The sequence below is a fragment of the Anopheles coustani genome, chromosome X (genome assembly GCF_943734705.1).
Source record: "Anopheles coustani chromosome X, idAnoCousDA_361_x.2, whole genome shotgun sequence".
Lineage (NCBI taxonomy): Eukaryota > Metazoa > Arthropoda > Insecta > Diptera > Culicidae > Anopheles > Anopheles coustani.
Genome location: NC_071290.1, coordinates 3,332,804 through 3,472,552, shown reverse-complemented (window position 1 = coordinate 3,472,552; position 139,749 = coordinate 3,332,804). Strand labels below are relative to the sequence as shown.

The following is a 139,749-nucleotide window of genomic DNA, read 5'->3' as shown; positions in this document are numbered from 1 at the left end:
TGCAATAGCTGAAATACCGAAAGCACGAATCATTCTACTTATACTATTTCGGTCCATTCTAATAAAAAACCATTTTGTATCAACAAACATTGAACGATATATATCGAAGTTCAAAATGCTACGCCTTCTGACAACGAGGAACAGAATCTGACAGAGGTTCAAAAGACGTGGCACGAAACATCTCAAAAGATATGCAAAATTGTCCGACATTCTGTATCGATTCCGATCTCAAGTGAACCTACGATAGCTGCGTGCTCTGCTTTGAGGCGCCCTATCCACCTCCAAGGATCAACAAAAAAAAACACACACATATCAAACACACTCCCACACACACACCACATCCTCGGACGGATTAATCATGACATAGGGCGCAAAAATTTAATGCGGGCGGAAGTTGCCGACATGCCTGCTCCAATTATCCGGCACAACCAGACGGAACAAGGCCGTGCGCTGCAGGTGTGGGGCCTGGTTCTGGAAGAAAAAAGGAAAAAAACGAACGTCGGTGCCCGAAACGGGTATGATCCGAGAAAAAGGGTCATCATGTGTTGTTGCGCTTGTTGTTTTCTTGTTGTTGGTCCACTTTCTTACTCCTTTTTGCGGGAAGCTACATTTGCGAGTTTCGCGACCGCTTAATCGGTTCTTCGGCAACCTTACTCTCCCTCCCCCCCCCCCCCCCCCCCCTCTTCTCTTCCTGCCACGCTCGTACGCGGGAAGATGCACTGGCAGTGACCACCCCCTATGCCGCTGTATTTATTATTAGGAAGCTTCCTCCGCCTCTCTCGTCGTGGAAGGAGCGTCGTCACGGGAAAGGGGGACAGGGCGGCCGTCAACAAGGTATAATATTAATCCGTATCATCCGTCCGGGCGGGCTTATAAGCAGTCAGACACCGCCACCACGGCTTCCCTGCCCCTCTCCTCCACCAACTCCTTTCGCCGAAGATGATGGCCCGTCCGGTGAAAATTTACGGCCGCCCACACCGCACGAGTGGTGGAGGTAATGGGAAGGCGGGGGGGGAGGGGGGGGGGGACCCACATCCATTCGCATCGGCAGCAGATGAGCGCGCGGTAGTCGAACCGCAAAACCAATTTTCTTTTATTGCCATCGCAATTCATCATTTATTTTAATGAATGAGGGAGAGATACGAGACGGGAAGTAAAGTAAGGAAGAACACGAAATAGGAAAAATGGCCTCCTCCTCCACGGCAAGGAGGGGGAAAAGTCCGAGGCTGGGGAAAGTTTGATTGTTTCAAATCTCCCACTATTCACCCCTTCCTCCAGAAGGAATGGACCGATCGAAACAAACGTACGTCAAGTGGTGCTTACGGCACGGAAAACTCTCTCCACCCCCTGGTGAGGGGGTGAGTGCGGGTGGCCATGACAAAGGGACGGAGGGAAAACTGTACATTGACAGCACAGTGGTAGGTTTGCTCAGTAATTATATCAAAATACCTATGATAGTAAAGATACTACAACACCACAATAAAACAAACTAACGAAAGAAGTTTCTAGCGTTCATTTTACAACGCTCTATTACTTTTTAACCATTACATTAAAGTATTAGGACTGCATTGAGCAAACAATTAAACTAATACCGAAGTAACGACGGCTTTTTCGACGCCTACTGTCAAAATCCGCAACGCAAACTCCGTGCAAATGTCAAAATTGTTTACGTTTTTTGTACGACATCCACAAACGAGACGCGAGCTCGGAAGCTTTCGTTATCTCGGAATAACCGCACTGCTATGTACCTGAAGCCTTGTTGACGTCCCATAGGAATTTGGTTTCCCAAAATGTGTCCACTTTTCTGTCACCGTTCAGTTAGCGAACGAAAGTGAAATACCGACATTCACTCCGAATAATGAACCCCATTCTAAGTGAAACCAAACAAAAATGGCACGCATACCAAATGTCAAGTCACTGGAGCAAATATGAAAACATTTAACGCCACGAAAAGTAGAACCAGCTTAGAAATACGGAAGATATGTTAGGGGTGACGTAAGCAAAATCTGCATGAGTGAGAACTTTATTCCCCTGTTTTTGGAGATGTTGAGACAAGCACCCTTTCGCTTCAGTAGGATGTGTATTTACACTTCATGGAATACAAAATGTCACAGAATGTAGAATAGAGCGGGTACTACCTGGAAAACAAACAATTTGAAGTCCAATACTAAGTAGTATTGAGCTTTCTTTGTCGAAAACTGGAGCTACATCGATAACCGAACCTATGAAGCAATGCATACCCACAGACACCCACAAAACACACCCAACAAAAAAACACATCCAAAATGCGAGACAGCTCAATATCCTTTCCTGCCCGAGGCTTCCACCTTGCACACCTTCACACCGGCCGTAAGGAGCGGCGCACCAGGCGGCGGTTACGGTTGTTAGAGAGAGGTTTTTAATTCGGCTTTCAATCGCTCTGGTCCGATGGAAAGATAAGTCCCGGCCTCGGTTCCCTGACCCGGCGCTTTGTATGTAAATGGCCGGCGAGCGATTGTGCTGCCCGTGTGTTCCCGTGTGTCTGGCAGCCGGAGCTCAGAAAAGAACGAAAAACAACACACAACAGGGAATCGTCGGAACCCATCCTTACCCACGGTCCAGTAGAGTAGCCTCAAAATACATTGGATGTGGAGTGAACCTTCTCCAAAGAACTAAGGCGTTCATTCATTTGACATCAACTAAAACTAAAATCTAGGGACAACAAATGTAAAATTTAACTTTTCAAGCTCAACAAACGTGTAGTGGTATCGTAAAACAAGTCACAAGTTTAGATTCACCCTTAAGCAGCACTTTTCTTTACATACTTACTTACTTAAAATAGAAATACTACCTCAACAGTAGACTACAAATAATAAAATAGAACCGAAAACTAACGAGGAAATGTGAGATCCAGTTTTTAAAAACAGTCCTGTCGTATCAAGAAGTCATGAAGGTAGCTTAAAATAATATCAACACCTACTGTTCAATGTGATAATGGCAAGTACGTTTGATTCTTCATGCACGTTAAGTATCATAACCCAAAAGCTTGTAGGTTTCGTTGTTAGTTTGAGATTTGCTTAAGTTCTACATATAGTAAATAAATTTACTCGCGAATTTTAGTCCTAATCAAACGGATTTCCTATATTCCATAACACATCTCCGGTGTACGGAAGATCCGCTTCGTTAATTCTTAATGTGTGCCACCTACGCACACAATGTACCTAAGGTCGGAACGTACGGTGAACTAACGAAAGCCGCTGGCGTTCACGGCTTATAATCGTTACGGTCGCAAGGGTCCAATTTTTTATTCAACGTTTCGCCTCCGAAGCGCCATCCATTCTGACGGGGCTTCAAATGTCACCGACAGAATGGTGCTGTCCGTCCGCATCCGACAGGCGGGTCTCCGGCGGTGGCCGGATAAATCCACCCGAAAAGCTGTTTCGCGTCCCAGCCAGACGTTTCCCATCAGCGACGAAGCGGTCGCAAAATGGTTGGCGTTGCGAGGGAAGGGGTAAAAAATACGCAAACAGGAGCGGAGACGCTTCGCTCGGGAGCTGGTGGAGAGCGCCGAATTTTCAATGCTCGTAAATCATTGCTGTGTTTTTCGGCAAAGCTTTGCCACCACCACCAGCCCGAAAACCGAAGAGCTGACGTGATGGTTCGGGTGACGACTCTGACACAAAGACGCAGGGCAACGGGAGGCGAGACCGGAGGAACGGGAACTCAACTGGATGACCGCCTCGAACGGCTTCTCCCGCTGGTGTTGGATACAGCAGTAGACAAAAGGGAAGTACTACATATGGTCGCAAGGAGACGCACGGCGTACCTCGCCATAGACGGTCGCGCAGATAGGGTTGGGGCAACGTAAATACCTTCAGCAGCTATTCTGCACTTACCTCTTACCGGCGGACAGTTCCATTACCACCAACAAATTATTCATTTCTCTCTCATTGACGTATTGAAATCTAGCAAAAGCTAGAGTTTACCTACGCTCTCCGATGAAGCATTGCAAATTTAAGGTTTTCCGATTTTAAGACGGCAACCCACTGCTGGATAAATCTGGAATGATCTCCGGGGCGTGGAGACAAAGGTAACGCCAGCGAAAACAAACAGGGGGTTTGAAGGAGGAGTACATGAGAGTGCATCCCACATGGGCCAGACTTGGAAATGGCTAAAATTACGACGCCGATTGCTGGTTTACGGCTCGAGTCAACGAACCTCTAAATTCTAATTGATTCCGCCGGAAATCGCCTCTCCTACCGAAGGGTTCTGACCAGATAAGACACTACGCTGTGTGGGACTATGTTTCTGTGACGGCTTTATGTAAATGCTGCATTGTCCACCACGTCCCGGCGCTATGTGGCGGGCCCGAAAATTCGCTCGACTGTTGGAAGTTGGATCATCTTCCTCACCGTCACCATCACACGCACACACACACGCACACACATCCTATGGACGGACATAATGTGGCCCGACAGATCGAATATATGACCGATGGTGTTCCAGATGTACATGGGACCTCTTACCGGCCAGCCGGGACAAATTGTGAAGGCTTAGAGGAAGCGAGCGGGTTTGAGAGTAGGGAGGAGGGTAGGACGAAGTAACGCAGGCGCATTTCTTGCTCGCCACGGCGACCGACGGCCGGCTATCGATGAAACCGTTGTGGCCCATCGGGATCTGATTCGATTCGACCGAACCGCCCGAACACACCAATAAACTGTCTCTGTGCCGGTCGCGCTGAGGAGGACTGATAAGGCGGCTCGCCTCAGAAGGACGAGGGCGAGGCAGCGAGGAGTGTGGGGAGATGTCCACACACACGCGCGTATACCTCAACCTCATCTCAACGCCGAATCCCTCTTCAGCCTGTCTGAAGTCTGAAGATGCGTCAAGCACCAACCGCGCGATTCCTAACCTACGCCTCCGAAGCTCCGACAGACCAAGCCAGACGTGTTCACTGCCGAACCGACTGCTTCCAGACGGGATGCGAAAAGCTTCAGCCCCGGGGACTACCGGGGCGTAAAAGTTCAACAATCAAAGCCTACCAAAGCCACCGTACGTGTGTGTGTGTGTGCCTAAAGCGCGTACTCCTACCACCTTAGTCCTTTGCCATTTCCTCGGAATTTCCTCCACCGAGCGCCCGAACCTTTCTTCGGTACTTCATTACCAAACCTCTTCGCTGGCGGAAGGCCCACCAACCAGCACCTGCACATGGCACATCGTCACCAGTCCAGAAGTTTCGGTCTAGAGGTCGTAGACCGGCTGGAGACTTCGCTCGCTCGTTCCATTTGCGTCGATTCTTTCTGAGGTTATGTTGTGCTTGCCGGCTTCTCCAAAGTTCCAGACCAAAGCTATCGGGACTATGCCGTGGGAGGTACCGGAAAGGGGTGAGGTACGGGAAAGAACCATTTCGACAGGCTTTCCCCAGACGGTTGGTTTCTAAAGCTGTCCCGCCGCTTGGTTGACGCACAAGTTCTTAGGAAAGTTTAGATTTGTGGATTCCGCAAACTTGTTTCTTTTGGAATCAGCTGAGACATTTCGCGGGCTGAGGGTGATGAGTGTCGTTTTCGACGCCATTAACGAGATACTTTCAATATGCCAGCATATATCATCAACTCCTGTGCTGCCGACCAAAACTCTGTGTCGATTCGAAACGTCAAAACAGGATAAGCACACAGGGCGGGAAGCAAACACGAAGCAAAATGTTAAACAAAACAGGATCGTCGACAAAATTTATCGATCGCCGCCCTGTCGTCGGATGTACAAAAAGGGAAAAAAAAGGAAAACCCGCGTCTCATTACCGTCTGCCTAGCTGGCCTTCTCTTTCTAGCAAGCCGACTCACTTTCTCAACAACCCACGGACTGGAGCCCGCAAAGGATGCTATTATAGACGCGTAGACATCTGCCGACGCACACCCACGTATACACACACACACACCCGAAAAGTTGGAATGCTTGGTCAAACAAAACAACAACAAAAAAATGGCGCTTACTTCGCGAGGGAGTGAGGGGGGCTGAGGATGCGACTGGCTGAAATCGAAATCGCTTCAGACGTAGCGCGGCGATGGCTAGCATTACATAGGATAAAGGACGGTTGGAGACGACTCAACGAGGACAAGAAGGGAAAACAAAGGGAAAAACAAAGCGTTAGGTTTCGGTTCAGCGTATTTTCGGGTGGTAAGAACCAAAAAACCCCCAAAACCGGGCTCGAGCGAGCGAGATGAGGGGAAAACCCCCGCCGTAAGGATAATGGAGAGAATGTAAAAGATTGAGAAATAAGCAATAAGAGAGGGAGAGTGAGAGAAAAAGGACGTACGAGAAAGAAAAGAGTGGAGAAATAAGTCTGGTCTGGTCTGGCGGAGAGGGAGGGGTGAAGAAAAAGGAAATCTCGCCTGGCGTAAGGGATGAGGGTTAGAGAGACAGACGTAAACATTATGTAGAAGCGTTCAAATACCTCCTTGACCTACCGCAACCGAAAATGATGATGATAATAATGTGCTCCGTGCTCTTCAGGGCTTCCTCCATCCTCCCCGGTCGTCAGAGGCGAACACAACTCTCGGGGTTTTCGCATGCCGTTGCGTACGTGCTTAACCATCCTTACGACTTCATTGTGTTTAAGTGTGTGTGTGCTTTATACGCGTGCTGGTTTTTGCTAATTTGGCGAATTGCTGTTGGGTTCAGAAATACAAGCGGCGTTCCCCAAAGGTCAAAGAATTGTTCCAACACGTCAATCGAATTCAATCGCGGTACATAACTTCCTACGCATGAGGTTCTCCGCCATTTTTGTTTTTCGAACATCCTGAAAGTGACTTATTTGAACTCTGCCAGAGTTCGCCCGACGGTGGTGATGAGCCAGAAGAAGCGGGCTTAACTTTTCACAACACTCGGCTATAATTCGGCAGAGGTAGGGGAAAGTGGGGCCCTTATGGGCACTCCCATAAGCAAACAACATTGATCGATCTCCGATCTTCCGAATACCGAAAATGACATTTGAAAATTCGAACAGTTTTTAAAACCTCTAGTTATTGTCAAAATTGTGGGGCAAACTGGGGCAAAACGCATCACGACAGTGTTTGCGCTAGTAAGAGCTTTTTATGCCAATTTTAAAGTTTTTAAAAGAAATTTTTAATTCCAACACAAGGTTTCCAACACAGGCTTTTTCGAAATCGTGTTGATGGAATTATTACACAATTCATTGGATCATTCCAATTTTTGTCATATTTACTTAATGAACCTCTTGACAGCAGTGTATGATTTCATCACTTATAGATTGAACAGAGCTTTGATAATCTTACATGATTCCATACTTACATACTGCTTAGTATTGTCAACTCATTTTACTACAAATAAATTTTTATGTCAAGTTTTCGTTTCACAGTTATAATAACTGCGTATACTGTGCGAAAGATTATATTTCCGACACACTTCGATTTGGAAAATGATGTTCATTATCCTCATCGTTGCTTGTCATTTAGCCTCGTGACACTACTTTACTTTACTTTACTTTAAAGCTGAATTGGATTGTTTTGTATCATTATTATTTTCGTCTAGTAATTTGTTATTTATTATTTATTATTTATTTAAGGATAGCTTCAACATCAGAAACTAACGGAGGGTCACTCCTTAATTTCAATGCATTAATGGTGGATGAAAACGAGGTATTTTAAACGACTAAACTGTTATCTGCCATACCCTTTTTTCTCTGTAAAATGTTCATATAGAGCCGTGATGTGTTCAATAGGATGTGTTAGAGACACTTTCGTGTATTTTCAAGACTGTATAATACAGCTTGCATCATGCCGGTGCGTCTGCCCCCACACTCTCCTACATCGAACCGAGAGTCTTCAGCAATCGCTCTTACTGAGAGCAGACATAGTAGTGCTCTGTGTATTGCTGCTGTTGGTTCCGAGACAACCCCTATTTACGCGTCGCTATTTTTGGCCCGCATGGACACTCTACGCAAGGTGCCCTCCGGACGCGGCGCCCTCTGGCGGTGACGCGCCGAACCTACCGCCGATCCGATCCGGCTCCAAAAAGGACGAATCACCCAAAAACCGACCAAATCGCCGTCTGGGCCGCTGCGGCCATTGAACCGGGGTGTGGGTTTTCCGCCCCCGGGGGAGGACTACCCCCCACCGCGCGTATCACTCGAGCATCATCGAGTTGGTGTTTTTTTTTTTTTTTTAGGCGGGAGCCGACGACCCAGACGACGACCTTTTTGCCAAAACACGCTACAAATAGACGGAAAAAAAGGAAATAGGAAAATAAATTAATAAAACCGAACCAACAGACGACGACGACGGCGCTCCAACCACCCTACCCACACACCCCCCCTCTACTCTGCGGGAGAAGGCTTTCGGCAAAAACGTAGTCGTAGGTCTGGTGCTATACTCCTTTTTCGGGGCGCACGCATGCACTCGGCCCCGTCTGGGGGGGCCGTCATCGAGCATAATGTTTTCGGCGGTCCTTCACCTTTCGCCGGCGTGGGCTCGCAGATGAATTTTCCTTCGTCCTGGGTTCGACTCCGACGACGACGACGTCGACTCCGGTCCTGCGTTGCTAGTGTTGTTCTTATTTATCGTGGACTGCTTGGTTGGGAGTAGGGTGGGGGAGGGGGGGGGGGGTTATTTCGTCACAGCGTCTGGTCTCGATCTGGGTGGGCGCATCGGGGGGGTGAACTTTTGCTGCTGGCCTGAGCATACGCTGCAAATTTCCATTTTAATTTTCCCTACTTAATGGAAAGCCTACAATTCTGCTTTCACAATCGAATTTGGGGAAGAAAACATTTTATCTATTCTATTTTATTACGTGATCAAACGTCACATTTTTGTGTTGTTTTAGGTTAAAATATAAAATAGTGATGAACTAACATGTATTAAAGTGATCAGTGTAAAGATTATTTTCCAGAAGAGGGAAATTCTAAGAATAGTTTGAGGATAACGCACATGGGTTAACAAAAATAATGCCATGCACATTTCCAAACATAGTTCTAACGCTTTTCGTTGCTTAAAGCATTTCTTTTACAAACATTTCACTAAAAAGAACTTTTTAGATTTTTAAAAGACTCAATAACTAACTAAGCTAAAATGAAAAACATTAAATTATTCGTTAATTTGGTTGAGGAAAAGTGTGATTTGTATTGTAGTGGAAATTTTGTAAATTTTAAAACACAAAGTTGAGCTGCTTGAGGTCTCTAGAACACTTAATCGAAAAAATCGAAACCTACGAAACGTTAGCAAACGAATAAGGTAAGTTCTGGTTTCAAACGTGCGAAGCAATAAAGGTTACTTGAAAAGAAATTAAATTCTTGCACAGTCGCACATTTATGCGAGAAAACACTTGTTCACATGCTTTGAAAGAGCACGAAAGGTTGAAAGGGGTTTCGATGCAACGCACTTACTTACCTTGAACGTAACTTCCTCGATGTATGTGTTCCAGGGGAAGCGGAGTGTTCGTTTCATCGAAAATGAAGAGGAAACGTAAACATAAATGCAATTGCACTTTTCTAAGAGGGCTCGTCATCAAAATCAAAGTGTAACGTTTGACAATATACAAAAAAAAAACACATCACGAGCACAAACAAACACACACCGAGCTGAGTTTGAAACGGGAAACGACACGACAAAAACAAAAATTAGAAAACAGATCGGTAGCGTCGAAACGCACGCAATTCGATCCGTCTGTACGTAATTTTCCTAGGAATTAACTGACCGCACATTCCAGTCATCACCACCACCACCACCGCCCTTCACCCTTGGCCACAGTTTGTTTTATGCTCCGAATGCGACAAATTTATGAAGCAGGTAACGGTAACGTTAAATGGTGATGGAAAACAACTTGCAACACGCGTTCGTCGGGGGGAAGGGAATTGGGGCGGGGGTGCGTTTCGGGTTTCCATCAGCTTTCAACAGGTCACCGGGCTTGTGCATGCACTAACGTTACTGCAATGCGTGCACTTGTCCAAACGGCATGTGTACATGTTCTTCTTCAGTTTCCTTATTTTTACATTTCCTTTTTTTCGCCCAAAAAGCACAAAATCACAACGGACAACGAGCCAATAATAATAATCATGATACACATGTTGCCAGTCCTAACGGATGAAATTGTGACCACAAACCGACAACTAAATGCACCTCTCAACTGCACGCTCGTGCAAAGTTTCGAGACAAATGATGCAATAAATAGATGAACGAAAGGCAATACGGAAAAAAGACAAACAAACAAACAAACCGCGAGTTGCACATTGCAATGCCAATTACTCAAATTGCATTTGTGGAAAACTAAACCATTTTGGAAGTGTACATACAATTTTGCATACGTTCGAACCTAAAGCCATCATCGTTTTACCTTTTGGTATTTACATTTGTATGTTTTTCATTCATTCAAGTGGCGTGAGTGATTTTGTAGATTCAATTAAGCTTCTTGAACAGCTCCACTGTACACTGACGGATTTGATTTGTTGTTAAATAAATGATAGGGTAAGTTATACGTTATATGTACGTTATTGGGTTAATTTTCATACGTACGTTGGACTTGTAGATGATTAAACTTGTTTAGTTATAATTTTTTAAATTCAAAGTTTTAAGTTATCCAAGCTTAGACTTATGATATATGTTTGTAATTACTGTAGGTTACTACTAAATTGGTGTACTATTATGCTAATGTAAAGGGCTAATGTTTAGTCACCCGTGAAATAGGTGACGAGGCCGTTAGAGAAAATTTCCTGCTTTTCATTGTTCATATGAATCAGCTCTTTGTTTTATCATATCATCGGAGTCCAACACATAAAGGTTTGTTTGACAAACATTTAAAAGATGTTGACTCATTGGTCCGATTTACACTCCGTTCGTTAAAGGAACCTAGAGTTGTTGCAAAACATATGGCATGGAAGAAGTTAATAAGTTTGCTTCTATCGCATCTTCGCCGAGAGGCTTCTCATACGCAATAACAAATCCAGATGTTGCGTCTATGTGGTATTTGTTTTTTTTTTCCTGCATGCTTTTGTTTCTTCCGCCCCGGGAGTTCACCCAAATTCTTACACCATTTCCCGCCAAATAAACCTTCCTTTTGTTTATAATAAAGTGTTTTCTTTCGCTTCGATGTTTTACTTCCCAGATCGGATCCTGCCCGGTCGCGGTCGCTTCGCGGGAAAATAAAGCAAAACCAGTACCGACAACTGCCCCGGGAGTAGCCGTGGAGGCCGTGGGAAAACCGAATGCATCGCACTTCGGCGACGCCGGCGACGGCGAGTGTGAGGAAATTTGACGCGAACCGCCGTTTCGCAGCTTCGCGGAAGATAAATGTGCCAGCCGGAGGTTTTTTTTTTTTTTTCGTCGAAGCGTTGGGTCGCCGTTCCACGGTAGGAAAACAAAAGGGTGTCCGGCCAGAACCCGGACGCGAGATGTACAAACAAGACGGTTTGCAGAAGCTGCTTACCGATATGGAGGTTTGATTCGGAAAAAACCGGCAAAAATAAAACAATTTGTTGAAAGTGTGTTTAGTTTTGTGAAATTTTAAATAAGGCTTAATTCGCCTTGAAACAAACGGAATAAATAAATCTATAGTAGCAATCAATGAGCTCATCTCCTCATAGTGAGGTTCCTGAAAGACGAACCATTTTAAATTTGAGACGCAAATCCAACAAATGTATGTTAAGATTAAAATTAAAATTAAAATTAAAATTAAATATTTTACTAAATCTAAAAATCAAAAATATGAATATTAATTCAGTTCAGTTTTATCCATACTGCAGCAACCGAGGGCGGGGAGGGTTACAAGGGAGGGTTTAAGGTTCACGACAGAATAACAATCATTTTCAAAAAAAAAAAAGAAAAAAATCGAGAGGATAAAAATGAACCGCAGGGTCAATGGCGGGCGGCAAATGGCGAGCAAAGACCAAACCCCAAACGCCGCACGCACGATGGGATAATAGGCGGACATTTCGGAATAAAAACAATCGAAAAAATTTATATGTCTGTAGTGCTTAAGTGGTAATCAAATAGTTAACTAAGAAAAAGTCTTAATATCCATTCGAAACATTGCATTGAATGTTTTAACTGTGCTACGCCAAAGCCGTAAGCGAGAAAAAAGTGTTATATTTGGATATTTTTGAACTTGTGGAAAACTTATGATTTTTCTTTGAATTTCAACATGTTGAAATGATATAAGTTTTAAGAATGTAAATACAATTTTCCCTTTCGAACACCACAAAGCCCTGAAACAACTTGTTTTCAAAATTTAAATAAATAAAAAAAAGAGTCTCAAAACGTTTCTGGGAACAAAACAAAAAGCCCTAAAAAATTAGCCACCCGAGTTTGTCTGTTTTTGAGATGGAAACATTTAAGAAAAGTTACTACCGCCGCGTGCAGATTGGAGTATTGCATGACCCAAAGCTACGAAATAGAAAAAAGGCGTTAAAAACAATGCTATACTGTAAGAGAAATAGATTTTTTCAAGCCTTTTTAATACTACAGTGACACCATTTTAATTTTTGTTATAAAATTATTGATAAATACGTTTAATTTAAAACCAGTAAGTTATAGTCGTCGAGAAATTAATTTGAAAAACAATGGAAACATCCGCTTGATTGCTCCACCTTAACCCACCGTGCGCCGAACCGGTGCAGTTGCATTCAGTGCCTTGAGAAAGCAGGCAAATGCTGCCGGTCGCTCCTTTTCCGAAAGTGGCTTTTCCACTTTGCGCCCCACAGTGAAACAAACACCCCGGCAGCAGGTGGGTGAAGGCTGGGGTTTCCACGGGGAGGAAAATGCGGAAGCCTAGCAGCAGCAGCAGCAGCAGCACCGGCACAATCAGAATCAAATTGTCAGTTTTGCAAAATTTATCGCAATCGATCGGGGAGTTAATTATCGGCGCGACGAATCGCCCCAGCATCCGAAGGCAAAGGCGCTGGAGCCAAGCGAAAGAAGGCCGCCACGTTGGGCGGCGTGCAAGACGACCTGTTCCGGCCGGGGGAGGGGGGGGTTACGTGGGCACGGGTGTAGGTATGTGCGTTCAAGTGTCACCGGGGACAGTCGCAGGAACTGATCGCTATCGGGCTGAAGTTTTATTGTTGTTACATCAACGGAGCAAGCCGATCGTTAAATGATGCTCGAGGCGAAAGGCGGAGGGGGATAAATACGCAGTGCTCCTTCAGGTATGGGGGATGGCGACGGGAGGAGGAGGGGGTGGGGGGGGGAAGCAAAACAAAGCTACGGCTAGCCGAATCTTGAAAACCGTGCGCACTCGACAGTCGAAACGGTTTTTCCGACCACCGACGACGGCGAAGTTGACGTATTTTTATTTTATTACTCTCCGCAAACCGCTCTGCTCCTTAATTCCTTTATTACAACCCATCGATTAATCGTTCGACATGGACGCGTTTAAGGCCATTTTTCTCCATATTAAAATCGCCGTGTCTGAAAAAAAAAACATGTGCCGAAAAATACCGAAACACTGATCGTTGCAATGCAAGAAAAATGCAAATACATTCGTGTTTATCCACTTATTAAATTACATCTTTTAGATAAATGGCGAAGTTATTTCAACGAACATTCACCTACTACAGTTTACATTTGTTTGGTACCCATTTTTACCGTTGCATCCCCAATTTTAATGCAAAACATTTTTAAACTAAACTTTCTACTCGCTACTTTCTTTTAATCATCTTTTTTTCTTTCAGTTCCAGTTCTTTAAACCATAAGTTTAGATTGCCAGGTTCAATTAACGTTTGCATTAAAACAAATAGACTAATTTTAACTATTTTTCATACAAAAATGGAAAACGCTAGCAACTTTCCGTGTAAAGCAAAATAAAGAGTAGCATTCCTTTTAAAATATTACACAAACAATATTAAATATGCACCCTTAAAATTATTGTCACCTACAACTAAACTCTGAAACGAAAGGAAAGTTCAAATTAAATCAAAATTAATAAATTAATAAACTAAACTAAATCGTAAAATTTCCTTGTACATTTCGAGTTGGCCATTACATCTTCTGAAGGAAGTTAAAGGGAAGGAAGTCAGATGAACAACAAAAATAGACAGATCATGAAAAATTAAAAGGAAAGACTAAAAATAGAGAAGTCATGCAACTTGGACACCTGAAGCGGAACGTGGAGGCAAGCTTCGGGAGAGGAATCGTGCTTTAATTAATTATTCATATGCGTATATGCATCCAACGTTGCCGCTCACTTACGGTTCCGTGCGGTTTCCCAACGCAAAACTGCCATTTTAAAAACCCTAGCGTGATTCTTCCCTGGAGAGTGAATGTACCTCGTTGCTTCGACAGAAAATTATACATTTCTAAAAGCCTATCTAAACAAACGCTTTCTGAACAACACTTGGGAACGCCATTTGCCTAACATTTGGTTGCTCTGGAATTTTTAGTTTTGACACGTTGTTATTCATTTGTAGTTCTGGTAGAAACTATTTGTTTTCCTGTTGCTGTAGTCTCACTAATAGTTTTGTGACGTTCTGATAGAATTTGATTATTTCATGGTGCATTTTATAACAATCTTTTGACCTTACAGTTAAGTCATCTTCTTTCTTGAAGTTACAAGAAACTTTCCTAGGGATTCCTTCTATCTTTCCTCTTTACTGGGGATTTCTTCTATCTTTATCTTTTAGATGGTCGAAAACATTTCCTTCGTAAAATCTAATGGTAAACGAATGAATCTAGGCTTTAGAAACATAAATTCTAAGGCATAAAAAGTTTTATAAATTCATATTTACCGATTTTCAGCATGTTCTGAGACAAGTTCAAACAAAAGTTTAAAACAAATCAAAACAATATGCTTGACCATTCTTTCATCGCCAATTTTCCTATTACTTGCAGATATTATATAATCTGCACCTGTCAGATGTGTAGTTAAAAAAGAGTAAGTAGGTCAAGTAGGAAGTGTAATGGTTCGTGTCGTTGTCTGCTTTAGAGAAGAAGGTAACAAAACTTAAAGATAGGCGGATGTTTAGGTGTCCGACTTTGAATTCCAACTAAGGTGGTCTAATACTTAAACTAAGATGGTTGAAAGATAGCAATCTATAAACATTATTATCATTTATTGTGCGACTTACTTTATACTAAACATGTATAAACAACGAGCGTAAAACAGTAGGAGAGAAAAACAATTATTTGTCGAATAAGTGTCCCAAAACCCCAATGATCCGAGCTGCAAACACCAAACACCGCCAAATGAACACTCCGGCAACCAAGTCCGTTTGCAAGGTGTGTTGGTGACGTTAGCACTTTGGTGGGTTTGTGCGCGAGAAGATTCGCATGCAATTCGCGGGGTGGGTGGTAAAAACGGCCCTCGCCAAGGGAAGCGGAACGCGCACGAGAGGAGCAGCAAGAGGAGAGGGAAGGGCCTGGAAGGTGACTAGTCGCGCTATTCTTCTAGTGAAGCTATAAATTAAAATTGGATTTCAATAGGCTATAAATACTTACACGACCGTGGCCTCAACACTGGCGCGCAACGTTTACCGGGATGTGTGTGTGTGTGCGAAGAGGAAAGGGGGGGGGGGGGGGGAAGCGTAAAGATTGGCGGATTATGCTGGAGAGGATACCTGATCGCGCGCGCGCGCGACTTCAAACAGCGGAGTTAAATAGCCGCAACCGCGCTCGACGAGCATCCCGCGAGCCCACACACCTGCATCGGTTTGCTTCTTCTTCCCCCCCCCCCTGGGTTTGCTTTACTGGCTGGAAACTTACCAGTTTTTACCTGGCTGGAGGGCTACCAGTCTCTCCGACACGCAGGCTTACGTACTCCCACTAAAAGGGGTTTATTTGTCTTCCCGAATGGCCAACGGTTCAGCTTCAGCTAAGCTTCAGACAACATGTAAGAGATAAAAAACAATAACATAAACAGTTAGGCTCTACTAACTTGAACCTAACATACGAAAAAATGAATAAAAAATTACTCCCCTACTTATAATTTAAATATGAATTATGTTCAGTTTCAATCAAGACAGGTTTTGATGTGCAGACTAGTGATGAGAATAATGACTCAGTAAAGTGAGTCAATTCAGGGTGAGTGAGCTGGAGTAAATTATTTATTTTAACTTTCAAATCACGTTGATGAATTGAATCAATTTACTCATTAAAAACAATCAACTCGCTCTTCCACTCTGGAGCAGTTTGCACATCACTAGTTCAGCCCGAACGGTTCGAGCCATTTAGTTACGTTTTAGCTACTTGAAACGAGCAAAATGATTCATTAGGCTCAAAAAATGTGACTCCTTCTCAAGGATAAGAATCCTAATGTTCCAAGATTCGATTCCAAAGAGCGAGTAAAAGAGTAACTAGTGCCCCTAACATAGAATCGAATCCCAAAAGCGTCGGATTCAAATCGTTGTGTCGACTAGCAACTCTTTTACTTACTCACACTTTTGGAATCAGAATTATTAGAACTCTTAATAATTCAAAAAAAAAAAAAGGAAATCTATCAATTCTCAAGTAAGATTCGACTCACTCATTCATACTTACTCAGTACGCACATCACTAGTGTAAACGTTAGGACGAATGCGTATGAGAAAGGTGTGTAGAGACAAAGTAAAGTAACTTTCCCTTAAGCGAAAAACAATTCACACAAGCTTTAAGAAATTTAAATTAAAAGACAAATTCTGCAGCAATGCATTTTACATAGTGTATTTTAATATTAAAAATCGCAGATTAATCATAAATAAATTGTTGTTGTTCAAAGAAGAGAGGGGGTCACCGACTCCTTTCTATCAACCCTTAACCTGATCTGTCTGAGGAGACGATTGTGGAGCCGAGACTATGTATCGTGCACGTTTTATTTTGATAATTGTTTCCCGCCAAGCGTACGCATACAACATCACTTGCAAACAACGGGCAAAGGGTTGTGAAAAACAAGAAGAAAAACGAAAGGGGAAAGTATTGTCGCTGCATGGGAAAGTATGTATCCCGAACGCACAAGAAAGGAAACGAGTGGAGCAGCGATTTGAAGATTCTTCGCGCTGAAAATCATCGAACAGAGAAGGTTGAAGATAGGATGTTGAAGGAAGGGAGGATTGTGGAACGTTCGCGGTTGATTAGGTTAGGGTTTAGTGGCAAGGAACAAACTTTTACGTATCTTTTGTTTCCTCTCACCGCTCCTCTTCCTTCGTTAGCCGAAATGCAACACTCTAGGTCATGAGATGGGGATGTGGTCTATTTCCTCGCTTGTGCAAACTCCGTCCACCCCCATCACGCACACACACACACACCCTTTACGCACACGCTGTGCAAACACACGGAGCATTAAAGCAATAGTGCTGCACACGATTGCGCTATTTTATGCGCCGCATTGCTTCGACGATTTGATGTTTTCCTTACGCGAAACTGCTACGACTGAGAGACGGGTGTCGGCGTCTTCCGGCAGTGGCGCCCGTGTGCCAGGAGTTCCGCTTCAAAGGTCGACAACGAATTGTCAAACGAATGGGACAGGGACTGGCAAGTGGAAAGTGCACAACGAATCGCTAACACATTGCTTACTTTCCATTTTCTTAAATCGATGAAACCAGTGGCAAACAAAAGCAACACCGACTAAGTACGCAAAACGCGCGCTAGTTTTCTACGTTTTCGTGAGTGTGTTCGTTTGCTCGGATGAATTAAGTGATGATTAAAATGTTCCATTTGTTTATTTTTACCACTTCAAAATTCAGTGAAGAAGATTCCCCAGCCTTTACAGGATATTTGCAAACTTTTAATGTACCAATTTTTAACACAACGTGTCAAAGTTTGTCTATGATGCATCTGATTTTGTCCGAAAGTCATCCTGTTTTGACTCTAAGAGAATTCAAGGAAATGAAAAAGTAATTGTAGTTTTTATAGACCATCAAGCTCTAATAATAATAATAAAACATTTTTAATTTATAATTGGAAGATCAATTGGGCTGTTTTGTTTGCTCATTTAGAAATCCGGTACTTTTAACTTGCTTATATATTTTTTTTTCAAAGGCTACTTTGTGCTGTATAAATCTTCAGCCAAACTTCATGCTTAAATTCATTCCAAATAGCCAAGCTTTAAGAAAGTTTTAGTTGACAAACGAGTTTTAGAGACGTTACAGAAGTAGAATTAGAGACAAAAAAAGATGAGTATGCACTAAAAGCGGGTGTCTCACCGATAAAATGGTTGCCTCTGAGTCAAAAATTGATGCATTATGTCAAAAATAGAGATCCGTGAGAGATAAATATAACTTCTTTAAAAACAAAAACAAATATGTTGCTTTTCAAATCGAATAGGTGAGCAAATAACATAGGTAAGCTAGGGGTGAAGCTTAGCGACGAAGGCTGGTAATTTAGAGCTCGACTTTTTCTCGCACTTTCCTAAAAAAACCCGTCGGGAGCCCTTTCCCAAAACATATTCAAGAATAAGACAGCGAGTGAGCGCATCGGTTCGCGCTTGGTGCAATCTTTTCATTGCATTGGCTAAAAACCAACCAAGATGTGTATTTTTGTATGCATGCGTGTGTGTGTGTGTGTGTGTGTGTGTGAGCAAAAGTGCAGCAGCGGCCGGAGAAAAGCGCCAGGGAAATCGTGCGAGCGATCGAGCATCTGCCCGTGCGCGTTCCCGTGAGAGATCATTCCACTGTCACCCCCTTACCTTCTCCCCCCCACCCCTTCCCGCACCCACCCCTTGCCAGAGGGTGGCGTTGATGAAATCGATGAACTTCGATCTTCCTCGCCCGGTTGCCTGGCAGTCGACGCGATCCGCCATCGTGGAAAAGGAAAGGGGGTGGAGGGAGCTTGATCCTACAGATCAGGGGTCGGCAATCTAACTTTATCTGATTCGTTCACGATGAACTGGTTTTTCGTTAAAAGCATTCAACAGCAGACGATTTTCTCATATACTTATATTAGACTTTTCTGATCACGTTTTTACATTTGATTGTTCTAAAATTTTACACGTTGAATACCAAGCGTTTTTAACACACTTTTTTAGTACAAACTTTTTTCATTAAATTTATTTATATAATGCATAAAACCGACGCTTTTCTAATGCGAAGCAAAGACTTTGCTTCCCAAACAATTAGTTTTTGATATTACTGTAATTTTTACGTTGCATTTTCATTTTTTTATGGGACAAACACTTTTTAGAACTAATGACAGCTAGCTATCAAAAATGGTAGCCATGACAGTCGACGTGTTTAAGTACAACGAACAAGCAGTTCATTGAGTTTTCCAACATAAAAAACATAAGATCGAAAGAAAAACATTCAAATAAAACAAAAAGTATTAAAGTGAATTAATAATTGCAATAATTGGATTAAAAACTTGATAGTTCATCATCTTGCCCCTTTCCAGGAAACTTGTGCCGACCCCTGCCCAATAGATGATCCCCCTTCACCCCCGGGGAGGGGTGGAGAATAGCGAGGGGGGAAGTGACGGATAAACGGCCCCGTTCCGAGCCCGGCTAGACTTGAGGGTGGCGGTTTGCTCTATAAGGCGAAAAGTAAAAAAATAAAAAAAAACAGTCGAATTATCGAATCAAGGAGATCTAATTTTCCAGTCATGCCCGTTGCTCGTTTCCACCCGATTTTCGCTGCGGGTTTGAAGCCGTGTGGCCCCGAGTTACATCTTTTTTTTTTCTTCTTTTTTTTTTTAATTCACGATGGCGGGATGCATCGGGAAAACTTCCATCAAGCGCGTTTTGCTCAATCAGCGCGCTTCGCATGAAGACAAAAGGGTCGGTGGGCGGAATGGCTAAACTTTCCAGCTTCCCGGTTCAACGCGCCAAAGAGGGGAGGTGAAGAAGGAGAACCACGGTGCTGTGCGTGGGTGGGAGGTGGAGGTGGCAGTTAACCCCCCTGGCCGGACTGCACTTAACTCCTTCAAACTCCTAAAGAGATGCAAGACGCTTCCCATTTTGCGGGGGAGGTTTGGCGGGGACAGCGGGGTTCGCGACAGTCCAAGCATTGCGCTCGCCCTGTTGGCAATTTGTGCTGTGCGCGAATTATGTTTCCCCACGAAACCCGTGCTTCTCCACCCCCTCGGCAGCCAATGCAGTCTTCCATTTCGTTCGTCTAAATCGGATCGCATTCAACAACCACTTGTATCGGCCAAAACTCCGAACATTAGTTTGGTGATGTATAATTCTATCTCAATACAATGCATGCGATTATCAGGTTTTTTTAAAACCAAAAAAATAATAAACCATTTCGAACATGTTTAACATTCGTTAAAATAACAAAACAGAGAAAATAACAGCAACAACAAACAACAAATGGAAATCACTCCAGGAAACCACTGCCAACTAAGTGGAAAGCTCACAGTACTTTTCATGACTAACTTTATACGTCGAGATGTTGTGTATGCATTATGTTTTCTTTAACACGGTTTGGGAAATAACTAACTCAATAAAAAGTTCAGAATAAAAAGGTCAGAAGAAACAAACAACAACACAAAAAAAATAAACAGACAAAAAACGAATCAAATAAGCAAATAAATAAACTGGCAAACAAGCGCAAAAAACAACAATTAAAATACTTTAAAAGCAAATACTACATCATCGACCATTAAGGGTTAACGAAGACGTTGATCCGAAAAGCTCATCGACTCCGGACCGTGGTGGGAGTCGAGCCGTAAATTATATCACTGTAACAGATACATCAATCCAACGACATCACTACGAAACCGCTTGCCCTCTTCCCTTTTGCCGATGGGAGAAGTAAAATGAGCTCGGAGGTTGTGGAAAACCGAGAGCTGTAAACGGCGGACGAGGGCAGCAATTCGTTTTAAACAACCAATAAACTTATTAGCTGCCAGAGTTTAATGCGCCTGGTGGGAGTTGTGTGGAACGAGAACTCCGCCGTCAAAGTTGCTACCTGCTTGCGAATGCTGTTCTTGCAACTCTTTTAATGCGTATAGAAGAAGTGATCGCAGAAAACGAAATAAATTGTCTTTCGAAAATGAAAGTTAATCTTCTAACAACTGTGTTTTAAAATAGAAATTAAAACAACATAGTAATAGCTATCATTTTGTCTTTACAAGTTAATTGACTGAACAAGATCCCTTGCCTCGATGTGAGTTAATCTATTTCAAAACTGGTGTGCTTCAATGTTTCACTTCTCTTTAAAACTTAAGGCTTGGCAATCCTGCTGCAATCGCGCTCTCCCCTTGTTGGTACTTTAACCTTTTTGTATTTATTTGCTTTATTCTCCCATTTATATATTTAATAGCAGTGCACATGCATGATGCCCCGACCCGGAATATACTCGTTTGCGCACGATTATTCTGCGTGAGACGTGATCAACAGGACAAGATATTTCTCTATAGGCAAAAAAAAAAACAACAACAAAAACAAAACAAAACGGGGCCGTTTTTATGAGAATGCGAATCGGGAGGTCGCCGCCGGGATTTTCCATCCACGTTTTCCTATCGATTCTCGCTGCTGCTGCTTCCCTCGCTAAAGTTTGCAAAAGCGTTACCTTCTAGTTTGCCGGGGAGGATAGGTTTCGTGGACGAACGAAAAAACGAAAACATTCAACTACCGGTGGGATATGCGTGACATACCGCGGTATGAACTTACCCGGAACGATCGTGAAGTCGATGGAAAACCCAACGGAGCCAAGACAGTGATTAATAACAAAAGCGAACAAAAATGTGTACACAATACGAGAGGGGTATGCATTCCAGGTTTGAGGGATCTTATGTAATGCAAAATAATGTAAAAGTATCATAACTGCATTTGGGTTCTAATCCAAGAGGATTTACATGATAACTACTCATGACTAAGGCAAACAAAGAAGTAATAAAGTCTATTTTGCAACAAAGCTGATATACGCGACTATATTAAATTATACCCTTAGAATTACCATCCTTTAGAAATACCATACTTTTAAGGAGGACGTCTAATACTAAGTAAAGGAAAATGTATTTAGTTTGTGATATACTTAAATACTAAAGTCCCTTGAGCAAATCAAAACTAATAAAAAAATGCTTTACTCTTAACAATGCACATTTTATTTCTATTTTAAAACACCTTTACTCGCCTGTAAAATACTCTCGAATATTAAGCATTAAAATAGAAAACACAAGCTTGAATAAATAAATACAAAAAACTGAGAACAAGACGACAAAAGGCGAATCAAACTGAAGAAAAACTATCATTACCCTATTTTTTAGCAAAGTTCGCAAATCTTTCGAAGCATTGATCCTCTCACTGTTCGAAAGTGATAGTAAATGGTTGTGAAATGAAGTAAATGAATGAGTGGGAGGTAGTTTATTCATTTACTTTTTTATCTAGTGAGGTGAACATGTTTGATTTTTGTGTGTAAACAATTGTTGGCTCTTAAATTATCATGGTTTACTCAAAAGTGGCAGTTTGCTTTTGATTTGTTTATGTATTTATTTATTTATTTAGTTATTTCGATCTGTTCAAGAGACTATTCTGTCTGATTGAACTTAAAATTAGTATAAAATCTAAGTTTATAAATATTAGAAACCAAGTCTGGCGTCTTAATTCAATGCTATGTTAAATTAAATCGAACGTTTCTTCTACTCCCTCCCGTTTTCGGATGAACCGATCACTTCCTCACTAAGGGCCCATTTTAGATTGTTTTCCCTTTCGTGAAGAGGAATTTTTACATTTGCTTGTTTATTTGTAACACACCAAAGCTTAGGAAAAGAAATTAACTCCCGCAAAACGGGGGCAGCAAAAGCGGTTTGAAAAACAAACCCAACGGTAATCGTTAGCGCAACGTGTGACAAAGGGAGACGCTCACTTTCAGGGGGGGGGTGGGGGGGGGGGGGGGGGGGTATGCAATCGGTTGCACAAGCTTTGAGCAAGAAGCCTCCCCGCCCGGGCTCGGCTTGATGCAAGCGAAAAGGCGAAGCGCAGAAAACAAACGTTCGCGCGGGGGGCGGGGGGGGGGGGGTGCATGCGTGGAAAACTGCGCTGGGGGATCGCTGCGCGGCGAATCACGCTTTTCCGCGGAACGGGACGCGCAAGGAAGCCCACCACCGCTCGATGGCGATGGCGCTCGTTGATAACGCGCCCGTTTCCCGTGCTGAGCTGCAAGGTGGGTGGGAAATTGGCGTTGGAGGAGAGTGTGTGTGGGGGGGGGGGGGGGGACTTGGGCGAAAACCGTGAGAAACGCGCCCGCGCTGCGGCCAGCGGGTAAATATGACGAAACGAAGCCGGCGATACGCGGTTCGCGCAACCGGGAAATAAAAAAAAAAAAGCATCCAGGAAAGGAACACCACGACGGTGGTGGTGGTGGTGGTGGAAGCGGGCGGACGGCGACGGATGGTCGTCACGACTCCCGAGCAACGGTGGCCGTGACCTGCAGGTGCGGGAGGATTCCGTGCGGCCAGTAGGGGGTTGGCAAACGAAAGGCAAACGAGCGCAAAAGCGCGAGAAAGGGCGGGGGGGGGGGGGGACGAGCGGAGGCAAAAAGGCTCGCGAGCGAAGCCTCGGCTTTTGGCCCGAACGGCGCCGTGTTGCGGGGCGTTTGACGGCTTTATCAGTGACTCCTCAAATCACCAGCGACGGACGAGCATTTTTTTTGTGATCGGTCGTTTGAAACGGTGCGGGGTTAAATGTCTACCCATTGACAAGTTTGCGCCAAACATTCGAACTCGATCAAACCCGGTGAACCCTTCGAGAGCCATCGGCAGCTTACTGAGTAACTACCAACACCAGACCGGGGTATAAACACATTTGACGGAAACCCTTCCACTGGCGCCGTCGCAAATTGAAACAACGGAACAAACACAGTAAAACATCTTTTAACCCTTCAAGGTACACTGGTTTAAAAAACCATACACTCGTTCCGAAACACAGCGCGAAACAAATAAAAGTAGCTCAGTTTTAGTAAAATATCCAGCGCGAACGAACTTGTTTCCTCGTTCTGTCAAAACGTTAAGTTTGTTAAGTTAAGAAATGTCATTTTGTGTCATTCATGTCAAATGTCAAGTAAAATGAATAAAAAAGACTTAAATATATAGTATGATGATTTGAAAACCTTGGATCAAATTGAGCAATTTCGTTCTGCAGTATTTCATTTCATTTCATTTCAAGATAAGTAAATATATATATATAGATATAGATCAAGTAAAATGAATAAAAAAGACTTAAATATATAGTTTAATGATTTGAAAACCTTGGTTCAAATTGGGCAATTTCGTTCTTTAGTATCGCATACTGTGGTTGTTTGTGCAGTTTATAAGCAGTGTTCTTACAAAGAAACAAAAGCACTATTATATACAATTACCACACTATTACTACACACCTAAACCTACCTAAACACAGAGAAATGAAAAGACCTATCCCTAAAAAGGTGCCACAGGTTTGATAGTTTAAACATTTGGGTCGGTAAAACATGTAAATACATTGCGTGCGATGTCAACACTTATAAAAAAGAAAAGCGTCTGAAAAAGCTCGTAAAACAGAAAAGTAAATGCTCCAATTTATTTCGCAATTCCTTTTCGATTGCTTTCATATGTCAGCGAAATTTACTAATAAAGTAGATAAGAAGCGTTTGCTCGCAAAGAACTACAAAATAAAACCGACAAACGTAGAACATGTTAATATGAACGAATCGACCGTATGAAAACAGTACGTATTGGTTGATATTGAAAAAGCGTATGCAAAACAACATTCCAGTTGTTATGTTTACCTTCCAATGGAAAGGTTCCGATCGATCACCAGTGTTTCTCGTTTGTTTGTTGATATAATTTGACAGCTCGTGTAATGGTTTCGGAATTTTGTGCAAATCGTCACTTTGTAAATATTTTTGGAAGAGTTACTTTTGAAACCATAAATGTTAAAACCATGTTTGCTTCACCTTTCGATTTCGCAAGGTTTTGTTTTTGTTGTTTTAGAAATGTTTCACGGGGTCATGCAAGGGTTAAGGCAGCCCCGAGGGTCCCGGAAGCAATCAAGAAATTCGTCCTAGCTCGGTATGGCGCAGTTTTACAGGCTGGTTCGGAAAAATGAAAACCAACCGAGCGTCGGAAGATGCTCGGGAAAGCGTCGAGAGAAGCGCGTTTTCCGACTTTTCTCGCTGCTTTCCCCTCTCCACTGCTCGGTGTTTGCTTGCCGCCAACTTACTGGCCGCGTAACAAAACAAAGAAACTTACTTCCTTCGGCAAAGGGCACACACACACACACCCACAGACACGTTCCTTTAACTACCACCAAGACGGGTCGAGAGAAAGAAGCGGCCGAGAACGGCTAGCAAGTATCCTCCCTAATATCCTTTATTACTGCCGAGTTCTTTATCTTCATTTTCTCCTATTTGCTCGCTTTTTCCCCCGCCCGTCCCTCGGCCCCTCGGCGATTCGGCGCCCCCACCTACCGGGCGGGCTAAGAAAACGAAAATGGGGCCAAAACCATAACCTACCCCAATATAAAATTCATTGCATTATACATGCAGCAGCCGCCTTCCTGCTTGCTTTTCGGAATCGGCTGGCGGAAAACCGAAGGACCCGCGGAGTTCGGAGATCTTGCTCGTGACGGTTTTCCTTCCCCCGGGTGGGGTGGAGTGATTTCGTGCGTCCACCACCACGCCGTAATTCCCCCAAATTCTCCCCCGCTCCGTGCCGCGCATGTAACAATCATCGAATTGCTTTCCACGTCCGCAAGGGCACGTTCGACCGCCCGTTTCGGGTTTCTCTCAAGGCGCTTGTACACGCTTACAAGCGTCTTTTTATCGTGCAGTTTCCGTTCCCGGGGTTTTGTTTGTGCTCGATATCGACCGATGCAAACGGAAGACCAATAAGAAGCGTCCAACGAAACAGGGCCAACCGAATCAACTCAGCAGAAATGTAAAATGGGAATTTCAAAACATTGCTAAGAACATCTTAATATATACAAGTAACTTTTACTATGTCTTAACACTAACACTAATATAATCAGTACAAAGTTCGACATAAAAAACATAATTAAAGCATTGAAAAATGTTGGATTTAATCTGATTGAAATTGACTTGACACAAAAGTCAACCAGTACTTAATATAAAGAGTCAGAGTTGACGGTGTATTTTATTTCAAAGAAGTTGTATTTTATTTCTAATAACTGAATGTCCGGGTATTCAGTATGAGTTGAAACAAGAAGAGTTGTATTAGTATCAAGATTCACACAAAAAGAAGCCAGGGCATAAAACAAAGTAATAAACAAACACAACAAGTTCACCATAAACTAAAACTGGCGTTTGGATGCTATGAAAACACGCATACAAAACTATTAGCTCTTAAGTCGGTAAAAAATTTTATGATAGTAATACATTAGTTTGAAGTTAAGTTTTAATTACGTAGAATAAACCACAAACCACATAAAATTGGCATCATACAGCAAATATCTAAGAGAGAAAAATGATTTTGATTGTCCAAAAAAGTTGGCCCGTTACAGGTTTCTACTAAATTCAAAGAAAACAAATAAACTTGTTTACATGTACGATTGAAATCATCTCTTTGCGGCTTTCGCCATAGCTTACTCTTACTGTTAGGATAGCTAACAAGTTTTGCTTGCTGGAAAACTTATTGACTGTCACAAACGGTGGTATACTAAACGGAAAATGTAATGTAAGTAAACTGTAAAACCGACTAACCGAAGTTTTTTCAAGGTTTCGATCAGATTCAAAACTAATTTTGAAAAGCATTCATACAAACTACTATGGATTTCGTAAAGAGACACTCAAGGATTGTTTTCTGAAAAAGAAAACTCAGCGTATAATTTAGTGTTGGCTCGAAACCTTCGGTTCGAAGCCTAGGATTACCGGAACTCTAGGAGGAACTTGTACATGATATCTTGTCCAAAACCTCTCCCGATGCCGGGTAAACTATATTTCTTTTTCTCTTCGACACTTTTCGGGATGTCCGGAGTCTGGAAGGAACCGAAACCGGTGAAAATCCATCGATCGGGAGGTAGCGAGGGTTTATGGTCCACTCAAAACGTGTCCACTTGCATGTTGTTTTTACCGACACAGGGAGAATGGGAGGGTAGGTTCGTAGACTTCGCTGGACGCTTGCTTACTCCATCCACACAGCGAACTAAGCCAGGAAGGGCATCGGGCCGCCCATAGTGCAGGGATAGCGCTGGCCGTCGCAAATATCCACACGATCGATATTTTTGTCGAAAAACCACTAACGAAAATGCAATCTTCCCTGGGAAGCAACATTTCATACTGCGCCCGTGGCCCATTATCAGCCAAGACGGTGGAGTACTGGCGAGGCATAAAAAATTCAACATACTACGCTCGCTTACAACGCAGCGCAGGAACATGCACACGGCAGTTGAACTCAATGCATGGCAGCTTCACTTTGGGCGTGCGTCGTACAGGATGCTGGCGAAAAGAATGCGCATGCATTGGGCGAAGTGAAATCACATTCTATCACAAGGTAAGGATAAATTACATCTACAAAATACATTCTTACCCACAGATTTTCAAAGATGTGTTTACTTTTTGCATATCTCCATAATAGATTGACAGGTCACGTCGCGAAAGTCATTGTTTTCTCGCAATGGCGTCAAGTGGAGAGTGAATCAGTTTTAGATCTATAAACCTGAGCGAATCTAACGATAACATGAATAAATTTGGGATTTCTGAACCTTCTAACAAACGAAAACATAATCAAAAATGGACGTCTATGGAACAACGTATCGATTAACCTTCCAACGAAGTTTTGTAGATTTGTAAACTTTTTAGAGGAATACAATATTCAAACTCAGCACGGACTTCGGATTAAATCAACCCGATCGAATTGAGCTGTCAATTGTCATACAAATCCCGCTGAAGATTGTCCGTGTTGAGGCTGAGTGTCTAATTTGTATTGTTATTGGGTAGATTTGTAAAGTTTTGACGATTTACAAATGATAAAGAAACTTCAAAGAGTTATGAATCGCACTTTTCGCGCTATTCGTTTGAACATTTTATGTGAAATGGTTTTCATGTTAAATAGCAATTGATGCTCACTCCACAACGTTGTTTTTCCTTCCGTCTTTATTTTATTCTTTATTCATTTTTATTGTTCATATTGTAAATAACGCCAAAAGTAAACAAACACTAATCAACAAAAAGGTTTATCAATAAGTTCTATTCTCTGAAAAACCATTTCGAAAATTAAAAAATGTGCATGAATTTCTTGAAAAATGTTTTGCCTTAAAAGAAACCATTTTCCGGAATTCTTGATTGAATTATTTACAATTACTCCACCTGCCGACACACCCTGTCCCCATAGTGTGCAGGAAGTAACAGCGAAAGTATAAAGATGTTTGAACGTGCACCGCGGGAACGGTTTGATCACTTTGGAGCTTTGGAGCACTCCCACAAGCAATAAAGCAGCATCTAGCGCTGCTGGGTGAAGGGTTCCCGTACAGAACCTTGCAGTGTTTGTCCACCGAAGCAGGTCGAACAGTGGGTCCAGCCGGGTCCGTTGCATCGGGCGAAGTTGTTTTCATTCATAAATTCAGGAAGATAAGATGGACACAAACGGCGATGTGGCTCGACGGAACGTGATTATGGTCATCGTAGCTGCCTGATGTTTTGCTGTCGCGAGCTCCCATGTCTCCGCCGTTCCCTGTTCCGTCCTCATGCCGGTGTGTCTACTGCGTTCGGGTTGGCTTGGCTCGAAAATAAAAACTAAACCATAAAGAACAGAAAGCCAAGATCAGCAACACTACATTAAACCGAGTGCCTTTCTGCAGGAGGGGCAGGCCATCGCCAAAGATTCCGGACCCATATGGGATAAAGCATCGTAAAACTGAGAGAACTAATGGCTATTTGAAATTCTTAGAAACACACATCCCGCCCTCCCCCTGGGGGTGCCGTCTTCTTGCGCAGCGGAATGAAAATAACAGTTTTATTTTTCGCCAGCTTCCGGCCAGTGTATGCTTTTAGAAGCTAATGTCAGTCGTGTGGCATTCGCCCACAACAGATCTTTACTTCGATTACCATTGGTGCAAATGCAAAAAAAAAAATGCCAAAAGAAACCTTGTGTACTGTAAAATTGATGTAACATTAATGTGACAACCAACGCGCCATTTTAAATTGAGATATAAAATAATCCAAATGGTGGAAGAGAATCCCACAATCCAAACTAGCCCTATTTAAAGCCTTCCAGCGGCGAAGCGGACACCAAGGGTCATCGATCCGCTCGATCAGCTGATCGATGACTTTTGGTTTATCACTTTCATCGGGCTGTCTTTTGTTAGCCGTATTGACAGCTGGTGTTAGAAGCAATAGTGCTTCTAACACTAACATAATGATAAGGATGTAGCAGGTTGATTCGTTTTACAATATAAGGATGAATGTTTGATTGATTGCATTATCTCATTACAGCTCTTATTATAGCTTAATAATTATGGTATATAAATCTTGCCTTGTTTCAGACTTAATTTATTTAATAATTTTCTCAATTAAATTTTAATGTGGAACATTCAAACTTTACTACGTTTTATTAGACAAGTTGCTTGAGAATTGTCAATTCCATTCAAAACCACGTTTGAGACTTTTTTTGTCATTGTTTATAGCATATTAATATTATTTAAGATTGAGATTTAGCACAACTAAACATTTGGACGTTTTAAGTCATTTAGGGAGTGTTCAGATGAAGGCTTCAATATAAAGGCCACCATCGCGGAATGATTTACGCGTGAAGGTGTAAAAGGAGTAGGTAAAGGAGCCCTCATAAGAGGAAAGAACAAAACAAGGAACCCAGCGTTTCGAGGGGAAGGAAAAGGGGGGAAGGTGAATGCCCAACCACCCCGTGTCGGACATAATGATGCGGAAATAATTTAGATGAAGACTGGCCGATAGACCGCGGGCGCGCATGTGTGTGCAGCCCCAAAGGGCCAGCCTTTCGCAGCGGAATTCCGGGAAGACGTCCACCGTGCACACGGACATGCACCGCAACCGAATCGAACCCGCTGCCCAGCCATCGTGGGACACACAATTCGGTCGAACGGCGAGAGCGAACGGTGACGAGATCAGCTGCCGCCTGTTCAGCGCCTAATGGGCAGCGCTCGGGAAAGATTCGCTTTCGGTGGCTGCTGCTCGGTTTGATCGCCGATGACAGTCGAGCGTTCGAAAGTGCACGCGTATGCCGTTCCGGGGGTCTTCCCGAGGCAGGCACACAGGCACACAACACTCGCACACGGCCAGGGGACGATGCGACGATAAAGAGAAAATGCACAACGAGCGTACGAACAGAAGCACACAATGCTACAAATGTCCCCGGGTCACATTTCGGACGGGGTCACTTTGACCCAGCGTGAGCTAGGGTTCACCCTAGGCCGAAGGTATTGTGGACTGTATGAACTAAATACACCAATTAATTTTTCCAAACTATTCATGCAATCCGATACCCGAACTGTATTATTCATTCCTGCCTGCAATTTGACAAGTTTATACGAAGCACAAAACACTGCACCCAATGGAAATTTTCATGGCTCCTAATATGTCTACACCTATGGCCAAAATTGGACTTATTTTTTATCCTTTTGGAGCTTGCAATCCTTTTTATACAAATTTTATACAAACTTTCCGTTACTATCTATAACTTCGCCACATATCTCATAGTAAATGTTAATCCAGGCAAAGTATCTAAAATAAATAAATAAATTTATCAACTATATAATGTGACAGGTAACTTACATTTCCTTTCGCACAACTTGCATGTTTCAGTAAATCGGACATTAAAACTAAATTTTCTGAATATAATTCCTTTCGTTCTGTTAATTATGGCCTCCAAATCCTAAACCAACCAAACGGATTGAATTATTACATCTTTTTATCAAACAGCAATGCGAAAAATAATTTATAAAGGTAACAATGCAGACTTATGCAGAGTAAATGAAGAGCATTTTAAGTCAAACGGAAAAAAGACAGACGAAAACGTATTATGCCAAGGTTTTAAAAGGTGAAAATTAACCAAGGGGTAAGTAAATTCAAAAAAGATTGTATTACTTTGATCAAATTATGTATAACACAGCGAGAGTTAATAAAATCGGTGGTAACTTTTTCAGTCTGGGGTTTTCATCGTCCTTAATCACCTTAAGATATGTCGTCAACAATAATAATAGTTAACGTTTTAAGGTTGTAAAACCAAATGCATTCTTGTTTTGTCAATTTTGCAATAGGTTATGTTGACCGCGCTGGTCCATTTAGTGTTCAGCAGTGCGCGGTTGTGTGGTTGCTTTGCATATCTCACCATCATCGCTACACGAAATTGGCCGGCCAGTCACGGGGAAACCGAACAACCGACCTCTTCCCCATTCCCCACTGCTCTCCCTACACCCGAACCGTTTCGGCAATCTCGGTGGTCTTCTCCAGGAATCGCGTCCCGAAGGCAACCGGATGTGACGCATCGGAAATCACCACGCCAGCATCTCCGCATGCGCGTCACAATCACGAAAAGGGTTCCGAGCAGCGCGTGCACTTGAAGGCGACCTGACGATCGATTTCTCGATCTCGATTCCTTCAGGGTGAGGCGAGGTGAGGGCAGCAGCGTCCTGCCAACAGGGACGGATTATTACGGATCGAGTAATAGTTCCCGCCAATAGTGGCGAATATGATTTTGGGATGGTTTTTAACACTAGTTTATATTCGTTAGTTTTGCTCGCGACTAATGAGAGAAGCCAACAGAATGTTCTTTCTGCAAACCCGTCAAGATAATCGACGCACAGGACTCACGGAGGTGAAGCCACCGACGCCCTATACCTGTTCCTTCCCACGTGGCCCATTTGCACACTCCGATAAGCTTCGGAGAGCTTCCTTCGGCAGTCACGGCTACACACAGCCAGATTGTACGTCGGTACCACTTAATTTCCGTCTCCTTTATGTTGGTCATTAGGCGTACATCGGCCGGGAGTTGATATAGTTCTGCGAAAACGATCCCTGCCCGCTGATGACGACGCTGCATGCGACTGGGGCGATGTAAAAAGGGAGGAGGGGGCAGAATGTCGCAGACCGTGTTGACAACGAGTGGTTTCTTTCGCTTCCGAGGAGTAGGAGAAATAAAGATGGACAGTGGGTAATGAATGTTAGGTTAGTTAAGTGAAGGTGGTGGCGAAGAAAAATATTGAAGGCGCATGAATCAAAGCCAAAGAAGGACCTATCAAAACGTCCTACCACCCTGAAGCCAATGATTTTCTTTTGTTTTACAATCATAATATTGTAGCACATGGAATTGGAATTGTACATCCATAAACAAATTTGGAAAAAGTTTTGATAATTAAACACAACATAGAGCTCAAACTATAAGAGTAGAGCAACACATCATGGCCACGAATCCTTGAACCAGTGAATAGCGGAATGGATCAACTTATTGATAAAACAATTAAAAATAGTCAGCAAAAAAAAATTCAATTCTTCCAACGTAAACAATAAAAAACTTATCATAACAACGACAAAAATGCAAAACAATGAAAAATGTCTTCGAAGCAGCACAAAATAGCACCTCAAAAGAACACAATATCACAAATATAACTTCAAACCAATGTTTATAAAACACATTTTTAGTTTCAAAAAGCAAAAGCACTTGCTTAGTTTGTTTGGTAACACATTTAAAATACTTATTGAAACAAGAAAAACAACTAGAAACAACATAATCTCTAACATGCAAGTTAATCTCCTTTCTGCACTTACAGTAACAAACCACATTAAAAAACTCAAAAGTACAATAGTAAACAATAGGTCAGACAAGAAATCAACCAGCTTCATACTTTGACTACAGTTTTTAGCAAAACAATAAACTATTACAAATGTTACATCAAATATTTGTACGTCGTTAAAAGTCTACGAATTTATCCTTTACTTTTCAATATTTTTGAACTCTGCGTACATAATTTTGCACTTTCATCTGTAGTAGAAACTCAAAAAAGGTTATTTACCATCTCAACACAACATGCGCTTGAGTTAAATCCCGTTTTATACACAGCTAAGTCCTTTGTGTTGTCTCTTGATTGTATATATTACTTTGTAAACCAAAGTTGTCTAGTGTTCCCCTACACCTTTTACAGTTTAGTTAGTCATTATTGTAGGGGTTACCAAAATGGTTTTTAGTGTTACAATATAACAAAATAAATGAGTTCATTTATGTTCTCTATTGGTTCCTCCAAAAGAATTTGTTCAAACAATCTAGTAAAAGCGGTAAGCAATTGAAGACATTCACAGTAAACAGAGTATCCTTATTTTCAATACGTAGCTACCTTATTGTGGTTATTTTATCATACAACACGGGCTGAGATACAGTCGACTGAAGCCTTTAAGCGTCGCAGTTTTGATTGATGGCGTTGCATTAGTGCAAAGTTGTACTAAGCATCTTCCATTCATGTTTTTCCTAGCGAGAATTCCTCATCAGGCTCTACTTGCTCTCTCCTTTTGCGTCCTATTGCTCTTGAAAACCATGTTCTAGCTGTTCCCACGCTGGACGTTGCTGGAGGCGAAGAAATATAAGCCCATTTTCGATCTATGATGAAAAATCTCTACCAATCACGTATACGAACGCCTGACCACATTGATTGTGGAATGAAATTTATACGCCTGCCCGAAACAAAATGGCGCCCATTCTGCCAAACACGGGTAGGGAGGGAGGGAGAGGGGGTGGAATGGGAAAGCCCACCCCCGTGCACGGTTGCAGGTTGCATTTTTCTCCCGTCGCGCAGCCCACCGGAAAAACAAAAAACCAACCCCCTCCGTTTGCGAACCAGCGCGCGATTTTTCCGCCCATTTTCATGCGTGCCAGCCTACGGGCGCTTTTCCAACCCTCCCTCTCCCCTTTACACGTGCGTAGCGAATGCGTTTTCCCTCCGGTGTGGGCCGCTTATCGCAAACCCCATCGGAGGGTTGGGCGAGGGAGCGAGAAAGAGGCAAACGTAGTGGGTAGGAAAAAGAAAAAGAGCGAAAAAGGGGTTCGAGGGTGGGAGAAAAAAGAAGGAACCAGAAAGGTGGGGGGTGGAGAGAAAAAGTGCAACCCAAAAAGGACATGTGGACGTTGTAATCAAACGGTGCGAAAAGTTTTTCCCTAGTTTTCCCGTATCGAATAAACTTCAACACGACCAATCGCGGCTCGAGTGTTGTTGCAGTAAAATTGACAAAATAAATAAGCAGGCATGCAGGGCGGGAAAAACGGACAGCGCGGCAGGGAAAACCGACACCATCAACGCGGTGCAACCTGAGCTACATTGGAACGGTTTTTGTGCGGCGTGTGTGTGGGTGTGCTGTCCCTTAAATTGCTGAGAACCTTCACCGTGGAGATGTGTTTCTTCCAAAATTTACTGCGCCACGCAAAACAACAACGGACCGAGGGAATAAAAAAAGGATAACATCGAGGACGAGAACAGAAACACCACCACCACCACCACTGCACTTTCCGAACAGGGGCGAAAAGGAAAATCAACATGGTTGCAACATTTTGCAACGGAGGGAAGGAAAATATAGCAAAACACCGTGCAGGCCAGTTTCCACCGGGTGTTTTTTCTTTGTTTTTTAGTTTGTTTTGTTTGCCGAAATGTGTTTTAGTGGCGCGGAAAAACCCCGCGTGCACGGAAAAGAGAACCACCGCGGGGTGTACAGCAGGAAGGCAGGCAACGGAGGCAATAGAAAGTGAAGGAGAAAAATAGTTGGGCTGTCACGCAAGAGAGTCCAGCACGCCAGCCGAGGGGAAAACCTCCGTCGTACTTTCGCGCGGGCGGGAATGCGTGAGTGCATTTTCGCCCGAGCAAACAGGCAAACCAAGGCAAAACAAAACAACAACAAAAAACACCCTCCCGCGTGGCGAAACCGAGGCACTCAACGGATGCGAGAGAGAGTGCACCGTATGGATGCAACATTCCGGTGCATTCGGGCGCGTGCAACTGCAATGGGGTTTGTGCGATAGGGCCGGGTCGGACCGGGAAAGGGTAGGAATGGGGGGGAGGGGGGGGGCGGTGTGGAGCACGAAAAAGGGGGCCGCATCAGAAGGCTTCGGGCTACGCCACACCTCCGGGCGGCGCTGATTGGTCGAACGGATCCCTCCCGGTGAAACGGAGGGGACGCCATCCGTTTACGAACGATGCAACGCGGTGCAAGTGGAAGGGATGTGGGGGGGGGGGGGGGAGAGGTTGGAATAGATCGGCCCTTTTCCACGCGGGGGCGAGAGGAGCGGAGAGAGAGAGAGAGAGAGAGAGCCAGAGTAAGAGAGAACGCGTCCAGAACCTAAGCTGGAGTACAAATCGAGCGGCTAGAATGAGAGGGGAAAGAGGGGGGAGTGACAGGAGAATGACGGTGGTGGTGATTGCACTACGAGAGGGGGTGGGGTGGTTGGGCGAGGGGGCAGGGTTTCGCAAACTGCATCGATCGCTCGTGTCGTGTGCTGTTTTTTCGGGAGATTTCATCGACAATTTTCCATTCTATTTTCTTTTTGTTTTCCCACCCCCTCCCTTTCCCTTGCATTTCTATTTTTAACCATTTTTCCACCCCCCCCACGCGGGGTGGGAGGTCTCCCTTTTGCTTTCGTTATTTGTTGCGGGGAAAAGGAAAACAAAGGCTTAGTACAAACAGGACAACGCGAGAACGTGAAAGAAGAAGCAAACAATCGCGTAAAAAGGAAGAGAAAAGGAAGAAAGAAGAAAAAAAACAGGGTGGCATTTAGAAAATTGATGGTTTTCCCGGCCACACTATCAAAAACACACACACACAGACACAAATCGAACGTGCAGGTTCGAAACCGAAATCAAACCCGAAAAACAACACGAAAGTGTGAAGGAGACCACGGAAAGGGGAAGGCGAACGAAAAGGTAGAAAAACGGCCACAAAAGACTAGGAAAAACTAACGCGAGTAAGAAAGTGGACGGTGGAAGTGAGAAAGAAAGCGAGAGAGAGAGAGAGATAGGAACAAAAAAGGATGCGGAGGGAAATATATTAGCAGGATGATAAGGAGAGTAAGTAAGGGCAAGGAGTGTGTTGAGTGTTGTTGATGCGAGCCCCAAAAAAGACTCTCCACCGTTCGACCGTTTAATGGATTGATGGAGAGCTATCGCACTGCATCCACCCCCCCCCCCCCCCCCTCCCCTCCCCCACCCTCTCTCCTCACACACCCGCGCGGAGTTTGCGGTGGAAGATGTCACATCCATCTGAAGGAGGAGAAAAAAGATGCTCTCGGGAGGACAAAAGATAGCAAACAAGCATAAAAGTTCTGCAAACCCTCGACCCATCGGCTGTTCGGAGCTGCGGGTTACCCTTTGGAGGAGGAAAGCCGCATGTACAACGTTGACCGGATCAACGACTGTTCGACTACTCCTGTGTCACTTCCGCGTCCGTGCGCTAAACGTGATCGCAGTGGGTTAGCTCCTCCGTTTCCCCGTTGAACACTTGTCACCCAAAAGCGGATGACAGCAGCAATCACCATCAGCTCTAATACGCTAATATAGTAGTTCACTTATATAGTATAAGCCTATAGGAACTACAAAAATGTATCCTCAGGAAAGTAAAGTCTTTGCTTGGTGTACGAAAACTGATGATTTGTTCAACTTTATAACCAAATTTTATAAAAAAGTTATTGTACTAAAACAGTGAGGCAACCATCGTGTATAAGCAGTTTTAGTACAATATTTTTTTATACTAATTGATCATCACGATGGTTAACACGTTGACTGCAAAGTGTTTTGGCACACTTTTTAGTACAATCTTATTTAACACGTTGACTGCCAAGCATTTTAGCACACTTTTTTAGTACAATCTTGTTTAATAAAATTTGTCTATAAAATACCTCAGACCGACGATTTTAGCTTCCCAAACAATTGATATTAACACGTTGACTGCCAAGTGTTTTTAGCTCACTTGTTTAGTACAATTTTTCTTAATAATTTTTTAAATAACATTTATTAAAACCACGATGTTTGAAGGCTAAGCAAAAACTAAGCTTCCCAAAGAATTGATATTAAATAAAAAAAATAAATTTTATGTTACATTTTCAGTTACTTATGAGACAAAAACTTTTTAGAACTAATGACAGCTGAGTATCAAAAATGATAGCCATGGCAGTCAACGTCATGGCCAAAGCTTACCAAAGAATTAGTTTTTAAGATTAGTATAGCTTTAAGTTGCATTTTTTTATGTATGAAGCAAACACTTTTTAGAACTAACGGTGCGAAGTTTTTCATTTTTCCACTCACTGCCTTTATGTTTTACATGTGTTTTGTTTTTACTATTTTCCTTTTCGTTCCTACTATGTAACGCTTCCGTTTGCGTTAGTTCTACCTAACTTTCTGAAGTTTTGCCTTTTATTTTGTCCTACTTTTTAGTGGCCGTTTTACGTTCGGGCAGTTGCAATACATGCACGCCCGTGCAGTTCTCCTCCAATCCCGGTGGCCAGTTTTTCCGATCGATTGGAAGGGAAGGAAGGGGTGGGGGGGGGGGGGGTGAGGTGCTCGCGGTTTGATTCCCATCGGGAACATGCGTGCGTTGTCGCTGTACGAAGGATTAAAAGGGTGATCTCTCAGTTGCTCTTTTTGTTTAAAACCCAAAGGCTTCCGTATTCGGTGCTCCCTCGAACGTGCCGTCTCTTCCTAGTTTTCCTCCGTCTCATTCACTTCCTGCGCCTTACTTTTCCGCTCTCCGCTTCCTTCGTCCACTTTCCCCTTCTCCATTCCACACTTCCAAAAGGGCCTCCAGGCCCCGTCGTCGAACTTTTGGGCCGTCACCGTTTAGATCGTGCAAGAGAGCATCGAAACACACACACACACACAAACACATACACACTTGCGTATCCTGCAGGACCAATGGACAGGGTAAGTGTCCGGTGATCGTGTTTCTTTGTTTGTGTGGGTGTTTTTCGGAGGCCCCCACCAAAAGTTGGTGCGTCACATCGATTGGGCTATCCTATTTATTCCTGCCCGCTGCGTCATCGACCGTTCGCTACATGCACACACACACATACAGGAGGAAGGGAGGGGGGTCCTTGACGCCAGCGCACGGGCAACTGCAACGCTGCTGCATGATGTTGATGCTTGTACAGGGATGCAGGTGCCCGCCTTTGTGTGTTTTTCGGTCGGCCGTTTTCCGGTCAACACGTACTCGTTCGCTCGCTCACTCCTTTCCCGCCTTGCCTCCTCATTCTCCCCCATCTTCGCTTGCTTTTACTCGCCCTCTCTCTCTCTCTCACACACACACACACAGTCGGCGTTGCTGTCCTGCAGAAACTGCACAGAAGTTTCGGACAGGCGCAAAAGCGCATACGCATCAGCGTACCCTGACCCATAAGGTAACGCAAAAGAATGTCGACGGGGGGAGGGGGGAAGGGGGGCACACACAACACACATCAAGCGAGCGCACCCACGCGCGTTTTTCCGGGAACAGGATGCATCATGCAAGCGGACGACGGGAGGAGGAGGAGGAGGAGAAGGAGGAGACGCAGGAGGGGAGCGAGCGGTCAAAGCAAATGCGCCCAAAACACGCAGGGCACGAGGGCTTGCAGGGCGAGGACAAAACGTCCTATGTGCATCTGGTGCGTGTGTGTGTGTGTGTGTGTGTGTGTGTGTGTGTGTGGGGCCACGGTGTTGGCCTTTTTACTGCTCCCTAATTACAGTCTCTTCCAGGCCAATTTCCGCTGCGGGAATGCGTTTTGGTTGTTTAGCTTCCCTCTTTTTTTACTTCCGGCATTTTTTTTTTAAATATATTTATCAATTCCAAAAAACGCACTAGAACGAGACAAAAAAGTGTAGAGGCTAAAGACAGCCGTGTGTGTGTGCTGGATGGAAAGTGGGCATCTATCCAATTTTAGATCGCCTCCCCACCCCGCGCGCTGCCGGTTTGCACAGTGGTTCAATTCGGAAGGGCTGTCCACACGTGTAAGTTTTACGCACAGTGTTCGCTTGTATTTTCGAATCGGTGGGTTTTAGTTCACGATTGAAAATTTATTATTTTTTCAGAAGAAATCTAATCAATAACCCTTAAAAAGAGCTTTATATGTCTAAAGCAGGGGTCGGCACACGTCTCCAGCACACGGGCCAGATAATGGGAAAGAACCTAAAACAGGGATGTCAAACATGCGGCAAGCTACGGTCGTTAGTTATCCGTGATCTTAGTTCTGACGCAACTCCAAAGAGGAGTTGGACATCTACATTGAAGATCTGGAAAGTTGGTTAACAGACCTTTCTACAAATGTTATACGCTCGCCTTGACATGGCTTGCACGAAATCCGTTTAATTTAAAAAACGTACTGCGCTGGGAAACTTTTGCAGAGTAAACATTTTATTTAGATGTTGTATTTTAATGTTTTGTGTGTTTCTATTTATAATATGCTTTCCCAAGATTGTCTAATAGCAAACGGAAATTCTTCCTAAGAAAATATTTATGAAATGTCACAAAAAGACAATCAAAGCCAAAACCAAAGTATCTGAAATGGTTTTGTTGATTTTTCCCTTTACTTTACTTTTTAGTAAAGTATCTATAACATCTGTACATTAAAATAAGCCTGATTCCGAATATATTTTATCAAATTATCGTTCTTTTACATGATTTTAAAAATTAATTTCACGAAATGTCCAACGAAACGGCCGGTCTCGGAACCACTGTGCAGTGCGGACCAAAAACGGTCGCAACAAATCGGGCCGGATGGAACAGGATGGAGAAGGGATTGTAGGGAAAATCTGTTCGATAGAAGCTCCTTCGGATGTACAGGATTACCCGAAAGGACGGACGGGGGGGGGGGGGGGGGGATGTGGTTACGAAGTTGGCAATGCGTTTTTTTTTACAACGACTTTACCCGACGTAGGGTTTTCTTTTTCGGAAGACCAGCTTTTTGGGGATGGCGGAGCTAATGCATCCGGAGCTAATGGCGGCAGGGAAAGCGGGGAAGATTTTCATCACTGCTCGATTGCAGAATGCTGGTTCGGGGGAAGGGAATGGAGAAAAAGAACACGCAGCTGAAAGCTGAACCGGGAAACTGTGTGTCACCGGAGGAGAGATCGGTCCAGTACACATATGTTTCACCCTATCCGTGAGCTGTTTGGACGACAAAACCAGTGCAGCTCAACCGATCCGGCCACCTTTGTCCGATTCGGGTCCACTTCAGCCATTTTCTTTCTTCCCGATGGAGGGTCGGTGCGAAAAAACACAACGGCTTTGCCTTTGTCTCACTCTGTCCTCCCTCCCGAGAGTGTAAGCATAAAATAAACAATGCACTACACCGACTGCAGCGCTACACTGCAAAATGGCACCGGGAAAATCCTGGGCTGTACGTGGGCATTATGTCTTGTGGATAGGACGGAAGCACGGACATCGACGCACCGCGGATGTCCAGAAGGGTGACTTAAGGCTGCACTCAGAGAGGGTGACTCTAGGCTGCACTCGAAAGAGGGTAGGCTTTTCATTCACCCCCCATCGGTCTAGAATAGGGCTGCACTCGTGATTGGTTTGCGCCTTATCCACGTGCACTTCGCTTGCAGATTTCCCGCATGGCGGCGTTCACCAGCCGCCATCTTGATGGCTCCTTTTCGTTGATTCCCTAGCCACAACTCATCTAAGGGATGTTTTACAATCCCCAATTAATAAAAGTATTTACACACAAACCACTTTTGATATTGCAAAAAAGTGCTTAAGAGATTAGACGCTTCATCGGTTTGTAAAGACGAAAGTCAAACTGACATAAGAGATTCAGGTTTGCCACAATTTATTACTTAGGCAACTCCCTGCACACGCCCTATATTAAATGTTGTGAATGAACATAAAAGACGTTTAACTTAAATGATAGTCTGGTTCTTAGGTTCTACAATAAATTGTAGAAAAGAACAAAGTATCAGCTACAGATCTTTAAGTAGAGGAATATAAAACCCCTCCACTATCAGTATCAGAATCTTCGAAGGAACTTACAATCACTCTAGTTTATGAGAAATAGAAAACAAAAAATTAAGAAAGATGTATAGCTTGATGTAGTTAACAAAGACAAGTCAAAAGCATAACGACACCGACTCAAAACAGGGAGAATACTACAGGAAAATTAACAAAATCGCTTGGAGAAATGTCTTACTGTATTAGGCGAACGTCCTGCTTTTGCATTGGATGAATTTGGTTCACTTCACTAATATGGCGCCTACAACCACTCTGCGATTCTTGGTTTGGTGATACTAAATAATGAACAAGCTAACAGCTAAGGCTAACACATGATCGTCCATTGTAGGACACACGAAGACTTTAAGGTGCTTGATCCGGAGAGTCTTCCTCAACATGAGTTGATGTCGGCAGGTGTGAAGTATTCTCATTTGGAGAACTTACTGCTGGCACGATGTGCTCATCGGACCCATCGTCCAGGGCCGAGGTGCTGGTGTGATCGGCACTATCGTCCCCGTTGCGGTCAGGAACTACATATATTCCTGGTTTAAGAGGTGAGTCGAGGTATATTGCCGAATTGTAGACGCCTTTTCTAGCTGGATAGAAGAATACTTGCTCCGAATCACTTTCTTCTTCGCGTGGTTCGTCCAACGTCGTTTGGTGAGTGTTGTTGGGTACCTCGAGTTGTGTTTCGTTCATCGTTGCATTTTCATCTTCTTTTCCTTGCACATAGACCTGCTCGCTCGAATGGTTGGTGTTCTGCAGGATTTCTTCCAATGGGAAAGGCATTCCAACAGGACCATACTCATCAGCTATCGTTGCCCAAAGCTCAGCGAACGCCTCCCGACCGTAGCAGGTCTCCACTGAGTGCGCTGCTATGTGACACGCATCTGCATGCGTTTGTCGCACGTTCGCTTCGCACTGCTTAGCCAGTCGTACTTCCGCGTCAGACATCGGGCTTGCAGGGCTTTGTAGGAGCCGTAACCGATGAACCAGCACCCCATCACCGTCGCTGTATAGGCCGAGTCGGGTGACAATACACCGCAGCACGCTGGTGCCTTTGTCGTCGAGCAGAAACGAACCGGCAGCCATGTAGTTGGCGATCTGCTCCGGCGGCACCTGCAGCACCAGAACACAATGGCGTACGATTTGGACCGCTTCCTCTCTGCTAGGTACCACGTACTCCGGATATGCGACTACCTCACCGAGTACGTCGCTGTAGCAGCGAAATGAGTTGTACGCCCCCGCACAAGGTTCAGCGGTCGTATTGTCCAGCTTCGCAACGCAGGCCCGAGCCTGTGTGAGCATCTCTGTATTCGGCTGCTGGCGGAAGAATGGTAGCAGAGGACGCTCTAGCAGACCAGTCTGGTCGTCCCACCAGCGAAGGTTCAGGCCGATGCAGCGTAACAAACAGTTGCCGCTGCCATTCGACAAAACGTTCGTGTCGCACTCCAGCATCGGCTGGCTCCAAATGTTCAGATACTGCAGACACTCCAGGTACGCCTGGGTGAAGCTCTTCGTGTCGTAGCCATGTCCGGTACGCGGGTCCCCAAGCGACCAGGAAGCAAATTGCAGCAACAGCAGCAGAATTATACGCATGATATTGAGACAACACACCTCGACCGGCACTCGGTTGTGTCTTCAACACCGATTTGGAGACTGTTTTGATGCATCCAACGCAACGGTGTGTGCCCTTTATACCCCGCTACAACAATTCGCTTCCTATCTGTGTAAACATTTAAAAAAGTTAGCAAACAATCACAGTACAACAAACAGATAGGACACGTGCCAGGTCATGTAAATGACCCAAGAAAGAGATACTGCGGTCTGACAATATATAGTGTAGAGTTTCCGCCACTCTGTTTATGGTAAACAAACTGCGGAAGCCATTACAAGCGATGGTATATCAGAACGATAGCGTAGAGCGTAGGTCACTGACTTTTCCCACAATGGAACTTGTGTATCACATCCTATGGTAAAAGAGCATAGACATTCTTACACTCCACAGCACGTCTGACGTTTGATTGATTCCCCATTCCTCCCTTACTAACCCTTATAAGATGTTGGAATTCTACTTCAATATTTTTATATACAATTAAAAGTGCGTCCATGATTATGTCTTTTCATACTGTAAAACTAAATACATGGATTTAAAGATAAAAAATAAAACAAACACATCAACCGTGCTACCCTTATTGCTCTCAGAGCGGTCGAGACGACTTCTTTGAGCGCTCGTGAACTCACTCTACCACAAGCGCTTGCACAACCGAGGGATGCTTAATGTAGGTCAAGAAAACACAAGCCTGGAAAAGCCCTTCGAACAAGTATCGTGTGCGTATTAATGGATCGACCACAACCAGTATTTACTGTCGGAAAACAAGGGAAAAACAAGACAGACAAAACAAACAATTAATAAAATTACAGAGTGGCTGCATTACTTACGAAAAAAAGGGTAAAACATGAAACGTTGAAATTTACTTTGAAAATTTTCTCCTTTTCCAAGCGCGGTTTTAACCAGCTATTTTCCTTCCTGCTACCGACCTTTCGCATGGCAGGTAGATTGATTTTATTGAGCAAAATAGATTTTGTTGCAAGCACCCTTTTTCCACCCCTCACACAAGCTTTTCGTGCAATTTTCTCTTTCAGCTTTTACACCTACGAACTATGGCGGACAATGTTGGAGGGGGCTTGTGTTGTTAATTTTTCCACCAGACAACGTCCACTTCGGTAGCGGCTATACTTCGGGGCATATTTCACGGATAATTAGACGCGAGCGCGGGATGCATTATAATGATCCGCTGAACGCCATCACATCCTACACACACACACCGGTCCAGCTAACCGATTGGATTGTTTTAACACCCGAACAGCCGTCCCGCGGGGGATGGAGGTGAGGATCGTTTTGCCGGTTCACCGACAAGATGAAACGAAAAAATACAAAGTGTTTAGCGGAAGCAACAAAAAATATAAATTCACCATTCGCCTTTCCAACACACTTTGGCTATTTAAAAACCCCCCGCTTGGAGGACTCGCCGCGGTGGGCTTCTCTCATCGTCATCATCAAAAGAATCACAAATGCATGAAGTGGGAAAAATGTTCACGGGCTGTGCATTGACGTGAAAGTGGTGCTGCAGATAATTTGGGTCGGCGGACGATGCATTGGAAAAAGTGGAAGAACATGCCGGAGTTCCGGAGTTTACGGGCGCCGAAGGTCAACGAGACGACGACGCGAGTATGGTTGCGGTTGGACACTGTTTCAGTGGTCGTTTACGTGTGCATTTATTGCCGAGCTGGCGACGTAAAGCGGCACTTAGTACTCAGTGAACGAAATTTGACTAAACTATTTGCAATTTTACTGTTTGCTTTATTTGAAAATACCCTAGAAAAGACTCAATAATAGATAAAAGAAAGACTCAATAATAGATAAAGACTAGAAAACACTGCTTTGGAAACTTGCCTGATTCCTTTGTTGGGTCATTTAGATCCTTATTTTTAAAACTATTTTAAACAACTAACTAACTCTTCACTATTTTTGAAGATTTCAAATCAGTAAACTGGTACTTTTTAGTATATTTGTTGACTATCTTTTGACGTTTTCATTTTTGGATGTACCATATCATCATTCCGCTCGCTCGGTTTAAAGCAAAAAAGATCGATGTGAATCGAATTTTAATCCTGTTCAACTGTTATTTTTTCAAAATGTGCCATGTAAATTCAGAAAAAAATGGATTTTAAAATTTTCCATAGGTTGCTTTCGTCCTGTGCTTTGTTCCGTTATTCCGCACGCGAGCTTTTCGAAGCAATAATTGCGTTACTATGGGCGTTTATTTATTATACTTTTAATTGCAAAAGTATTATAATATTTTTGAAATTCTTATTCCTGTTCGTTTTTTTCTGGATGTGCATAATAAATTTTGAAAAAATTAAAAGCTGATCAAACTCAATTTCGACCAAGTGGAATGATGAGGAAATGCCACGAAAAACCAAAAACGTCTAAATGACCCCTAAAAGGCATTCTAGGGATAGTTAAGTTGGTTCTGAGAACTGGTCGAACAGAAACATCAGAATTTTTGGTTTTAGTTGCAACTTTTTATTTTAAGAAAAGCCTTGTGGACCTTCCTGGGGTCAACGCCCAAGCACTGGAGCCGATGGATATGCTGGTACCACCATCGCCATGGCAACAAGGCTGAAAAATGCGAGATAGAGCATCCGACCGATCCTGAGACCACTCTAAAAAAAAATAGTAAGATTCTCACTCTCAAACTCACCTTCTCACCATAGCCCAGACGCCAAAACCAGCTTTCACCACGAAATAGTAACACACCACCATCTAAGCCTCGCAGCATACTCACCACGAGTACTCAAGCTAGCGAACCATCCACTAACACTTCAGCAAGTAAAGTGTTGCTCACAGCAACACGTTGCAAACTACCACCATAAGCCGCATCCACATCCTGGATAACAAATCATGCAACCGTACGGTACCAAACGCCTCACGATCGACCTTGGCTTACGGCGAAATTTTACATGGGATTACGTGATAGCTGACGTGAGCACACCCATAATAGGCACCGATTTTTTGCACAACTTCGACCTACTGGTCGACGTTAAAAGAGAAAAACTAATCGAAAACACAACTCGCCAGGAAATTCACGCCATTAACACAACAAGTGACCAAAGCATAAAAACATTCTATGCCGATCCGCCGATTCACTGCAATAGTAAACGCGTACCAAGACATCACTACACTTAACGCCACACACGTCGAAGCGCAAACACTACGGATATCCGCCACGTACCCTGGCGACGAAAATGAAGTGGCCGACATGCTGAGCCGAATCGAATCTATTCACAACGGATACGATCGATTATGAACAAATGGCGCAAGCACAACCAACAGACACCGAAACACAGGCCACAAGTACACTACACATCTCATCCTGGCGTACGAGCAACAATACACTCCGTATCACAGCGTTTCGTAATGCCGTCGAATCCTGCATCGCATGCCAAAAAGCAACAATCAGCCGGCATAACAAAACACCCGATTGACCGGATGCCAACACCAAACCAGCGTTTCGCGCACATACACATCGATCTTGTCGGTCCCTTGCCACCAGCGGAAGGCAACCTTTATTGCCAAAGCGTTGGTCGCGAACTGGATCGCGAGATTTGGCATGCCCGAAAAGATCACCATCGATCAAGGCAGGCAGTTCGAGTCGGAGTCTTTTCAAAACGTTATCGGCACTCCTCGGGATAAACCACTTGCGCCAACCAAAAAGCATGGACAGAAGCTCTTCCCATCGTCCTGCTTGGCATTAGATCATATGGAACGATACTACGACTGCCCGGACAGTTTTTTGATAGCAACACTCCAGATTCAACAGCTTTACCGGAATACGTAGCCAAACTAAAATCTATTGAATAATTTAAAACCTTCGAACACAACTAATCACAACACAAATAGACAGCCATACGTCCAACCCAGCCTGGCATCCTGCTCACATGTGTTTGTTCGAGTCGACAGCGTCAGCGTCCCTCCCTCACTGCGCCTTTGTCTGTCCTCGCACCACCAGTGGCCCTACTACTCCACCCGCACCTGCCCCAGCGGACACAGTGATGGACCAACAATCCATCCAATGACAAACGAATCGTGAATGGAAAGAAGTAAACAACACACACTCGACTCGCGTAGAAAATAGTAGCCAATGGAACTAATGTATTTTGTAGAACTTTAGATTCATCGATTTACGAATCTTTGCACAACAACTCTACTCCAATATGTTCAATCAGTATGACAACTATAGCGAGTTGCAGTGTAACTCGTTTATCGTGTTCAGTTGCCATTATCAATTGGAAAACCTTGCGGACCGTTTCCACCGGGACAGAAAGGCTTGAGGGTTTCGGTATGCGTGCTAACAAGACACAAAACAGAATCTTGCACGCACCTAATTACTCTCCCCCTCCTTTCCCTCCCCCGTTTCAGCTGACCGTAGATCGTCCACCGTTTCAACATAAATCACTTCTCGGGGAACTTCTCGGGGAAAGCGCACACTTTCATGCAGCGTGGACGCAATCTGCAACTACTACAAATGGGGCCTACACACGTGTCCACCCGGAGTGCCGACCAGCAACCGTTCCCCCCCCCCCCCGTGCCATACCATTAATTGAACCACCGACCGATCATTATTTGCGCTACAAGCTAACAAAAATAATAATTCAAATAGTAAGCTAAGAATAACATCCCAAACCGAAAAGGGAACAGCTCCATCGAACACACTACATTGACGCTCGAATGTGCCAGTCTTACACACTCATCGGTGTGCACGCACCATCTGCGCCGTGCGATTTGCAATTGACGACCTCCGGGAACACATCCGCGCTCAAACTAAGGTCCATTTAACGCACTAAGAAGTTCGTTCGAAGGCGCTCGTGTCTGCAGGAGAGTTTGATCTCGCCCCCCCCGGAACTTCTAAAAACCACCCCCAAAGTAATCGATGCTGCCAGCGAAGGGAGGAAAACGGCACCGGCAGATTGTGAAATTAATCTTCCATGTGCTGAGCGCGTGTGCGTCTTTTAATTATATTGTCGAGGTAATGGAAGCATTTATAGTACATACATTTCGGTTCGTGCTACGGTGGGCACGGATCTGGGAAAGAATCTCCAGTCCAATTAACTCAAGCAACTGACCGGAGCAGACGAGGCGAAGATATGCGTACCGAGTTTTCTCATACCAGGCAAAACTGGACGCACCCCCACCGGAGTAGCAACGTTTGCCTCGTTTGTAAAGAAAACACTGATTACCATTAATCAATCTATTAAGTACATTATGTGTACGCCGCACTTACGTTACTTTGCCGCTTTGTAGCAGACTTAGGGCAAGGGTATGCTTTGCAAGCCTTATTAATAGCGACATAATTGTTGGCAGCTTAATTTTGAAGTTCTATCTGGTAACCTGTGATACTTTTCTCGCTTATGCTGAGGCAGATAGATAACAGGAACTTTCATCCATGCCGTCCCTTGTTGAGCTTGGCTTAGTCACCTTGTTCAAGACAAGACAATCATAGCAGGAGCTGACCGTATTGGCTGCGGAGCCGCTCTTGCCCTGAGGACGAGACGAAGCTCTTGAAGCGTACGACCGAGCTGTACAACAAATACCAGCTGCCATACTATTTGTGAATTCGCATAATTGTAATATAACCATTTTTGTATATACAAATAAAACGCTTTATCTTCAAACAATAGTTCATGTAAAGTTCAGTTCAGGGTTCTATTTGTAAAATTAGGTACAAGTTTAAGGTACTCCGCATAGCTGTGCTGTAATTCTTTATTCGACAAAGTGTATGTATCAAAAACTGGAAAATATAATAAGCCAGCTATCTTACTACCTGTTCTGTTGTCCGGACGATTTAACATTCTTACATCGTTCTAGTCAAATCTAACGCTTATTCTTCAACATCTCATGTAAAGTTCCATTTAGAGATCTAGGTGTAACATTAGGAACACGTTAAGGAACTCTGCACAGCTGTGCTGTAATTCATCATACGATAAATTTTATGTATCAAAAACTTCAAAATATCCAAAGCCATTAGTCAATCAATCTATCTAACCACCTATTCTTTCTTTTGTCCGGACGATTAAACATTCTTACATCGTTCTAGTCAAATCTAACGCTTATTCTTCAACATCTCATGTAAAGTTCCATTTAGAGATCTAGGTGTAACATTAGGAACACGTTAAGGAACTCTGCACAGCTGTGCTGTAATTCATCATACGATAAACTTTATGTATCAAAAACTTCAAAATATCCAAAGCCATTAGTCAATCAATCTATCTAACCACCTATTCTTTCTTTTGTCCGGACGATTAAACATTCTTACATCGTTCTAGTCAAATCTAACGCTTAATCTTCAACATCTCATGTAAAGTTCCATTTAGAGATCTAGGTGTAACATTAGGAACACGTTAAGGAACTCTGCATAGCTGTGCTGTAGTTCATCACTCGATAAAGTTTATGTACCAAAAACTTCAAAATATCCAAAGCCATCAGTCAATCAATCTATCTAAACACCTATTCTTTCTTTCGTCCGGACGATTAAACATTCTTACATCGTTCTAGTCAAATCTAACGCTTAATCTTCAACATCTCATGTAAAGTTCCATTTAGAGATCTAGGTGTAACATTAGGAACACGTTTAGGAACTCTGCACAGCTAAGTTGTAATTCATTACTCGATAAAGTGTATGTATCAAAAACTGCTACATATAGCAAGCCAGATCAGTTCAGAGATGTATGTGTAAAGGTAGAAACAAGTTAAGGAACTACATACAGCAGTACTGTAATTCATTGTTCGATAAAGTTTATGTATAAAAAAAAAAACAAAATATCAAAAGCCAGTCAGTCAATCAATCTAGCTTACCACATATTCTTAAGTCCGGATCCCGATTTAAAATTCTTCCATCGTGCTCCTGCTGCAGCTTCTGTCAATTTACGGCTGCCGGATGTTTTTGCGCCATCAGACAACTTTCTGCTATTTTTCACTGCTACTATTACTGTTGATTTTCTATGAAAAGATGATGTTTCTCTTATCAATGTCGCCGGCAGCATAGCTAATAATATTCTTCCAACCTGTTGTCTGTTACGATTACTGTGAGATTGCTGTTTTTTTTCCTTTAGTTGTTCCGTTCCTGTTTTACTGTTGCCGGCAGCACGGACAGTATAGTCTGGTGCCAATCTTTACCGGCATTGACGTTTAGAAGCATCTCAAACACATGATTGAGTGCAATCACTGTTCTACTGTTAACTTTGAGATAGTCATCAAGCGGCAGACGAGCGTGCCGTATACCCATGCATTCCGCCAAAAATAGAAAAAATTTGGCCTGCTGGATATGGTTAATCAATCCTCCTATAACGTAGAAGTGTTCACGTTCGAGCGTACCGACCACATTGTCCGACGCGTTCGTTAGGTAGATCATTTTTTTCGGGTCGAACACATTAAAAAAATGATCTTTGGTGTACTTAACAGCCCATTCCAGATTACTTGGGTTTTGTAAAATATGATTTTTCACGGAGCCGAACTCGCAGAGGCCGATGCCGGTTAAACTAAGCGGAATGGATTTCTTTGCGCCTCTATTGATCTTATTCATGAGTGCCAACTGCTTGACGCATATGGCCGCCTCGTCGTCGCTCAACATTATATCTATGCTCAGATCCACGATCACTTGCGGCGATCCTTCTTCGTAAAACATCTCCCGCTGATTCAGCCACTTCTGCCGCGACTCCATCGGAAGATTCACAATTGGAGCATCGCTGTTCGCTTCTACTTTCAGCGCTGCAGAAGCGTACTGTACGCTAAAAGACATAAAAAAACTGATTAAAAAAATGTGCCTGGTGCATTGAGGAGTTTTATAACTTACGATGGCTGGATGTTCATTAACGTCTGCTTCAATGTTTTCCCGGCATGAATACCTAGTAGCATGTCAAAAACGTGATCGATTCTAAGCACTGTACTGTCGTTGACAATGACATGCTCCAAAAGGGACAGACGAGCGTGCCGAATGTTGAATAATTCCGCCAAATGATGAAAATATTCGCCATGCATGTTGTGGTCAATTAATCCTCCTAATACGTAGATGTGATTAGGTTCGAGCGTTTCGATCACATTGTCCGATTCGGTCGTAAGGAAGATCAACCGTTCCCGGTCGAACAGTTCCATGAAATGCTCGTTACTGGTCTGCACAGGCCACTTTTGATAACCATTCCGCATCAAATGCGTCTGAACAGCCCCGTCCGGCCGGATCCCGGTGAAATGGAGTGGAAATCTTTTTTTTGAAAATTTATTCACTCGATTGATGCGCGAACACAGTTTGACGAACTCGCCTGCGTCGTCTTTCATCATATCTTCGAGTGATGCATCCACCACAACTACCGGCGATCTTTCCGCGCTACTTTGCCTCATCGCGCACTTTCGTACGGGACGTATGGGACGGGACGCCATGCTGGAAGAGGTTATTGATAAGTTGAACCTAGTGGAAGGTAATTTGGCCAGGAAGACCTGGTAATTTCGAGACGAATTACGTACATTTAATGAAACAAGTATTTCTCGGTTGTCCAAAGAGCTCGTGTTCTGGTTGCTAGAACTTCAATTTCAAATTTCTTGGAAACGTCACGGAAACTTCTTGACACGATCGTTCACGATTTAGTTCTGGATGTCAGTTTGGTTGGACTGACATTTCATCCTTCAAGCCTTCGCCCAATGAGCCATAACCCTAGAATCAGCGCTACACTGAAAATCGAGCAGTTTTTTGCATTTTTCTTTCGGACCCTCTGATGTCCGCTGAACCGCGTGACTACATCAAGCGTACCATACTAAAAACCTGTACAGTCAAGCCAAATGCATCCCAGCACTTTTGGGTTGGCTGACGATGGTGCGCTCGAAAGAGCTCGAAGAGGTGCTCGACTTTTCATATTGGTTAACTTGTGGTCACAGCTTTATGCAAGGTCTTGCGTTTGCGTTTTTTTCTCATGGGAGAGATAGGGGCTGGAACCGATGACGCAAGACCTTGCGTTACAGGGTTTGACAGGCCAACATACAACTGCGGCAACGTTCCTTCTAAATCGCACCTTCTTTCAAAACAACAACAAAATTGAAGTTCTAACGTCAACTGGGTTATCGATCAGCATCACGCTGTAACTTGACACGGAGGGCGTAACCGATCAGTGTCAATAAGGAACTTGTCAATGAAATGAGCGTTCTAGACACGGCAGAAAATCATCACGCTTCTGACGTTCCATTTTGTTGTACTTTTTTCATTGGGGTTTACCGCAGTCAATATTTAAAAAATCGTGCGCTTTTTTGTACGTCTGGTTTCACATACCGAATTCGATTATCCGGTGTCAGCCCAGTTCCGAACAACCCGGACAAATGTTTAAAGTATGTATGTAATGTAATATGTATGTAGTAAACGTTAAAAGCTTAATTTTGGAAGCGCATAAGCGACGAAAACGTTGGCCAGATCGTCCAACGCCGCGACCCGGTGCCGGTGGGAGTTGCTGCGACACTTTTGACATGCAAGATGGCCGACTTGGGCTACTTTTGATTACTTTGACACTTCCGGCGAGCACAAATCGGTCGTAGAAAACCCGGCCACAGAAATGTTGCAAGCCCGTGTGAACTCACGGTAAAATTCTGGGCAAAGATGACAGTAAAAGCCCTCGTCCAATAAACTTATGCAATAAAAATATGCAAAAAACTGCTCGATTTTCAGTGTAGCGCTGTTTCTTGGGTTATGGCTCATTGGGCGAAGGCTTGATGGATGAAATTTCAGTCCAACCAAACTGACATCCAGAACTAAATCGTGAACGATCGTGTCAAGAAGTTTCCGTGACATTTCCAGGAAATTTGAAATTGAAGTTCTCGCAACCAGAACACGAGCTCTTTGGACAACCGAGAAATAATACGGGGCTGTTCAGACGCATTTGATGCGGAATGGTTATCAAAAGTTATCAAAAGTGGCGGAATGGTTATCAAAAGTGACCTGTGCGGACCAGTAACGAGCATTTCATGGAAGTGTTCGACCCGGAACGGTTGATCTTCCTTACGAACGAATCGGACAATGTGATCGAAACGCTCGAACGTAATCACATCTACGTAATCGGGGGATTGGTTGACCACAACCAGCATAAAGGATAATGCCTTCGTTTGGCGGAAGAGTTCGGCATACGGCACGCTCGTCTGCCGCTTGGCGAGCATCTTGTACTCAAAACACGGACCGTGCTGACAATCAATCAAGTATTTGAGATACTTCTGAATATAAATACCGGCAAAGATTGTAATCACATCTACGGGATCAACTACAGGAAAAATCAGTAATCTCACACTAACCGTAACAGAAAACAGATTGAAAGCAGACTATTGGCCATGCTGCCGTCGACATCAGCATCAGAAACATCACGATGGCAGAATTTTAAATCGCCCGGACGGTAGAATATGTGGTAAGTTAGATTGATTGATGGCTTTTGATATTTTACAGTTTTTGATACATACACTTTGTCGAGCAATGAACTACAGCACAGCTGTGCGGAGTACTTTAAACTTGTACCTAATTTTACAAATAGAACCCTGAACTGAACTTTACATGAACTATTGTTTGAAGATAAAGCGATTTGTTTGAAAATTCGGAAATGGTTATATTACAATTATGCGAATTCACAAATAGTATTGCAGCTGGTATTTGTTGTACATGCCACACGGAAACTTGGCAGCTCCCTCAGTAACGCATTTTCTACATTCCTCTTTATTAGCTCATCTTCATTTTTGGCGGAATGGCCGTCTTCGGTAATGCCTGCCCTTTTAAAGGTTTCTTGACTTTTCCCTACGCTATCTCATCTCAAAACTCAAATAGACGTTGCGTTGGTCCTCCTCTAGTTTGGTTTTATATGTATGTTTGATATATTACCACCGATGCAGTTTCTGCTAATATATGCTGGTAATAGAGTTCTTTCCTAGTAGTAACATAAATATAGCGCTAAATGATTTGTATTTCATCCTATTGCTTTCAATGGAATGTTTAGGATGAAAATCTTAGAGCTATGTAATTATGCTATTATCTAACTTTGAACCATAGAAAGTGGTGAACCATCGAAAGATTATGGCTAATGGAGGGCCGCAGAACAAGGTACTTACATATCATCTGCGCAAAAAGTGTAGTTCATATTATGAACACTCCATCGCAATCGATTAAATTTCAAAAAATTATGTCTGGGAGAAGGGAAAATTGTATGTTTCTTACAATACCAATTTTATGTGAAATACTGGGTAGAACACGACCAAGTATTCAACATTATGCCTTTCGATAACATCATATGGTATGATGACAACCGCATCACAAATAAACTGGCAATACGCAACTTGATCTGAGGAAACGAGCCTGTTGTCGTGCGAAGCAAATTTCGTGAAACGTGCGGAGGTCGCAGTGTTAATCTGGTCAAACAGCAGCCCTTTTTAAATAAGCGTGCATTAATTTACTTCCCAATACACCAGGCACATCCTATACAATTAATCTTTAATATCGTTTATATGATGGAGAATGTTACCGCAGTTTCTGCTGAAGCATCGGTCCAAGATACGGTCCGAAGTGAGAATGCGACCCATGAGGAAGTGAAAATCGAAAAAGATGTGGAACAAGAACATTCAGATGAACCACTCTCGAAACGCAAACGAAAACAGCTGCTCAAAATGGAAAAATGGGAAGCGAGGAAGAAGGAGAAAAGGCGTGTGGAAAAGGCAAAGCGCAAAGCGAAACGAATCGAAGCCGTCAAACTCGGTCTACCCGTACGTACAGGACCTAGCCGGAAGGAGTTGAAGCGGAGAGAAATCATTTACGAGGCGGGATCGCCGGAAGTGGTCGTCGATCTAAGCTTCGATACGATCATGATCGACAAGGATGTGGCTAAGTGCGTCAAGCAGTTGTTACGCGTCTACACGGCCAACAGACGCTCCGAGAAACCCCTACCGCTGCATTTCACCGGCATCCGCCCGGATGGTGCTGTTGAGAAACATCTTTTGCGGAACGATGGTTGTATGCAGTGGCCTGTGCGGTTCAGCTCCGAGCATTTCATGAAACTGTTCGACCCGAAACAGTTGATCTACCTTACGAGCGAATCGGACAATGTGATCGAAACGCTCGAACGTAATCACGTCTACGTCATCGGAGGATTGGTTGACCACAACCAGCATAAAGGATATTGCCTCCGTTTGGCGGAAGAGTTCGGCATACGGCACGCTCGTCTGCCGCTTGGCGAGCATCTTGTACTCAAAACACGGACCGTGCTGACAATCAATCAAGTATTTGAGATACTTCTGAATATAAATACCGGCAAAGATTGGCAACAGACTTTGTTGGATGTGATGCCGGCACGTAAAGGAGCTACAGCAAAAGAAAAGAAAACGGAAATCTGTGATCTACCGCAGAACGACGTTAAGATCGAATCGATGGATTGACCTCTAATGGTACATGGTCCTGACGACAGCAAAATAGTTAGTTGCGTAGCAGCGAACTCGTAATGTTAAATGATAAACGATTGTAAATACATAATGTTAAATAAAAATACACAATTAAACGATAAAGACGTACATGCACTGGGGGGTCGGCGATAGCCGAGCGGGAGCGCCGGGAGGTCACCATTTCACCACGTCGCGTGGGTTCGGATCCCAGCCGAGACCGGACCCTCCCCTGTACGAGAGGACTGGCGGGTCCACGTACGCATAGGGAAAAAAGTCTAGTAAGCCCTTAATGGGCAGGCAAAATCAAGCCGGTCGTTACGCCAAGAAGAAGGAGAAGACATACACTTTATTGAATATTGAATAGCAGCACTTGCTGTAGGGAGTTACATAGTGTTTTTCCTCCTCTTTCTCTTTAAGATCACACATGGACCGGTGTTGGTCGCCCCGCGTAGATTAAGCGTTGTTAATAAATATATGAAAACGATGCGAAATCACATATAATCATTGGTATTATCATGTAAATGCTGTACGGTAACTTGGCAATTCCATTAGTTAATGATACACACTGAGTATTCTTCTCTAGATTCAGCATTATTATCTCATCAATGCAACTCAAATCGGCGGAGGGTCGGCCCTCCTCTAGTTTCGTTTTATATGTATGTTCGATATATTATCGCCGATACCGTTTCTACTACCATATTCTCTCAAATGCTTACACTAGTAGTACTTTAAGCGAAATAGACATAATGTTAAATGTTAGTTCGTTCGTCGCTAATCTTTGGCAATCGCTTCAACCGTGTTGCTTGCAACGGAATCTTGAGGAAGAGAATCTTAAAGCTATCGCAATTATGGCATAAACGTAGTACTAGCTAACTTTTTCAATCACAAAAAGCGATTTTGTGCTGGAATAAATATTACAATATTTCAAATAACAAAAACAAAACAAACAAACAAAAAACAATGGCGCAAAGTATGGGAACGGAAGTTGAGCATTTGAAAAAAAAACCTATGCTTTCACTATTACAATTACTACCGAACAGTAGGATTCTTTTGAAAAAGATTTGGCTGCGCATTAAACCCTTGCCGTTTACTGGCGATTGGGTTTATGGAACTTTCAATTTATCGCCGTCTCGGAGTTGCTTCCGGAGATGATCGGATCGCTCTTCCACGACACCACAGGAATATGAGGTGCAGGCAAACAGTTTCGCAACATCTGCAATAGTTGAATCGTGTCGAATAGCGCTGTTGAAGAGAGAGAGAGAGAAAAGAATTTACATTTATGCATGCGGTGCATCAACAAATCATAAACAATGCTATACGTGTTGGGGACGCTTACTTTTCTGCAGACTTTCCGACTGCTTGCCGTACGGCTTGCACATGCTCGGCCGGATGAACGTTTTCATCTTGGAAATGTTGCGCATCAGCTCGCTGAACGCGCGGATAATTTTCTCTTGGCTGACGACGAGTCCGTCGCGCTCCTGGTTCCAGGCGCCGTTGTGCAGCGCCAACAGCTCACTGCTGGCCGAGGAGACGTTTTCGTGCGGATCGACGGCGCCGCGCATGTAATCGGACAGTTTGTGGCCCGTGTCCATGTTGACCGTTTGCAGCGGTGGCTGGCTGAGGTGCGCTTGCATTGCTAGCTGCTGATGCTGCTGCTGGTGTTGCTGTACCTGGTTGAGAACGCTGGGGGTCGACACGCCGACTGCTTGGCTGATCATCGGCACCAGCGGTCCACCGATGCTAGGAGGCTGACTATGCAAGGTCGACGGATGCGCTAGCTGCTGTACTTGCTGCTGTTGCTGTTGCTGCTGCTGTTGTTGCTGTTGCTGCTGCTGCTGTTGTTGTTGCTGTTGAAGAGGTGGCGGGGCCAATGATGGAACCGACTGTTGTGTTTGAAGATGATGGTGCTGCACGGAAGGCTGCGAAATGGCACCGGGTTGAGGACCGGTAGCTTGTCCCAGTTGATGCTGTTGCAGTAGTGTTGCGGCTGCTGTGGCATGCTGCTGTTTCCCCAAGACCGCACTGCTCAACGTGCCAGAGCCCGCACCAGCGGCACCAACGACCAGCGATTGCTGTGCAAGCTGTGGTCCGAGACTAACATCAAAGTGCTTCTGCTTATCCTGCAACTGCTGCAACATTCGCTGCTTGTCGAATGTGGAAAGGTTGCTGAACTGTTCGAATGGTGACGCTTTTTGGGGTATAACGGAACGACCAAGTTGTTGCTGCTGCTGCTGCTGCTGTTGCTGTTGCTGTTGTTGCTGCTGTTGCTGCTGCTGCTGCTGAAAGAGAGCGGCACTGATGTGTGATTGGTGTTGCGGGGAGACGGTCGGTTTGGATATTTTAACTTGACTCATCAGTGCCTTCGGTGCACTTTCGTTGGCATTGCCGAGTTCAATTGCGCTCGCATTCTGATGCTGCAGATGGGACAGATATTCGGTGTTCAGATGTGCGCCAGGGTTGCCGAATGTGGCCTGATCGATGTAGGGCCCAACACCGATCTGACCCTTGTAGTAACGGCAGGCGGGGCTAGGGCAGGACTGTACGACTTCGACAATGAATTCTTTCTCCATGCCGAAGCATTCGCGCCCAATGGTGTATGAGTCCATTACGGCGCGCACGGTGGCCTCGATGCTAAGGTGCAACCCATGCGGCCCGGACATATGCTTCAGCATAACGGCATTGGCAAAGTGTTCGTAGGGCAGCACAATTTTCCCCGACTCGCGCAGCACCAGCCGCCCTTGGTTGTCGAGCGCTACGCGGCTCGCTAGCGTTTGTAGATACGAGGCGCTCGGCAGAATCGGGGTATCCTTGAGCTCGGCGAAGCATTGCAGCAGCTCCACCGAAGGATTCCATCCCTTGTTTTGAAGGTAGAGCTGCAGCAGCATGTACAGCTTTTCTGTGACGTACCCTGCGCCTTGCTCACCCGACATCGAGTGGCTGCCCACGACGGGGGCCCCGTTTACGATGGCGCCCGCTTGAGGTGCAAGCCCTTTGCCGAGCGGAATCTTCAGTGTGTCTGGAAAATCCATCGATTTTTTTTGGTTCCTGTTTCGTTCTGACGTTTTTGCCAGCCAGAATCGATTGAGAAGAAAAGTTCTACACCAGATTAAACACAAAATCCAACACGCATTCTTAGCAATCTCGCTGCGAGAGGGTTGCGCGAACCTTATGATATCCTTCGGCGGCAAACAATGGTGCGACGGCAGCAAATATGTGGACGTACTTCGCTGGGAATACAATTTTCTTCTCCGATCTTTAACCTTTCCGACTTTCTGCAACTAGCAAATCGCACCCTCAAATACCTAAACAAACAGAAAATGTATTTTGACAGTTATTATTGATCGGAATGTTGTCGCCACTTTGCATTGGACCCGCGACGGCAATGCAAGGCCAATGATGGCTGTGCATGGTAAAATAAATTAAATTAAAAAAATATCTTTAACTACTTTTACTGCCATGTTTTAGGAATTGAACAACACCATCAAGAACAAACTGTGCAAACTCGTTATAACAGATTACAGCAAACCAGTTGTTTGTTGTCATTCAAGTTTGACACTCGTTTGTTATCGTCCTCTCTGTTTTGGCAATCAATTCCATAATGCTTTTCGTTTCGTAAAGCCGACGTAAATAGAAACGCGAGTAATGTAACATGTTTGAATAAGGCAGTGCGTTTTTTTAGTGGTGTTGTATACTTTACTGTGCTTGTTTTAAAGAAATTTAGAAAAGTACCATGTGGACTTCTAGAAGTGTTGCTCGGATACGACTTTTGTACAGCGTCCGCACAAAATCGGACAACGTTGCATCACAGAACGTTTGCCTGAACCTGGTTCGGTAGGGGCACCGGGAATGCTGTTTCAAGCCGTGACACACCTTACACTTACTCTTTCGCTTCCCCAGGAGTAACGATAAGGAAAACTTCCTATGCACACTGCTGTTGCGAAACCCCCAGCGGCGCAGTGCGCTGGCGGTGCGGGCGTTCAACGTTGAGGTGGCGAAGGTTAGCGAGAAGGTTGCGGCCGGCAATGTCGGCGTGCTGCCGCTCAAGTTCTGGGAGAACACCGTCAACACGCTGTACCGGGGCGGCGCCAATGGTAGCAACGTTCCAGAGCATCCCGTCATCCGCGAGCTACAGAGGGCAATTAACGATCACAAGCTTTCCAAAATGCACTTTCAGCGGCTGATAAGCGCTAGGGCGAACGCAAACCTCAACTTCCTCACGGTGAAGCAGCTGGAGGACTACGCCGAACAGTCGGTGTCGAGCGTGCTGTACCTGCTGCTGGAGGTGCACGGCGTGCGGAACGTGCACTGCGACCATGCCGCGTCCCACCTTGGCAAGGCGCAGGGCATCGTCAATCTGCTGCGGTCGATTCCGCACCAGACGCGCCGGAACGCCGTCCCCATACCGCAGGAGGTGCTGATTGCGCACGGCGTCAATCAGGAGCGCATGGTGCGCAACCGGGCGGATGATAAGGGCGTGGAGGAGGTGACCTTTGCCCTGGCCAGCGTTGCCCATCGGCACCTGGAGACGGCCCAGGGCCTGCTGAAAACTGTACCACGCGCCGTGAAACCAATTTTCCTACCCAGCATAGTGATAGAGCGATTTCTGCACCGGTTAAGGCTACGGAATTTTCACCTAACGGATCCGAACGTGATGCGGACGGATTCGCTGCTACCGTTGGTGTTGTATTGGCGAACGTTTTGGGGAAAATATTGAAAAGAAGAAGAAGAAAACCGTACTTTTCCGCGAGTGTGCGTGTGTGTGTAGTTGCAAAAGAGTAAAATAAAAGAAAGAAGAAGTTCACCTTTATTTCCCGAGCGTATGTAATATAGGGTAGGCCATAGATATGTTTACGTTTTAAGTGAATATTCTGTTCGCCCTCAGCCGGGGTACGCAATAGTGCGCACACTTCGTCACTTTCTCAGTACTGGGTCATCTGCGACAGCAAGCCGTTGCGCTGCACCAGCAGCTCCTCGTTGTCGATCTTGTAGTGCAGCTCGCAGAACTCCTCCAGCCGTTTCACCGCCTCCACGATCATCTCTTCCGGCACGGTCAGCACCAGGCGGAAGAAGTTCGGATACTCGAAGCATTGTCCCGGCAGGCAGAACACGCTCTGCTCATGTACGAGCGCCTCGACGAAGCTCAGGTCGTGCTCGAACTCGGGAAAGTGGTCGATGTCGATGCCCACCATCATGTACATCGCGCCGCCCGGCATCACCGGATGAAGGCCGCGAATTTTCTTGATCGATTTGTAAGCGATCTCGGCGTGGCGCTGCCAAATAGAGGGAGGGTTTTTTTTTATATTACAGCTAGCTCATCTTGAGGGAATTGAGTTGGTCAAACTTACGTGCAACGTTGCCACGAGGTCGTCGAAAAAGTCATTGGGGGTGTTTTCCAGTATTGCCGGCAGGGCGCGCTGGACAATCGTATTGCTACCGAGGATGCGCACGGACAGGTTGACCAGACCCTTGCGCACGTCCCGGAACACGTTCTCCCGGTCGTGGATGATGATCCAGCCCATGCGCCAGCCGGGCACGAGGAAGCGCTTCGTCAGCCCGCCACACGACAGCACCGGCACCCGGCGCGACAGCGAGCTGACGGCACAGAACTCGTGCCCCGGAAAGACGAAATGCTCGTAGATCTCGTCCGCGATGATCGGCACAAAGTGGCGCTCGGCGATGTCGACGATCGCCTCGAGATGGGCGCGCGAAAACACGCTGCCGCACGGGTTGCCCGGGTTGGTCACGATCAGCGCGCACGTGTCCTCATCGATCAGCCGCTCCAGCTGCGTCAGGTCGGCCTCCCAGTCGCGCTCGGGCAGCAGATCGTACGTGCGGCACTCGATCCCGAAACCCTCGGCCAGCGTGCGGTAGATGGAGAAGCCCGGCTTCGGGATGAGAATGTTCTTACCCGGCACACCGAGCACGGAGATGCACAGGTCCAGCGCGCTGCTACAGCCGCTGCACAGGATCACGTCGCTCGCCGACACCGGCCCCTGGTGCTGGACGTAGCGGGCGACCGCTTCACGGGCCTCCTGGTGACCGTTCGCTGGTGCATAGCCGTTGCCGTTGCCGTCTTCGACTGCCTGCCGGATGGCGTCGATTGTTTCCTGCGACGGTTTTAGATTGCCAAACGTGGTAGGATCTCCTGCAAACGGAAAAGTTGTGGATTCCATAATTTTATTTAAAAAAATATTTTCAAAAACACAGCACAATCACATACACACACAAGCGCCTGTTTATATAAACATACGTATAGATAAAACAAAAAACAAAACCAAACTCCACACGCGCTTTGCGAAGTGGAAAGGGGAAGGTAGGCAAACGGGACCAAAAGATGGTAGGAGAGCACGAATCGACTCGAGCGGAAAAGTAAAGCAAGAAATTTAAAGGCAAATGACAAAACCCCGAAACTGGATTTAAGCCTCGTCGCGACACACGAGTACGACGACACACTCGCATTGCTTTCGTCAGAATTTTTGATCCCAAGTGAAAGCAACGCGCCTTCGTGCGCCAAAGGGGTGAGAGGTTGGTCAAATTCAAACAAAAAGTACCAACCATTTGGAAGGGTTGCATCAGGTGGCAAAATCTGGAACTAGGACTCGGACTCCACGCACCGACGAACCCCAGGTGCTCTGGAGTGAGGAATGCGGAGCATATGGCAGAGCATGGAACATTCTGAACCGTCGACAACAACAAACTCTGTGGAGTAGCGAGCGGCGAAACAACACCGCGAAGAAAGCCTCCTCTCAAATACCTCAAACCTTAGGAATTCAGGATTTCTACTTTGAATGCGTTTGATACGCGCGCGCGCGAGTGGTTTGAAAAACTTGATCCGCCGTTGCCCTCTGGTAGGTTCTTGAAGTTCGGTGAAGCCTCCAAAACCTGTTTGTTTGCCTCCTGGAAGCCAACCGGACTGTGATTGGTCGCGCACGGACGACTCCGTCCGGGTGGTTCGATCGGCGCAGTAAACCAATGGCGTCGGTGTGTCGTCTTAGCCACTAAAAAAACCGACTCCGCTGTATCCGTGCGCGCCAACGCCGCCACCACCGTCACCGACTTGGCGATTGACGAAGCAGTTTGGCTACTATGCAAATGGACTAGAAAACAACTAATCGCCACCCCGGGGGGAAACCGGTGAGGACCTGGACGACCGGCCGCGCATTGTGTTGCCACACGTAATGCGTCGCTAAAAACCGAAGCGTCGACACTGGATGGATGTCGTCCTCCAGCTCTCGTCGGTGCACGCCACGTGCCGAGAGCGGCTGTTTTTGGAACTGGGCCATCCACATCCAACTGCACACAGCTGAGCCCTTACCCGGCACTGGCTATTGCGGACTTCGGGGGATTGAAGACAAGTTTGGAAACGTTTCGTTGGAGCTAGACAATCTGGCGTGTCGCTTACGGCAAATGGCATTCGTTCTGACCTGAACCCCCGAAACATGTTCGTGGATCGTGGTGGGAAAAAGGTGGCTGAAGACCATACCTATGCTAGGGTCGCACTTACCTATCGAGAGGGCGATCAGCGGTTTGTCCGGATGCGGTTGGATGTTCAGCCCCTCGACGATGGCGCGGATTGGATTATGCGTGAGCCTGGCGAAGTCCGAGATCTCCACGTTCCATCGGTTACGCTTGCTCTTGATTGGGCGCTGGGTGTTGAGTTGGTTCAGCGTTGGTATGTCTACCAAATCTTTCATAGTCACCAAACAGAAACCGGCTTTCTTCGCGGGGGGGGGGGGGGATTTGGAACCGAGAGATTGGAATCGACTATCTATAAATATATATTTATAGCTTGTGGGAGGATTAACGTATGGCGCTACGGCTCGCTGGGCGGCAGCTACCAGTTGCTGGCTGGCTGTTTTGTCTACAATTCTTCGGGGTCCTGTGTCTTCGGGGGACCTGTTTTACTCCCGTGGTGTTCTACTGGAAAACGGGGCTACCTGTCGGCAGTCGGCGATACTGGCGACGACCGTTACGAGAGCTCTGCAGAATTGCAGCACCGTCGAAAACCGTTCATTCGGAGATCCCCTTAGATGTTTAGGGAATGGCTGCTCACCTTTTCCGCACACACCTCACGAGTCACACACCTCACACTTTCATTTATTGCGCGCACAATATAAGCTGCTCTACAAAAGCCTTCACGCAACAGGCACGCTGGGTCCACATAAGGTCTGGATGTACAGGACAAAACAGGCACCACAACCCTTGCTTCGGACGAATGGCACGACACAGGACATTTGGATATTACATCAAGGCTTCCAGCAGCTCCGCTCCTCGTACGAGCGACACACACACACGCGCGCGCGCGCAGTTTACACAGAGGATACCGACAACAGGATTACCGCACGGGGGCGCCAGAGATACGACACACGATTTGGGAGAAGCTCTTGGAAAGTTCCTACGAATTCCGCAGTTATCGCTTGATTGGTTGCTTGCTTGGTTGGTTGGTTGGTTGGTCTCGTTGGGATACCAGTTCGATACTAGCCGAACTTCGACGGTGTCGCGGGCGTTTATAAACCTTCGCAGCATCTCGAACCAGTTGGATTCCACAGCCTCGATAACGACGACGACAACCACGACGACAACCACACCACGACGACGACAATGGTAACGAAGTTTGTTTTCGTTTTGATCCGACGACCATAGAGTGACCGTCGGTTGTTGCTCTGGTGGCCTGCGGGCTCCCGAAGGGTGGGCTGGCAGGGTGAGCCTGCTTGGAAACGGAAGGAAGCTCTCCTCGATCTCCTGGGATTATATAGGGGGCAGGCTGGCTCCGCGTGTGGAGATGAATGGAGATTGGCAACACGGATCGCGAAAAACACCCGAGTGTACGCTTACACTAAGGCCTACCCTCCCTCCCCCCCGACCTCTCGAAGACATCGGCGATCGGAGAAAGAAGCAAAAGTAGAAGAAGCAGACAAGAAGAAGAAGAAAACAACGCCACTCCGACGACTAAGCAGGAAACGAGTTTTGCGAACTGCGAATAATAACTTGAATTGTTGAATGATGCTGCACATTTCAGCGATTTCTGTAGTCCACCACACGGTGCAAACATGGCGATCAATGGTGAAATTAAGGCGCACTCGACAAAACTATCCAATATCCACCAAAGCTAGAGGAAAATTAATCCCTTTTCCACGCAAATGGGCCAACATGTTTGCATAGTATTCGCATGCCACGCATCCCCTTGGCAACGCGACATTTGTTTTGCGCAGGATAGTTTTGTAAGGATAATTTTTCGGTCGGCAATCAGGTTTCCGGTATCGATAGTTAGTATAATTTTATTCGAAACTGCAGGCTTAATGGGAATAGGTTGACTACCCGATCGCCGTTGTCAGAATCGTGTCTAGGAAAATAGCGATCCACGAGCGAGCGCGAAAATCATTTGCATTTGTTCGCCTAAGTGTTGGGTTCGAAAAACTCCTTTATTATAGATTTATTTCCTTTTTTTTTTTTCTTCAAAACAACACATTCTTCACTCTATGGAATAAAACCGAATTGGCATTTGAACAGATATATAAATATATGTATGTACAACCATCTCTGCATACATGCTTTTTGATCGTCAACTATGTGCGCCGCCACATATCGCTCCAATGCATTTGCATACATATACATTTTCATATATTTGGATTTTTCGTCAATTTTATATATTCCCCCCTATTTTGTTTAAATTAATGTGGCAGTGAAGTGCAATTATATTATCACCTGCTTTGAAAGGTATCAAATTCTAGTAAAAAAAAATAAAAATGAAACATTTCTAATAGTTTAACATTTCGCTCACACTTTGCTGCTTCACTTTGATATTAATTAAGATTGTTTGGAAATTGTATAATTTCTTCTTTGTTTTTTGTCTTCAAAACATTTACTGCTTGTTCACGTGTTGAATTGATTTTGAGCTCACCGGCAGAGATAGCGTTCGGGAAGTGCTGTATTGTTTTCTTATTTATTTCCATTTTTTTTCTTCGTTTTTCGCCAATGGAAACGCAAACAATGAGTAAACCAATCAATCGCCTTCGCTAAACTAAGTTACGCTGGTCACAAACATGCAAACGATCTCTTATTATTAAGTAGCTCAGTAATTACACACTGTGAAGTCGCAGCAGTTAGCATTCTTGTTGTGTATTGGTAGCATATGTAACATTTAAACTGTTTTTATAATCACCTGTCGATTCGGTTTCTAATTACTACACACGCCTAACCTTACATTTCTTCGGGGTTGCTGTTTGTGTATCGTCTGCGGGTTGTATTTCGATTAGATTTGACTCGTTATGGCCGGCCACAACATTTTTCCTCTTCATTCTTGGCCGAATATCCCGCAAAACTTGAATTTGTTCCTGGGAATCTAATGATAAAAAAAAGTTAAAATGGTGTTGCTTTGAGTACTTATTAGAGCGTTATGGATGCTTTGATGGAGCAGATTTCCACGATAGCTATTCGCTCAGCCGACAGATAGGATCACGACCCACATACATACAATAATGGGTACGACTCCCACAGAGTCAGAGAACTTGACCGATTCGCAAACTTATTGCCATTGAAATGATCCAAATGAAAGGAAACCGTCGGCGACATGAGATGAGGTAAGCTTTAGTTGTGTCATAGCCGGCCGGGAAGGTGTTAAAATCATCATAGGTTAGACTTAAATCAAATCGCTTCCGTGTTTTCACCTAGGCCTGCTCTAAATGCCTTTAGGACAAAAACTGTACGTACTGAAAATAAAACTTATTTTGTATCTAGTTTCTGTTGAAGTCATCTACGTCCTATGTTTGCGGCTTGCAGTTTAATAGTTTACCGATTTGCATCAACCATTGAAATTGTTCATAACGCAATCGTACGTGCATCCACGAGAACTATCTTTGAAAGCGGGTTCTGTACACGTTCAAATCCTGTTTCAGACAGTTGCCTTAAGGGCCAGATCACGCGCCGTTTTGGAATAAGAGATATTTGGTTTGTAATTATGCTCCGCGCAAGGTTTCTGCACATTTTGCTCGCTATTTACCGGCCCTTTTCACTCCCAAATATAGCTATGAGAATGGTTGCGGACGTTATCGGTAGATATAACGGCCTGTAACGAAGCGGTGCTACTAATAATTAATGTTAACGAAACGTCGGATAGAGAATCACTATGCTGCGATGGTTAAACAAATGGTTTGCGCGAATATATGTTTTAGAGTGTGCTTCGAATGTATTGCAACTTACGTAAGAGAGTTGAACCTTAAGTTATGCTAAAATGAAACATTAAGTTTTGTTATAGAAAAATACACGGTGTCCAATATATTAATAAACTAATTAAAAGAAAATCAATCATTTCACAACAATAAATCAAATTTTCTTGATCAATTTTTGAAAATGGAAAGCTATATTGGTTTTATGTGTAGCTATCCTCGACGGCGTGGGTTCGAATCCCAACCAAGACCGGAACCTCCCCTGTACGAGAGGGCTGACTATCCACGTACAACAGGGAAACAAGTCTCGTAAGCCCTTAACGGGCAGGCATGACCAAGAGGTCGTTACGCCAAGAAGAAGAAGATGTGTAGCTATATTTGTCGTAACGACATGCTGCAAATAAGACTGCCATTGCGAACAGCCGGCGCGCAGGACAACGAGATTTCACCGGATAAGGCAAACGCTTCTCCAACGAGTGCCGAAAGCGGCAGATATGCTTTTTTAAATGAAAGAATGTAAAACTTCATTAAATCCGATGTGTGACAGCCTAATTTGAATCTTTTTTGTTCATCAAACCCAATCAAACATTCTACTGTAACATCTATAATAATGTGTAGAAAGTATATGAACTGTAGCGTGTTTCACTACTACCCAATGAAGATAAACATCTGACAATATATTGGACACCATGTATAACTTTAAAAAAATAAAATCGTGCTCATTATTTCGTTCTACCAAATCTTATCAATATTAAAATATATACGTGTATAATTTAGAGCAAAAAAATTTAGCAAAAGAAAAGTTTAACCCTACACGTGATGCTTAAAAAAAATAGGTAAAAAATCAAACATTATTTTAAAAACTTTTCGAAAATGGGTGGGTAAGCGCGATATTGCAAAATGTCGTATTAAATTGCACGCATAGCTGCATGGGATTCTTCGTGATGACTGTGGTTGAGAAAATTGAACTTTTTGAATAGCAAAGGGCGCGCTTTGCCGAAGACTATTTACACTTTAGCAAGGGTTTTTGTCTGACGTACGGCACTATTGGGATAGGCTTGGAAACTTGGCCGTCATACGCTTTTGGCGAAACGAAGGCCAGTTCGTGCAAGTGCTTCCCGTGTCCACGGAGAATAGTTCTGTAAGGAATACGCGGTTGACCTGTTCAAATTTGGTCCCTACGATTTCCAAAAGGTATTCCCAAAAAATCGTAATTGACCGTAATCGCCCCAAGCGCGTTTCGGTTCAGTGGTATAGCAGTGATTAATGCTACTATTGCTGGTGCTGGTGGTCTATCGGGGCGGCAAACGATGCCGACGGATGGATCGGTCCGTATTGTACTGCCATAATGTTAGCACTGTACTTTACCTAGCATATTGCTGTGGTTGTGAGATTGCTTGTCCAGTAGCTCACGGTATTCGTTGTACGACATGTGCCATTCCTGGGAGGTGTAGCGGGTGAGCTTGATCGAGCGGCGCGTCTCTGGAGTGATCTGCGCCCGGTAGCCGCCCTTGCGCAGCAACGAGTCGATCGTTTGTGTTTGGTCCCAGCCTGACGGAATGAAACGGAATGTTGGCTGAACTGTTTTTCTTTATAAAACGACCCTACCGTACTAACATACCTTGCTCTGAGGCCACCTGTGGCAGGTAGGTAGCGGTGCGTTTGGAGCCGCGCTCGTTGTAGAACTCGATGCGGATGCCGTGAATGCCGAGCGTCCAATCCAGGTAGCCACGGGCCTCCTCGAAGCCCTGGAGGATCGACACCGAGACGGTCAGTCTTTGGATCTCATCACGGGTGATTGGCGAGAAACGGGAATCTCTTAAAGCACTTGTTATTGCATACTCTCGAAGTCCTGCGCCGGAGGGAAAACGTCGGTAGGGTTAACGAAACAAACAAACCACCTTGAACGCTAGCAAGCTATTTACCTGAATGTAAACGCATCGCACTGAATGTACCGATGCAACCACGCAGGCGCTTCTCTCTGCCAATCTTCCAGGTCACAAACAGTGGGCTGTGGGCCAGAGGAACAGAAAAATGTTACAACACTAGGCTGCTTTCCTATTGATTGTTCTGTCGATGGACTTACTAAGGATCATTGGTGAAGCATGGCGTGCGCGGCTCCTCCATGTTGTGCAGCTCTCGGTAGAGAACCTCGAAGCAGTAGAAGCACATATCCGGCATCGAGTTCACCATCGACTTCTGTTCGTTCAGCAGGCCACCGTGTCCATTCGGCACGTATCCGCCGGCGGACGTTACGGAGTGGTCGTTCGAGGGCTGGGTCCCGACGTACTGGTTTCCCCCGACGCGCCCATTGCAATGGTGATTATTGGTGCCACCGTCGTCACCGTTGCTTCCGCGACCGGACGAAGAAGACGACGATGACGTGCTGCTGTAGCCGTTGGTGGCGGCGTACGTACCGTTCAGCTTTTGCTTCTTCGTTCCGCAGCAGCTTGATGCCATTTTCACGCTCGTTTTCCGTTGATAGCAGACAGTGGATGAAGCACAGCTGAACGATCGTTTGATTGGTGCAGTGTTGAATTTGTTAACAAAACGGTGCGCGTATCTTCCCTTTTGCAAGAACCGTCGGACAGACAATGATATGGGCGCTTGAAAGTGTAGGAAACGAAACGCTACGACCTGCGATAGTAAAACGGACGTTATAGTTCATATATACAACACATACAACATACAATCAATGGCACTTGGGAAATGTGAACTTATCAACGAGGATTACCGTTGTTTTTGACATATGTGGCTCGATTCCTCAACAAGGCATTTACCTACTGCTTTAAGGTGAACTTACTTTCGAACAATTCAACCAATCCAATTGACCTTCTGCATTCGGTGCACCACAACGGCTGATGACGACTGATGAACACAGTGCGCGGCGGTGGATACGGTGTATAGTTTGCGTTTCCACTATACTGAAACCAGAAGCCTAGGATGGTTCCTCGAGAGTCGGGACGGCAGCGTTGTGCTAGGTGCTAGCTGTGCACATTGTTAAGTTGGATTGGATGCGTTGGATTGGACGTCCTTGCGCGATTACCGAGAGCCTGCCAGTGCACTACAAGTAGAAAAAATAAAACGGATTACGAATTATAATCAAATTACTTGGAACATGTTTTTCTTCAACTTTAAACTGCTATAAATTTGTTAGGCAGCCACATTTGGAAGACGGTACACGAAGTACTTTCTCGGTTCTTAAATGAGGTGCTAACGCAGTCAAATTTGTTCGGTACATAGGTTGGCTACCGTTTTGGCGACTCGTTGGTTAATTCCCCACTAGGTTTTTTGCTGTGCAAGTGCAATGGAAAACAAAATAAACAATGCACTCCGTTCGAGGCAACGATGTTAGTTTGAGTAAATCAAAACCGAGTGGCATCGCATCGCAGCGGAACAAATACACAACCTGCTTTGTGTTTGGGCTGTGAGCATTTCCACGTCGGAAAATGTCCATGGGGCAACACAACGTCAACACAGAATCGTTTAGGGGGTATTTTCTATTGGTTTTCGTGCGTTCGTGTGGGGGGGTCGGTCGCACCCACGTTCGCAGTTACGACATGCAATTGCACTTACTTAACAATCTCTTTTGACACCAGTTTGATGAGACTGACGGAAAGGTATGTTTAAAAAAACACCTGTTTTAAATGCTGTGCTCTGGTAATACATTATACTTACACTCTAGTGTAACGAACATGCATGAACATGAACAAACAATATCAAAACCAAAACTCCCTTCCCTTCGCGTGATGGCATTTCCCACAGCTGTCTCTATTTCCTTTTCCCTTCTTCTAACATGGTTCTAATGCATCGCTCTTCCTTCCTCTTTCATCTACTTAGGGTAGCAGCAGCAGTATGCTTTTGCTCCTATTCCGATATGGTTTCCTTCACTTCGTCAGGCAGCTCCTACCTATAAGAAAAAACCTATGCGTGAACGGAACCTGCGAACATGACGTCACAGCTGCTTCCTCAACGTCTTCAACGTAATGTAGCTGACTGAAGATAATTTTCCCTAAATGCACTTTTCGATCTATTGCATAGCACACACTGGATGAAAACGCTGACACATGGTTCCGCTGGCACTGATTTTGATGCTGTTCGCCTCTGCCTACCGTCGTCCGCAATTGAACAAACGCTACTCGCAGGGTGGAAGGGGGTAGTCTTTTCTTTGTTTTAAGAAGATATTGCCAATTTCCTCACGAGCCCACCAGGTGCCAGGAAACGATAAGGGCCACGGGAAGTGTATCGACCAGCTACAATATTGCCAGCGTTTGGATGGGAGATCGGGTGATGGCCAGGGGTTTTTGTTTTCCGTTTCTCCTCTATGTTTACCCCTTGGCTGCACAGCTTCTGCTTACCCCTTGGTTGCGAGCACTGCTGATGCTGTTTCTCTGCGACACTTCGCTACGTCCGCCACTGTATACGAATACCACGGTACTGACTTCCATCTGAGCGATACATAAACATACGCATTGCTTTCTCTTTCTCTTCGGTCCGTCATTCGAGCCCTAGAGGCTTTTCCTAAGCCGTCAAGATCAGTGCAAGAGCGCCAGGTACGATCATTCGGTACACATTTGTTTCGAAATTAAATATATAATCGACGTTAGACCTATCGTTACGAAACGAATAATCCCTTCGAGACAACCCCCTGTCCTCACGAAAGGGGGATTTTGACAATAACCCGAACGATAAAAAACGTTACCCTAACCTTGTCCTTACAAAACCTTGGTGGTGCACTCGTTGATGACAGCTTGCTACAAATAAAAATTAATAACAACTTTTCTAACCATGCGATACATAAAAAAGTATTACATATTTAAATTGATTTTTATCATTCTCTTTTACAAAGAATATTGAGTATTGACTGCACTATGAGTATCCACTATTCGTTCTTAAAATGATTTGCTCCCAAAAGGCATGAAGTTTAAAGAAAACTCTTGGTGGCAAAAAAAACCATCTACGAAAATTGAGTACACTTCTAAATGGACCGGAAATACAAACGTTTGGAGATTAGATTAAAGCGAGGGGATTTGAATTCATACTAGCATCGGATCATTTCAACCCCAACCCTCATAAAAAATTTGAATATTTGAAAAATTCTTACCGTTGCACTTTGGGAACGTTTCCAGCATTTCAAATGGAAAAAATTGCCATCTGCATTTATTCGTGCATTTAACGAACTGGTACACATCATAACTGGATGATGTGTCGCAGAACAAAAACTGCTAGCATATCCCTAAATATATTGTAGGTCCAGATTCGATGGAACCTTATGCCCGATATCGCTTTATTCTGACGGCATTCGATAACATTTCAATTTGTTATCACCACACGGTCGAGTTTTATAAGATTTCCCACTTGTCAATTATTCGGCTGTGCATTTAGGCCAGCAAAGTATTGAGCAAGGACGAGGCCAGGGCATGCGCACCCGCACGCGAGAGCGATATCAAAAAGGCAAAAAAAGAGGGATCTACCCCTATCGTTATCCTGCCATTCCGAACACGCGAAGCTTTTTCCAGAGTGAGTTATTTTGAATTTTCTAAACGTAGTGCTTTTCTAGCTTGACCAACTATTTTCCGGACTTTTTGATCCCCTTGTTCCGGAAACGAATTGGTGCTGTAACGTTTGCGTTATCGTTTGTTTCGCATTTCATCGTGTAACAAGTGATAGGAGGACGTTGCAAGGCGACTGCGACCACGGGAAAGTGTTTGTTCGTGGATTCTTTGTGAGGAAACGTTATTCTGTTATCCTGATCTGTCGGTCCTTCGGTATCACGACTAAGTTTGGAAGGTAGCGCAGCATTCGTTAATGGACTAAATGATACGTAATCCCGACAGTCCAGGCCGTTTAGGCAATGGGCAATTCAGTTTTGATCTCAACAGGCTCCATCGTCCTTTGTGTTGTTATTTCAGTTGCAGAAAGGTTCTAGCCCTTTTTTTGTTGGTCCCCCATCTGCTATGCTATCGAGGCGATGCTGTGTGTTAGGTGCTACTAAGTGACAAGGTGATAAGAAGGCGTGTTTCACGTAGCAAAAAGGAAAAAAAAGCATTGAAAAATGGATAAATCGAAGATTTGAAGCAACTTAGACGCGAGTCGTTTCTCTTTTGGTGTCATTGTTAGGTTAGTACAGAGAGGTCTTCTTTGATAATGTGCAATGAAAAGTGTTAAAGTGGCTTGTTGATCTGACTATCTAGATACCAGACATCCAAATGCAAATATTATCATAAACTAGAGCGACAATCGAATTAAGGTAGATCTCTTATCTGGTCCTTAGATAATTATAAAGGTGAAGAAAAAATGTTGGAAAACCAAAATAAACAAACATATTTTTTAAACGTGATATTTCTCAGCCGTGAATACTGATATTGGTGATGCGGAAGTATTGCCTTCTATCGCCTAGTTCAGCTGGTAATATCCAATTAAGTGCGGTGCTTCCGTTTTCTTCTCCAGGAACGATGATTACTTCTTGACCAGAGGATTGCATACGCTCATTTCCCTCAACCCACGACATCATCCAGTGTCCTTGTGTTCTCGACGTTGCTGATGAGCCCAACCAAACGTTTCCTTGTTTAGCAACAGGCGCTGGTCGCGTATCCATAACACACTTCCACTAGCAGCGCACAACACAGCAACAACAATTGGTGTGTGAACTCGCATGGATAAGCTACGAACAAAGGAGCCGCAGAAGGGAGCAGTAGCAACGAGGAGTGAACACTAAAGGACGTCACAAAGTCAGAGGATAACAATTGCTCAATTTGCCGCTCAAACTTACGACGTCAGCAGGATATAGTATTACTGTTGATATATTTTACCTAAACAGCAGACCATCACTCACACCTCATCCGGAAGATGGCGGCGAAACGATAGAACTAACCGATATTTAAGCCGCTTAACCGAAACCGCGGGCAAGGATACGTAATACTCTACTTTGTCAAGATCAACACAAACGCGCACACACCCATCATCCATCAAACTCAGACAATCTAGCATTTTGTAATAAAATGTTTTAAATCGAATGCACAGAAGCGACCCAATTCCCCAACCCAAAGGCTGCAGTTGCTAACCAGAACTCTGTTCGGAGTTCTTCGGTTTGCGCCCAACAAAGAGTTGGCACCAACTCATTAATCCCAATCGCGCTGCTTGGCTAGAGCATACCCGGGGACAACGGCATAACAAGGGAATGCGATGAGGCTGCTACACGGTGTATATTTTATAATATTTGCCGTCGTTTCTGGTAGGTATTGTGGGCCACAACCCTGGCAACTGGATAGTCAGCAACCGATCGTTGACATTCTACTTTCCACGCAGTTTGTGGTGGTAATCCGGACGCCAAGCGACTTTATGACGACCTGCTTAGCAACTACAACAAGCTCGTACGGCCGGTGGTTAACGTCACAGATGCATTGACGGTGAAAATTAAGCTGAAGCTTTCACAGCTGATCGACGTGGTAAGATGGGATCGACAAAAGGACCAAGCTCGATCGACTGCTAAACATTTGTTGCGTTTTGTTATCAGAACCTCAAAAACCAGATCATGACGACGAACCTGTGGGTGGAGCAGACGTGGTACGACTACAAGCTGAAGTGGGAGCCGAAGGAGTACGGTGGCGTGGAGATGCTGCACGTACCGTCCGACCACATCTGGCGCCCGGACATCGTGCTGTACAACAACGCCGATGGTAACTTCGAGGTGACGCTAGCCACGAAAGCGACGCTGAATTATACCGGGCGTGTCGAGTGGCGCCCGCCAGCCATCTATAAGAGCTCCTGCGAGATTGACGTGGAGTACTTTCCGTTCGACGAGCAGACGTGTGTTATGAAGTTCGGTAGCTGGACGTACGATGGATTTCAGGTCGGTATATCGGCGCCCTAGAGGCTCAGAATGTCTGAGAGCGCGGCCTAGCTATTCGCAAGATGTTTTGATGTTGACATTTTGATGCGGAGTGGACCGATTTTACCAATTATTTCAAATCTTTTCCTCACCAGGTGGACCTTCGTCACATTGACGAGATGAACGAAACGAACGTGGTCGAGGTTGGTGTTGATCTTTCCGAATTCTATACTTCGGTTGAGTGGGACATTCTAGAGGTTCCGGCTGTAAGGTAAGGAGAACTTCTCGAGATTCCGTTGATAAACATCGTTAAAGACTCATCTTTTGTTGTCGGTGTGACAGGAACGAAAAATTCTACACATGTTGCGACGAACCGTACCTAGATATCACCTTCAACATTACCATGCGCCGCAAGACGCTGTTCTACACAGTCAACCTGATCATCCCATGCATGGGCATCAGCTTCCTCACGATACTGGTGTTCTACTTGCCTTCCGACAGTGGTGAAAAGGTAGGTGTGCTTGTGTGGCACGGTATCAGCAAGACTGCGCCTCAATAGAATCGCCCATCATGTGTTGCTATTCTCCATCAACAGGTATCGCTGAGCATATCCATTCTCCTATCGTTGACTGTGTTCTTCCTGCTGCTGGCGGAAATTATTCCTCCCACTTCACTCGTTGTGCCGTTGCTAGGAAAGTTCGTGCTGTTCACCATGATACTGGACACGTTCAGGTTAGTTAAATGGCGGATATCACCGGTTTCCGGTCGGTACGAAATAGCCACCGAAATGCATCCGGTGCCTATTTCTCGTACTCGCCCATACAACCGAACTCGAAAGCTCGCGGTTAAAACGGGATATATGCGGGTTTTCCGTTCCTTCCCCCTTGCTGTTTGTCTGTTTTAGCATATGTGTGACGGTGATCGTGCTGAACATTCATTTCCGGTCGCCACAAACACACACGATGGCCCCATGGGTGCGAACCATCTTCATCAACCACCTTCCGAAGCTGCTCGTAATGCGCCGGCCAATCTATCAACCGTTGCATCACTTCAGGTAAGACCGGTGTCTCCTAGATACCGCAAATGGTGTTCAGGTTTTCAAACAGGAAATGGTAGACGCTCCTTCCACCCGCTCGTCCCAGCGTCGTGGGGTTGGCGCAGGAAACCTTCACGTGTTTCCGGCACGGTGCCAGCTTTCCCAGAGTTGTAACTTCTGTCTAGCTCCACGCTACTTTTTCGTGGAGTTCGTCCATAACCTTACAGCGTATGCGCTTCCTGCCATGTGCAACAATCGCGTTTAACATAACCTTACTACTACTTCTACTTCCAAACACGAAAACATATCAATATGCTATCTCTCATTGACGATGCAAATATGCACCCCCTCACACCCACAAACACTGACACACACACACACACAGTGCCGCTTCCCAGCGTTTTATGTTGCGCTCGTGCAACAGTCTCGGTGATCATATTCCGCCACTTCCGCCGACGATTGCGTTCGATCCATCGGTCCTGCTGGATCACCATTTGCTTGATTCCAGTGAAAGGTAGGTTTGGGTTTTCTGGCTTTCCAATTCGTTATCGTTCTTCGTTTGGGACTGCGCGACTGAGCTTATGCCCGTGCGTTCTTCCATTTTGATGTGTCCTTTTGTATATATTTATATGTGTGCGTGTGTGTGTGTTTGTTACTATGGCTGCCATCAATCGTCTGCGCGAGCCCGGCATGTACCACCACCACCCCCCTCCGTCGTCCGTGTTTCGAAGCGCAATACACAAAACCAAAGCCAAAAAGTGTCATTCCGATCACGATAAATCATTTGTAAAATAGTAAAGAAAAAACATTCCATAGCCTTCTCATGTATGTATCATATGGTTGGATGCGTTTCCGGTTTCCGGTTACCGATGAACCCGTCCTTCTACCGGTCCCCCTCGCACTCACCAGCACTCTTCCCCCCCCCATTACTGTCGTTATTCGTTCGTCCCGATCCTTAAATCCGTGTAGGTTTGCGCCATTTAAAAAAAAAAGATGGCCGCCGAACGGTGCCACGTGGTCCACCTAGAGTTGGCGGGTTTGTTTGCATGATGTGTGACGCAAAATGATTATGATTTTGATGCGCAATCTGTTTATCTGTTTTACGTGTTTTGTGTCGTGTGTTGTACATTCTTTTGTTCAATTTAAGAAACCGTGGTAACATCCCGTTTATCGTTGCCTTATTGCATTCGACACTCGTTGCGAAACATGTAGCTCACGTTCTGGCATTTCAGTTATTTCGATACAACCCGTTCCTAAGCATCTAATGATTGTTTCAGCTCCTCATTAAAATAAAAAAAAAAAAAACATTGCAAAACAGGCCGTTTCGTTGTGCACCGTGGGTATTGTTTCCATGCACGGATATGCGCCCGGGGGAAAGGGGAACCTCCAAAACCCTTTAGTTTCCCCGATGCCCTTCTTCCAGCGGGAGGGAACGTTTGTTTTGTTTTTCGTTCGTATGCTATGCTTTTTTGGGCTGCGTTGGTTTCCCGTAGAGAAAACAAGTATGGCGGTCTTTCGCGACGCTAGGGGTAGAGAGCGTGCTGCTTACTTTTCAGAAATCCAGATGCATCCAGAGAATGGGCAAATGGCACGCTGGCATTTGGGGAGCGGTGTTTCTGCTGTTCGGCTTTTCCTTGTGTGTTTGTGTTGTTGGTTTGTTATGCCCATTGGTTTGTGATTTATGTTGTTGGTGACGTAAATGCTAGCTGCATCGTTATTCGGCGTGTTGCGGTTCAAAGGGTGCCCGTTGGCCATAGTTGGCATCGTTGTGAACCCGATTCGTTGGATCTCGGCCGGTGCGCCGCTAAGTGGGCTGCGGGCTACTAATGGATGCTGTTTTCGAAAACCCCTCGCCACAGTCTCAACACCTGCCGGTTGCACGGTAGCCCGACGCACCTGCACAACCACCGGTCCGGGGCGGGCCGGCATCACCATCACCATCACCACAACGCGCTGGTGCGAAGTATGGATCTGATGGACGACATGCCGCTGCCTTACCACGACCACAACCACCACAACTCGCCGATGTCGCCGATCAACTTCAACCTGCTGAACGCGGCCAGCACGGCCGTGCCGAATCCGCAGCAGCTCGGCAACACCGGCACCGTCACCGGCGCCGGACTGCTCGATCCGAACAGCACCTTCCACAAGAGCCTGGCGGCGAGCGCCACCGACGGCGGCACCAAGGACGGCGTCAATCTGCTGCTGAACAGCGGCACCAACGCGTCCGCCGCGGCCAACCTGAGCTGCTGCAACAGTCTGTTCCTGAACGATCTGCGGCAGGCGGCTGCGGCGGCCGCCGTCGCCACCGGCACCACCACGAACGATCTGCTCCTCGGCGACAATGGCGTCGCCGTGCCGCTCAACAACAATCTGCCGACCAGCGTGCTGACCAGCGGGATGATTATCAACACCACCGGGCCCGGCGACGGCGGGTTGACGGGTGCGACGGGTGCGGCTGGCGGGAAGCCCGGGGACAAGTCGGGCTCGAACAACCGCAACCGCTGGCTCGAGTGCCCCGAGCTTACCAAGGCGATGGACGGCGTCACCTACATTGCCGACCACACGCGCAAGGAAGAGGAAAGCTCAAGGGTAAGTACAGCTGTACGGCTCTCTTCCTCGGAACCTCGGAACGTCACTCTCCCTTCTGCCCGCTTTCCGCAGGTCAAGGAAGATTGGAAGTATGTCGCCATGGTGCTAGACCGGCTGTTCCTTTGGATTTTCACCATCGCGGTCGTGTTCGGGACGGCCGGCATCATCCTGCAGGCACCAACGCTGTACGATACGCGCGTACCGATCGATATCAAAATGTCGGAAATTGCTACCACGACGGCGAAGCCTTATATCGCAAAACCGGTACTATAATATGCTGCGTAGTGGAATTAAAGGGCAGAAAGCATTTTCCTTTCCTGCCCACGACGGAGGATTCGTCACCTCGTGTATGTGTGGCTATGTGTGTGTGTGCATGCGAGTGTGTGAGAGGGAGTGAGTGTGTTTTTTTTTTATTTCGGGTGAATGAAAATACTGAAAGGAACTTCCTTTTCGATAACTCACGCACATTAAAAAAAATCATTACCATAGAAAGATATAACCTATTACGAATTATTACGTTTACCACAAGACAAACGGAAGGCAGCGAATCGATCGGTCGGGAATATTTTGTTCACGTAAATGTAATACACGCCACCCGCCATTGCTCCGTTTCGACTGTTAGCTACATATTTTAACACACATTTTACACGTTTCAAAAACACGTTTGGTCAAGCATATTGCATTTCGTTGCCATGTTTCAATGCATCTGCTTGCAGCAGCCAACCTGGTTGGCCGTACTCGCTCGTTAACAATGTAGGAAAATGTTTTATTAGCAATCGGTAAAAAATCCAATCCAACCGTACCCGGGGGGGGGGGGGAACATTCGGTCTGCCGTAAGCGCGCATGTGACGGGCACCGCGTTGTGTTAACAAACTATAAACCGTAGTTTCTTTCTCCGATCATTACCGATATGACAAAAAACAAACAGAATATTACTATACGGACAGAAGGAGGGGATCTTTGACTAGCGGTTTTGTTATGCGTACGGAAGTCAGTGGATCACACTTAGGGATGCTCAATCTGAAATTAAAAGGCGTACATAAATGTGACATTTTGAAATAGCGAGGACGATAGTAACCCTCAACTGCGTATTAACGAACGGTAGGGTAATAAACGTTTTTTCTAATTCAACTAGGTTGTATAGCATCTTAGTGGCTTTGTCCTTGTTGGGGCGGGATACATAATTCGTTAGATGAATTCAAATCACCGTTCGATTAGCAAGCGTCGAACAGACGGGCTAACCCGGGACTGGGCCACATAGTAACAGATAAGCAAAACAAAGTGCAAAACAAATATGTTTTCAATTTAAAAAAGAAACAAAAATAAGCAAGCAGTATTTTAAAGGCAGATGGCAGAAAAGACAAAAAGACAAAAATAAAATACAACGACCGGCTTAGCGACCGTACCGTAATTGCGTGGGAAGCCATGGAGATACTGTACGTATTCTGTTACTGGAAGCGCCTGTGTTTCGGTCAGGCGCCGCGAGGTGCTATCAGCGTTCACCGTTTCAAGTTTTATCGTTTCCCTAAACTCTGCACACATGTTAACGTTTTTTAAATTCCCACAATCTCGACTTATCTCTGTGCGTCAACTATAGGTAATACAACCCGTTCTTGCGAGAACGACGAAGGTGAGGGTCTTGGGCGAACGTGTTCTTTGCAGCGTAATCCCTCATATCGAGCGTAATGGTTTGACTATTCAGCGTAGCACGGGCAAGGTAAAAGATTGCGTGGCTTGTAGTCCTACGAGGTCCGCTAGGAGATATCTTCCCGGCTGCACGAGAAGAAACCCTGCATACCATACACCACAAAAATATCTCACAATCAGTATCCTCTAGAGATCTACTCTTTCTCATTTTCATAGATTTGCTGCTCGCTTTGAGCAATCAAACACACAAAAAAAAACAAAACAAAATAAAAAAAAACACTAACGGAAATATTAACTTTCAACGAAAAATATAGATATAAGTAACAGCGTTAAGACGCGAACAAGTACGACGCGAGAGTGCGAACGGGAGCAATGGTGCATGAGAGCGAGAAACAGAGAAAGATATACAGAGAGAGGAAATATAGTTGCACGAACCTGCGGAAGATTAATTTTTATAATAATGACAAATTTAGCAGACAAAACCAGCAAACTCTAATCTCAAAACAATTCTATAAGTAGTCCAATGAAGTAGGTAATCGAAGTAAAATAACAAGATGCTCAACGTAGTGAACAGGCAACGTGAATGACGGGAAACGCGAAGTTGTTCGTGTATCTCTTATGGCCCCTTCGCGGATCGGTTATGGCCTTTTCAGGAAAGATCACACTAACTAACAGCCGTATACTATGGGAAGGAGGGCGAATTTCGGGTTCGTGACGTTTACTAATCGAGCTGGCAACCGGGAAGCGAATTGGTACCTCACCACGGTGGAGGCACGGAATGGAGAAGCCGACGCGGAACAAATGGGAACGGTGTGTGATTTTGTTTCAGGAGAATTAAGATTCAAAAAGGAAGAAACCCAAAGTTAACTTGCGAACAAAAACACAAACAAAACCCGAAAACAAAGCTAGCATAATATATTTAAAAAGTATTCGAAATAAAATATCAGACACCATCATGAACGAATAATCCGTAAGAGACAATTACGTTGAAACCCTATCACACGAACAACAACAACAACGTTTTCAGCATTCTATCATACAGTTGGCCGGAGAAGAGGCATTCTCCAGCGAATTCGCCATTTATTTGCAATCAATAAATTAGGTTTCGCGTTGATTTTAACTGCTTGGTGCTCTATTACTAAATCATTTCTTACCCCATCCGATGGCTTGCGCTACAGGAATGAATGCCGTACTATAGTAAAGGGGTTGAAGTGGTTTCCTTTCACCGAGATCAATTATATGCAGCATTGAACGAAGGTTGTCTTGATTTGCTTTGGTTGTCTACTGGTGCTTTGCCATTTGATCGCGATTTTCCCTGAGCCGCTTCAATTTTCTCTTCAAAGACACCACACCTAGAAGAGTACGGAAAACAACATTAAACTACCGCGACAGCTGTAGTATAATGTATAAATGACTTACATTTTATCGTTTGAAATGCCGTCATCGAAACGTTTTCCCCAGAGCGGGTGCTGTGCATTTTCTCACGGCTGAAAAGAGGGAGACGAACGACTGCGTTATCACCGTCCAATTCGAATTTGATTCTACTTCACTAACCTTTGGTGCAACTTAAGCTCGTAGTACGCATGCTCGAGATTACGAAAGTGGCGATAGCTTCGCCAATCACTCGAAAGGATGCACTGAATGGCTGAGTCGCCGCCGGCACAATCCTTCGGATGCGTATGATATATCTGATGGTACAATAGTTTCAGTAGCGGCGAGTTCCAGATACATGAGCAGTACCATAGCCAGAAACATAACTTAAGCGTAAAAAGATCACTTCTTGCGTAGAGAGTCGGTATCAGAAATTCAAACGGCAGTACATTTAGAAACAGATATGACCTGGAATGCAAACCATAAGCAGCATGTCATTAATCGTTTAAAAAATTTGGCAGTGTGGATAGCATGTTACACTTACCAGGTGCAAAATTTCAGTATCACGAAACACGTAAGCTCGATGCTGCGTTTTTTACTCACGTGGCAGGCGAAAAGAAGAAAGAATTCCTCGAACGCCGAGTAGACCGCGGTGTAGAGATTCAGTAGAATGCAGTAATTTTCCAAGCGCATCAGGAGGCAACACATCAGCAGGGTACCGTACAGCACGTTTGAAAATGCCTCCGAGTAATCCCCATTGGATAGTTTCGCAACCGTCCCAAAGACCTTAAACGATACCAGCACGAGGGTGATGATTTCAAGCTTCGCCGGATCGCATGCGGTAGCGAAAATGGCATTGTTGTACTGGGGAAAATATTTTCCACTCTCTCTGACCACTTCTGGCCGAATCAGCAGCATCTGGTACAGAAGCAGAAATATAGTCGATGCGGTGTAAAAGCATATGTTCCACAAATGGTGAGCTATCTGTGCAAACTTTCGTCCCTGCAGCCGGCCCAGCCGCAACAACACCTAAAAGAAGTTTACATGGAAAGTAGAAATGTTTATATAAATAAGACAACGTATCTTACTAGACGTAATATATCTACCCTGAGCAGTCGCTTGAATTGTAAAAACAGCACTCCTAAAATACAGCTAAGCCAAAAAATGGTATTCACTGCCTCCCGCAAACTGTTGCCATTGGACGCAAGTAACGAGCGTAGAGATCGTAATTGAAGTAGGCAGTCCAGCAAAACCATTTTTGTTCTACTCTACTAGTCAGTTTGGTTAAAGAACTCGAACTATCCGGCGCTGGAACAGAACAACTACATTATCTGTGCAGTTTTGAGCACAGATCGCATTTAAACAAGTATCACATAAATAGAAATAATTTAACTTCCTAAGGAACTTCCAAAACAGCTGGGAGCTCCGATACGTTTGTTTGACATTTTCCTCTGTTTGACAATCGAACAGCAGGGCTGGGTGTAACGTTAATTATGGGTACTGAAAGAAAAATAGATAGGCCCGTTTTTGATGTTTTCTCAAGTTTGTATCTCGTGTGTTGTATCACAAATAACATGAATTTTAACTTAGTTTGGTTTTTACTCCTACCAAAGACCCGAATTGAAACAAAAGTAATTATCGTTTGTATTATCATGCTCTAAGCACCTTGGCTATTATGTATAGCTTGACAGATAGCTTGCGTTGACAGCTCTGTGTAGTCGGTGCCCAAAATCAAAACGTCATCGCTCTCGACATACCTACGGATTGTTCTGATTGGTACACGACAGAAATGTTTCTAATAAACCCAAAGTATCGTTTTTAAAACAAATATATGCATTTAACTCCTGGTTTGTGCTTTTCTCAACCGTTCTCAATCCAAATAGCAGCAGTGCACTGAGGTAACGTTGACCCATAGCTCCGGTTCATTGATCCATTTTGTTTGCCATTAGATTTCGGTATCAGTGATGAGGAAATGTCGGAGGCGATGTCCGCTACTCGGTCCCACTTGTTTACTCGCATGTTCGGTGAATTAATTCGTTTTACTCGCTTTCAGGATGTACAATGGCATACCAAACGATTCGTCAAGAGTATCTGCAAATACCCATAGTGACCCGTGTGTACTCAACAGCTTGCATCATCACAACACTCTCCGTGGTAAGTGCCGGGTACGGCCCGTCGTCTACGGATGCCAGCTAATCGAACATTTTCCCGTCACAGCATCTCGACATAGTAACACCCTTCCAGCTGTACTTCAATCCAAAGCTCATTTTTGAGCACTATCAGCTATGGCGTATCTGTACGACGTTTCTTTTCTTCGGTACCTTCGGCTTCAACTTTTTATTCAACATGATATTTACGTTTAGGTAAGTCGCTCATGGAGATGTTTCGCGCATCCAATGCTCAAGGCATCTAATTTTATACTCTCGTTCTGCTAGGTATTGTCGTATGCTAGAGGAAAACTCTTTTCGTGGAAGAAGCTCCGATTTTGTTACCATGTTCATGTTTGGAGGGACGGTGCTGGTGGTATCCTTTTTGAAATATAATCTATGAATATGTTTTTTTCCTACAGGCAGCATTGCTGATATAACAATTCTTTTCCTTAACTCACACTGAACAGATTCTTGCTTTATTCGTTAATTTACTCTTTCTAGGACAGGCCTTCACCATAATGTTGGTCTATGTGTGGTCCAGACGCAATCCGTTTGTACGGATGAATTTCTTCGGCGTATTAAACTTTCAGGTAGATATTCGTCACTCAACCTTGCATACCGTGGCGCGGGGAAATCAAGAAAAGTGATGGTAATATTCAATCAAATCAAGAATGGAGCCCATGTGGAATGGATATATCTGTCCTACCAGAAAGTACGAACCGTAGTAGCGGTCCACATGCGACTCACAGCATGATTACCATTAATTAACGTTAGGGTGGTTCGAATATGACTTGTGTTGTACTGGGGAAGAGAAATTTCTCGCATTCAGTATGTTTGTCTCTTCACATACGTTTAGTGTATGTATTTGGTGTAAGCCTGTGTTGCATTGCTTATAACATTTTACTTGCGTTAGCCCGAAAAATCTTTTTTACTTCATTACAAAAGGAATTAAAATGCATTTTCCAATTGTATTCTACTATATTTTTTTTCAGGCGCCATACTTACCTTGGGTACTGCTTGGATTCTCGGTGCTAATAGGAAACACAATATGGGTCGATCTTATCGGGATCGTGGTGGGTCATATGTACTATTTCCTCGAGGATGTGCTACCAAATCAGCCGGGAGGCATGAAGCTACTCAAAACGCCGAGAATTTTGTATGTACCACGACTATTCGCTTCCATATCATGCGGCGCATCACCCTAACGGAATGTTCCTCCATTGCAGGAAGCTTTTGTTCGACGAAGCAACCGATGATCCCAACTACGTGGCACTACCAGAAGACCAGCCGGGTGGTTTCAACTGGAGGCGAAACAATTGAACAAACCAAACACACACTTTTGTTTTCCGGGTATCAGATGGTGTAGAGTGCATAAAGATAGGTTTTGTTTTTTTTTTCCTTGGGCAGCAACCGTCTTCGGTCGAGCCTGCCCATTTGGGGTTATCTTCGTTTTTCCTTCACGTACGTCTGAAAGCAACAACGGGATGTGCCCGAACGTCTGATTATAAGACTTGGACTACCTAATACCAACTATTGCGTGAAATAATGTGCAACAACTATTTGCCACATGTATGTCTGCGTTCTGTTTTTTTGTTTCTTCTGTGGGATATACATTAGTAGATAGGCTTTGTAAACTTAATTTAAAAATAAAGAAAAAGTACTAAATTAATTCGATAAAAACAGCACACACCTCACGTTCCTGTCCGTGTTTGAGTACTGGATTTCCAAGCGATAGAGAGTACATATTGCTTTGTTTTATCTCTTTTGTTTATTGATGTCGTATCTTAGCTTCAAATGTATACATTTACAAACACGCGGGACACCGTTTACACTGACTTTCAATCGTACTGAGCTTTAGGGATTATTTTATTTTTCAATTATTGTTATACTTTCAACTTCATCCTTTTCAGCCCTTTCCGCTGTACTGTGGGTCGCTCTATCTTATAATGTTGTGGCACCTGCAGAAACACAGGATAGTAATAAAAACGGTAACGAGATCAAAAATTGAACGCTTAGCTCCGCACTGCTCACAGTCCTCCCTTTCTTCCTTTTGCCCTCAGAACTGGTGTATGTCTTGTCGGTATTCGCATGATCACCGCTTCCTCTAGCTGGGTGTGCTTATTGCAACATCATGGTGCAACTGTTGCCGTTGTGCTAGCTTTGGATCTACGGCTAGCCATCAACTATTTACGGATAAATGGATGTGTAGTTGCAATATACGCTACTGGCGACCTACTGGTAGCCTCCACTCGGCTGCTGCCGCTTGCCCCAGGCGGACGAAAGCTTGTCCCATTTGTTGCCTGCACGCTTGCCCCAGAGGCCCTTCAGGTTGTTCCAGCCCGGTTCTCGCTTCCCCCAGGCACCTGCAAATAAAGGTGGGCTTTAGCCGTAGTAGTCTTTCTCGAGGTTACATTTCTAGAGATCGCTTGATGGAAGAAAGGGATAACTAACCACCAAACCTGGTCCAGCCGGCATTCCGGGCGCCGTTGGTGACACGCTTTCGCCAGGCCGCATTCATCTTGTTCCAGCTGCGTTTGTTATCGCCGGTGTGACGAGCGTAGCCGAGCCGGGCCGCGATACCGTCGGCCGTGTCGTAGTCGACCGGGACCGCCAGGGATCCGTGCGGATCGTCAGTGTCGGCAAGTGCGTCCATACTTTCGCCATTGCCGGACCGCGCCAGTGATTCGAGCAGTCCGTTCAGGTCTCCTAGCGGCGGTTTGCCCCGGTCCAGTTCCGCGTAGCCCATCTCGCCGTTGGCCAGCGCGTGCTCTTCCGAGCTTTGGCCGCTGCAGTGCAAAACGGACATCAGCATAATCACCAGCCCTGAGAGTATGCAACGAAGTGCCTTCATTACCTATCGAGGATTGCGAAACAGAAAAGCATTTAAGGATCGCTTGCAATGCACCGGAGGATTGTTCGAAATATAGTATTAGTTCTAGTAGTAATTTGAGTACTGCGCTGCTAGTTAACTGCGGAACAATGTAATATTTAATGGTCATTTGTTAGAACATTGTTAAAGAGCTGACGCAACAGTAGCGGTTAGTAACTATAAAACAGCAACTAAACAGAGTTTAGATACTCAAGGGTTCGCGAATCAAGCACGGCGTGCTGGGTAGCAATTAGCGTCATGTCATTTTGTTCTTTAACAATCGTATTTAGCACAGTCTTAGACGTTTGCAGGTAACCTTGACCATGCCTTTAGCTCTTGTAGAGCAACGTCTTGAGAATTTGTTTCCTGTCAAGTGCGGGGAGAAGTTTAGAAAGAGGGTTAATTTTAATGTGCACGATGCACGCCGATTCGACGCTAGATGCTTGCACTAATGGGAGCCCGATTGCTTTCCTTTTTCGAATTTCCGGCCCCTAGCCGCCCGTATCTTATCCCTAATGGTAATAGTTCGCCGACTCTAGCAGGCTGCGGTGTTAATTACACACACCAACGCTGTTGGAAAACGTCGCGGTACTCAAAACTCCTTTTCAAAAATGTTTCCCGCAACGGGCATCCACTTGCAATGTCACACACGTGCGGCTTCACACCTGAGTGTTTGCCGTCGGCAAGAAGCGCACATCCTTAAGGTGGTGTCGGTGACAGCAGTCACCACAAGCAGCATATGCTCTTGAAGATGGCGTCGTTGAAAGGGAAACCTTCTTCCACGTGCCATCTTTTTCCACACCTTTATGAAAACCACAGCTCAGAATGAAAATATCAAGGGAAACTAACACACCGCTTAAAATCAAATGGCACGGTTGGACAAACTGGCCATGCAATTAAAGGAATTCCTACTCCACGTTTTAACCTGAACAACTAAAGAGAGCGCCTTTGGTCTTCGAGGATTATTTTGCGTATCTTTCCAATCGTCGAGAACGACTTGGAACTACGGTTAATATATCCAAATTTGGTAGCTCATTCTCAGAACAACCCGGTACTAGCTCAGAATTCCTCACAGAGTTGGAGATCGGAAGCGAATAAGTGCCCTTACGTTTATGATAGTCTTCCGAACACCTTATTTTGTGTAATCCTACGCCTGGGTTTGATTCATCTCTGGTTGTTTGTGCAAGACGTTCGAGTACCAGCAAACGACTCTGTCTAACAACGCACCGTACACGCTTTTGCGGACGAAATTGCAGCCCCAGTTACGGAGACGATGCGTTTTAGTGCCGAGTAAACATCGTTCGGTGAACGACGCCGTCGGCGTAATGCAGTGGGTCGTACGCTTTGTAGGATTTGTTTGCTGACACACGCAATGATGGGCGTTCGAAATTGGCAATATCGAGCCTTATAGCGGCATGTCATTGCCGCAGGCGCTCGTGTGGTTGGACGTACTTCATTAACCGTGTCGTAGGCATCACGTTTTCTGTGAAACGTCGACGAGCTGCTCTGCATAGAATTTAGCATCACCCGGAGGCTTTTGAAGGCGATATGGTAACGTTTGGTGTGTGGAATTCCTTGAAATAACCGTTTGCTTGTTCCAAAGCTTCGCTTACCAGGACTAGCGCCAACTTCTTTTACATTTTTTGTTTTGCAAAACTCCTAACTTAATTCCAGCCTGTACCTTCAATCCGTAATGGTCAAGAATTAGCGTGTAATCTTAATTTATGAGATCCTCCTGGAGGTAGGAGGAGGAGGGACTCGTCCCTGTTGCTCGTCGTGGTCCGTTTCGAAACGTTCCCAGATATGGGGTTTAAAAATATGCACGGTGACGGACAGAAATCGGAATGTGCCGGAAAAAAGGGTCCTTCGAATGAGGCACATCATAAATCTTCCCTCATTATCCCATGCACATAGGAAGGCACACTCACACGCGCACACACGCACCATGCTCCACGCTTCGAAACGTAGGATTTCCCTACCGGGAGGGACGTAGGAAAGCGATTACCGTCAATTATGCTCAAATCTCCCTCCGTAATCCCATCCGGTAGTTTCATTTCACACTTTTTGGGGGAACTAAGTTGCCCTAAGGTGAACTGGCAGAAATAGGGGGGAGGGAGAGAAACCGGATGTGCTTGCTGGTTTTAATCGGTGGACACAAGAAAAGCTCGTCCCGTTCGTTGGTTTCTCGATCTGCCAAGCCTATATTCCCAGTGCTGGGTTCATCTATCTCTTGAGGCGTTAGGTTCTCCGTACGTCGACAGGTTTGAGCCGTTTGAATTTGGAGAAGCCGTTTGAGACGGGAATCGATCGAGATTGGTTGAGGATGAGCCGGTATGGCGATTGATCTTACACCAAACGGCTGTAAACTCGAAGGCACACAACAGGGAATGCACCAACACTTGCCACCTACTTGCCGTCACTCGTTGATCCGGAGATTCCTCGTTCGAAAGCTCGATCCACTACAACTCACTCAGTGCACTCTGCCTCGAAGCACTGCCCACGCTCTGCAGAACTGTATGGCGTCCGTCCGGTGTTGAGCCCGGCATTTATATACTCGCTCGCATAGGGCTCGCACTCCCGCCAGTACCCGCTCCCTTCCCTTTCCTCCTGTGCCTGTGGAGATAAGTGCTGGAGCGTGCCTGCGCACGAAAGTCCTCGGGCAGCAGGACAGCGTTCGTTCGCTCGCTGCGCTAATGGTGACCGTTGCCTTCGTTCTTCTTTTTCCCCCCCCTCCCGAGACCATCGCCAACGCTGGGACGATTAAATCGGGACACACGGCGCGTGGCGGAAGGCGGCAGTGGTATATCATTAACTCTCCGCCGCCATTCGTACTCAAAAACGCAATTTAACAAATCAATCAGCACCGAGATGCCCGAAACGTGTCGCGAACAACGTGCTCCGTGTACGCTGGAAGTTTAAAAAGGAAAACACCGGGGGTGGGTGGGAAAAGTTGCACATTTTATCACAACTACCCTAACACCCGCCCCAAGTGTCTTTCCTTTCCAAGCAGAGGATGTTGCGTTGATTTTGCTCAAAGCTCCAGGTTTATCCGTTTCATCTTTGACACTCGAAAGTAAGCAAAACGTTCACTTTTGAAGACTTTCTGAACCGTTTCTAGAAGCCATCTTCCACGAAAAAGAACTATCAAATGTTGCCATCTCGATTGTTGTTGTGGTCCTGCATAACATATGGCTAATTTTAAATTAATTTTCTGCTCGATTGTTACTTTCTTTCTTTGGGTTTAATGCTAAACAAGTCTAACATCCATATTTTCTAACACTTTACACTAACTTGTCAAAGCTGCTTCAACTGTTTGGCCTCCGTTTGAAATTGCAGAATATGAATAAAGTCGAATAAACAAAATGAAAAAGGTAACTTGTGCGCTACAGATTGAGGAATCATAGACCCATTAAATAAAACATTATTTAATTATAATGTAAGAAGTAAATTCTTGCACAATTACGGCAACAACCAAGTGAAAATATTATAATTTTACAAAACTTTCCGATGTGGCAAATTTTTCAAATTTTCTAATCAGTAGTAATAATTGACATCCATTATAAATAGTTTTTCTTTTGAAACCGTGGTATAATTTGACGACGTTTGTATTTTACCGCAAGTAAAATTGGTATTTTAGTATTTTGAATGTTTTTGATACACTTTGTACCATTTTTGTTTTTTTTTTTTTTTGGCTTTTTGTTTGAGGAGAGGAAAATTTTATCCCGGGAAAACGTGATATACCTTCCAGCTCGGAAAAAACTGTTGGGGAAAAAAGCTTGGGAATGTCGAAAACACACAAAACCGCTTGTTTAAGAAGAAGTTGCCGGTATCATCGCATTTAACGCCGACGCAAACAGTTTGTTTGTACAGTTTGTGCACTCTAAGTACTCTCTCCCTACCAGTCGTACCAGGGCACGTGGTGCGATGGAGGCGCATGGTGGTTTGTAGAACAGATGGAGGCGCACCATGCAAAATTGGTTTCAAGTTAAAAACAAAAAAGAAATGGCTACTGGACTACCAAATGTGCGTTCTATTGCTGGCTTCACACTCATACTTTATTCATTTCGCTTCGCCGTATAGATAATGGTCTCGTTACGACTCCATTTGATTGGCTCAGAGTGAGGTTAGAAACGTTTCGTTTGTTTTTGCCCGACAGCTCGTTACAATAATGTACGCTTTGCGCAATGAGTGACGTATTGTACGACGGTGAGCTGCGTCGTCGGTTGCCGGGAGTGTGTTCGAATGTTTCCTTAAAGATTCCGCCGGCAACAAGTGGGGTTTGATAAGGTTAGATTAATCTTAAAGCGTCGTGTTAAGGTTCCGGTGCGTAATTTGTCTCTTTCTTCCACAAGAGGTTTGCGCACTCCGGGAGCATTCGTTTGGCGGGCAGGTGAACCGGAGTGGGTGGGAGAGAGGGAGGGGGAGGAAAAAAGTCAAATGTCCAGCTGGGTCGTAATGAGGAAGGAAATCCAAGTCCAGCACTCGCAGCCGAGGAATGTCAACGACGAATGGACGTTCCGCAGTGAAGTGCTGCTGCTGCGATCTCAATCACGCACAACGAGGGGCAATTTATTTTCCCTGTTTCTATGCTCACGTCTGCCGTTCGTTTTTTTTCCCTTCCACGTTGGTAACGTAACGGAACCCACCCCCGCCCCGAGCGTGCGCCTGTGCTTATGCAACAGGTCGTGCGATCCGTTACAACTGCTCCGTTATGTTTAAACTTTTGCCCCAAAACAGGGAACGAACGGAAACGGATGGGGCATGGGGGGTGGGCATCAATTTGCTGTTCTGTTGACAATTTCGCTCCCCTACATCCCCCCCCCCTCCCCTCTGGCAAAGGGAAGACAATCTTTGAAAGCAATAATTTCCACCGAAATCATTCCAGCTTTCGCTCAACTCGCGACTGACTGCACCATCAATCACCTGCCGTGTGACCCCTCCGGTTTGTTTTGCCCCTTCCCTCCCCGCCCTCTGGATCATCTGTTGCCGTCTGCTTGGGGCGCTTTTGCTGTTGTTTTTTCCCAACTCAACCTCCCGACGACATGTTTGGATAAAGGCATGCGTTTTTGATGACCTTCCCAAAAATTACCGAATCCGAGGAGAAACGCAAACCGCAACCCACTTCATTAGCTGGATGTTGTGGGTGATGTACCGAACGAGGTGGGATTTATTCTGGTAGAAATTTGAATAGGTTTTCTTACTTCTCATGCTTTTGTACACTTAAAACGTTTTTTCCATCAAAGAAATAATGTTTGTTACATTTTTCACAACCTTTTCTAACATAGTGTTAAGGTTCCATTTGCTAGATGAGCTGTGTTAAATCAAATTAGGTTGTTTTGAAAATTGTAATTCTCCTCTACTTGTACTACAAAAACATTATATTTTTCCTTAACATTGTATATTTTTTCGTAAACAAGAATGGGAATGCTTACAATATTCAAAATTAAAAGGCGATACATTTGTTTATGATAACTATCTGTCGACTTGTTGGCTTTTCGAAAAAAAAAACACTAAAAAAGGTCAATGTTTGACGAACTGTTGAGAAACTGTTTCCTGCCTGAACAAACATCATTTAATTATCAGTGGAGACAGAGAGTAAAAAAAAACAGAAGTACCCCGAAATTTTCCGCGATGGAAACCACACGCCCGCCAGATGGCGCCACTGGTGCACCGGACGTACGTGGAAAAGCACGAAGCTTTCCGGGCGAGCTTCCGCCAATGCAGAAGATCGCTTTTCTCCGTGACGTGCAATTTTGGCTCATCTCGTAACTTCTTTTGACTCCCCCCTCTCCCTCGTTTCCCATCCTCCTACCTCTACTTCTTCAACGTACCAGAACCATCTCCCCTCCACACACAGCTTCCTTTCCAACGGCGCGTCGATGGATGCATTGCGCTAATGTTAGATAATACGACATGTAATTGTCATTTAGCCGATGCCGGGAAAAACGACAATGGCGGGAAATCAAGTTCAACCTTCGGAACGTGGACGAAGAGAGGGGGAGGGGAAGAAGAGGTTCGAGATTTGCATACGCCTCTCCCCTCCACATTCGTCTGCGATCCGCGAATTCGTCGCAATTGAATGATGGTGTGTAGAAGGTGCTTTCGGAAGGGTGAGGAAAGGTGGGGGAGGGAAGGGGAAGGGGTGATGTATGGGGTAGTATGTTTGAAATGTGCCACACGGCGGTAAATTACGCACGGCCGGGCACGTGTGCAGGCACACACGGAGAGAAAGTTCCATGTGGAGAAGTCGACCCGAACCTGCCCCGTGCGTGTTTGTTGTTCCACTGTTGTAACCCTCTCTAGAGAGCATGAGATGGCCAACATGCGGTCCACGTGGGGGGATGCTGGATGCCGTCTGCCACCCCCATTTACATGCAAAATGTTTTATTCCTTAATTCGTTTAAAAGTGTCAATGAAAAACAAACCAAATTCCCTTCACGAACTTCAAAATGACGTTACATTTTTTGGTAGCTTTTTGAAGTGCCTCACATTTTATTACCAGGTCGTTGTAAAGTGCTCACACAATTGTGCTACTTGAAAAGATGTTCTAAATTGAAACTACAATTATGGAGCAATCAGTAAGACGCGATAATCATGAGTATATATCATACAAACAGTAGAAAGCACAACAGTGTTGCATTGCAGACAAATAAAAACAAACTTGTTATACTTTCGTAAGAAATTGAAAAACGAATTTCGATTCCATTAGCTGGCTTAAGTGCATTTTATAAACAACTTCTACCAAATGATTTAGGTTTTTGATACCTTTTAAAAGAGCCAATTGCTTATACCAGGGGTCGGCAAACGTTTCCTTGAAAGAACCAGATGATACAAATGCTCTGGCTTATACAACTATGTTGTTAAAAATCAACCAGCTAACCTATGTTAAGAAGAAATGAGGTCTATGAGGTCAGAATAGTTTGACATCGCTCCTCTAGAACTTCTACCAGCTCCTTACGGTGCGGCTCTCTGATAGCGAGCGTCCTGAAGCAGTCGCAGAATGTTGGGCGTACTCATCCGCACCTCGCCACTCCGGAAATTCGCGTGCTCTGGTGGGATGCCACAGCTTTCGACCTCTCGAGGGCGTTATCTAGCGCTTGAGAGGATTTGCCCGGCGGAGAGATAAGAGGCGATCACCCTCATCGCTACCGAAATCCCCGCCTTGGGGGAGGGTGGAGCCTCCGTCCGATCGTCCGTGAGGGGAATCTCGAATGCACCGGCGAAATCCGCTCCCGGTTTGTAGAAACAACACCGGACCGGTTTGACGGCCGGTGTTGCTCCGTTACGCAAGCGAGCTGGCAGGACGAGAAGGGATGGGGGAGGGGGGGGAGGTAAAGGTGTGTAGGCCAACCTTCACCGAAATATACAAACAGCCAGGCAGCCCACCGCACTTGGCAGCTGTCACGTTCCAAGGCTTCTGCGTCACGACAGGCTCCCAGCTGGCGCTTGCGGGTGTGGCATGTGACTTCAGCACCGACGCAAATGCTAAGCTTCCACAGTGTAACGGGGGCCAGGACAGGCTAGCTGGAACGAGGATTTACCCGTCGGGCTAACCTTGCCCTGCCGACACCTCCGTATAGCCGGGGAGATAAGGTTGTCCATCAAAAGCTAGTACCTAGCGGAGATAGCTACCACCGTTCTTAACCTCTATGGTACTTCGTTGGTTCTACTTCGCTTACTTTGGATATCATGCATTGAATCTCCATCTTTAAAGAGGATAAATTTATTTATTTGCTTCCTTGTCCTACAAATGTCATGAGCTATTTACGGATTACATTTTGTTTGCATCAGAAATTTCTATTACACCGTAATGAAGATCTCGATGATATCTACATTGATCGCTTGAAGGAACCGGAGCGTTCTGCTGTCATAAGGGCTTCTTCCAATGTCCGGAAGCAGTATATCGTGCACGGGACACACTTGTTTACATCCACAAGGGACTACTATTCGAAAACACAGCAAATCCCTATTCCGTTGCACATCAAAACAAACCAGGTTCTAGCAGATCGCAATATGAGCTGTAAAGCCCACCTGAAAGGTTGGCTTTGTTGAGTCCTAATTTAGAACTTGTAGCTCCCCGCTTCTGGAGTGGTACCGCTGTCTCGGCGGGGTACATCGATGCAATCTGTGGTATTACGAACTAACATAAACAGCTTTAAGCCATCGCGATACAGCAGATTCTCGTGCAGATGTCCCTGAGAAGCTCTTACTCAGCTCGTTACAGTGTTTATCGCAAGTCCGTGTCAAGTGCTGTGTAGCAAAACTTCTGGATGCAGTTTTAGTGTATAACTCTAAAGGTACTATGGGTTCTGATGTGTTGCGGTTTAAGGTCGTCCACACCAGAGAAAACCTTTACACTCCACTGATGTTGACGAATCTTTTGTTTCATGATGATTCAGCGGGTTAAAGTTTGTGTTTGGCTGCGGTAATACGGACTTTTAGCTTTGGATAGTAGCCAGTATCTTCAGTATGCGGCCACTATAGAACCGTAACCTTAGACGTAATACCATTTCCGTTTTTTAACTATTTACCTCGGAGAGTATCTGTTTTGCATTAATCAGACGCAATTAGTCTGTAGAAGATGATTGGAAAGTTCTGGCCCAAGAACCTGAGGTAGCTCCGACCTTGTAAGAGTTCGGCCGAACTACTGTATGACGTAATAAGCTTGTGATACAAATCCTAGCCTTGCCCATGGACTGAAATATGTCAGTAAGGGAAGTGTGCAGAAGTGTTCTATGACCTCGTCTCCTCCATCTCCCAGCGTTAACGTCCTTGGAGTAGGCGAGGACTTGTGACCGGGAAGGCGCTGCACACTCGCAAAACAGATCAGCAGGTCCGTGTGACGAAAGCCATCGCATCATCAGCAGCAAATCACATGGCCGTCGTGTTTGCCGATGGCTTAGCCAAGACGGGGCCAGAGTCGCTGATCCTAAATGGGCCAATATTTATGGCACGCCAGCTCGCGTAGGAGAGCACACCCGAGCCCGGCCGGATGGGCTCCGAACAACAGAAAAACGGTAGCCCCACCAATAAACAACTCAAACCCGGACGTCTCCGGACATCTCTCTTGCTACCGGACGGAGTCGTCTCCGCGGCGGAGCTGCTGAAGGTAGTGGCGTCGGGAGTGGCACGTTACGCCGCGCTCTACACCTACACGCGCGCGGGAGGTGGGGAACAAAAAATGATCACACTGATGAGGCCCAGCGCTGGAGGGTTCAGTACCTCGCGGCCTATCATCTTCATGAGCTGCGATAGACGGGTGGCGATTACGGTTTAGTCGCTCGCGTGAAGTCGTCGCAGTTAGTCTTGCCAGGAGCCGAACGCTCAACCAGCTCCGGACGCCGTCACGTCCCGCTTTTCCAACCCCTTCCGTGTCCGGTGCCCGCTTTTCCGGTCGTTTTTTTCCCCCAGGTGGTTGTGAATGATCGGTGGTGTTGTCGCTACTCCGAACCAAACCTCCAATTACGCTCGCCCCGCCTTGTACGGTGTAAGTAGCACTGAGTGCCGATGATGTCCGCGTTGCGCGTTAACGCTTGCTACATTTGAGAGACTTTGTGCACGTGTACCTGTGTGCGTGTGTGTGAGAGTGTACGCGTGTGTGACCCTCAGAGGATCCTTTCGAAAGCTGGTGGAGAATAACACCAACCATCTTCAACCGGTACCGTAAGCACCGCTTCCCAAATCCCCGGGTGGTGAGTGACCGACGCTGCATAAGAGGTCCTTCTGAGCGGCGCGTCCTGAAGACACACAATCAAATCAGCTCCGTTTATCAACCACCAAATCCTTGGCCTATAGACGTACTTTACAGACTTTGGGCGACTATTTGGACTGTCTCCAAATATCCGGAGTAGGAACTCATTCCAGATGTTCTGCGGAATCGGGAGTTCACGAGTAGACGATTAGGGAGCGAAGGATCGGTAACGCTGTTCAACCATGGCAGCGTGCCATTGACCAGGTCGGGGCCAACTAGGTCCACCTTAAGCCACCCACACACACATACACACACTCTTACCGGTGCTGAAGAGACCTCACATGTCTCGCGCATGTCGCCGAACGTTGGCTAGAATATCAATTTATTTGGCATGGACGCAACGTCAAGCGAGCGTGTGGACCAACGAGGAGTAGGAGGAGAAGGAGGAGGAGGTCTGCAAGGGTGTGCGAAAGCAAACTGTCTCAGTGTGAGCGAAAAAATTGAACCTCAAAAGACGAATCAAAACGCGCGACGCGCGAAAGAATAATAAGTCATGGCAGTTGCCGCCTGCTCACGCCTGCCGTGCATGTTAATATGGTGTATTTATTTTATTTGCCTTATGCTGCGAGCTCAACCACCATCCCGTACCCATCACTGACCTTCCGCAAACAGCGCCGGCACCTTCCCCATCGCGGTCGCTCGCACGAGCCGGCAACCTTCACCCAATTCTGCACGTTGGCCGTTCCGCGACAGATCTCCTTCACGATCGCGTCGCCGACCGCTAACGGGGTGTTGCGCAGACCACCACCTTTCCACGACAAGTGTGTAGCAGTCCAGCTGGAACCCGGGAAGCCCACCGTACCCCTGTGGGAAAAGCAATCTTTATCACACGAAGCGTTTTGCGAAAGGAAGGCTAGAATCTGATCGTTTGTGTGTAGGGGAGCATGGGACATTACAGCATTCCTGACCGCGGACATGAAGCATTGAATCAGATGTGGTTCCAAATGCTACAACATTCCCGTTCAGCATGTCTTAATCTGGTTTTAGTAAAGAGCTTCTTGTTTCAAAATTCTTGAAACTTCCAAACAAAAACAGAAGAGAAGGAATAGATTAACGAAACCATTGGAATGAAGCAAAAGATTACTAATATTCGATACAAACCTTAGCAATGTACACAGTTTCGTCCGACAAAGTCAACTTTTAGACTAGCTTACGCTTTAAGTCTATTCGAATGGTGGTATTTCTTTTCCGTCCGTTCGTTTGTTGACGTTAGATTAATCATCGATCTCGAGGTTCTCGTGTGCAGAAATTCATCCGGATGAATCGCTGATAAAGCTGATTAACAGTGCACCGATCGGCTTTATCGATGTTTCGGAGCGGAAAACGAGCGAAGAACTTTGCAAAATTAGTCCGTTCTTTCGTTCTTTGCTTTGTGCTTGTGTTTACTTATCCAAGCCTAGCTCTTATGAGTCTTTTACCACTCATAAACACAAAATACAACTTTCCAGCATTTCGTTCCCATCCTCTTTTTGTTAATAATGCCCCATGTTACCCTACTTTCTCGCCATCGATCCGATCTTGGGGATCATTCGAGTTCAAAGAGTCACCAAAGGGAACGAAATGTGACCGAAACGATCGATGTGATCTACTCAGATCCGGCCCAGAAAACCCCAGTACACGCCATCAACGCTTGCGTTCTCGATGCTGTATCTTATCTGCATATAGCTACTTCTTGCTGGCTTATCTGCGACGCTCTGGGGGGAAAATTATGCCATTTCATGCCTGTGTGTTCTGGTGTTGGCTGGTTGGTGAGGTTAAGACGACTACTGTCGCGGGTGCTGTTTGGAATCAACGTTTTATCACTTGACATTAATTTCTCACAACGCGCCGTTTACGAGGTTCCCTTGACTTCGGGTCGGTTTTTGTGTGTGTGTGTGTGTGACGCCGTCTCGTGTCGGCGGGTTTGGGCTCCCGGAAACACTAATTACACATACACCAGGCGCACACACCTGTCCCTCCCTCCCCCCTCACCTCTTCCCTTCCTGCCTTGGTCGTAGAATGAATCAGATGTCTGATTAATCTTACCCCAGCTGACAACGCGGCATCATCTTCCCAGTAGCGACCCATATCGCTCCCTCCCCTGCCTATTTCCCCTTCCCCCCTCCTCCTACCCCTGTTGCGAAGTGAGCGCTCGCGACACGCCAATAATACGCCGCTCCGACCGCCCGCAAATTGTAGGAAAATTATAATGTCTTTTGTCAACTCGGTTGCATTGTCAATGCTGATGCTGCTGCTGCGAGTCCGATTCCATTCCCCAGGGCCAGCACCGGTGACCATCGACCATCTCTCCGCCCCCGCCACACCCCCGCTATCGTACACTCGTTCCGATTCTAATGGTTCCCAGGGTCCCATCGGCTTTTGTTTCGCGCTCTGTCAGCTCAGGGAAGTGAAAGAAAATTACATTAGTCCACAAACCGACACACTCACACTAATGCATACCGAGCGGCTGGGGTTGTCATTGGAGTCATTGAAAAGCAAAGCAAAAAACAAATGGCCGAACACACCTCGGTTTCCGGCAGCATCCCTCAGAACCACCAGACACTGAACAGAGTTCTCCTCTGACGCCGTGTCAGCTCCCGATACCTTCGATGTGTGTCCTCCCGAGAGGTTCTTTGGAAGTTCCTACCGCGGCCCGGAAGTGGACTGCCTCGGAAGGCGGGCAGGTGCCTGTCAAAGTCACTCATTCCTGGCATGCGCCATTTTATGATATGTTTGCTCAATGGGTGGTTGCGTTATTACTCCAATTATCTGCGATTAGTCTTTCATCTGTAATAGAACCAGTCCGCTTAGAATCCGGACCTATCACGAATTACTTTGGCGAGAGCCGCAACATGTTAGACAATCCAATTAAAGGTATTCCTATACACACTCAGTATTAAATCTATCAACTACTGCAGGTGGTGACCCTGAGCGGGGTTTTCTGTCTACAAATACATTGTTCTGAGCCATAGCCACCACGTTTTTGGAATATCTGTAATCCAAATAATGGTCAAACACATTGAAAACAGGTTAAGTTCGCTGATTTCATTACCTTCAGACCTTACTTGAACCTCTACGAGCTTGAAGCAAGACTTCATCGCGTTTGATAACCACAACGTTTGGTTATAGCTTGGTGTTAGCTAGTTTTTGGCTATGATTGAGTTCTCACGCTTGACTTTATCGACCTAAACAGCCTGGCAATCCAAGTTTTGCGAACAATGTTTGGGTTTTCAACTTCTTTAGAACCTAAGGCGGAATATGACGTTTGGAATGCTATACGCTGCTTCTTACAACTCAGGCCGGAGTATCGGTTTTCAGTTGGGACTTGAACAATTGCAACTATCCCAAAAGAGAAGGTTGTTGTATGAACATATATTTTGATCAAAAATTGACATAACCTACCAGTAGAGGCGCTGCCACAGGATGGATAAAGTCAGGATGAATCAAGCGAGCGCATGCAATAAGCAAAAGTATTCCATTTGGTCAGAGTACTGAATGTTTTTTTCCCCCTTTCCTTAGGCCGCTGGAAATCTGGTGCAAATAAGAGCATACCACAATGCACGGTGGCGGAGTCGACACCGACAAGGTAGGCAAGGGCGCACGCAAAAGACCCGTCCAAATACAAATCTCATGTTGCTCCTCCCTCGTTGCACTCCTCCGAACAGCACAATGGGGCAGACTCGGCGTCCCTGCGTGAGAAGGTGAAGCTGCGGCGCGGCGAAAAGTGGCGCATCCTCAAGAACATCATCACCGTGTCGTTCGCCTTCATGGTGCAGTTTACAGCGTTTCAGGTAGTTGTCGCACTCGAGATATGCTCGAGAGATGTTGAGGTAGAGCCACCAGACATAACGACGTGCTGCTTGTTCGATTGTTTCAGGGTACCGCCAATCTGCAGTCGTCGATCAACGCCAAGGATGGGCTCGGCACGGTGTCGCTCAGTGCCATCTACGCGGCGCTGGTCGTGTCCTGCATCTTCCTGCCGACGCTGGTGATTCGCAAGCTGACGGTCAAGTGGACGCTCTGCGTGAGCATGCTGTGCTACGCCCCGTATATAGCGTCGCAGTTCTACCCGCGGTTCTACACGCTGGTGCCGGCCGGCATCCTGCTCGGCCTTGGTGCCGCCCCGATGTGGGCCAGTAAGGCGACCTACCTAACCCAGCTAGGCCAGGTCTACGCCAAGCTCACCGACCAGTCGGTAGAGGCGATCATTGTGCGCTTCTTCGGGTTCTTCTTCCTCGCCTGGCAGACGGCGGAACTGTGGGGCAACCTGATCTCCAGCCTCGGTAAGGTGTTGCTGGTTGGCGATGGTCTCCCCCTCCACTAACCTCCATCTCTTGCTCTTTCAGTGCTCTCGAGTGGTGCGCACGGAGCCGTATCTTCCGTCTCGTCCAACGGGTCCGAACCGCACGAGGACATCGACAGCCTGTCGGCGTGCGGTGCCAACTTCTGCGTCGTCGAAACGTCGGACAATGCCAACCTGCAGCGGCCTCCCGATTCGGAGATCTTCGAAATCTCCGCCATCTACCTGTCCTGCATCGTCGCCGCTGTTGTTATCATTGCGGTGTTCCTGGATCCCCTATCAAGGTACGTGTCGGTGTGTGTGGAGCCTTCTCAGACCCCTTGCACTCAACTCCAAACGTTTCAGATATGGTGAGCGTCGACGCGGTTCGATCTCGGCTACCGAAATCTCCGGCATGCAGCTCCTGTCGGCCACCTTCAAGCAGCTCAAGAAGGTGAACCAGCAGCTGCTGATCCTCATCACCGTGTTCATCGGTATGGAGCAGGCGTTCATCGGTGCCGACTTCACGCAGGCGTACGTGTCGTGTGCGCTCGGCATCCACCAGATTGGCTACGTGATGATCTGCTTCGGCGTGGTGAACGCGATCTGCTCCATCATTTTCGGCTCAGCGATGAAGTACATCGGCCGGGTGGTCATCATCATCTTAGGTCAGTTTTCGCTCTACTCTCACAAGTTTGTGCGAGCTCCTGAACTGAACTGTCAATCGCTGTTGTGTTGTCGTTGCAGGTGCGATCGTACATGGAGGCTGTATCATCTACCTGCTCTACTGGCGACCGCATCCAGATCATCAGATCGTCTTCTTTATCCTCTCCGGCCTGTGGGGGATCGGGGATGCCGTCTGGCAGACGCAGATTAATGGTAAGCACATAGTAAACATAGACCTCAGCTACGGTCTACAAAACCTACGTCCTCCCTCAGGTTTGTACGGAGCACTCTTCCGCCGGAACAAGGAAGCTGCCTTCTCGAACTACAGGCTGTGGGAGTCGGTTGGTTTCGTCATCGCCTACGCCTACTCGACGCAGCTCTGCGCACGCATGAAGCTGTACCTGCTGTTCGGCGTTCTAGTGTGCGGCATGATCGGCTACACCATCGTCGAGATCCGCCAGCTGAAGAAGGTAAGGCAATGTTCGGGTGGTGCCGGTCTTTCAGCTATATAACCGCGCCATTTGCACTCGTCTGCTTCACCAGGAGAAACGATTGAAGGAGCTCGAGGAGATCCCCAAGCAGCAACAGACGGAAGCCGACCGCAAGGCCATCGAAGACGACGACGAGAAGGACGAGCTGGAGGAGGACATCGTTGTGACGCATCTGTAGAGTACCAAGTGCACCGGGCACCCAACAGCACCGGCATCTTACCGTCATCTTACCCACAAACACCACCACCAACACCCGATCCTCCCAACTCGCCCCCGTGTGCAGGCACCGTTGCGTTAACCCTTACCGCTATACCAATATACCAATGTCAATCAATCATGTTCCACGCTACTTTCACGCGGTATCGCACCCGATACGCGGTCAGTACGATTTGTTCGCAGGTATGTATGTTAAGTGGAATCTAGTAAAAATATATAGGTAACAACGATTTCGACAACTATCCTTCCTGCCGTTTCCCTTCCGAATTTTCCTTCTTCCCTCGTCGTTTTTTGTTCGCTTGCGCCTGCAGGTAGGCAACCGGCCCGACATGGTTGCTGTGACGCGCTGCACAGTGGATGAGATCGGGCCAATTGCCGGGATTAAACAGCATCGACGATGTTAATTATAATCACATTATTTCAGGCCATTAAAAGTTGCGATTTACCAATAACTCAATCGTTTTGAATCAAAATCAAAACCCAACGAATTGCTTTATACGCTTTCGTTGGAAATAATAATGCTAGTTGAAATATAATTATTATCTAATATAGTAATTTGACAGCTTGATAGTTCCTATCACAAATAAAGCTTGAGAAGGCAAGATGCTTCCACAAACTTCGCTTTCTCTGATCTCGAAGTCGATTTACACTGCTCGCGTACTCGTCTCCAATGTATGCTTTTTAATGGAGGCGCCCAGTAGGTGGTAAACTCTACTTGTAAATATGGGAATGCACAAGATAACAACCTAAAATAATGGCATAAAGTTAAAAGTATATTTACAGCAACGAATTCCAAACTGGACAGCTCAGCAGAGTTCAAATAGAAGACATTTATATGTTTTTTTGTGAAGCATAGTTTTAAATATTTATTTTAATATACCTGTGCACTGCACATTACCTATAAAGATATTTTGTATAGGGCCGGTTTATTCATAATCACAATATTTCATGCCATTCAAATTTACAGGCATAATAAATTATGGATTTGATTGATCCATCAAACCAACAAACATATCTAACAAACAAACACGCAACGCTTCCGTGCCGTACGACGAGAAAGTAGTATCGGCAGCTGGGTAGCAAACGTAACAAACAACAGTTTGAAGCATCCGGCTGGGTGGGGCAACGCCTTCGGTTAAAAATGTCACCCGTGTGCTAAGGCAGGATATCCTTCCGCGTCCAACCCTAAAACAGAAGCGGGCAAGTGGTTAAGGATTGATTTTACCCGGCCGATGAAAGTGGAAAGGAATGCTCACCTCGACGGAGTTGTACGCGTAGCGGTGTACTCGGTTGGTGCCGGCGCTCTTCAGCAGCAGCGTTGTTCCGTCGGCTGCGACGTCCATGGCGGTCACCGGTGCGCCAGTGCTGATGGTCTGGAAGTGGTGGAAGCCGTCGCTAGGGGTTTCCACGTCGAGCCGGAAGATGCGCACCACCCGCCCGACGGTGACGGTCGCATCCGGAGAGGTAGAAGTGGGGACGTTGGTACAGGTGGAACTGGCGAGCATCAGTTCGGCGCTTCCGAGCCCAGCGGGCTGGAGAAGTCGCACGTGGTGGCAGCCGGAACCACCGGCCATTGTCGAAGGGAGCGCAAGCGGAAGCAGGAGTCCCCGCGGAACGTCGTACCTGAGGAAGAGGGTGGAGTTACACATAGGATCAGGTCAAAAGCGAAAGTGAAAGAAACTAAAGGACTTACCGCCAGGCCGCATGTTGGTGGTCCCGCACTTGGATGACGATAAGTACGACCGTCTGGTTGAGGGGCGCGGCGCCGACCACCTCCACGCAGCTAGTGCTTCCCTCCAGAGCGTGCAAGCGCTGTTCGACGGCGGTCCGATTCGATGTGGGGGAGGTGAGGGCGACCACCAGCGCGTGCTCGTCATCGGAGCAGGTCACCCGAAGCAGCAGCGGATTGCGTTCGCCAGGAAGTAGTACTTCCCCAGGCACGGTGGCACCGCTTCCGCTGGCCACCCGTGGACGGGTTTGCCGGTTCCAGGCCGCAGCGGGCAGATAGGAGAGGGGCGGTGTCAGCAGCTCCATCGCCGCCAGCGGAGTGTGCGTTCTTTGGCGGTGTTGGTGCTGGAGGTGGTGAATGTTGGACGAGCCCGTGCGGCTGTGGTAGAGCGTGCGGGTGTGCAGGCCACCGGGTAGGTGCACGGGGGCGTTGAAGACCGTCGCCTCGAGCGGTTCGTCGGCCGACGGGTCGGCAGCTGGGAGTGGTCCCAGCAGCGTGCGCTTCAACAACGCCAGCTTGGCTCCGTTGAGGTGCTGCAGCGAGAGTGGCCCGCCGAGGTGGAGCGCGCGGAAGTGCTTCGGGCCGGTCACCGTCTGGTGGGTGGCGTTGGCGGTGGCACGCAGCACGAGCTCCCCGAGCGCCAGCCCGTTGATGTGGTGCAAGATCGTACCGCGGCCGGCCAGCTGCAGGTCGGACACCGTAAGCGTGCCCAGCAGGTCCTGGATGGGGTGCGGCGTGGCGGGGGCCGAGTGGCGCCGGGCAAACGCGTGGAAAAAGCCGTCCAGCGGCACGCGGTTGAGGTGCACCGCCGTCAGCAGCCGCTCGATGGTGAGGGGCGCGACGGTGAAGTGTAGGGCCAGGTCGGGGCAGGCCGCCGGGTGGGAGCAGAAGGCGAGCGCACGCCACCCACCGCCACCGTCGAGCGTAACGTTGTGGGCGGCGATTCCGGCCGGTGGGAAGCGTTTTTCGGCCGCGATCGGACGCGGCCGGGACTTCCGGAACAGGTTGGCGCTTGGGCCGAGCCGGTCGGCCAGGTTCACACCGGCGACGGTGCGGGCGGTGAGTGGGGAGTGCTGCGGGAAGTGCAGATCGCCACGTACGACGGTCGTATCCGGCGCCAGCAGAACCTGAGCGTGCTCGAACACAACGGGCGGCGTTTCCGGCGAGCTTCCGGTGCGACGGCGGAGGCACCGTTTGGCGATCCGTTCGATCCGCGCCGGTCCGAGCGGGGTGGAGCTGTTGGCGAAGTGGACGTGCGGCGTGTCGAAGACGAGCAGGCCCGTGATGAGGCGCTCCGTGTTGGGGCCGGGAGCGAGCAGGAGCTCGTGCAGGATGTGGCCGGCGTCCCGGACGCGCCCGTACACAGTTCCGTGGCAGCGCAGGAGTGCGATCGCGGACTGGCCTCGGTGGTGCGCGCTATTCACGTACGCCTCGAAGGCCCATCCGGCACGCTCCGGCCACACCAGATCCGACACCAGCAGCCGCTCGACGAACAGCTCGCTCTGGAGCAGGAGCGCCGCGTCGGAGTGCAACGCCAGGCGGGCGAGGGCGACCCGGTTGAGCACCTTCGCCGTGAGGTAGCCGGCGCCGACCGAGCCGAAGGTCCAGCGAGCGTCGATGCTCTGCGGGGCGACGGATCCGCGAGTCACGAGTCGCCCGAGCAGAGCTGCCTCGCGCCCACCGATCGTTCCGGCGACTCGCAGCGCTCCGCTCACGGTGAGCGAACGCTCCAGGCGCTTCACGCCCCCAATGGAGCGGGCTCCCTCGCGCTTGGGCACCGTTTCGCGCAGCAGTCGCTCCACCGGACACAGGTTGATGCTGCCGACGTGTGCGGCCGCGATGTGCTGCACCTGACCGGGCACCACGATGCGGGCCGAGCGAGCCATCGCTCCGGAGCTACTCGTCGGAGCGCCCTCGGCCGAGGCAAAGCGGTGTATGAAATCGCCCAGAGGATGCTCGCCGGCGGTCGCCTGCCGGAGGACGTGCGCATTGGCCACCTCCAGCGAGTCCAGCTGCAGCGCGCGGAAGTGCCGCCGGCTCAGGACAGCGGGTTTGGCCAGCTCGGACAGCTCGTAGGCGGTGCGTCCGTTGATTCGACTCACTCGCAGCGGGCCTCGCACGTGAACGGCCGTGTCGAGCAGCACCGTCCGGCCTAGCAGGGCCTTCGGAGCGGCCGGCGGAAGTGGCATCGACGCACCGGAGCGATGCTGCTTGCGCAACAGCACATCCGGATTGAATGCCTCGCCAACGAAGCGGGTGTGCAGGTGCCCGACTCGGAGCGTCCCGACAAAGTTTCGTACGTTGCACACCTTCACGCTGGAGGGTCCGAGGAAAAGAGCGAGGGAAAACCATTAACAATCACGCGTAACCTCAACAAACAGTACACAACAATCTGCGGATGTTCCCGTATTCAATGCCCTATTTCTTGGTGTACTTATTCCAAACGTCCCTAACTGTCATCTTCAATAGATCCTGTGCTCTGGAAACAAAAACAACATGGTTTTTCCCGTCTACAAGAAGTCCGACAGAACCTATCGTGGTTCGGAGAGTTCGTGGATTCATTGCTCCGGAGCAACGTTGGGTTTATGTGCGGAATTAAACTTTCCTCATCGCGAAAAGAGACTTTAAAGATGGCTATCACACAGACGTCAATACCATAAACATCCTTGGTGAAGATTGTGACTTGAAATTGTACTTCGATAGGTACAGCTTGCCACGAAACACTCCGGAATGTTGCGTGGCTTTTCGTCAAAGTATTTAGTGCTCGTGATAGGTATGCCAGGGCTCCGATGTTCGGATGTAGATATGGATGCTATTTACGGAGGTGTGAAACATGTATGTTCTGCAAAGGTTCGGGTGCCTTACCGTGCGTTCAGATCGACGCGACTACGCTTAATCGAGTGCAGCCGCTTGGAGATGCGCGCCGGGCGAACGTGGCCCTGGACGGTGGCGTCCTGCAGGTACAGCGCGTTCTGCCAGCTGCGATGGGTCAGGCTGAACTGCCACAGGGCCGCTCCGTTCAGCGTGTTGGCGAACAGGTACTGAAACAGCGCGGTACGGTACGGCGCCACCGGGGCCTGCTCGAGAACCTACGGGGAGAGAGGCCAGTTTTCAGCAAAGTCGTGGTCAAGTCACAAACCAACCAACCTGCCGCTCGGTGCGCAGGAGGAACTGCTGGTACGGTTTGCTCGAAACCGTGCGCTCCAGGATGGTTACGTTCGGCGCATTAATCGTGGCCGTATGCAGCCGGAGGGATCCGTTGAGCAGCACCTTGCCGCGGTAGAGCTGGCGGAAGTCACCGGGTCGGGTGCCGATGTGGGGCGCAAACTGTTGTTCCGCGTGGTTCGCGATCAGATCGCCGAGGATGACCATTTTCTCGGCCCGAACGGGAGCTGCAGGGGGTGGATGCGGTACATATAGCATTGTCTTTAACTAACGTTTTGGTTTGTTGGTACAATACAGGAGTATTTCACTCTGTATCACTTATGGTGTGCTCCATTTAAGAAGTCACTCTGACACAACACCACTGGTCAGATGTCTTTGATGAAAAGAAGAAATGGGTCTTACCCTTGGTAAGCAAGCTTGCCGTCTGGTGTGAGGTCGTTGACGCGTAGTTCGCCAGCGGTTCCCCGTTCACCTGCTGCACCTGCAGGCTGTGGGTGAATCCTTTGCTCACGAACATCGGCCCGGTAATCGTTTGATTGGTGACACGGTCCAGCAGCTCCGCCCTCGGGACCTCGTTGAGCGTCCCTGCGTACTGTAGGTTTTTCACGCACACCGGTCCGGTCAGTAGCAAATTTCCTGCAACACCGAGAGAAGTTAGAATGGTCGCCCTCTCGATAAGGGAACGGAAACCGGAACAATCCCCTACCTCGCACATGCTGAATCGGTTGGTATGCCGACACGAGCCGTTGCAGGGGGAACCCGTTCAGCGTGTGCCGGACGAGCACGTTCCGGCTGCGGCACACGTCGGTCTTGATGGCGATGCCGTCGCTCGCGGACCGCAGCCCAGACTCGATGATTTCCGCCGCCAGCGGTTCGCCGTTGAAGCGGTGCGCGTTCAGCCGGTAGGATTTAACGCTGCGGAACACCTTATGCCCGTGGTAGCCGTGGGTTACCCCGTCCAGCAGCGCCTGCCGGTTCGGCAGCGGCATATGATTGATCTGACCTAGCTCCACCCGAACTGAGCCCGCACTGAGCGTGTTCAGCTGCACACTCCCCGGCAGAACGTTCATTTTGGACCGCCGCACAAACCCTACAAAGATATTTGTACTTTAAAGCACTTCTTCCATCCTTTTCTTAAACTCTCTTTTAAAATGTAGACAGAATAGAAAACTCATCAGGGGGTTAATAATTACATCGGTTAATGATAAATTATAAAGAAAATTAAAAACAATACAATTTAACTCGGCGAAAAGTTTTTGTTAAACGAACCTGTTTAGCTCGTAACATGTTTCACTGCTGTGTTCAAATGCTATGTATTTAAAAAAAATCATTTTTGAACGATTTGATTGAACGAACCAATTGAAAACATACACATCTTTTATAGCCTTTACTAAAAAAGATTACGTGTTAAAAACTTTCGTAAAGGAACATAAAATCTCTGTGATAAAATAAAGAGATCCCTTGATGTTGAAATTCATCGCAAAAAGATAAATAAAAGTCAACAAATGAATGTACAACGTTGGCAATAAGATAGTATTCTAAAAAAATACGAATGTGTAGATGTAGTACAACCGAATACAAATGGGAAGAAGGAAATGATTGTAAGAAATAAGAGAAAAATCAATCAAGCGAATAGTTGTAAGTTTCTAAAATTAAGACAAGGTCACAAAAAAATCTTTCCTCCAATTCGTTTTCAAAAGTCGACAGTTTAACGGACTTTACGTTGATAATGCCAGTTCGTTTGAGCTGTTGGGGTGAGTGTGCACTTACGCTGACTCAGCGTCGAGTCGGAGATGATTTCCCTGGCCCTCAGCACGCGCGGAGCGGAGGAAGCCGTGGCGCGCTTGGCAACCCGCCCCAGCCCGTGCCTCCGGGCGCTTTCGTCGAGCGAGTTGACGGCCCGAATCTTGGAGCTGCGCGTACGCACGTCGCCGGCCACGTGCAGATCGCCCTGGATTTCGGTGCGCTCGCGGTTCAGCAGCAGCACCTGGTTCAGGTCGGCGGCCATCCGGAAGTGGCGCAGTAGCAGCGTGTGCCCGTTGAGGACGGTGCGCGTCGGTGGAAGCAGCAGGGCGGGCTTGTCGTGCGTCACGGCCACGCTGCCCAGCAGGGCGGTTGGGTGGAGGCGCGCGGACAACCCGGCACCGGTTTGGGCGAGCTTATCGAACACCAGGTTCTTGCGGGACAGCTGGGCGCGTATCAGGTCGATCCACTTTTTCCGTTCGTTCGTGTCGTGCTTCAGCCGGTCCAGGCAGCTGGCGAGTGCCCGGAAGCCTTGCTCCTGAGCTGTGTGTGAGGGAGGTAGAAACGGGAACGGGGAGGGGGAATAAGAAAGCGCTCTTCAGCAGCACACCGGTTGCATACCTTCTGCCGCCCGGGCCACACTCTTCACGGTCAGGTGGTAAATCTTGAGTGCCGTCCCGTTCGCTACGGAGCAGGAAAATTCCGTCGCCAGCGCCACCTCGTTCTCGGTGTCGGTGCGCATACCGTACAGCCGTGTCAGCGGGCCACCCGCGTCCTGTGCCGGCACGAGCTGCGTGGTGGCCTCCGATTGACGAGCGCTACTGCGCACGGTAAAGGGCGACTCCACGCGCAACAGCTGCTGCTTGCCACTCTGAAACAGGCGCACCGTACCATCGAGGGCGACCGCCAGCGTACTGTCCCAGTATGCGACGGCCGTTATCTGACCCGGCCGGTACGGCACCTTGCGTAGCCGCACGAACTTACCCTCCGCGTCCCACTGGTACAGGTACGATTTGTCTACGCGCGGAGGGAAACAAAGTTGGAAAAGTGTAAGCTAGGAGTGGATAACGAGCACAGGTTGCGTGAACCGACCATTGCTGACGTGACGAATGAGGTACAGCTCGGCACCGAGCGCGAACGAATGCAGCGGGCTGGACAGGAAGAACATCTCCTGCACCTTGACGGGGCGCTCGGCCGCATCGAGCAGCAGCACGTGGACCAGCGAGCGCTCCGGCAGCGGCGCATAGTCCACCACCAGCAGCAGCAGCGTGCTCGGGCAATGACACTGCACGTCATCGATCGATACGATCTCCTTGGTGCTCTCGAGCGAAAAGTATGACTGCATCCACCGGTAAACGCTGGCGAGAACACCAAAACCCCGGAACCGTTAAAGCGAGCCGCACGGACACATGGCAAAACCATCACCAAAAAACCTACCGAATTTTACCCAAATTGCCGTACGTCACGATCGTCACCAGGTAAATGTTTCCGTTGCACTCGAGCAGCCGAGCCTTCGATACCGTGCCCGAGTATTTGATACGCTGTACGGGTTGCGCGGAGTGAACCATTTTGGAGGGCACCTCCGACGACGACGACGACGACGATCCGCCACCGTTCGCCAGGTATACGTTGTGCCACTGGTCGGTGGTAACGACGAACAGCACGTACTCCTTCTCACCGAGCTGCACCTCGAGCACCTGGATGGCGAGCCAAACCAATTTCGATAAAAACAATTTCGAATTAACTCCAGAGATTGTAGTAACGCTGGTGACCGGCCGAAAAGAAAAACAATGCCAACGAGTGCGATCGTTGCACCTAACCTCACAATAGCACCCATCCCTATGGCTTACCTGCAGCATTCGAGCCTCCTCGTAGCGCTTCGGCAGCGTGCAAACGGGCATCCGTTTCGTTCCGAGCCCGTCGGTGTCGATACGGTGCAGACCGGCAGCATCGAGCAGGAACAGCTCCGAGCTTCGCGCTGATCGTTCGAACAAGAATGGCCGCTCGAGCTGACACGCCAACCCGCCACCGCCCGTCACCGGCTCGTCCGCTGGAGCGCTCCGGGCGTTCACCCCGGGCGTCGTCGTCGTCGACACCGCGTCATCTATGGCGGAAAGGGAGCACGAGCGCCGTCAACACTTTGCCATTCCATCGTTCAGCCCGTGCGTGCACTTACCTCGCACGGTGATCGCCGTGACCGGATCGTTGAGCAACAGGGCACCCAGTAGCACCACGGCCGCCACGGGTGCACATCCATTCTTCCATCGGCTTAACCAACTACCTTTCCTCCGCACACCACACACCACCGTGAGCTCGTGCGTTTCGACCATCATCTCACAGCACCTCACCGGACACTACTGGACACCACACCGCAGCCGGTGCTTTCTAAACTGGATGCCTGATCGCTGCTCCAACCCGAAGGACGGAGGAGCCAAGCGAGACACATATTGTGCTGAGTGCTCTAGATCATTAGCATCACTTTCCTGCAGTGGTTCCCAGCCCAGGTTTTATACCACTCCCTGGTTAAGGTAACGTGAACAAACATGCGCAGGTGAAGCAACTATCTATTTAGAGCAAAATATAAAATTATCTCAGTGCTATGCAGTGGCAGATCTACTTGGAATTTCGTCTCGTCACTTCAAGTGGAAAATCACATTGTCTTATGACCATTGCGTTCGTGGAACACTCGTGCGGGAACTATCGATGCGCAAAAAGATTTGAAGCGCATTCCAACAGTGGCACCTGCGTTATTATGTATGTTGTTGATGTCGTCATCATCAAGAAAGAGATCGTCACAAAGCATCGCTCCATATGGCTAAATCTACGGTAGCAATTGGGAAAAAACAAACATATTAACGTTCGACAATTGCGTTCCGGGCGCCGAAGGACGTTTCGAGTGACACTTCGGCAGTGCGTTTGATTCCGGGTAACGCGAGTGTGTGTGTGAAAGTGATGTTTTGAACGACGCAAGTGACCACCATAAATCATCAATACGCCAGGACCGTCTCGAACTACATCGGCAGGTGTTCGTTAGCTGCATTTGTTGTAGGGTGACGTGTGGCAATATGCATCGGAGGGGCGAAATGTTAATAAACATATTTTTAACCGAATTATGCCGTCGCAAAGTGAACCGTCTTTCCACGAACTAATTTATAAAATAATGTCCAATGACAACTATTCACTATGCTGGCAAAACTTGCTTGTGTTAATTTAGTTCCAAAAGTTTCCTAAGGAAACATTTGAAAAAGATTAGAACTGAGAAAGTGTTGCATTTTTGACATAAACTTATTTTGGACTGCGAAGGGTTTTATATCGATCAAGCGGTGCGTATTGCCCTAACTTCCCCTATCAGGGTATTGATTTCTAACGACAGCTCGGATTCATCGGACCGTAACCCAGAAGCGGGGAAAAGAGGCGAGTGGATATGCGCAACAGGCAACAGCTATGATTCAGTCATTCCAACCTTGTGCCAGCACTTGGACCGGTAAACAAATAGCGACATTGTCATCGGATCGGCCTGGGTGCAATTGGAGCTGTCGGAAGCAATCGCAGCAAAACCAAGAGTATCGATAATGAAGCATCGAAAATTCGGCAAACCCGCGTTGACCACCAACGCGTGGGACAAAGTGTGTGGCGATCATACGCCTTAATCGGACGGCGTTCGGGGCGTTGTTTGAAGCGTCAGATTCGTGTTTACACAAAGCGCCAGGGGCTCCGGTTAAACAGCTCCGTCGCTTCCCTCCACAAGAACCCTCCGCAGTTGGGGCCGTCTCCGTTTCAGCTACCCATGCAGTTTCGGAGGCGGAATTTTTCAGAGGTCCACAAACTCTGAGCGTTACGGCAGGAATACAACGTCAAGACAAAAACCCGAGGAAAGAGAATGAGATCAAGAAGGGGGTGAGAAAAAGTAGAAAGAGAGAGGAAGGGAAGCAGAAAGCGACAAATCATCGATTACAACGTAATCCACCGAGAACAAACTGTGAAGGTCCAAAACGACGACGACGACGACGACGCGGAACGCCGAATGTGTCGATTTCCAGTTTCCTAAATAAATCAACTTAGATAAAAATCACAAGCTTGCGGTATTTATACATGTATATAGATCGGTTTCAACCACGGACCACCCCTGGACCGGCGGGATGGTCTGGAGCTGGAACTCCCGGGTGGTGAGGTGCTTTTGTTTCATGTGTTATGCAGGGTGGGCATGGGTCGAGCGAAAAGTAAACCCCGGGCCCGCAGTTGTTGGCGCATCAGAAGAACCGAGGAAGAAAATTAATAACTTCATACATCTTAAAACCGTCCACAAACACACACACGCGGGCAAACGGGGCCGGTTTGAACGGGAGTGCGGGGTACGACGAAGGTTTCGATATTTTCCAGCGCACCAGTGATTAGTGAAAAACAAAACAAAACCGAAACCAAAACACCCATCGTGTGTGATTTCGTGTACAGTTCGTTTATGGCGTTGGTGTTTAAACTGTGGCAAACAATAATTTGGTGCGAAGGCAAATATTGTCCGAAGCTCTTATCCCTTCGGCCCAAGTGCAGGTCAAAACCGGCCGATTGAAAACCCTTCGGTTCCTGTCCACCTCTGTCCACATTCTCTCTCCCTCTCCCTCATCCTTGGGAGCCTTTCTCTGGCACCATTCCACCACCGGAAGTGTCACCGAGAGAAATTCCGGAGTCTGGGACGGGGGACCGAATAACTGTGTTGGAGCTGTTGGTGGAGAGTTGCCTGGCAGACGCTTTTCCACGACCACGACCATGAGAACCATCAACGGAAGAAAAGAAAAAAAAAACACATCGGAGGTATGTTTCATTATTTCGATTTATTTGCTATATTCTAGTCTGTCCTCAACAATTTGTTCAATGTCTAAGCAGCGCCGGGATGAAGTAATTTGTACATAGGAACGACACAATAACTTACTACGATAGTACAGATGCAGTTCGGTAGATGTAATTACAATAAATAGAGATAAACGGTACCGCGGTTACGGTACGCATCGCCACTACGCCTAGGTATCCGAGATAGAGTACGCCGTACGCCTGCAGGAGTGTTACATATACATACTATACGATAAGCGGAACCAAACCGAGGTCCACGCTGTTGGCTGCCACGGACTGAGAGCTTTCCTACGCTAAATCCTACCAAATTCGTACGCTTCGTCTTACTAATTAATCGCGCGCGCATAATACTGTGCGTATTTTGGTTTCCTGTTCCGTCTCCTTCAACAACCTAACCTCGCACATTCCGTCGCTTGCTGTGTGTTTTCCCTGACGGGGGGAGGGAAAGCGGCACACACACACATACACATACACACACACACCTGCTTTTGGAAACCGAATCCGAATCCACTAATCCCTGACTGATACCTGATTCCCCAAACTTTCCGAATGTCGGAGATTCATGCTACTCCCAAGGGGTGTGTCCTTGGATGAAGCCATGAATTCCGTCAAGTCCACGCATGGAGCAGTTGATCCAGATTCGATTCGCGATCACCAATCACTCACCACCGCAGCTGTACACGCTTTAGTCTGTTAAAAGGCACTACGAATCACAACACTAGTACACACCGCGACATTCCTCAGAGACTTCCAGGCGCGCTTCCGATTCCTGATCTCAGCTCTCCAACCCCTCTCGTTCCTATTTGGTTCGGCCAAAAACACGATGTTGAATTGTCTTAATCATACAAGTGTCTGTCTTCTACTACCAGTCTAATCAAACGCCATGGTTTCTCCTCCTCGCGACAACCTCTCCGGTTGTTCGTTCCTTCTTCCTAGTTTTTTTTTGTTTTGTTTCCTTTTTTTTTGTCTTGAGGCACTCCTTATCGTGTTTTTGACTTGTCGCTATCGAGTCTCCCACGGACTTCATGTTAGCTAGCCTACCCTACAGATACCGTGCAACCCCCCCAAATAGCCCGGTTCACCCTTTCCTTTTTGCGTGTGCGTGTGTGAGAGTGTCTGTATGTGTGTGTGTGCGTGCGCGAGCGTCGCGTTCCATGCGTAACATTCGCGCGCACGTTTTCCGAACGATTTCTAATTGGTTTCTATCACAGCTCTGCTCATTTCTTCCTCGATTTTTTTCCTCCTCTCTTCTTCGTCACTTCTTTTGCTTCCCCTGCGCAAGTCGTGTGTGTTGCAGGTTGCTATGTACGCTATGTTTGCTTTTGCCTGTGTCTAGATGTCGCGATCTTCGCTTAGAAAGTCCTACCACCTTTCTTTATCGCTGCCGATAAATGTTGCACTTCTTGGTGTGTGCATGTGTGTGTGTGCTTGTGTATGTGTGTGTGGGGGGGGCGTGGGGGCCATTTGTCACTGGGCTTCTGTATGCACACCTACACACACACACACAGACACACAAACTAGCAGGAAAACACACAGGAGAAAAGAAAACGTTCTGCCGTTAAGGAGAAAGAACCGCTAGAAGAGGCTAGCTGGAGAAAGAACGCAGGGTGCAGGTGGAAAAGGGAGTGCGGTGTAGGAAGTAACCGTTTTGCCGGCCAGGATGAAACAAGAAACGTTGACGTTATATAGCTGCCTAGCTGTCTGTCAAATAATTAGGAAAAGTTGAGACGAAACGTCAAAAGCGAGATAAAAGGGTTTCCCTGGCGAAACCGCCACCGCCATCTTGTTTTTCGCACCGGCTCAACACGGTGGAATGCTTTCACGTGTTCACTGCTGCTGCTGATATGCCGAACCCTAACCTCTAAACTTTGCTCCGGCGGAAGCGTCAGTCTGAATTCCGCCTGTGTCATGATCAATGTTCGGCATGGAGATTAAAACCTATATCTATATCGGACCGGTTCGGGAACCGGCCTGCCACTACTGCTACTACTAGCTACTGCTATCACTAAGAGTACTACTTCAGCACTAACACTGGCGCGTGCTATCTAGGAAGTTGTAATAAATATGCAAACGCATCGATCCGCCCGACGAACGATGTGTCCTGCGTTCAATAAATAAAGGTATATAAATTATCTACCAAATAAGTACAGCGATTGTCGATTAACACATATACTGGCAAGCGATGCCCCCCTCTCTCCTCTCTCTCTCTCTATCTCTCACTCTCTCTGTTTTGGCACGCGGTGTTCTCGGGGGCTGTTTTTTGAACTTTGTGTGTCGGTGTTTGTTGGTTGTGAGCTTGCGCCTCGTCCGGATGGTGGAGACGCCCTGCAGGTCCTTCCGGATGGGGTACTGGGACAGGATGCACTGGATACGTAGGCTGATGGCGACGGCGCGGGTTGCGTCGGCAGGAAGGAAGGAAGGCAGGAAGGATGGAAGGTGTAGAGAGCTTGTTGGTTCCTCTTAACGGTGCGGTGCGGTCTACTCGCGACCAACATGGTCGAAGTGCGTGGAGGGACGTCGAGCGACACCCTCGCCTAGGGCTGGCCGGTGTGCTGGCGCGCGGGCGTCGTCGATTTCTGTCGTGGCTTCTTCGGGTGCTGCGTGGACTTGGGTCCGCCCGCCTTGTGCGGACACTTGCCGCACGGCGGCTTCCGGCCGCCCTTGCCCTTGGCCGGCTTGCGGGTGCGGCCGCCCGCCTTCGACTCGTGCTTCTGCATGCTGGTGAGGAAGCAGTCGAGCCGGCACATCACGTACCAGATGTGGATCCGCAGCTCGCTCGGGTCCTGGAGGTTGAACGACGCCAGCTCCTTGGCCATGTACTTCGGCTTGAGCTTGTTCTTCTCGACCGACTTGAGCTTCGGGTGCATCACGCTGTTGTACACGGCCAGCTGGCAGAGGAGCTGATGCATGTTCCTCTTCACCTCGTCGATCGCAGAAAGCTCCGTACTGTTAATGACGTTGCTCTTTTTCGCCAAGTCCGAGATCAGCTCCAGCGACGCCCAGTACACCGACAGCTTGTTGTACGCCTTCCGCTTGTCCCGCTGCGGGGGGGAAACGAAATAAAAGAACAAAACCGGGAGGTGCCCATTAGTAACAGCGAACCAGGGGATCGGCGGCGGCGCCTCCATAGCAAAATAAAAAAAAACAGAACCCCCTCCCGAAAGGCCTTCGAGGCATAACGAAAACCCACTCGTCCCATTTCCTAAAGGAATGCACTTTTTCAGGAATGCGCTATCATTATGCCAAATTTCACTGGGAACTCATAAAAACGCGCACACAAACCAAGAGACTCAAAATCTCGACCCAGAAGTTAGAAGCCAATTTACGGGGCTTCCCGAGGATATGTGCTCGAGGACTACATTTAGCGAACAGTAAACCATCCCCATCCTTTTTCCTTCCGCACGCACACACATGCACACACGCTGCAAACGAGTTGAAACAAAGCCAAAACCGAAAGCCGAAAAACGGACAGTTTGCTCAAACGGTTTCTGGCGGCACGGTTGGATCTGTAATTAAAATCATAACTCATCAAGCAAAATAAAATCTCTCTCCTCTCGTCCACACACACACACACACACGCACACACACACACGCAAGTCCAGTATTATGATTATATCTGCGTAAATTTTGGATTAGTGCTAATTTCCGCCAGTGATTGATCCCTTTTCGAAGGGGGGAAAGGGGTTGGGGGGAATAATTTTTTGTTTTGGTTTGGTTTGGTCTTTTTTTTTTGCGGACCAACCGTTTGGCAGGCGTGTTTTTTGTTTTTGCGCTACCCAAGGAGTTTTTCGGTTTTAATGGTTCCGCTAGGAGGGAAGGGGAGGTGGGGGCTCCCCTCGTTGGCTGGCTGGCTCCGGGGGGGAAACCGGGGCGCATCCAATTCCGGTGCCCGGTTTTTATTGGCATTTTTTTTTTGTTCGGGGCGCTTTGCCGTGTGTTTCTCTTCCTGAACTTTTGCGAGAGGAGGAAAAAAAATTGTTGCGGTGCAAGAATTTGCAAACTTTGTGGTGGAGATGCGAATCCGGAAAGCAAAGGTACGGGGAGGGGGACACCAGGGAAGGGAGGGGGAAGAGGCGCATCCACCTAAATCCAAAGCGGCAACCAATTTGCACACACACACACTGCACACACGAACCCGCTTATTTGCGGGCGTTCTCTCGGGATTTTGGGACGCACAAGAGCTGACGACGGAGCTGGCGCTATGGAGCAGCGCGTCCCAATTCCTGCGCGGGGCCGAAGGAATCCAGGAGGTTCTGGAGAGTCCTACAGTCCGGCGAAATCCGCTGCGTGAAAGGAAGTCCGAGCGCGCCTCCGACATCCGCACCAGATTGATTTATGTGTGCCGACAATCGTGAGCTGTCTGCATCCCTTGCGTGTGTGTGTATGTGTGTGATTGGGAAAGAATAAACTGGCCGTCATCAGAGACCCGCAGTGGTTCACACTGCAGCTACTATGCATATCGAGCATGTTCAGTATCTCATCCAACAATTTTGGGGAATTCAATAACATTCCAACAGTTCAGGACTCAATACTCAAAACTACACAGCATCACATCCACATCCACAACATATTCTGGGGGATTTAGGAAGCAGTACTCCCAAAGCACACAGTATCGCATCCACATGGTTCGAATCCAATATCTTATCAAAAAATTTGGCGGATTTAGGAAGCAGTACTCCCAAAGCACACAGCATCACATCCACATGATTTCCTCAGGCTTGTTATCAGAGTCCTTAAGAAGTTGACGCTGCATCTACCGAGATGTCTGTGCATATCGAGCATATTCAATATCTCATCAAACAAATTTGGAGAATTTGGGAAGCAGTACTCCCAAACCACACAGCATCACTTCATTATCGGCAAAACAATGAAGCGTTTGATTAGAAACTCCTCGCAAGGCCAGATGTCGGTGGAGGGCACGGTGCCGCCGGACAACGTTTACCATCGGCAGCATTTTTCACCACACATACAACAAGCCGTCGTCAAAGCGGGGCGAACTACCGACCCCAACTCGCATCCAGCCAGTGGAAACATCGCACCGAAAACCGTAACTGCTGCGTTGCAATTTCTCTAATTCTAATAACACATTCTCGAGCTCCGGACGGCGGAGCCTTCTGTTTATATCACACACTCACAAGGGTGCAATGCACTATTGCACTGTTGCACGGAAAGGGGGGAGGGGGAGGATTTGCTGATGATGGTGGGTGGCACCACAGCAACAGGCAGTTGTACTGGACACTGACGACCGATCGGCCGCGAACAGCATAAAATGTTATAATAGTAAATCATAATCGCTCTCTCCTCCCCCCAGTTCCCGCGCGTTTCGGAGGAGTGCGGGGTTCGTCATGAATCAAACCTAAGACTCGCAATCTCTCCCCTCCCCCCCCCCCCCCTCCCCGCATCCCTCCACGTCCACTTGAAACGATCACGATTCGCGCGGGTTTCCCGCCCGGGAAAAAGGAAACTCACCGTTGAGTGGCTGCGAAAAGCGCAGCAAACAAAATTGATCTCCCTCACGTCCCCCCTCTGATGGGGGTGGGGGGGAGGGACTATGTTGGACCCATGGGAAGGAACAAATAAAAACCGATCGGCCTCTAGCTACCCCGCGGTGGTTTGCAAAATATCTGCTCGTATTTCGTCACTGTGCGCGACTTCGGACGCGACACCCGTGTGCTTCGGTGGTGTGTGTGGGAGGGGGGGGAGGGGGAGAGAAATCGGATGCGTACGCGAACGGTGGTGATGATCCCGTGTGCCATCTTCCGGCGCTGATCAAGCAATAATCCGGAAAGCCGAAACCGATCGAATCCGCGTCTCGGGCGTGGAGTGCGCCACACACTCGTGCGGCGGGGTAGGATGTGGCGGGATGGGGTGTGTGGTCTTAGGACCACCCTTCCCATCGGGCCCTGGCCCATGGCTGGTTCAAATCCGTCCGAGGAGGATGGAAGTGTGCAACTGGGGAACTCACCCCGGGAGGCGGGAAAAGCTTCCGTGCGGCCGGGGGTGAGGAGGGGGTTTGCAAACCCACTTCGCCACGACGGCGGAAGGTCGAATTTCGGCGATCACCACACACACACACACACACACACGCACAACACGATGCGGTAGCTTTTCGGAGGCTGGAAGCATCGGTAGCATCGTCGCGAAAAGAAAACTACACTCACGCCCGATGGTAGGAGGGGGGGGGGGGGGGGGGGGGGGGAACAGCGAGGGAAAGACGGGATTTGGTGGAGCGCAACGAGTAGCGACACACACACACACACGTTCGCGCGCCCGATTCTCACGGTTTTTGAAAGGGTGGTTGGAAATTTTCTTCCCATCTTTATATAGCGCGGGACTGCCGCTGGTAATGATCGACGTGAATCACTCGTGAGTCGTCCCTGCCACTCCTCCCGAGCAGCGACCCCGCTCTGCGAACGATCGTGTGGTGTGACTCTGCACGTCGACACCGCCGCTATATTTCGGGGCATCATCTGCACACATCCGCGCGTATGTGCGGTGCGCTGACCTGTTCATGTTCACACATGAGCTGGTCGGCGGCGCCGCTGGCAGAGATGACTAAGAACCTAACCCAACTCCCCGGACCGGCTCCAACCCGACCGGGGTCGGTGCTGGACGGTTTATTGTTTTTTTTGCTGCGGCTGTCCTTAGCCCTCCGTTTCGCTTACCTTGAACGGCTTGAGGAAGCTGAACTTCTCCATTTGGTCCTCGGTGTTCCAGTTCGTTGTATACGCGTTCGTCGTATTCCGCCACATGTCGAGCTCGAGCAGCGTCTGGTTGATCTGACCCTTGAGCTGAAATGCATCAGGAGAGACAAAAGTTCCATTAGTGACGACGCCACGCTGAGCCGGGTGAGCCTCCAGAGGTGACACTCTGCCACTCCAGATACCCGAGAGGCCGCGAGATCGTTCCGCAAACTTACCGTCTGCCTGGCTTGCCGCCTGAGATTGGGCTTGCCGGTCGTTTGGTTCTCGGCCTTGCTGGCCACGGCGTTGGCGCTGCACGGATCCTTCCAGCAGCTGTGCACCTTCTTGAGGTGCTCGAATATGACGTCGGTGTCGTTGCTGACGGTCGGGGCGCTGCGGGCGAGGCCGGCGGCGACGACCAGGACCAGCCCGGCGCCCAGCAGGATCATCGTGGCGCACGAGCGCCGGTTGAGTGGCGAGTCTGTGAGTTTCATTTCTTTTGATGTTGGAAGGATGCTGATGCTGATTGCGTTTGGTTCGTTCTTCGGGGGGGGATCGGTTATTCTGCTTGCGAATCACTTGTGGGAGCACAAACACATACACGCACACGCACGCACGCACTACCTCCACTGAGGGAACACTCCCGCGGGCACTGCCTTTTGAACAGGGATACAACACCGTCACACCGGTTGCGGGACGCACTACTGTTAGCACCACTTGGTTCACTTCTCGTTCGCAAACTTTCGATATCAATTCACAGCAAAAGGCAGGATGGTGCACAGAACTTTGACTACTCGAGCGATTGGCTTAAGGTGCAGGACCTGTGCAGCGTACGGTCCTTCCAACGCCAACCAAACGCGCGTGTGTGGCTCGGGCGACGATCGACAGCTGAATGATTAGGAGCAGTTCTTGCGTCAGCGAGCAAAGGTATGCGGAAAGCTTCCTATGACACAACTGCTGAACGCGGACAAATCACACACCCGTTCGCCCCGTGGGCTTCGTACTGACTGAGTTTCCACCGGTGTGGTTCCAGGAGGATATATTGCAGGCTATGCGAGCTGCGCACAGGCTACGTCGGTCTCGGCGCGATCGTCTCCGGACAGTGATCAGAATTCGACTGACTCGAAAAGTTTATATTTTGAAAACAGAACGGCTCGGGAACCGCTCGTCCTCGTTCGCGTACGCTCGTCTGCCGGTGTGTGCGAACGCCCGGCCATCTCGCTCGCGCCCGTGTGAGCCGCGCTAGCCGCGATGTTCGCTCGTCCCGCTCGCACGCAAACATCGCGCCCTCTCAGTCGGCGTGCCGTCGCCGTTGCCTTGTGTTTGCCTTCTCCACCGGTCAGTTGTTATCGCCCCGTCTCGCTCACTTTCGCTCGTCGTTTTAGACTTTAGACGATGCGTCGACGACGTTTCCTTCGGCGCTTCGTCATCGTGCAGGGCAGGCACCAACCCCCGATGCAACAGTTGTGCCCTGGGACGTAGGGCTCGCACTTTCTCTCTCGCTCACGCCCCTTCCTCCTCCAACCAAAGGCGACCCTTTCATCCCATCATCGCGCCATTATCGTCGCCTTCCGTCGACGGCGACTGTCCTGTCCGGTTCCGAAGAGATTTACGTGATTGTCCCTTCTGCTGAGCCCTTTAGACACCCCCCCCCCTCCCCCTCCTCCCCCCATCACCCAAGAGAGGCTTTTCGGTTGGCCTTTAACACTGCAGTGTGGGTTCCAACGCATCCAAGTCTCACTCCTGGCCGCCATTGCGCGTGGGGTCAAAGCGTTAGCATTTGAGGTTAGGTTCGGACTTTGGACTCCACTCGGACTTTGGACTCCGGACTCGGACTTTCGCTCGTATCCCTGCTGGAATGTGAACCCGTCGTGGATAGTCCCACACGGGCCAGGACATCATTACGTCCGTCAGCCGCCCTATGTGCCGTTTCCGTTTGTTCTTTGGTTTTGGCGATTCGAAGTGTCATCGCATCCCACTCTCTCTCTCTCTCCCTCTCGTGCTCCCCAGGGGTGGTCTTCCGAACTTAGGCCTATGCTGCAGATAGAAACAGCATCCGAGCACCAGGACAAGTTGCTGTGCACGTACTCGCGGAACCGGTGTCGGGTGGTGGTTTTATCCATGATCGGTTTTTTCACCGGAAGCACCGCTAGCTTCGCGTAACGACGCGGTGTATTATTCATATATCGACGATGTAGAAGCGGCGCGCACTTCCCTGTTTGGCTGTGGATTCTTCGGGCTTAATCATCCATTTCTCGCCAATCGGCGAATGAGGAAGCTAATTGTCGCCTGGGACGAACCTGGCGAGTGGCGACGGACAGGATTATGCGTAATGACAGCGCCAATTAATTGGCTCGGCTTCGCCGATTGACACCGACGTCGCACGTGCATATGCCGTGAACTTTGACCCCAGCGGCATTTGGATTTTACGCGCAACAGGTCCTTTATACTCCCTCACTCTCTCGCTTTCCCTCCTTCCGCAACCCGTTGCGCAATGTCATTAGTTGGAAAATTCGCAATCTCCAACCTCCCCCCCCCCAGCATTGGCAGCTCATCAGGAACGCCATTTTCATCACCATTTCCTGACGCTCTCTCTCTCTCTCTCTTTTGCACACCCACCCGATGTTCCTCTCCCGCTCGCTATCTCTCTTTACGTTCGTTCCTCACGCTGAAGCGGAGCGATTCCATTTTACGTGCCAAACTAGCCAGGATGCCGGCAACTGTCCAGCACCAGGCAGCGCTGGTGGGGGATGCGAATAAAAAAAGGGCACAAAAATGCACGATGGTAGGGCCCGGCGGTCCCGGAATGGACGGCACGGAGAAGATCGATCGAAAACCGAGTAAAGCAAAGGCGTCGAGCGAAAAGCCGGCAAAAGCGGAAGACGAGACAAACGAGAAGGTAGTTAGAGCAGGCAAAAACGGGGCATCATGTACGAAAGCCCATCTCTGTGGTGCGTGTGTGTGAAGACCCGCTGACGTGCGATGGCGTGGGAGCGAAAGTGCGAAGAAGGGAGAGACGGGACAATGAAAGAAAGCAGGAATGGCGACTAGATGACAGGAGATGACGCTGTGCAGAGATGTTCCAAAACAGTTTGAGCCTTCAGCACTCCGCACGGCTCGACAGCCAGTGGACAAACTGTGTCAACTGGGCGTGCATTTGGGGATGAGTCGTCGCCAGCAATCTGAGCTCGCTACCGAACACCGTGCCGTGTTTAGACTATCATACCGGTATGCCGACCTACGGTCCATATTCCCTCGAGTCGACGACCGGTGCGGAAAATTCCCACAACACACACATACTCCGCCGAGCACAGAATCGCACAGAATCGCGCGGGAGATATCGTGCTCTAGTTTTTTTTCTAGTCGCGGGTGGAACGACCTTGCTGTCGGTGGATTCGACCGAGCTGCAGAAGCCCTTATACGGACAGAGTTCGCAAGCCGCCAATCCGCCAAAAGAGAGAGAGAGGGAGAGAGAGAGATGAATCAACGTCATTCGCCGGCTCGGCAAAACTATTCGGATGACTAGCGCAATCCGCCATCGAGCGACCTTTGCTTTCCGAGTGACTTTCAAGCCTGAGATCTACCGGCTTTCTCCAAAGCCCCCTTCAGCCACCCTTCCCCTCAGCATGGCCCGTGTGTGGCCTTGGGTTTCGGTTACCGGAAACACCCGCGTGTTGCTGCCGGCCGGGGTCGCCCTTTAAACCGATTACTCATTTCGCCGGTACTGGCCGGTCGCTCAAATTCAGTGATTCAGACGAGCAGAGGGAAGCAGCGAGTGGGGGCGGAGGGGAGAGGGGAACGGGGTGAGTTATAGTGAGGGCGGATGTTTTTACAACAGGCCTGCATTCGAGTCGGCGAAAACTATCTGCACCTCCGCCGCTGATTGTTGTGGTGATGTCGATGATACGCATACAATTGTTCGGCCACCGTTTTGCTGGAACCGGCAGTACGCTGCACATGAATCACCGAAAGGCCCGCGGAAGCGCGGGCGGCCTAGGCGGGGGATGGCAGTGGAGGGAGTGATGCTAGGTAAACCCAATGATTCGGCCGGATGCTACGGCCCGCGGGAGAGCGACGTGACGGTGACGAAATTCACGCGACCGCCCAAGCACAACAGCAAGCACCGGAAAATGGAGGGGAGGTTATTTTCCACCATTTCACGCGTTCCGGGTGCCGGCCGAGGAACTGGGAAAGTTGCGAACCCAAAAACCCGACCATCAAATGCTCGGCGAATGGCACCCACAAATCTGTAGAAAGACAACCAGAGTTATCTCTTCCGTCTTCCCGATCGAGCCTACTACAGAAGGCGCGGTGGAGGAATGGGGTAGGAGTATGGAAGCCGGGACGTCCATCACACTCTCCTCCCGCCGCATACCGCAGGTTGCGCGGAATGCGAAACATTTGCATCACTCTTTGCTGCCACTCATACCGCCTGATTTGCGTCTGATTTACGAGCTGATGTGAAAATTATGGTCCCCCATCGGTTTTTTTTTGTTGTCTTCCCTCCGCTCGCTTTGGTTTTGTTTCTCAGGCCGATCGATCAATGCGGCGGCACGGACTGCGACCGAGGCCACCACACTAGCACGATGCAAAACACGAGCGAATCAAAACATGTGATCCTGGCTGCCGTTCGGGTTCGGAATCAGGAGTCGGCAAGCATTTTTGTCTATAGCTAGCAAAAACGGCCCGGTTCCAATGGTTCTTTCGTGGGGATTTATTTGTAAGCGGTAGCGATGACCGTTCTGTGCTCTCTGGCAGTAGGTAGGTCGGATGATTTCTACACTCACCGGGATGAAACTGAAACACTATCATTGGTCGTTCACTGGCGAAGTTCAGCAAGCTTCCGTTTGTCAAGCGCTTGTGTCGTGTGCTATTGTTAGTTTCCCTGATGCGGCTCTGATGTGTCTGAAACATCATGTAAGGCAGCGTAACAATTGCAGCAATTTAAGGCCATTACAACGTTCCATCGTGCAGTTGGTCATCATAGTTGGTCAGTTGGTCTATAACCTACAATTGATTTTTGCACAGGCTCATAGCGAAGGCTATTTTGTTTCCTTATTTATTCATTTATAAAACGGCTCCACTCAACGGGCAACTAGGTGTTTTAAGTACCAGCTTAAGATCATAAAGATACGAGAATCAGTCTTGCGTTAAAATGCAGATCTGCAAGGCCTTTACGCGTGTCGGTAGATATAATAAAATAACAAATGCCGGATGAGCTTTGCTGAGTGCTCCCTTCATGGCAGCTATACGGGCGAACGAATCTAATCTTTAGAAAGTCAGCTGAACGTAACTGTCTAGTAAACGCATTAAATTCTAACCACTCCGGCTAGTACGCAGCATCAACCTCGAATTAGCGTTAGCCTCAAACTCAGCCCGGGCTGCCGGCCTTCGTTGTTTAAAGGATCGCTCGCAGACCACGCAAGGAGAGAGAGAGAGAGACAGAGAGAATGAGAACGTAATAAACCTAACATCCTGTTTGCCTTTGTCAATTGGTTCGCTATGGAAACCGACAAAACGACAGCTTATAATTTAAGAATTATACCTAAATCCGTTGTTCTTAAGTCGTGTTTTTATAAGTCGTTCCTTAGGCTAGGAAATGGCAACAGATATCAACCATATGGAACGTTCAGAGCGTCCTGGATACACTACACATCTTTGGTGTAATGTGCAACAATTTGATACGTTTTTGACAGACAAGTTTTACACTGGTTCACGTCAAAAAAAGCACAAAACGATCTAGTGTCATTTGGGTGTCATTTTGGGATGGTCCCTTTGATCCTCTAAGCCATACGCGATCGAAAATGTCTGCACCAGCCTCCGGGAGCTGTCAGCGAGCGTCTTCTGTTGCTTCGCAGCAGGGTTTGCCAAACCCTGGCCCGGGACGCTTGCCCTCCGTGCGTCGGAGTCATCCTCAGTAGAAAAGCCAAGTGCGCACACCAGCTCAAACCCTTTACCCTTTTCGGCGTTTTGCCAAAGTTGATGCACAACCTATGTGTGTGCGTGTGTGTGTTTGGTGTCTGGTGGGAATTTAGCTGCGGGCGATACGATTCTTCATTCTCTTCGCAAGCTTTTCGAGGGCGAAAACTTACTGGTGTCGAGGTTTAGATGGGCCTGTTTTTTTTCTTTACTGTATTATTGAGTAGTTGCGCCGCTTAACCTTTACATTCGATGGGGGACGCGGGGTAAGTAGGTGGCATCGTGCGGTGGGGAAACATCCCCGGGAAACGGGGATATATGTGTACGTTCATCGGTTTGCTAATTGGTTCAAAAAGCTTTTGCGCATCGAAGGGTTCGCTCTTCGCATCCTGCCGCAGGATAATAACACACGCGCGTGCCTTTCGTATGTGTGCATGGTGTGTCTAACGAAGCTGACGTGTAGCAAGGAAGGGAGAGGGGAATTGGGAAGCTGTCGTCACGAAAATGATTTGCACGCCCGGGCGAAAACTGATTTTCCTTCCACGCTTTGTTTGGAGCCGCTTCTGGTCGCCTGCCAAATCTTACTCTCCCATGCAGAATCAGGTACACACACACACACACCTTTGGACCGAAGAAGCCCCACGGAAATTCACGATTTTTCCCTCCGCTTCCTGCTGCTTCCTCCAGCTTCCCTTGCAAGCGCAATCGATCGGACGGAACGACTTGATGGTGTCGTAAACTCGTCGGCCTTCATAACCTCAACACTTCTTCACACCGATCATTGGATCGGCCGAATGATCGATGGATCGATACCCCGAAGGGTTCCGCGGTGCCGCACGGTGTTAGTTTCCTTTCCATTTCAATACCTCTAGCTTTGCGGTTCGTCGTTGAATCATTTGCGAATTCGCGAGGAGTGAAGCTCGCACGCACGCACGCACATCCGCTCGTCAGGCGGCACCGGAAATACCAATTAATAACCTATTAACCTATTCACGCCATGCTTACGAGCATCGAATGTGGTCAATTAGCAACAGCATTGCCCGCTGCTGCCCTCCCCCGCGCCGACCACCACTTGCCGTGCGAATGGCGAAAGTATCGTCTTGTTGATTCATGACCGGTTGATTCATCAATTATCGAAAAGCTGTTCTCCACTGCGCGGGACGAAGATGCCGATGCGAGCGGTCGAAGATGATGAAATACCAAACGTGTACCGGCATTCGGGCCGCACTTTTAGCTTCTTCTTTTTTTCAATCGGTATCCAGATCAAACAAAAGCGGCAGCGATCGATGGTGACGTTTGGGGTTTTGTCAACGATGACGTCTGCGCCGAATGAAAGCGAGCTGTGTGCGAGCGACAGTGGTTGCGGGCACGACTATTTTTAAATCGGTGATCGGTGCCCGGTGATGGCGACGAGCCGGGCTAGGGAGCTTTTGGAGCGAAATCCAGCGGCGCCCAAAATAAACACCAGCGCGGTTAGAAAGGCGTAGGCGTAGGTGAATTGGCATTACTCAATGCGCTCCAGCCCGGAACCCGGAGTGGAGCCCGGAAGCCCGTGCGATCCTCGGGCTCGGACTCATGCCCGGAAAGGTGGAATACTGGAAAGCCCGGTAAAACCCGGCGTTCGTTCTTTGCGCGATTCCGCGAAAGCGCAGCTACACAGCGATTAACTGCATCTCTTCTACGGAGGAGCACTCCCACGAGCGATAAATCTTGCACCCCTGCCACTCGAGAGTTTCCCCCTCGTAAAAAAACAAAAACAAAACAAACTGCTGGCTCAGTTTCTTATCAGCCGTAGAGGTGGGCTTGCGCGAAGCGAGCAGTTGTGATTATGCAACGACCCCGGTGCGATCAGAATTCCAAACGAAAAAATATAGGTCACGTAGAGATTTGTCAGCGTGTGGGTGCGTGCGTTGGCGAGTGCAAATTGCGATACAATCGAAGATACGATCGACAGTGCGTAACCGGTTTGTGGCACTGGTAGCGATTTTTATTTCCTAAAAACAATACGCGAACGCAAACTGTCAAATTGATCGCGTGTAAACAAATGACACTAAACGAAACGGGAACCCACTCCTGGTCCCGTGTGTGAGTCAGCAGTTCCGAATGGCTTGCGGTCGCTTTGACGCGTGAAATACTTGGAATGTGCTAACGTGCGCTTCAAAAGGGGCTTTTCTACCGCAAATTGCTGGCGTTTTTATTTTTTTTTATCGTTCGATTGAACTATTTCGGTAGGTGGGACTTTTCATTACGACTGCCGGAAATAGGGCTAAACTGGATCCGAAATACCACCGTGAGTCATGATCCGTTATTGAGCTGCCGCACGTCAAAGGGCACTTTACGACCATTTCCTTTAACCCGCCCGGGGGTGCCAATTGTCAAACAGTTTCTACAAGTACGCACTCGCACTGACGTCTGTCGGGAATCCCGAGGGTGTGCAAATTGTACGAAAATAGAACCCCGGGTTTATCGATTATCGAACGCCGCACGGGTGCGGCTGGCGAAAAGCGGGAATTATTTCTGTAATCGATCGACGTAATCGAACAGCTAAAAAATAGCCTCACGGTTATGCGCGAATAGCCCAGTTTGTTTGATACGGTTTATTTCTTCTTCTTCTTCTTCACCGTAGGTTGCTAACATTAACCGAAGGGGCAAACCTCTCAGTGCGTCAAAGGTGAGGTGAGATATCATACAAAAAAAAAAAAAAAATGGGAAGCGAACTGCACAAGCGAACCGGAGCGCGAGCAAATATGCAAACAAGCCGGGTGCCTGACGTGCAGACCGCACAACCCCTTGTATGTACACAAGCGCGAATGTGGGAAGGGCGTGAGCTCGGCGGAGGGGGGGATGATTTTTGCTTCTAACTTTAGCTTCCCGCTCTACCCGGACGGTGGGTTACTTAATTCCGGCCGGTTCATGTAAAGCCCCGCGCCGCAGACGATGGGTCCAATGGCGGATGCAGGAGTGGAGAAGGTTGAGAGTCCGGATCGCGAGTCTGTCGAGTCTGGGATCTGATTAGGGGCTGCGTGAGAGTAAGCGAGCCGGCGTCGTGTGGGGGATTCCAGCGCGATCGGCTCCGGCAGGTGACCTCCACACACAACGGAACACTCGAGCGATACGTCACCCGGAACCGCTGGTACGTCACACGCGTGACGTACTGTAGCGAGTGTGCCGCAATTCCCCCAGTACGATGTGACGTCATACTGTCCGGCCCCTTTGCGCATTCGGCGAAAGGTGATGGATTGATAAGTGTCGGCTGCGCGGAAAGTGCGCTTTCCTCGAAAATCATCGCTGAGATCGCTGAGGGCGGAAGGGATGTGACGAATGGCGATGATAAACAAACAAGTAAACAAACAAACCAACAAAAACATATCAACGTAAGCTTCCCATCGAGCGGGTTACGCAACGGGAAACCAATTCCTCCTCCACATCCTCCTCCTCCTCCTCCGTTGCCCGACATCAGTTCGGCGAAAAGCCTCGTGACTACAGAGCTGCTGCCGTACGTCCCTCCTCCGCGGGGCGGGTTGGACGGGTGACATAACGCTCGCGGTCGGTGTCGTTCCAGGAACTGTTCCATCCGGCTGCCGCAGCGTCACGGTTCTCGTTTTGCCGTTGTTCGACCGCTCGCGATGGTGCGGGGGGTGGGAGGGGGGTGTGAGCGAGGGGCAATGCGGGGTAGAAACGGGGGTAGGTTTCTCGCGAGAGTCACGGACGCGGACGCGGCGAGAGTTGATATCCCACACACCACAACAGAGATGAAGCGCGCGCTTGACGTGGGGATTCCGTGACCCCCCGCCTTCCACCGGCGACTTCACCATCCATTCTCTCTCTCTCTCCCTCTCCCTCCGGGTGACGTCTCGTGCGGGAATCGTAGTAACGCTGTTTAGATGAATGAATGAATGTCGAGGCGTGTGTGCGAACGCGCACGCTCGGGAATGAATGAGCGTAATGAGCGAACGGTGGGGTGGGTGGGGGGCGGTGTTGGCGTTGGGGGGGCGAGCGTATTTATGTAATATATATATGCATACTCCCATAGCGGCTAACGGTCTTTGAACCGTGCTCGACTGGTAGGGGGGGTGGGGGGAACTGAAGGCGTTCATTCAATCGAACGTCTTGTCAAAAGTTCAAGGATGACCTTCTTCGCTGTTTCTTCTTCTTCCTCATCTTCTTCATTCTTTTTATGCCAAAAGTTGACGTCCCCAAATGGGAACATGTCTCAATTCGCTACATTGTAGCCGGCAAAGCTTATTGGGATTCACGGGCGCGGGACGAGCGCGCGCTTGGCAAACATTGGGCCTATGTTTGGAGGCCTCCAGCTATCGCTCCAGGGATTTTCAACTCGATCCCCGCCAGATAGACACACTGGAGTTGGTTAGGTCCAAGATTTGTTGATTTGCGGCCATACAGCTGTATCAACACGGTCCGCTAACCGCGCCTCCGTGGCTGCGTTCGGAGGTACCTTCGGAGGAGATCGCACCAATGTTTGACGCGGGATCAGCAAATTTGACGTGCGGTAGAGCGGGCATGACGTCCGCTTCCGTGTCGGCCCTGTGTGCTGTGAAAGTCCCCGCGCGAAAAACGGGGTGTCCCAGCTGCTGCTACTGGAGCGCTGTGGTGGGCTTCCCGGTCCAATCCCTAGGACGGTGTGGCTCTTTAGCCGGAATCGCACGTCAAAACCCCGAAAATGAACTAAGGGCCCGAGTCGATGTTTGGCGAGATCCGTGTTCCCGTCGACACATCCCAAGGTTGGGGCGTACGTACGTTTCGGGCATCTGTGCTTGCGTTGTAGTTCCAGTGTGTTCAGTGTGACCGGAACCTTAACCACAAAACCCCGAACGAGAGGCAATAGAAAAAGCCCCTAGTTCAGCAGATAACAAGCACTTAGGCCGATGGATGAAGGAGGCCCGATTCGCATACGAGAACCGCAGCGGGACCGGGACCCGCTTTGCGCAGCTCATATTCTGCAGTGGCAACTATGGCAACAGGCTCTTAAGCCAGTTTAAGCTCCCGTGAAGCTGCGAAAAGCCCTGCCCATAAAGGCGGCTTAGCACCACTCGGCTCAGGGAACCCAGAGCAAGCAACCAGAAGCAAGTTGCCCCGGGGACGGATGAGCGGGCGTCAAGAGAATTGGAAGGGATTTAAGATCAGCTTGAGCTAAGCCGCCGCCATATCCTTTGACGAGCTTTAACCCGTTTAACTGCGTTGGTAGTTTGGAGTGACAACCGTCAACAAGCTGGCATCACAATAATAGTCTGCTGTTTCCTGTATCAATATTCCTATGTTCTCCTACCATTTCGACACCGTTGCAGTGCTTTCCGGAGATTTAGGAGTTGCAGCTCTTTAATGACCCGAGTACTGAGTACTGAAGGATAAATCAGCCAATGGTTTCAAAGTCCACCATGTTTCGTAACCTCTGAGATGAATCTTACGGCTAGAGGCAGTACGCAGCTAAACCCACTCCAGGTACTGTTTGAGCATCGTTCCCGGATTGAAAACTTCGATATCTTAAGGTATCTAAAACAGTCTGCATTGGAACAAAACTTGTACAGGTTAGTACAAGCGACTCTGGAGCTTCAGAAACTTATAGAGTCTACCGGAGACCTCACTTCTGGTCTTATATGAACGGGACAGTCTTCCTTTGTCATTCATTTGGCAGACATATCCTGGAATCGCGTTTTCAAAAGTCAATCCACAAAATTTGTTTGTTTGTTTATAAGCAACATGAAAGTGTTAATATCGCATGAGGCGAAGTTCAGCAGTTGGCTCAGCTTGTGTATCCTAGAAAAGAGTACGCCTTAAGCGTCCGGAAACAGTTGTGAGTGGGTTTCAGCAAGCTCTCCTCCGAGATACAGTGTTGTTTCTACTGAGGAAAACCCCGTTCGTTCGGGCGGCTTTTCCTTGGCGTGAAGCGACCGCTCCAGCTGGAAGCTGCTGGTCATCATCGTCCACGCGGGCTAAGATGTCTGGTAGCAGGCGTGAAACTGTTACCATAGGGGCCATCTTGGACTACTAGAACCCCGCTCTCTGTCCCTCGCCCTCTCTTTCCAACTGGTCACTGAAGCGAATGAAGCGATCAATCAATCGCCAAAGGACCACTCCGAACACACACAGTCACACATAGACGCACACCTTTGCGAACCTCACAGCGGGATGGCAAAGGGCGAAACAAAAGGGTACCCGAAATTGTGACACACCGGCCGATGGAGGTCCTGGCGGGCGGTGCTGGGCAGAACGAGGGATAAGATAAGGCGGGCTAAAACAAATCAAACGGTACGAGAACAAAGTAAGAAAAGGAGGGCAAGTAGCAAGGAGCAACAATAACAGCAGCCGAAGACAAGACGCGCCGCAGCAAAAGCGAAAGAAGAAAGGTGGAGAGAAACAAAAAAATGCACGCCGAAACCGAGCTCGACAAAGGTGTTTTCCTTTAATGTCAATATTTGCCGGCTGTCGAGGAGCGAAAGCAATGAGAAGAACAAGAAGAAGAACACACACACACACACGCACGCACAAGCAGATTGAGAAAACGATCCCGAAAAAGGGCCCCCGGGTCCGGTGTATTATAATTTTCAAATATTGGTTTCACGCTGTGATTTATTGCTGATTTGTCTCAGGGACAGTAAATATTAACCGTAAAAAAAGGCCGACCGTGGAAAAAGGGGGAAGGAGAATGCAAACAACAACAAGAACAACAACAGAAAAAAGCAACAAAAATGCAACAAAAAAAGAGACGACGGAGAGACGAGTCCGGACCGCGTTGGTTGGTTGGATGCAAGGCGGAAACGGTTAGAAGTGGAGCAAGTGCCAGCGGGGGGCCCTGGCGTGCCGATAAAAGGGACGAAAGTTCCTCACACCTCACCATCATGGAGATGGGGGGGGGGCATGAGGGTGTCCTGTTTTTGTTTTTCGGTTTGCAACACTTTTAATACAACCTACAAAACATTTTTTTAAATATTCAAGAACGTTGGTAACACACTCTTTAGAGTACGCCAATTGAACGAGGTAATTTAAACACTTAGCGTTTTTGTAAGTGCAATAAAAAAGAGAACAAAATTAATGAAAACAGTAGAAGAGGAAATTATAAACGTTTAATTGTCAATTTGAAATGCTTGGCGGTTTGCAACAACCATTATTGAAAGGAAAATGTAACCATAGGAGATATTCACGACAAAACATAGGAGGTTTAAAAAAAATAATAAATTAATAAATAAAATGGAAAATGACACTCTTTTTATGTTCAACCAACTTAGGCAACTTGTGAAATTAACACTACTAAAAATTACGAAAATAGAAACCTGTTTCCCTAAAATCTTCCGTAACTTTTCTGTGACAAGTCTTCTGTCAGCAATTGCGATGGTGACAAAGGAGAAGGAAAAGCGTGTAGCAAGAAGACTTGAAAGCAAAAACGTGCGGAAAAATACAAAACTCCAGCTCACAACGGGAACATATTTTTAACAGCGGGCAAAACACCACTGTTTGATCGTTGATCGGTGTCGCAGTACGGAAACAATTGCTGCCCAACCCTCCCAGCCATCCCCTTTCCTTTGCTCCACCTCCCTCTCTTCTGCCTGACGGTTTGAGGATCCGAGCACCTCCTGTCGCGCGGACGATGAGTAAATAAAATTAATAAAAACCCCCAATAAAAAAAAATACCGAAAAGGGCACATAAACACACACACACGTACACACATTTACACATGCACCAGAACATAGGGGAGGTAGGACTAATGCATCACCACAATTTCCACCGATCGCTGCTCGAACCCCGATCGGTTGCTACCTGATAAGGAAAAGTCATAATTTTCCGTATGTTTGCATATGTGTGTGATAAGTAACTCCTCTTCCCGCCTATTCCTATCTCGCACGCCGGTATGGTTCTGCCCGTTTCCGCCCAGCATAATCTTTACATCCGGTGCATGTCCTGCTCGCGTCCACTCTCGTACACACTGTGGGAAAGGTGGGTGGAAAATAGATGGCTGTGTAAAAGTGGACTGACAAGGCCGAAATATTTATCTATTGTTTCGAATTGTGCAATTGCATAAAATGGTAGTTTGTTTCTAATGTAAGATTTTAATCATTCTTTTAATTCGAATCATCTCGATTTGAACTTTATCTGAAGGCAATTAATGAGTAATATTAAATTAATCTTATTTTAAAAGGCACTATTGATGGTAATATTGTATAAACACCTATATACCTTTGAAATTCCGTTTTTCTGTTAGAAGTATGGTTTCGATTTTCGCCAAAACTACGTCCGATTCTGTAATGTTAGTCCCCACTGTGCAGGGGTCAACTCTGGATCAAGCGATGGTTTGTGGGATGTTGCACGGAAATATGCTACCGGTGATGAAGGGGTTGGGCGGAGGGGGTTGGGGGGGGGGGGGGGTTGTGATGTAGTGGACAGCATGCGCTATCGTCGTCGGTGGATCTGAGTCGAATTTTCACAACCCAACGACGTGCACGGCGAGGGAAACGAAGCGCACCGATCCACGGTAAAACAAGAGGGTTCTTTAAAGTGTGTGTGTGTGTGTGTGTGTGTCTGTGTGAAGAAGAAGAGAACCAACCGCGTAAGAGAAGGGAGCAATAAAGAAGGTGACCATCAACATCTCACAAAAGGACAAATGGCAAAATAAACGAAAACGAAAACGAATCTTCAAAATTCCAACATCCAACGGAAACCTTTTCCTCGCCCCCCAACTCGTCACTCTCTCCCCTTCACTACCACACTATCCCGTTTCACCTGGGTGTCCGTTGGGTGGGCTTACCGTGGTGTTTTTTACGTACGTTTTCCTTTTTACATTCGCGAAAAAGGTGAAGACTCAACCAAAACGGGGCTGACAATGTTGTGATGTATCGAACTGCGCAAAAGAATGTCCTTTTGGGTGTGTTCGTGGTCCCGTTGGAGGTCCCCCGATACCCTCGACGGAGACTCCCCCTCTCTCTCTCTCTCTCCCTTTGCTTAAAAGAGTCAAAACTCCCGAAAAAACACAACAAATCCCCCCCAGAAAAGGAACTTCTGGACCTTACCGTTTTGGGACTATCGCCACTATCCGACGTTGCCGGTCCCCTGTTCTACCGGGGGGGGGGGGGGGTTTCGGCGCGGAATGTACACCCCCCCCCCCCCTCTTCTTCCCTTCTCCCTCTGCCTTTTTGCCAATTGAAACGAGATAAAATGGTCCGCCGAAGCAAAGACGGTCGGACTTCGTTTCGCGCGTTTGCGACTTGCGATTGGCGTTGACAGTCACCCAGGGTTTCGGTGCGCGCGCGTGTGCGAGCGAGTGATTGATTTCATTTTGTGTGTGTCGCCACATCGCGACCAATAATCAACGGGTGCTCGTTAACAAAAAGAAAAAAAAAAGCAAGACCAAGGTGAACAAACCGCGGCGCGACCGGCTGTTTTCTTCCGTGGGAGGGTTCGTCGCTTATCCGCCCGCCCGAGTCTCTGCCTCTATCGCTTCGTACGTGCGACGCGCCCTGGAAAGCCCTGTGGTGCTGTGGACGCAGGCAGCGGGCGGGGAGTTTATGGTGCTTCGTTTCGGCTCATTTCACGCAAAAATTCATGTCAAAACACACATAAAAACGCGTTTGATAACCATTCGTACACTTGTCCGACAATGATACACTAATGCCAATAGGTTTTTTGAAATGCACGAGATGCTCACCGACCCGACAATGAGATTGAAAATTTATTTTACTGCAAAATTACAAAACTGAACATTTCGGAGATTCAAAAAGTTAGCATATGAACTTAAGATGATGAAGATTTATAAACAAACTATCGCAATTTTAGCACGGTAAAATGGAACACGATTCTGCTTCGCACCTTTGCAACCAGTAACGTGTGAAAATATAGATGGTTTTGGAGTTGAGAAGAGAATTATAGTAGAAAATTTTGGCTTTAAAAAAAAGGTTGAATAAAGAAAGGAAACATAAAAAAGTGACTGAATAAAATGACCAAATTCGTTAGCAAATAGGCAGAATACAGTACGGCAGAAACGAGCGGAAAAAGAAAAATAAACTTAGCAATCTCAACAAATTAATTAAAGAATTCAAGAAAAGTAAGGTGAGTAGAAAACATAGTTAATTGTATCGTAAACAAAACATTGTAAACTATAAAAAAAAGGCTTTTAAAAAGGTTTTAAGCAGTGAACAAATCGATGGAAATGAATAAATGCGTTCAGCACCAAACCGGTATATTCCAATTCAAGACGGAAAATTGACAACAAATTGAAATACCACTACTTGTAGCGTAACCATTTGCCGAGGAGCAGCTTTTCTGGTGGCGGAAACCCCGGAAAAACGTTCGCGTGGAAGGAAAATACACAAGCACAGCCAAAGGAAGAGGAAGCGGGTACCGTGAGGTGTTGTTCTCGAGCGTTTCTCAGCCTTTCGGCGATTGCTTCGCGAAAACGTTTTACGCTGAGGGAAAGAGGAAAGGCGGGCGATAAATCATGTGCCCTCTGGAGGCAATGGTTGTTAACACGTCGTAATGTTTCCCCCCCCCCCGGCCCCCGTCTCCCATGGGGCCACCCGCGGCTCCGCCGTCTTCCGTTTTTCCACCTCGTTCCAATCGTCAAGGCGAGGAGTTGACACAGAACAGCGCTGACAATGAAATTAACTAAAGCCGCAAAATTAACGCGACAAAACGTCTCGAAACGGGGCTCGCGAAGGAACCGAACGGAACGACCGAAAAACCCGACCGAAGAGCACCACGGGGCCCCGAAGCGAAGGAGCCAGAAAAGGAAAAGCGCACAGCGCAGCCGGGGGTGCGGAATGTCGTCGCGTAGCTTCCCTTAACTGTTTCCAGCCTTTCGGTTTCCTTCCCCCCACGGCTGGATTTTCTCACTCACTCCCACTCTCCGAGGTGGTCTTGGCCAACAACTTGCGAAGAATGGCACGAATGGCGGGCGGGGGGGTTTTCCCTCGTTCCTTAGCGCTTCAGCGTCTCGGGCTTTTTTGCTTTTTTCGGGTGCATTCTCATGCCGTTCCCGGTAATGGCGTCTTTCGGGCGCGGGACGCAGACGCTCGAGTCAAATAAAATAAATCACGCCGACACTCCGCATCAACAGCGTTATCCTGCTGGCTGCCGGAGGTCGGAAAAAGATCCCGCGTCGTCGGACATTCTCCGCTGGCATTAAATGTTGGCCGCTTTCGTATCCAAGCAACCAGCCAGTCTTTGGAAAAGGCTTCATTATTGTGATGAACACAAGACAATGGGCAAGATAATTGAGGCAATTCTCGAAAGATGAGCTCTATCAATGTTGATTGCTCGTTGTTTTATCATTCTAAACTAGATTGTGTCTTGTAAACGTGTAAATTACTCATCTATTGGACACTTACGGTAGTTTTCTATCGAGAATTTAAACGTGCCATAATAACGTTATTTAATTCGGTTAGTTGCCATTCTGAGCAATTCATTCAAACATTAAAATTGATTGTTGATAGATGTAGATTCAAACATTTAGTTACATTATTTGCTTTAGGTTGATCAACCAATAGGTACTTTTTTGCAGCGATTATTGTTCAAAAATTGTGTAAATTATTTGCTGCAATTTTTATTTGCATCTTGATCAACAAATTTCCCAGATAACGATTAACATTCATATCTTAGATACAATGATTTATGGTGTTACGAAAACCTCCGTAAATACGATAACGCACTCTCTGCGGCGACGCTTAACATTGAACTTTAGTATTGATTGTTTCCTAATTGGCAGTGTGAAATGTTTCGTATTGAAACGTCAAAGAGTTGTTAACACATAAAAGCTTTGTTTACCTTATTTTGCGAGTAAATTATGCCTGCAAGGTTCCTGTTTACTTTGAGTCATCATATTTTAATGTTTTATCATCCATTTTACCCAATGTAAACATTTGAAACTGTCAATCATTTATTATTCATCCAACGCGTGAACCTTTCGTTTCTAGCCACGGTTTCCTTTATTATATGAGATAATTTCTTTCCGACTCTAGCTATGATGTGTCTTCACCAATGTTGTGTGGGCTTCTGATTTAATTTATCTCACTAAGATAGTTCATTTACTAGTTCATTTACTAGCCCTAGTAAACCCCAACTGTGCGTTCTAGTGAATTTCTTCGCTACTCGTGTTTTAAGTGACAGCTTTCAAACCTAATCATAAACAACTGCTCGATCAAAACAAAACTGTTTTAGTGTAAAGATAAGGAAACTTGTGCATTAAAATTCCTCAGGTTTCAGGAAGACAACAATGAGTACCATGGAGAAACAAGATTGTAATCAAAGTCCTTGTAATCGTTTTCGTTACCAATGTTTGTAATAGACGTTCGTAATAGACGTTCTCCCATTTGTACGAACCGAAAGTAACAGGAAGAAACAGGAAAAGTGCTGAAGAGTCAAGCACAGAGAGCGAGGCGGCTGTTGTAGAAGCTGTTTGTCGTTGTCTCGAAACGTCTGGAACATCGGAACAGCAGGATTTTGTGTAAGTGTAAGCGAGGTGTGACGGACAGGACTCCTGAATGGGTCACCTTTAATTGAAACATTGAGGGCTGCAAGGCTCTTCGCCACCTTTCGCCGCCTCCTTCTCCAAAATCCTGTTCGGGTTGAGGCTGGAAAAGGTGCCGTTTTGGAAAAGCGGAAAAACGCGCTCACTGGCTCGGTTATTCGGAGGCTCCGGAACATCATCATCGCCCTCATCAAAGTCCCTTGGAGTCGTGTACGATCAGGTGACCGCACGCATCCCAGCTCCCAGGATGGGCTGCCCCTCTCTCCCTTGTCCCTCGTAGGGCCATTGTCCGGCAATAATCAAGTCATGCTATTTTCCCATTGTTGCCGCTGTGTTCCCGAGTCTATTATAGTCGTTCTCTCTGCCGGGTTGTGGAACCTCTTTCCCGAAAGGAAGGTATTTCACTTAGGAGTCCTTTGGTATGCTGGGCCCGCTTTTCCCACCACCTCCCCGTGGGACCACCTTCGAACCGTCAGGGTCGAGGTTGCGCAGGGCAAAGGCACGCCGATGTCCTGTGGCGAGCGATCCCCGCAACGATGTCCTGCCGTGCCTCTGATCATACGCTTAATAAAAAGGTGCATACACAGTTTCCAACGCATATGTGTGTGTGTTTGTGTGTGAGAGAGAGTGGCGAACAAAAAGGGATTTAGGAGAGTTGGTGTGTGCCAATTGATGTGCTAACAAGCGGTTCGAAGGACTTTTCTTTTCCGAACGGCAACAAACAAATGCGTTCCGGCACCTTCAGGGATTTACGACCGAGCCTGTATACCACCACTCAGTTATCCCTTGTTTCCCTTCCTTTGTTTTGCATTCGGCAAGCTCTCTCCCTCTTTCTCCTGTTGCTTGTTAATGTGTTTCCAATTGCCACCAATTGTATCGAGCGGGTCATCTTCTATTTTCCGTTGTTTTTAATGTGCAACCTCTATACGTTATAGCTTCAAGCCCTCGCTTAGGCTCTCACAGATGCCCCCATTCCTTCCAAGGACATTCCTCGAGCTCAAGAGCGGATGAATGTTGAAGTTTAGGCTAGGCAAGGTCGTGCAAGGTGTTGCTCAAATTGCATCAATTGCGACTTACGGTTAACGAGGTGCCTTATCTTCCTACAAGAAGTCTGCGTCTATATCGGAGGTTTAAGGTTGGGATTTGATAGACTCATCACCGTCGCACAACCGCGCTGAGCTCCGATTACTCCGAAGTCAGAACAAACAAATCGATTCAGAAAGAAAGCTATAAAACAACAAAGCAACAGTGAAAGACATCAACAAAAAAAAAGGACCACTGGTTCGATCTTTCCGGATGACATAAATTCCCGAGCGACAGATGGGAGTTAGGGCGAGCGAGCGGCGGCATAACATGATAACATCGCCCTCAAGCTCATAAAACCAGTGTTCGGAACCCCGAAGGAATCCGGCCTGCGTGTTCGCATCCTTTGCGCATCCTTTTGATCCTTGGTGAACGGTTGTTTTACGACTTTCCCGAAGTTCCCGAAGTTCTGGTGCGTCTCCGGAGGCTTTACGCTTTCGCTACAGCCACTCGAAGGCTCGAGGTGTCATCTGGAACACCTACCGCGCTTTGGGTGTGATCTTGTGCGATTGTCGCCTCGGCGGAAGCGACCGGAGCCCTGAGCAAGAGAGAGAGTATAAAACCTCCTACGGTCTGCAGCGACTGCAGCTGCCTGCTGGCCTTGGACCTCATCTAGGACCCAGGGTGTCCGAAGTTCTTGCGGCCCGTTAAGCAGTGATGGCTCAATCGGGACATAATTGGCAGCATTGGCCGGTCTACAACCAAGCGCTTCTGAGGCGCAATTGCGCGGCTCTCAGCGGTGGCCTGTCGTCGGCGGTCCAATTCCGCCTTTGAAATCGGACGCTATTGAGCGGAAACTGTACGGCGAGGACTTGTCGCATGCGTGACAATAGGAAACTAATTTTCACCAACTGCAGCTCCGATGGCCGTCAGCAACACGTTGTTCCACACGCAAGCGGAAACCATTAATCACTCAAGTGCTAAACCTTCGGCAAACTTTACATCCGAACATCCGTTACATCCGTTTGTTGGGTAAGCGGTATAAGTCAGATGCAGATGAGGGGGCGTCTACTTTCTCCCAGCAACATATCTGTACGCTCGTTGGCTGATGTCAATGGGTTTCCGGTGGTTACGGCATGCCCAATCTAGTGTATCGAATGCATTCCAACGAATGCAGATCCACCGAGGAAAAAAGCCCTCCACAGTACGCAAAGCCGACATTTGTTGTGTAGCTAATCGGGTGTTCAGAACGACTTTAGAGGATAAGTATTTCACTCATCTAGGATCGCGTCACATAGTTTGTTCGACATTAGGGACGCTTTTCAGATTTCGACACTTCCAAAAGATCCAGAACGCTTGCTCAGATACCTAGGGGAATCCTGTGACGTACCCACAACA

At 47.2% G+C, this 139,749-nt stretch overlaps 12 protein-coding genes across 17 annotated transcripts; 5 read left to right on the top strand and 7 right to left on the bottom strand.

Annotated features, from left to right (window-relative positions):
• Positions 1-41,086: 41,086 nt before the first annotated feature.
• LOC131268863 (general odorant-binding protein 45-like) lies at positions 41,087-42,322 on the bottom strand. Its single transcript, XM_058271152.1, has one exon. It carries the CDS (start codon positions 42,320-42,322, stop codon positions 41,087-41,089), a length of 1,236 nt encoding a protein of 411 aa, XP_058127135.1.
• An 11,314-nt stretch (positions 42,323-53,636) lies between these two features.
• Positions 53,637-55,177, top strand: LOC131269137 (tRNA methyltransferase 10 homolog A). Its single transcript, XM_058271464.1, has one exon. It carries the CDS (start codon positions 53,802-53,804, stop codon positions 54,723-54,725), a length of 924 nt encoding a protein of 307 aa, XP_058127447.1. The 5' UTR covers positions 53,637-53,801; the 3' UTR covers positions 54,726-55,177.
• On the bottom strand, positions 55,022-58,221 carry LOC131269135 (putative mediator of RNA polymerase II transcription subunit 26). 3 transcript variants are annotated; one of them, XM_058271463.1, is made up of 4 exons: positions 58,172-58,221; positions 57,894-58,030; positions 56,065-57,824; positions 55,022-55,970 (listed from the first exon to the last, which is right to left on the bottom strand). In XM_058271463.1, the coding sequence occupies exons 3-4, from the start codon at positions 57,755-57,757 to the stop codon at positions 55,843-55,845; spliced, it is 1,821 nt and encodes a 606-aa protein (XP_058127446.1). In that variant the 5' UTR covers positions 57,758-57,824; positions 57,894-58,030; positions 58,172-58,221; the 3' UTR covers positions 55,022-55,842. The 3 variants fall into 3 exon arrangements, with proteins under 3 accessions (XP_058127446.1, XP_058127445.1, XP_058127444.1); XM_058271462.1 differs by having other exon boundaries at positions 56,065-57,783; XM_058271461.1 differs by having other exon boundaries at positions 56,065-58,030.
• Positions 58,222-58,333: 112 nt separating this feature from the next.
• LOC131268606 (NADH dehydrogenase (ubiquinone) complex I, assembly factor 6 homolog) lies at positions 58,334-59,529 on the top strand. The gene is made up of 2 exons (XM_058270829.1): positions 58,334-58,559; positions 58,626-59,529. The coding sequence occupies exons 1-2, from the start codon at positions 58,459-58,461 to the stop codon at positions 59,440-59,442; spliced, it is 918 nt and encodes a 305-aa protein (XP_058126812.1). The 5' UTR covers positions 58,334-58,458; the 3' UTR covers positions 59,443-59,529.
• Position 59,530: 1 nt separating this feature from the next.
• On the bottom strand, positions 59,531-63,003 carry LOC131268605 (tyrosine aminotransferase). Its single transcript, XM_058270828.1, has 3 exons — positions 62,233-63,003; positions 60,074-60,873; positions 59,531-59,998 (listed from the first exon to the last, which is right to left on the bottom strand). Exons 1-3 carry the CDS (start codon positions 62,420-62,422, stop codon positions 59,648-59,650), a joined length of 1,341 nt encoding a protein of 446 aa, XP_058126811.1. The 5' UTR covers positions 62,423-63,003; the 3' UTR covers positions 59,531-59,647.
• Positions 63,004-64,139: 1,136 nt separating this feature from the next.
• Positions 64,140-70,322, bottom strand: LOC131269230 (uncharacterized protein CG5902). 2 transcript variants are annotated; one of them, XM_058271571.1, is made up of 7 exons: positions 70,252-70,322; positions 68,697-68,957; positions 67,980-68,530; positions 67,819-67,904; positions 67,515-67,745; positions 67,262-67,444; positions 64,140-65,070 (listed from the first exon to the last, which is right to left on the bottom strand). In XM_058271571.1, the coding sequence occupies exons 3-7, from the start codon at positions 68,351-68,353 to the stop codon at positions 64,913-64,915; spliced, it is 1,032 nt and encodes a 343-aa protein (XP_058127554.1). In that variant the 5' UTR covers positions 68,354-68,530; positions 68,697-68,957; positions 70,252-70,322; the 3' UTR covers positions 64,140-64,912. The 2 variants fall into 2 exon arrangements, with proteins under 2 accessions (XP_058127554.1, XP_058127555.1); XM_058271572.1 differs by lacking the exon at positions 64,140-65,070 and having other exon boundaries at positions 67,245-67,444.
• Positions 70,323-73,078: 2,756 nt separating this feature from the next.
• Positions 73,079-77,798, top strand: LOC131269228 (acetylcholine receptor subunit alpha-like). The gene is made up of 10 exons (XM_058271568.1): positions 73,079-73,127; positions 73,202-73,341; positions 73,410-73,745; positions 73,880-73,995; positions 74,067-74,235; positions 74,320-74,456; positions 74,629-74,778; positions 75,146-75,274; positions 76,620-77,352; positions 77,425-77,798. Exons 1-10 carry the CDS (start codon positions 73,079-73,081, stop codon positions 77,623-77,625), a joined length of 2,160 nt encoding a protein of 719 aa, XP_058127551.1. The 3' UTR covers positions 77,626-77,798.
• A 2,243-nt stretch (positions 77,799-80,041) lies between these two features.
• Positions 80,042-81,799, bottom strand: LOC131269229 (uncharacterized). Its single transcript, XM_058271569.1, has 5 exons — positions 81,477-81,799; positions 80,915-81,399; positions 80,554-80,838; positions 80,419-80,486; positions 80,042-80,351 (listed from the first exon to the last, which is right to left on the bottom strand). Exons 1-5 carry the CDS (start codon positions 81,624-81,626, stop codon positions 80,281-80,283), a joined length of 1,059 nt encoding a protein of 352 aa, XP_058127552.1. The 5' UTR covers positions 81,627-81,799; the 3' UTR covers positions 80,042-80,280.
• A 319-nt stretch (positions 81,800-82,118) lies between these two features.
• LOC131268630 (derlin-2) lies at positions 82,119-84,205 on the top strand. The gene is made up of 7 exons (XM_058270860.1): positions 82,119-82,268; positions 82,424-82,524; positions 82,588-82,733; positions 82,806-82,893; positions 82,988-83,110; positions 83,513-83,676; positions 83,747-84,205. The coding sequence occupies exons 2-7, from the start codon at positions 82,432-82,434 to the stop codon at positions 83,838-83,840; spliced, it is 708 nt and encodes a 235-aa protein (XP_058126843.1). The 5' UTR covers positions 82,119-82,268; positions 82,424-82,431; the 3' UTR covers positions 83,841-84,205.
• Positions 84,206-84,270: 65 nt separating this feature from the next.
• LOC131268631 (uncharacterized) lies at positions 84,271-87,884 on the bottom strand. The gene is made up of 3 exons (XM_058270862.1): positions 87,800-87,884; positions 84,972-85,374; positions 84,271-84,883 (listed from the first exon to the last, which is right to left on the bottom strand). The coding sequence occupies exons 2-3, from the start codon at positions 85,369-85,371 to the stop codon at positions 84,753-84,755; spliced, it is 531 nt and encodes a 176-aa protein (XP_058126845.1). The 5' UTR covers positions 85,372-85,374; positions 87,800-87,884; the 3' UTR covers positions 84,271-84,752.
• Positions 87,885-98,675: 10,791 nt separating this feature from the next.
• Positions 98,676-100,994, top strand: LOC131269172 (UNC93-like protein). 2 transcript variants are annotated; one of them, XM_058271499.1, is made up of 8 exons: positions 98,676-98,705; positions 98,785-98,910; positions 98,997-99,402; positions 99,466-99,703; positions 99,765-100,066; positions 100,146-100,277; positions 100,338-100,534; positions 100,608-100,994. In XM_058271499.1, exons 1-8 carry the CDS (start codon positions 98,676-98,678, stop codon positions 100,731-100,733), a joined length of 1,557 nt encoding a protein of 518 aa, XP_058127482.1. In that variant the 3' UTR covers positions 100,734-100,994. The 2 variants fall into 2 exon arrangements, with proteins under 2 accessions (XP_058127482.1, XP_058127484.1); XM_058271501.1 differs by having other exon boundaries at positions 98,676-98,709; positions 98,798-98,910.
• Positions 100,995-101,595: 601 nt separating this feature from the next.
• LOC131268678 (uncharacterized) lies at positions 101,596-109,801 on the bottom strand. 2 transcript variants are annotated; one of them, XM_058270930.1, is made up of 13 exons: positions 109,585-109,801; positions 109,259-109,512; positions 108,846-109,105; positions 108,501-108,766; positions 108,028-108,425; positions 107,436-107,955; positions 106,372-106,755; positions 106,068-106,301; positions 105,648-105,892; positions 105,366-105,589; positions 102,465-104,816; positions 102,028-102,394; positions 101,596-101,956 (listed from the first exon to the last, which is right to left on the bottom strand). In XM_058270930.1, the coding sequence occupies exons 1-13, from the start codon at positions 109,739-109,741 to the stop codon at positions 101,927-101,929; spliced, it is 5,691 nt and encodes a 1,896-aa protein (XP_058126913.1). In that variant the 5' UTR covers positions 109,742-109,801; the 3' UTR covers positions 101,596-101,926. The 2 variants fall into 2 exon arrangements, with proteins under 2 accessions (XP_058126913.1, XP_058126912.1); XM_058270929.1 differs by having other exon boundaries at positions 107,436-107,951; positions 108,030-108,425; positions 109,585-109,800.
• Positions 109,802-139,749: the final 29,948 nt, after the last annotated feature.

Bases quoted from the DNA above. Each gene is read 5' to 3' on its own strand.
- LOC131268863 (XM_058271152.1), bottom strand. From the start codon at position 42,322: ATGCGTATAATTCTGCTGCTGTTGCTGCAATTTGCTTCCTGGTCGCTT.
- LOC131269137 (XM_058271464.1), top strand. From the start codon at position 53,802: ATGATGGAGAATGTTACCGCAGTTTCTGCTGAAGCATCGGTCCAAGAT.
- LOC131269135 (XM_058271461.1), bottom strand. From the start codon at position 57,757: ATGGATTTTCCAGACACACTGAAGATTCCGCTCGGCAAAGGGCTTGCA. The intron at 55,971-56,064 runs GTAAGCGTCCCC...TCTCTTCAACAG, and splicing joins GTCGGAAAGTCTGCAGAAAA to CGCTATTCGACACGATTCAA.
- LOC131268606 (XM_058270829.1), top strand. From the start codon at position 58,459: ATGTGGACTTCTAGAAGTGTTGCTCGGATACGACTTTTGTACAGCGTC. The intron at 58,560-58,625 runs GTAGGGGCACCG...TCGCTTCCCCAG, and splicing joins GTTTGCCTGAACCTGGTTCG to GAGTAACGATAAGGAAAACT.
- LOC131268605 (XM_058270828.1), bottom strand. From the start codon at position 62,422: ATGAAAGATTTGGTAGACATACCAACGCTGAACCAACTCAACACCCAG. The intron at 60,874-62,232 runs GTAAGTGCGACC...TTCCGTTTGCAG, and splicing joins GCTGATCGCCCTCTCGATAG to GAGATCCTACCACGTTTGGC. The intron at 59,999-60,073 runs GTAAGTTTGACC...TCTATTTGGCAG, and splicing joins ACCTCGTGGCAACGTTGCAC to CGCCACGCCGAGATCGCTTA.
- LOC131269230 (XM_058271571.1), bottom strand. From the start codon at position 68,353: ATGGCATCAAGCTGCTGCGGAACGAAGAAGCAAAAGCTGAACGGTACG. The intron at 67,905-67,979 runs GTAAGTCCATCG...TCTGGCCCACAG, and splicing joins TGCTTCACCAATGATCCTTA to CCCACTGTTTGTGACCTGGA. The intron at 65,071-67,261 runs GTAAAGTACAGT...TTTTATCATTAG, and splicing joins CAACCACAGCAATATGCTAG to ATTCCCAGGAACAAATTCAA.
- LOC131269228 (XM_058271568.1), top strand. From the start codon at position 73,079: ATGAGGCTGCTACACGGTGTATATTTTATAATATTTGCCGTCGTTTCT. The intron at 73,342-73,409 runs GTAAGATGGGAT...TTTTGTTATCAG, and splicing joins TTTCACAGCTGATCGACGTG to AACCTCAAAAACCAGATCAT. The intron at 77,353-77,424 runs GTAAGTACAGCT...CGCTTTCCGCAG, and splicing joins AGGAAGAGGAAAGCTCAAGG to GTCAAGGAAGATTGGAAGTA.
- LOC131269229 (XM_058271569.1), bottom strand. From the start codon at position 81,626: ATGGTTTTGCTGGACTGCCTACTTCAATTACGATCTCTACGCTCGTTA. The intron at 81,400-81,476 runs GTAGATATATTA...AACTTCTTTTAG, and splicing joins AATTCAAGCGACTGCTCAGG to GTGTTGTTGCGGCTGGGCCG. The intron at 80,352-80,418 runs GTAAGTCATTTA...GTACTCTTCTAG, and splicing joins GGCATTTCAAACGATAAAAT to GTGTGGTGTCTTTGAAGAGA.
- LOC131268630 (XM_058270860.1), top strand. From the start codon at position 82,432: ATGGCATACCAAACGATTCGTCAAGAGTATCTGCAAATACCCATAGTG. The intron at 83,111-83,512 runs GTAGATATTCGT...ATTTTTTTTCAG, and splicing joins TCGGCGTATTAAACTTTCAG to GCGCCATACTTACCTTGGGT. The intron at 83,677-83,746 runs GTATGTACCACG...CCTCCATTGCAG, and splicing joins CTCAAAACGCCGAGAATTTT to GAAGCTTTTGTTCGACGAAG.
- LOC131268631 (XM_058270862.1), bottom strand. From the start codon at position 85,371: ATGAAGGCACTTCGTTGCATACTCTCAGGGCTGGTGATTATGCTGATG. The intron at 84,884-84,971 runs GTTAGTTATCCC...CTTTATTTGCAG, and splicing joins CGGCTGGACCAGGTTTGGTG to GTGCCTGGGGGAAGCGAGAA.
- LOC131269172 (XM_058271499.1), top strand. From the start codon at position 98,676: ATGCACGGTGGCGGAGTCGACACCGACAAG. The intron at 98,706-98,784 runs GTAGGCAAGGGC...TCCTCCGAACAG, and splicing joins GCGGAGTCGACACCGACAAG to CACAATGGGGCAGACTCGGC. The intron at 100,278-100,337 runs GTAAGCACATAG...GTCCTCCCTCAG, and splicing joins CTGGCAGACGCAGATTAATG to GTTTGTACGGAGCACTCTTC.
- LOC131268678 (XM_058270930.1), bottom strand. From the start codon at position 109,741: ATGATGGTCGAAACGCACGAGCTCACGGTGGTGTGTGGTGTGCGGAGG. The intron at 108,426-108,500 runs GTCGGTTCACGC...CTCCGCGCGTAG, and splicing joins CATTCGTCACGTCAGCAATG to ACAAATCGTACCTGTACCAG. The intron at 106,302-106,371 runs GTAGGGGATTGT...TCGGTGTTGCAG, and splicing joins ACCGATTCAGCATGTGCGAG to GAAATTTGCTACTGACCGGA.